Source organism: Dipodomys spectabilis, unplaced genomic scaffold (assembly GCF_019054845.1).
Source record: "Dipodomys spectabilis isolate Male_0828 unplaced genomic scaffold, ASM1905484v1 ptg000076l, whole genome shotgun sequence".
In the NCBI taxonomy this organism is placed as follows: Eukaryota; Metazoa; Chordata; class Mammalia; order Rodentia; family Heteromyidae; genus Dipodomys; species Dipodomys spectabilis.
The window spans coordinates 354,448-498,626 of NW_024870753.1; the positions used below are offsets into that span (position 1 = coordinate 354,448).

Here is a 144,179-nt window from a genome sequence, read left to right on the forward strand (position 1 = left end):
GCACCATTTTTATATTTCTCACACAGGAGAATATTTCGAAAGTAACTGCTGAAGTGCTGAGTCAGAGTTTTGGGGACATGTGGATTGTAGTAGTGTGAGGAACTCCTGTGACTATGTAAATATTTATAAATACAAATAAACTAATGGATATTAAATGAGTTAATGTATAAGGGACTAAAAATACTACTTTCTTCTCTTAACTTTGGTATGATCCTTCCTATCATTGACATTTTGCCTGCTCCTCCTTTTACGGAGCGGTTTGAACTCAGGGGGAAGGGGAGTAGGGGAAAAACCAGAGGCCTGAGGAGAGGGAGAGGTTAGAGGGAGGTTAAGGGGAAAACAGTCTGGAGGGAGGAGGAGCCCGGAGGACACATGGACTCCTGAGGAGAGGGTAGTCCGGAGGAGACCAGGACTCCTGAGGAGTCCTGAGGAGACTCCTGAGGAGAGAGGAGAGTAAGGGAAAGATGGAGAGAGGAGAATAAGGGAAAGTGGGGAGTCCTGAGGAAAACAGGATGGAGTTAGCCCGGGGGGAAGGATGGAGTAGGAATGGAGGGCAGGGCAGAGCAGGCCTGTGGAGAATGGAGAGGCCTGCAGAGAAGGAGGAAGGGAAGAAAGGGAAAACCTTCCCCTTTGGAGCTTTGGAGAGGTGAGGTTTGGAGGTTTGCAGACCGACTAATAAAGGTCAGGGGGTCAGGACTGACTACTGGAGGCTTGGAGGTTTGGTGGATGAGGCTGCTTTTGGTTCTGGGTATCTAGCCCCGGACAAGGTAGTCTCAAGACCCCTTTCTGGTGTAAATAGTGTAAATAAACTTCTTTTGTCTACCTTTCACTGTGTGTGCCTCGATGGATTGTCTTGCTCTCTGTAGGTCATAAGTGAACCATGCCTCAAGCCGACTTTTAAATGCCAGTCGCAGTGCTTAAACTCAGGGCATAGGCACTGTCCCTGAGTGGCTTTAGGTCAAGGCTGGCTCTCTTACCACTTGACCCAGGCCTCCCACTTCCAGCATTTTTGGTGGTTCACTGGAGATAAAAGTCTCAAGACATTTTTGCCCAGGCTGGCTTGGAACGGTGATTCTCAGATCTCAGCCTCCTTGCGTAGCTAGGATTACAGGCTCGGCACCTGGCATTTTCTTCTTCTTTTAAATGATAGCACTTTGAACTATAATTAGATTGTCTCAGTTTCCAAGTTGCTGCAGCTGGAGTCGAGAGGGGCTGAGGGAAGGGAAACATCTGGTGGGACACAAGTCCCAGGATAGGCCCACCCCTACAATCCTGAGATCTGAGGACCGCAGTTCAAAGCCAGCCTCGGGCAGGAAAGCCCGTGAGACAATTATCTCCAATGAACCACGGGAAAACATTAAGTGGCGCTGTGGCTCGAAGCGGTGGGGCGCTCGCCTTGGGCCAACTAGAGCTCGGGACAGCGCTCAGGCTCCGGGTTCAAGCACCGCGTCCGACCCCAGCCCCCCAGCCCCCTAAAACTCAAAAGCGAACAACCTTTGTACACTGCAGTGGATAAGACACGATTTGATTTCGGGCGAGTCTTTCCGTTCCCGGGGGTGAAAAATGCAAATCGAAGATCACAAGTCAACGCACAGGGCTCGAGAGGGTAAACGCCCCGCCATACGGAACTCACGGAGTTCACAGCCGGGAAGCGTACCGCGTGTGACGTCGGCAGAGGACCGGCCAGCAGCGCGCGTGCGCTCTGTTAAAGAGCCGGCAGCATGCTCCGCGGGCCCTTCCTGAACTCTCAGCTCCGCCCAGCAGAAGCCAAATCACCAATCACCATTCGCCTTTTCTTTACGTCATCTCTGCGTGCCCCAGCTTTAAAAGCTCCGAGGGGGCGGGCTCCTAGGCTTGCGCGTGCGCCTCTCGGCGCTTTCCTTTCCACGCCGCTTTGGCTTCCTCGCCTCAGCACCTCAGGGAGGCGTTAGGGTTTCTCGGGCCGCCCTCACGATGGGCAAAACTCCGAAGGACTTGGGCTCGGGAGCCCGACCCGACCCGGTGAGGAGCTTCAATCGCTGGAAGAAAAAACACAGCCATAGGCAGAACCAAAAGAAGCAGTTGAGGAAGCAGCTGAAGAAGCCCGAGTGGCAGGTGGAGCGCGAGGGCATCAGCCGTCTGGTGCAGAGCTACGAGAAGGTGAGGCGGGGTGGCCGGGGGTCCCGGAGGGAGGCCGGGCTGTCACTGGGGCCCACCGCGGGGGGGGGTGCTGGGCTGGGAGATGGGGTGTCCCGGAGTTGTTTGGAGGCCTCACAGGGGGCCTGCATGGTGTCAGACTCACAACCCCAGACTCTTCGGCTCAGCACACTGTTCTGAGGTTTAAAAAAAAAAAAGGAAGAAGAGGAAAGGAAAAAAGAAAAAAGGAGAAAACAAATGCGGTGGTACTTAAGGGTAGGGAGACTAATGCTGTGAGAGACGCCAATAGTAAGGCTCAGTAACGTAAATGACATACCGGCGTGATAGAGGAGTAAGCATCCCAGTGCGGAACTTTAGGGGAAAATAATGGAAATAATATCTATCCTTTAAAGTACTATCCATTTGATTTTACAGGATTGTTTTTCTTCTTTTTCTTTCCCTCCCTCCCTCCCTTCCTTCCTTCCTTTTACCCCAGTCCTGGGGCTTGAACTCAGGGCCTGGGCACTGTCCCTGAGCTTCTTTTTGCTCAAGGCTAACACTGTACCACTTGAGCCATAGTACCACTTCTGGCTTTTTCTGTTTATGTGGTACTGAGGAATCGGATCCGGGGCTTCACGCATGCTAGGCAAGCACTCTGCCACTGAGCCACTTTCCCGGCCTCTTTTTTTTTAACCTTATCTGAGAAGTGGATCCTAATGTCCCCATTTTATAGACGGGAAAATTAAGTTTGGAGAGGACAAGAAACTTATCCCAGGCTCTCATATCTAGTAGGTGGTGTAGGGTCAGAACCTATGCCTGTGTCTTTCTAATGAAAGCTGCTTTTTAATCCATTAAGCCAGACTGCATGCCTTCCTCAGTCATCTGTCTTCTCCTGCGTCCATCTCATTCTTCCTTTGCTTTTGTTCCTATCTAAAAATCAGTGTAGAAAAGCCAGACTGACTGCTGGTCTGTTCCTTTTGGTTGTCATCCTTCCCTATCAGTGCAGCTGCTGTTTCCAGATGAATATCTTTTCTAGTCACCATTTTGACTTGCAGATTTCTTTTCCTACCTGAGCTCCTTAGAAATGTCATTACCTTTTCTTCTTCCCCATAAATCCCATATCCAATGATCTTCTTTTTGTGTATGCTACCTTTCCAGTTTGGAACATACCAGGAATTAAAGTCATTCCTTGTTACCCTTGGTATAGCTTTCTTTTAAATGGCATTGACTCCACAGTAAGGTTAGTTAGAGCTTAGAGTTTAAGGATTTGTTTGTCTTTTGGAACTCTAAAGAGTTCAGATTATGATTTGTTCCTGGCTCTTGTTCTGTTAGTTTTTGCTTCTTTTTTCTTTCTTTCTTTTTTTTGCCAGTCCTGCCACTTCAGGCTTTTTCTGTTTATGTGGTACTGAGGAATTGAACCCAGGGCTTCATGCATGCTAGGCAAGCACTCTACCACTAAGCCACATTCCCAGCCCAGTTTTTGCTTCTTTTTAAAAGGCATAGTACTAGTACTTACCTCATAAGTGTTACAGAGAAGTAGTCAGTGCACACTGCTAGTCATGTGAAAATACTTTGTATATATACTTCACATATTATTATTTCCACTGTTGTATACACAGCACTTGAAACCACCATAAAACAAATTAATTGTGGATTTTGTTTTGGATTGTGACTAGATTTGCTAAGGGAATATAGAGGCAGCCCTTCCTTGCTTTCCTTTGTTGGATCAGTGACTCCTTATCTTTCACTTAGCTTTTCTGAGTTTATGTTTTTATTTCTGAATGTGCTGGATATCTTTACCTAATTGAATCATGAGATATCTTGAGATATAATGGAATCATGAGCTATAGTGTAAGTCATTATCTTTTCCATTGTGCCTTAGAAATTCTTCCTAAATTCATAATTCTCCTCATTCAATTTTTACTGCCGCGGTAACAAATTTCCACAGACTTTGTGACCTGAAACAACAGAAATTTATGCTTCCATAGTTCTAGAGGTTAGAAGTCTGAAATCCATTTCACTGAGTCAAAATCAGGGTGTTAGTAGGTTGATGCACCCTATTGAAAGGCTCTTGGAATGGGATTCTCTGTTCCTTAGCTCCTCTTGGCTTATGGCTACCTTACTCTAATTTCTACTTCCACATTCATGTTGTCTCCATCTGTTTGGTTAAATCTACCTCATTTTGTTTCTTTTGTTTAAGGATACTTACATTGCATTTAAGGCCAACCCAGGTTAATGTTGCTTCTTAGAATCTTTCAAAACATCTGCAAAGTCTTTTTTTTCCCCTTCTTCCATGAAAGATAACATTCACAGGTTCTAGTGGTTAAGACCTGAATTTATTTGCATCCTGGTGCTTCCATCTAAGCAGACTACCAAGCTGGAGACAGGAGTGATCCATAGTACTTTTCTTCTTACCTGCTCTTATATCCTGTTTGTTAACATTTCTGATCTCTTTTGCTGCTAAGTTTCTCACACGTATCTCCACCCTTACTGTAACACAAGAGCTGCCATAGAAATACTTAAAGACATAGATATTGTGCTCTAGTAAAACTTTAATGAGTGAAACAGGTGGCTGATGGGCATTGGCTCTTGTGCCTTATACTCTTGAAAGTATTTTCTAGACCGCTGCTAAAATGTTTCTTTCCAAGAGAAAAATTCCAGTCATTCTGCTCTTAAGTAAAACGCTTCCTTGGCTCACAGTTACTTTGAGGAAAATCGTCAAATATCTTTGTGTCAACATATCTAGTGTAGTGAACGAGTGTGTTATTTATAGTCAGAGCTGAAGTTTTGCTGGGCTTGGATTCATAATGTATTTGAGCCTCAGTTTTTACATTCATGACTGACTTCTTTAATTTTGTGAACACTCCTTTAGATCATGAACCTCTAAAGGTTAGTGACCAGTGATTAGTAAATTTTTTTTTTTTTTTGTCGGTTGTAGGGCTTGAACTCTGGGCTTGGGCACTGTCCCTCAGCTCTTCAGCTCAAGGTGAGCCCTCTACCACTTGAGTGAGCCACAGCTCCACTTCCAGTTTTCGAGTGGTTTTATTGGAGATAGGTGTCCCACGGACTTTCCTGCCTGGGCTGGCTTTGAGCCGCGATTCTCAGATCTCAGCCTCCTGAGTAGCTACGATTACAGGCGTGAGCCACTGGCACCCGGCAACAGTAGTAAATTTAATGTTTTTTTTTTTCTTTTAGCACCCAGTAGAGGAATTCCTTGTCATGTGGTAGTATTGTCACTGTCCTCCCACCCCCTTGCCTTACCTGTAAGGGATACATCGAAACGGGTGTTATATGCGGAATGGAAAGGGGTAGTTTAGTGATAGCCACCTGCCCTCCCTCTGGACCCTCTAGCTTTTCCACCTGTATAGGAGTCTTTAATAAGGTCTGTCTCAAACCTATCTATTGTCTAAAGTCAGGTTTTTTTTTTTGTCAGTCTGGGCCTGGGCGCTGTCCCTGAGCTCTTCAGCTCAAGGCTAGTGCTCTACCACTTGAGGCACAGCACCACTTCCAGTTTTCTAGTGGTTAATTGGAGATAAGAGTCTCATAGACTTTCCTGCCCAGGCTGGCTTTGAATCTCAGTCCTCAGATCTCGGCCTCTTGAGTGGCTAGGATTACAGGTGTGAGCCACTGGCGCCCTGCTTAGAGTCAGGGTTTTACACAGGGTTTATAGACTGTGAGGATAGAAGTAGTGGTAGTGCGAGTGGTTGTTTCTTTGTTCCTATGGAAGGGATAAAGGGAGAGGCAAAGGGTGGTGGTTTAGTAACTTGGTCATCTTCTGCTGTAGCTTTAAATATTCCTTAAAACATAATAGAATTTTCTGGAGTAGGGGTTGGCAGACTTTGTGTGAAGGGCCAGCATATTAAGGCTTTGAGGGCCATTCATGTCTGCATGACTGGCTGAGCTATTGCTTCATTAACATACTATAACACCAGGCAACAAACTGAAATTGGCCATTGTAGACCATTGTTTGCAGATCCCTGTTGTAATGTATCAGTAAAATGAAAACTTCTTTTCTTTCTTTGATGACTTCTATCTAAAATGGCACCTAGCTTGGTGTGGCAGTGGCTGACCGTGGCATGCTGGAACATCTTGGCTTTCCCTGTGGTGGGAAACTTTTTTCTGCCAAGGGATATTATTGGCTATTTATAATGTCATTTGTGAACCAGATTTTCAATACAGGTAGATGGCCACAGGCAGCCAATGAGGATCATATGAGAAAGATACATGTCTGTCCTGCTACGTATTTCCTGGATCTTACATAGCCTGTAGGCCAGATGTTCCCTGTTTGTGAAGGGGATGTGCTGTCCTTTGAGTGACCAGCCCCCTTGGTTCTGTCATGATTGGTTAATTGCAGAGGGGACAGCCAGTCTTCCTCTTGAGGGCAGGGCATCCAGTCCTTGTGAGGAGGACTGAGTAGCCGATGGCACCATAGTAGAAAGAAGGAACATGCATCATTTCAATGTTTTGTTGGGAAGATTTTCTGCTAATTGAGATTCCTTGCTGGGGACAGTAGGTTATCTGGATAAAGGATTCTTTAATGCTGTTGCCTTTCCAGTATTACCTGCAAAAACTTGTAGGGATTAACACACTGTTTTAATATTTGCATATTTCTTAATTTGAGAGCAGAGAGTAATCCTGTCTAGGCAATGTTAAGAATTGTGGGAAAATGATGTGTGGACCGTAAATCCCTTTATTGCTTTGAGTGTCATTTAAATAAATGAACCTTACAAACACAGCTTTACCCTTTTGTGAATCATGAATAATTTGGCCACATATTCCCAGATCTGAGCAGTAATTTCTGCATTCATTATCTGTAATGAAATAATTGTAAATGTCTAAAATGAAATTCAGGAAATTAGTTTTATTCCAGTGAGGAACAGCAGTAATGAACATTAGACTAATACATAGTTAAAGGACAAAATGTTACTTACTGTGGCATGGAAGCCTAACCCAGATATTTTGATTCTATTGAAATAATGTCTCTCATTCACTGTGTTCTCAAATGAATAGTAATTAGATTGGGTTTCATGGGTTACTTTTGTGTGGATAAAGCTTTGAGACATTTTTTTGACATTTTGACATTTGTTCTCAACCTATATTTCTATAGCCACCTCAATCTTTAATGTGTATAAATAGAACTATTCTCATCTTGGTTTATGGTTTGTAGTGATTTTGCCTCTTACTTGTTAAACTGTCCTTAAGGATGACTGAAGTAAATTTTCCTCTTACAGTTGATGTGGTAATAACTTAATGCATTAATATTTTGGAGATGAAAGATATTTAAGGTAGTGTGTCCTGTTTGTCTTGAATTTTTTTTTTTTTTTTTTTTTTTGGGGTCCGGTCGTGGGGCCTGAACTCTCGGCCTGAGTGCTGTCCCTCAGCTCTTCAGCTCAAGGCTAGAGCTCTACCACTTGAGCCACAGCGCCACTTCTGGCTTTTTTCTTTTTTCTTATGTGGTGCTGAGGAATCGAACCCAGGGCCTTGAGCATGCAAGGCAAGCGCTCTGCCACTGAGCCACCTTCCCAGCCCCTGTTTTGAATTTTTTGACCAGTTAGGATAAAATTTGTATAAAATATAAATTGATTCGTGTTAGCTTTCACCAAAATACATTTTATTTCAGAAGGAATGATGGTTTTCATTTACAAGTGATGGTTGAATCCAGTCTTATAGGTACTAAAGTGAACGAGGCAGCACAATGTAGAGAAAAAAGTAGTTTATTATCCAGTAGATTATTTTGTCTTATCTGACATTCCTTTCTTTTAAAAATATTTTTTCCAGATAAATGTGAATGAAATTACAAGATTTTCAGATTTCCCCTTGTCTAAAAAGACATTGAAAGGTAAGTAGATGGTCATCTTAAGATATGTTATTGGATTTATTGAGACTTAGTTTTTTTTTTTTTTTAAAGAAGATGGCTTGGACAAAGGTTAACTTGAAAAATTATGCTTTGATAAATAATTTTAATGTTTTGGAAATCTGTAAAATAGTATTTAAAACTATTACCCTCTTTCTGGATCTGTCAAAGAATAGTTAGAAAGGTACCAGTAACTGGGTGCTGGTGTCTCATAATCCTAACTACTCAGGAAGCTGAGCTCCGAGGATCAAGGTTGGAATTTAAGAATGGAAGCTCAAGTTCAGCCTGGGCAGACAAATAGAAGAGACTCTTATTTCCAAGTAATCAACAAAAAACTGGAAGTTGCCACTTGCTGGTGGTTCACAGCTGTCTTCATAGCTACTGAGGATAGGAAAGCCTGTGAGACTCTTATCTCCAGTTAATCGCAGAAAAAGCTGGAAGTGGTGCTGTTGCTCAAGTGGTAGAGTGCTATCCTTGAGCAAAAGGAACTCAGAGACAGTGGCCAGGCCCAGAGTTCAAGCCTCAGGACTGGTAAAAAAACTCCCCAAGTAAAATCCTGCAAGTGGAGGAGCTTAAGTGGTAGAGTTAGGTCTTCAGTTCACACATACATACCCATGCCAAGAGCCTCTGAAGAATTAAGATGAAGTTAACTGTGCTTGTTAAAATAATCACAAGAACATGCTGGGCACTGGTGGCTTACACCTGTAATCCTTGCTACTCAGGAGGCTGAGATCTCAGGATCTCAGTTTGAGGCCAGCCCTGTCAGGAAAGTCTGTGACACTCTTATCTCCAATTAACCATCAAAAAGTTGGAAGTAGAGGTATGGCTGAAGTGGTAGAGTGCTAGCCTTGAACATAAAAGCTCAGGGACAGTGCCTAAGCCCTATGTTAAAGCCCTAGGACTGGCACCAAAAAAAAAGGAAAGCAAAAATGTGTCACTTTTTGTATTACTTTGCTTGAACTACCAAAAGCAAACACCGGACAGGATGGCTTAACCAGTAGGAATTTTGCTGCAGCGTGGAAGCTAGGTAGTTTTAAGATCAAGGTGCTGGCAAGCTGGTTTGCTCTTAGGAAGTGGGAGATCCCTTCCAAGTCTCTTCCTTCCTTGCAGGTGGCCTCCCTCTTGCTACTGTTTTTCTTTCTTTCTTTTTTTATTTTCTTTTTTGCATTTTTAAGTTGTGGTTAAGTTGTTATACAAAGGGGTTACAATTCCATGAGGCAGTGATCAGTACAATGCTTCTTGTCAGTGTCAACACATCCTTTGCTCTCTCCCCATTTTCACTCTTAATCCCTACCTTCAAGTTACCTTGTTCATTGTTTTACATAATGTACACTGAATATAATGACTGCATTCGCTCACCCTTCCTCCTGCTGTTTTTTTGACAAATAAAAATTGTGCATACTTACTATGTACAACATGTTTTGAAATATGTATGTATTTGGGAATGGCTATCATCAAGCTAATTAATATACATATTGCCTCATAAACTTATTTTTTCTTCATGATAAGGACACTTACAATCTTGGCACTGGTATCTCATGCTCCTCATTTTAGCTACTTATGAGGCCAAGATCAGAGGATTGAGGTTTGAAGCCAGCCCATGAAACTTTCAATTAACCAGCAGAAAATGGGGCTGGAGGTGTGGTTCAAGTGGTAGAGCACTAAGCGTGAGCAGACAATCTAAATGAGGCTCCTAAGTTCAGGCTCTATATCAGTATCAAAAAATTTATCTATTGTCACCAATTTTTCAATCATACAATGTATTGCAGCTAGCTGTAGTCATTGTGGTATATAATAGGTATCTGGAACTTGCTCCATCTGTTTAATTGGAACTTTGTGTCCTTGGAGCACAATCTTGACAAACCTATTCTCTGTGCTTTTGTGATTCCACTTAAAAACAAAGTCGTATTTGCCTTTCTGTGTCTGGCTATTTCACTTAATATAAAATTCCCTCCAGGGGGCTGAGAATGTGGCTTAGTGGTAGAGTGCTTCCCCAGCATGCATGAAGCCCTGGGTTTGATTCCTTAGTATCACATAAACAGAAAAAGCTGGAAGTAGTGCTGTGGCTCAAGTGTAGAGTGCTAGCCTTGAGCAAAAGAAACCCAGGGACAGTGCCCAAGCCCTGAGTTCATGCCCCAGTACTGGCAAAAAAACATAAAAAAAATTCCTCCAGACTCATCCATATTGTCACTAGTCATTCACATTGTCACCAGTGCTGGGTCTTGGCAGTCTAAGCCCTGGGCCAAAGCCTCTGCCTTGAACACTTAGAACAACAAGCTTCCACATTTGAAAACTTGAGAATTATAAGTTTTTAGTTCTCAGGGCTTAGAGCTATAAAATTCTGACTTTAAAAGCTAAGCCTGGGAACCTATGGAAATGAAGGTCATCACTATAATGTAGCCATTCCTTGTTTATCTGTAATTTCTATTCAGATAGAGCAAAAGAATCCTCAGTCAGCCATTAGTGACAGGGGAACGGATATACAGGTCAGCCTGTAGTACCAACATACAGAAATTTTCTGAAGCATCTTTCTTCCCTCCGCATTGCCAGGTTTACAGGAAGCCCAGTACCGCTTGGTAACAGAGATACAGAAGCAGACGATTGGGTTGGCTTTGCAAGGCAAAGATGTGCTTGGAGCTGCCAAAACTGGATCTGGCAAGACTTTGGCTTTCCTTGTTCCAGTAAGTATATAGTTGAATAGAGTCAGGTCTTCTATTGTACAGTTTCATAACACTCTGTGCCTTGCAAGAAACGAATAATTATGTAAACATTTGTTTTAATGTTGGGTTTCCCTGGTTAGAATGTAAGGTTTTGCCAGACAGAAGCTACTTCTGTCTTGTCCCTCTCCTCCTCATTCTCTGGATCCTAGCACAGTGCCTTGCACATGGCAGGCACTCAGCAAGTTCTCGTGAATCAGCCATTGTGCCTTGACTGATTACTACCTTCCTGACAGACGCGGAGTGTGGCTGTTCAGAACTATTCTTTGCAATAGGACTTGGGGGCAAAGTTGTCTACCCCTCAGCCTTGCAAGGCTACCATTGGCATTTTATACTTTTCAGCCATTTTAGATACAGCTGAAATATGTGTACTAAAAGAAAATTTAGGCATTTGTTGAAGATTTTCTGGAACCTTGGTAGCTATGCTTTATATCAGTTGAATAGTAGACCTACTTATATATCTACTTGCATTTCAATCACACAGTTGGGCTTCTGATTTGATTTCTACAAAGTCATCAGCACAATCACAATTTTTGTTTGAAGGACTAAAAACCAATTTTCTCTTAAATGCTAGTTTTGTATTTTTAAGCAGTATCTGCAATTAGAGAATTCAGTCACTATCAATATAGTGGCTATATGGATGATGCTAAACATATTGTAATCTTGTTTCTGTTATGAAAAATAGTTTTATTCTGTGGGTTACACCCATCTTTCTCTGATAGCTGTTCTCCTGGGCAGGGGACTGGCATCAGATGAAATACCCTGGAACTTCTTTTCCCTTCTCCCTGAGTTGGGAATGAATACTGTTGGTAGGTGGAAGAAAAAGTATCTTTCACATTGGGTAGAACTTGAGTTTTATGCCTTCTGCTTGATAGTGTCTTTGATTTGGAGGGGCAAGGTAGAAACTCAGGTCAAAAAGCTGACTTTGCTGAGGAATTGTCTTCATGGTGTTGGTTTTGTCTTTAAGGTGTTGGAAGCCCTATACCGTCTACAGTGGACATCAACAGATGGGCTGGGTGTTCTGATAATATCACCTACCAGAGAGCTGGCCTATCAGACTTTTGAGGTTCTCCGAAAAGTAGGGAAGAATCATGACTTTTCAGCTGCTCTCATCATTGGTGGGAAGGTTTGTCCTTTTGTCCTGTCCGACCTCCTTTCCTCAGCAGTCTATATTGAAGCACTGTGGTAGTTGCCAGGGAGGAGTTGAAGGCTTCATCTGTGTGCACTGGCCTCCTGGACGGGGCCTCTTGGGTTGGTGACACCTTGGTGCAGTGACTGTCATCTAAGTGTGCTTGTCATTTTTAGAAGATTCCAGAAAATCCATTTGAGTCAGGGTATCTTAATTGATGAGGCCATGGGACAGGTCAACCAGAATAAAACCACTTGTTCATAAGCTTTGGGAGAGGTAACATTCCAGTATATGGACCAAGTCTCTTTCAAAGTCTTAGAGACTGACTAATTCAGATTTGCTATGTCAGCAGCAGAAGAAATGAAGGTGAATCATTTTGAGGAAAAACCTGTTGCTCAAATTTTGTTCTCCCTTATAGTAAACCTATAGTGCTTGAATTTTCTAGGATCATCTTTAGACTGTAGGACTACATACCTGAATTCTTGAATATCTATGTAATCATACAAAAAAGGAGAAATTCTTGAATATCTATGCTGTCATACAAAAAAGAAGAAAATACCATCACAAACTATCATGTGCTTTTTTTCTTGTCACCCAAATTTAACATTTAATAACAGTCTGTGTTTCTTCTCTTAAGGAGAGAAACCTTTGATATGTAGTACTTAGTTCCAGTCCACAAAGTGTGAGGACTGGTGTGGGAGAGTCAGTTCAGTGCCCCTGAGTCTTGGCTTCAAGAATGAAAGTAGTTCAGTTTTTAAGACAGTTCTAGCGAACTTAATAGGAAATCAAGCATTGAAAACTTATTTAATAGTTTCTTTTGCCTTGAAGCTTTGGGGTATGATTAAGTCCCTAGAAGATGTTAGGTCTTTGCTGACTTTATTTAGTCCAAAGATATGGGCAAGCTAAAGAAATAGAAGGGAGAATATGTTCATTTCTAAGAGTGTCTAAACAGCTAGGATAACATGGGGTATAGCTTCTTTTGAGACATGTATATGTAATCCAAAGAAACCCTGTTTTCAGGATCTGAAACATGAAGCTGAAAGGATCAACAACATAAATATACTTGTTTGCACACCAGGTCGGCTTCTTCAACACATGGATGAAACAATATGTTTTCATGCTACCAATCTTCAAATGCTAGGTGAGTTTAATGATTTCTTTTTTTTTTTTTTTGCCAGTCATGGGGCCTGAACTCTGGGCCTGGGTGCTATCCCTCAGTTCTTCAGCTCAAGGCTAGCGCTCTACCACTGGAGCCAAGCACCACTTCCAGCTTTTTCTGCTTATGTGGTGCTGAGGAATTGAACCCAGGGCCTCATGCATGCAAGGCAAGCACTCTACCACTGAGCCACCTTCCCAGCCCTAATGATTTCTTTTTCTTAAGAGAGAGCCTTAGTTTTACTTAAGAGAGAGCCTTGGCTGGGCACTAATGGCTCATGCCTGTAATCCTTGCTACTCAGGAAGGTGAGATCGAGGATCAAGGTTTGAAACCACCTTCGGTTTGAAACCACAGCCTCTGAAGAATTAAGATGAAGCTAACTGTGCCTGTAATCCTTGCTCCTCAGGAGGATGAGATCTTAGGATCGTGGTTTGAGGCCAGCCTTGTCAGGAATATCCATGAAACTTTTCTCCAAGTAACCACCAGAAAACTCGAATAGCCTCGAGCACAAAAGCTCAGGGACAGTGCCCAGGCCCTGAGTTCAAGCCCCAGGACTGATGGGGGATGAGGGGGAGGAGGGAGGCAGAGAGAGAGAGAGAAAGAGCGCCTTTATAAGGCTTAATAGTGGAAATGATGTAATGTTGTATTGGTTAAGTACTAAGAAGAAAATGATCTGAGAAATATTTTTTCTGACATTTGGGCTCTAAACCTAGACAATACATGGTAGGCTATTTTAAAAAGAAACTTAAAACAAGTGGAATGAAGAATATATATACTTTTACATGTGAAATTAAGCATTTTGGTATTAGGCATTGACAAGATTTGTTTTTTTTTTCTTTTAAGTAACACCCATTTCTAGTAACTTGAAAGATCAAATTGTCCTTTTTTTTTGTTAAAATAAAACATTATTTTGCATGGTGATAGTATCTACTATGTATTTTAATAAACTATTTTATTTATTTTTTAATGTACTGTTACTGGTTCTTGAACTCAGGGCCTGGGTGCTATCCTTAAGTTTTTGTGCTCAAGGCTAGTACTCTACCACTCAAGCCACAACTTCACTTCTGTTTTTTTTGTCTCCCCCCCCCCCCCCCCCCAGTTTAATTGGAGATAAGAATCTCATAGACTTTCCTGCCTAGGCTGGCTTTGAGCCATGATTCTCAGATCTCTGTCTCCTGAGTAGCTAGGATTATAGGCATGAGCTATCAGTGCCCGGCTAAACTTTTATTTTATTTTATTTTATTTTATTTATTTATTTATTTATTTATTTTTTGGGTCCGGTCGTGGGGCCTGAACTCTGGGCCTGGGCGCTGTCCCTCAGCTCTTCAGCTCAAGGCTAGCACTCTACCACTTGAGCCACAGCGCCACTTCCGGCTTTTTTCTTTTTGCTTATGTGGTGCTGAGGAATTGAACCCAGGGCCTCAGGCATGCAAGGCAAGCGCTCTACCACTGAGCCACCTTCCCAGCCCCTAAACTTTTATTTTTGAATGCTTTGGGACTTTGAGAAAAATTGCAGTGATCACCTGGGTTCTGGTATACCTTTCATTTTCTCTAATCTCTCTCTCTTTTTTTTTTTTTTTTTTTTATCAGTTGTGGGGCTTGAACTCTGGGCCTGGGCGCTGTCCCTCAGCTCTTCAGCTCAAGGGGAGTGCTCTACCACTTGAGCTACAGCGCCACTTCCGGTTTTCTGGTGGTTTATTGGAGATAGGAGTCTCACGGTCTCTCCTGCCCGGGCTGGCTTTGAACCGTGATCCTCAGATCTCAGCCTCCTGAGTAGCTAGGATTACAGGCGTGAGCCACCAGCGCTGGCTTTTCTCTAATCTCTTATGTAACTATTGTACCTTTGTTAAAGATTAGATTAACATTGCTATGTTAAGTAAATTAAGCTCCATACTGTTGTTCAGATTTCATCAGTTTTCTCACTAATGTTCTCTTTTTTTGCAGTTCTGAGGATGGAACTTGCACTGAACTATTATATCCTCAGCCCAGTCAATGCCCCTTTTCTGCTCTACAATCCAATTTTGGGTATTACATTGCATTTAGCTTATTATATATTGAAAATATTATAGTCCATCTTGTATTTTCCTTTTTTAGTTCTTGATGAAGCAGATAGAATCTTGGATATGGGCTTTGCTGATACTATGAATGCTATTATTGAAAATCTTCCTAAGAAACGTCAGACTTTACTTTTCTCAGCCACACAAACCAAATCTGTAAAGGACCTTGCACGCTTGAGTTTGAAAAACCCTGAGTATGTGTGGGTTCATGAAAAAGCAAAATACAGGTATGGACTCTCAACAAAAACAATCAGTGTTCTTTTAGTTTTGCATTTGCTATTCTACATTTATATTTTCTAGGAAATAAAATGCATTGTATTCGATGTGCAAAGTATACTATGTATAGCAATTAAAATAACTCAAATTCTGCATATAGCTTTAAATGTTAGAATACTCTAGTATTTTTTTCATGCCTCCACTTCCATCATTCTCCCTCAGAAAGCTCATTGCTTATTTTTAGTGCTGAATAATATTCCATTGTTACACTAGCAAACTGGCTCAAGAGGTAGAGAGCCTGCTTAGCAAGCATGAGGCTCTGAGTTCAAACCCCTGTACTAACTGCCCGCCCTACCCACCTCCAAAGCTAGCTGAATAATAATCTTTTGTTTGAAATAGCATTTTATCCATTCACTTACTCCAGAATGTCTTTATTGTTTCCAAGTGTGGCAGTTAGAAATAAAGCTGCTATAAACATCCATGTGCAGGTTTTTGGTGTGGATGTGTTTCAGTTTCTTACGGTAAATACCAAGAAGTATAGAGCAAAGGGGATGTGATGTATGTGATGTGATTTCTTTTCCTTTTTGTTTTTTTTTTTTTGGGTCCGGTCGTGGGGCCTAAACTCTGGGCCTGGGCGCTGTCCCTCAGCTCTTCAGCTCAAGGCTAGCGCTCTACCACTTGAGCCACAGCGCCACTTCCGGCTTTTTTCTTTTTGCTTATGTGGTGCTGAGGAATCGGACCCAGGGCCTCATGCATGCAAGGCCAGCGCTCTACCACTGAGCTACCTTCCCAGCCCATTTTTTCCTTTTTTTAATGTGAATTTCAAAGGCAAGAATGTGTCTATTTTGTGTGTGTATGTGTGTGTGTGTGTGTGTGTGTGTGTGTGTGTGTGTGTGTGTGTGTGTGTATGTGTATTTGTTGACATATGTATGTATTTTTTTTTTCCTTTCAAGTACTCCAGCTACTTTGGAGCAGAACTACATAGTTTGTGAGCTACATCAAAAGATAAGTGTGCTCTACTCCTTTTTGAGAAGCCACCTGAAGAAGAAGAGTATTGTCTTTTTCTCCAGTTGCAAAGAGGTATCAAATGTTTATTTTTTTTTCCTTGAACTTACTCATGTTGAATCATCCACTTTGAACTATCAAATTGCAGTTAGACAAGTAATTATATTGTATGGCGTATAGTGCTGGCTAGGTGGTGGATATACAGGCAAAGAGAATCCTGTGTTTTGTTATAAAAGAACCCATTGATGACACTTTAAGCTCTATGAGGACAGAAATGGTATATTTTCTTCAATACTGTGCTAGGTACCAGTGAGTCTGGAATATAGTACTTCCAAGAAATAATAGAAGAAAGAAGAATTTCATGTTTGTGAATTTTATCCATAATCTGACAACTGCTAAATCTCTGTGGCAAGTCCTGGCTTCTGTCATAGTGCCAGACTTGTTTATCCCCTTGACCTATGGATATTTCCACTTGTATCTAGAAGACACCTGTAATTTGAGATGGGAAAAACAATTTAAGAGATGCTATTCCTAGATAGACTTTCCCAACTCATTTAACTGCAACCTTAGTTCCTGGCTGGTTTTACCCCCTATTGATAACTCATTAGTGCTGGCCCTTCTCCTAACCTCACACACTCAAGTGCACTGTGGCCTGTGCCTAACCTTCTGTTAGCTTCCTAACTGGTCTCCTCATCCCTGCACTTTCCTTACTTTAGTGTTCCCGTTGTAGAGCCTGACTGGCCTTTGGAAAGTGGAGATTGGAATACGCCATTGCTATACTTGAAACTGTCCAGTGATTTTTGGTGTGAATCAAATTTAAACTTCATGCTTTTGCCACATGTATCTTCTACCTCAGCTAGTTAAAAAGCAGAAATTCAAGGTCAGTCTTATTTATGTGAGTCAGATCATAGAAAGTTTTCATGAATTCAGTTTATACTTACTAAATATAGAACAAATTTCTCTCTTTTTCTCTTCAAAATTCTTTTAGAAAATAAGTGAGCAGCAATGTTTGAAGAATAATCAACACTGTAGAGTACATTTCTGCTTTGTATTAAAAAACTTGCAACTGGTGACATTTCCATTCTTTAGCATGTTTTCTGTTTATCTTGTAAGCTGCACTGCTGTCATTCAGAGGTTCCAAGCCCAACCTTCTCTCCACTCCCAGGTGCAGTACCTGTACCGAGTGTTCTGCCGGCTCCGTCCCGGAATTTCTATCCTTGCTCTCCACGGCCGACAGCAGCAGATGAGAAGAATGGAAGTCTACAATGAGTTTGTCCGCAAGAGAGCTGCGGTACTCTTTGCTACTGATATTGCAGCCCGAGGGCTGGGTGAGCAGACCTCCTGGGCTGAAATTTCTGTGATCATAGGAAATAAAACTTTCTTAGAGAATTGTTTTTGGGAAAAGAAATAAAGCTGGAGTCATGGATCAGTTGGTAGAGTACCTGCCTAGCAAGCACAGAGACCTGAGTGAAACCTCAGTTCTGTCAAAAAAGAAACAGAAATAGACTCAAGCAATTGGACTTGTAGTCCTTCCTCAGAACAGGAAAACTAAGTACCCCCGATAACAGCTACTACATTAAGGATGTGTCAGGGAAACATTCTGTTGTATTTTTGTATTCTGTGCTCTTACTATTTCATGATAATGACATCATAGCATCCTAAGTAGCTGCAGAATCATGAAGATTAAAGGCTTAAGATATGAAAAATTCTTGTTTCTTTGAAAATTAGAAAGTTGTTGAAATTGTAACACATTTAAAAACTTATCATTTCAGTATTATTGGGGTCTGAACTCAGATCCTTGTACTTCTTCGGCAGGTGTTATACCACTTGAACCATCTCTAGCCTTTTTTGCTTTGAAACCTTTTTTGAATATCCTATCATAGTTATTCACTTAGCTAGTGTGGACTGGCCTGGACTGTGAACCTCCTATTTACACTTGTGTAATGGGGATGACAAGCATGCACACCATATCCAGGGCTTTCATAATATTTAGCCTCATGAACTTTTTTGCCTGGGCTAGCCTTGAACACCACCATTTAAGTAGCGAGTATTAGAGGCTTGAGCGACTGAGCACAATTAATTCTTTTTCTTCTTTTTAGCGTCTCCCCTTTTCTTGGATAGAAATTGATATGAAATCCTCACAGAAAAATCCATAATAACTAGAAGTAGTTCTCTTAAGAAGTTAAGAACAGGATTCACTGGCAGTGAGTGAGCATTATATAGACAGAAATATATAGGGAATAATTATTGCTAGGAAGAGGGAAAAGGACCTAGAAAGACATTAACTAGTTCAGTTGGAGGCAGGACTAACAGAAAAAGTAAATCTCATTTAAATTCAGAAACCAGTTTTACAGTTCACTGGGACCTTGTGAAGAATTTTTTTTAGGTTATTAAACATCTGGGTATTTCATTACTGCTTGGACAAAGCAATCTGTCTCTTCTGTGCCAGATATGAAGAAATCTTCACATTCAAATACTAAGTTCAGTTCACTTTGTCAAAGTACAGAAGTGTTTGTCATATCTTAGTTTATGCAATTATGTTATATTTTTAATAGAGTTCACAGTTGATACTTATCAGTTTGATGTGATGGAAAATCCTGGCAAATCATGGTAACATATAAATAGTACAACAGGGCAGAATTTTGAAACTGATGACATTCATTCCTTCTGTGTAGATTTCCCGGCTGTTAATTGGGTTCTTCAGTTTGATTGTCCAGAGGATGCCAACACATATATTCACAGAGCGGGTAGAACTGCCAGGTAAGTGTGTGGCTCCTACCTCTTTTTGTTTTGGCTGGCATAACTATCTAGTAATAAAACATGTATTCCAAGTGCACATATACAAAGAATGGAGGAATGAGGTAAGTGAGTGTTAGTTTGGCTCTTTTCCTTGTGTTTTTTTTTTTTTTTTTGAGACAGGACCTCTCTAGGTAAGCCCAGGTTGGTCTTGAACTTGCAGTCCTTCTACCTCAGCCTCTCAGACCTTTAAAAATAATACGTTGCATGTGCAGTGAAATTTGAGGTTGTGTTCTAAGGTGTCATTGTACAGTCAGTCTTTAGGATTTTGTTTTCTACTGAGATCTAATTAAAACAGTACAGTGGGAGAATAGCTTGTTCTGCTTCCTGTTTTAAGACAGTACATGGCATTTGAATGGTTTCTGTGAATTACTGTGGTGAATTACTATTCACATGGAGTTTCCTAAGAAGTCATTCATTGGTGGGATAACTATTTTTCCCATGGTTTAATTCCTCCCCAGAAAGCATGTAGTGTGTGTAAATTTGAACATATATCTTGTCCTGTGGATCTTTGGTTAGGTAAGGTTGGAGTGGTATCTCAAGTATATTAGATCAGAGTGTTACTTAAAATCCTATTATATTGTGCTCTTTGGCAGCACATATACTAACATCCTATTATATGTTCCAGTGGTGCGTGGTTGTAGACTGGCCAGAATGGTTCCTTCACAGAATGAATATCTAGAAAGTATGTAGCCATGTTTTCAAATCTCCCTATATGAAGATTAATACACATTATTAATACATTTGGAAAAGGTCTAGTGGAAAATATCTTAGGGCTCTTAGTTCTGGAGAAGTTGCTGGAAATCTAATGTAGCTGAACATGCTATAGTAAGCATTAAATTGAGTCTTGATGGCTGTGGAGATGAAGAAAACTTAGAAACAACAACAATACTGTGTTTGAAGGGTGCATACTAATTTTAAAGATGGTTAGTGTAATTCTAATCTGGCCATTAATTTTTAAAGTTGAAGTATGACTTTTCATAACAAATACATTGTGAATTGACGGTTTTAGGTATGTATAGTTAATGAGCATATAATGCTTATTTTTTCCTCTGGAAGTTTTAAGTTGCCGTTTAGAAGCTTAGAAATAATTAGAAAGTTTTGGGGCCATGCATCTGAATAATTGAGTTGAATAGGGAATAAATTAAAAATTGAAAATAATTAAAACGTTGTATTAAGCTGTGATTAAAACCAGGTTGCCAGATAGTGTTTGCTTTTGGAATTGAACTGTAATATATGAATACAGAAAAATGAGTATTTTTAGCAAGTGGCTAAGATTGAGAGTTATAGGAACCTTTTTTTTCCCCCTTCTGTGTGTTAGCCAAATAAAAATAAAGAATACTTGCCTTCAAGTATTTATTCTTTTCTTTTGACCAAAGGTCTCACTATATGTCCCAAGCTATTTTCAACTTCGTAATTCTCCTGCCTCAGCTTTCTGTATATTTCTATTATGCCTAGCTTTTATTTTATTTTAATTCATTTATCTGTCTAAAATTCTTTGGATCTATGGCAGTTGAGCTCCCTCTATTGTTATCTTAGCCATCCATATTACCTTTAAAGCAAAATAATCTTTTAAGACAAATGAATCAGAGATAGTTTTATAATGTAGAAATATCCTGTGGTACATTCTGCAACTTTATTACAGTTTTTGGTACTAAACAAAATGAAGGTTTTTTAATTGCTTATAAAAATGTGCAGTTGACAATAGAAAAAACTTGGAATGAGAAGTAGATATACCTTTTCTTGGGGGTGGGGAGGGAGATGGTAGAGGGACTATAGGAGTTTATATATGACCTATTACTGTTCTAGAGCCCTGGAAGATCATTTCAGCAATCTTCCCATTCAACCTCATTTGACTTTTGGATCCTGTGGCTGTATTTAGGTAACAGACTGTGCTTCCACTAGGGGGCAGCAAAGGCCAAACTGTTGGATTTCAGCTTGGCATAAAGCTTCACAGCAAATGTGAAGCTGTAGAGGAGTTAAAATTCCTGACTTGCGAAGGGTTCTTGATTTTTAGGAGATAATGGTATTTTAAAGAATCAAGCGTTTAAAGAAGTCTTGGATTGGTGTGCAAATTAAATGATAGTGAAAAGACAGTTCCCATGAGCACTAAGTTTACAGTGAATTTCTTTAAAAAATTTTATTATAAGCCATGGGTGCAGGTGGCTCACGCCTGTAATCATAGCTACTCAGGAGGCTGAGATCTGAGGATTGCAGTTCAAAGCCAGCCTGGGCAGGAAAGTCCATTGATACTCTTTATCTCCAATAAACCACTCAGAAAACTGGAAGTGGTGCTGTGGCTAAAGTGGTAGATCACTAGCTTTGAGCTGAAGAGCTGAGGGACAGTGCCCAGGCCCAGAGTTCAAGCCCCATGACCAACAACATTATTATAAAAATTATTATTATAAAAATTATTATAAAGGTGATGTACAGAGGGGTTATAGTTACATAAGTAAGGTAATGAGTACGTTGCTTTTTGAAAGTGTTACCCCTCCTTCATTTTCTCCCACTTTTCCCCCTTAACTCCCCTTCCCCACAAATTGTAAGAATGATACAAAACACAGATTTTAAAACCATATGAAATTTGATTTACTTATTTTCAATCACTGGTATATTTTATTACAAAACTAATGCATATTCACTATAATGCTAGACAATGACAAAATATCTGAAATCACCTGAAACTCACCACTCTGAAATTTATTTTATGTATACTTGATATGTGTACTTGTACTCACACATGTAGATATACGTACATATATGCTCACGCACACGTATACACATATATGTATATACACATGTATATACCCATATACATACATCACATACACATACTCATATGATACACACATAGTTGATGTATAATATATACATACATATGCACATATGTCTATATCTGTCTATATCTCATCTATCTATCTATCTATCGATCTATCTATCTAACTATCTATCTATATTTATCTGTCCTCACACATCTTTTTAAATTAGTAAAGCAGAATTGCTCTAAATAGATCCTGGGATAACCTGACTTGTAATGGCAAGGCAGATATACACAGATCATATAGTAGGATAGCTGTTGAAGGTTTGAATGGGAAAACTTTATTTAATAGCGAGAGACTCAACTATAATAGCATGTGTTGGGGAATCTGAATTGGAGTAGTTAAGGATTGGCATCTCTTGGCTAAAAGGCTAAGAATAGCAGGGCTGTGTTTCTCCTGTTGTCCTTAGTTTGAAGGTTATTTCAGTAGAGGTGTATGGAAACCAACAGTGTTGATGTCTAATTTTATCCAGAACCAGGAGTGAGCTGTAGGCTGTGGAGATAAGCTTCTTGACCTCTCCCTCTTGAGTATCCTTCTGGCATAATTGAAAAAGCAGCAGATTAGAAGTTTAGTTTTTGACATATACACCAGCTGATTTTTAGGCCAACTTTTTGGTCTCAGGAATTTAACTTATATTTGCTTCCTCTTTTGTTTGTTATTAAAACTGACAGATTAATGTAAAATGAAGTTCTTCAAAAACTTCTTAAAAGTTGTACAAATTCAGCATATTAACACTGATAGTAGAAATAACAATTTTGTTTCAGATGCAGAGCTCTTGATGTGATGCTGGGAATATCTCTTAAATAAACTCTAGATATAAGAAATTTTGAAGTATAGGGCTTTTGAGAAACATTATGTCTTGTGCTTGGGGTATTGCCTTTGAAATCTAAAAGTCACTTCATGCATAAATAGACTTTATTCTTTCAAGTATTAAATAAAGTGAAATGTGATTATATTTTCTTTGTAAAAGTACTTTTATTCTTGAAAGCTTACTGGAAATTTTTGTGTTTGAGCATGTGGTAACTAACTTGTGCTTTACTATATTTTGGGGAAAGGTCTATATATAGATCTTGATAGGTAGATTATGTAGATAGGTAGATGGCTATTGATTTTTAGTATGTTCTTGCCATGTGGTATTTAACTTTGTTTTAGTTTTCCATTTTCTTTGGTAATATTCTCTTAAATGGTATTCTGACAGCCTGTGTTAACCTATGTTAGCATACTGTTATCTATAGATTTAAAGGATTTGGCCATGGCTCTTTTGATCCTGTTCTGTCTGGATGTATGGAATGAGCAGACAAGATATATGAAGGTAATGATCCTCATTCCTGATCATGAGTCAATCAGAAGATCGCAGAACATTTAGTGGATGCCTTTGCTTCTCCTAGAGATTTCTCCAACTCCATGATCATAGTTCTTGCTCAGTGTAGGCCTATGGGTCTATTTATTTAATTCTGCTCTCTGAATTTGGATATAGAAGGTTAAAAGGGTTGATAGTCCCTAGCCCACTCTCTCCTTTTTTCCTAACTATTCCTATCAGAAATAGAAAAGCTTGCTTTGATTTCAGGACTCTGGCTACCCAGAGAGTATTTTGGTAAATGAATTGCTTAATGCTCAGTGTTAACTGTATGCGCTCTTATTTCACGCTTATGGTGTTGCTGGTAAGGTTGTCACTGTATTACTTTCTATACTACAGCTTCTGCCTTCATGGATGACTTAGTTGAATACTGTTAAGGTGGAATGTTTTAAATTCATATTTGTTTGTAGTAAATGAAGTTGAACACCTTTGGCTCATATAATTTGGCATTTATAATGAAGGAGGTATTTGTTAATAGTTTTTCATCTATAAACAATTAGATAAAAGACTAATTATATATTTAATTTTATGCTCTTCCTCTTGTTTACTATAAAAGCAAAAAATCAGGAAGGCAAAAGTATATAGTAGACTCTCAAATGCTGCCTTTTCCCCATAAAAAACTTGATTCTCTACCCATGATCTGTGCCCCTAAAATATTAGAGTGATTGGTAATTCTTTAGGTCTCAGATGTCATTTCCCGAGGGCAATTTGTGACACCTAGACTACTAGGTAGAGCTCTTTCTTATTCTTACTGCTTCCTGAGGGCTTCTGTATTGTTACTGCTATTATTTATTAAAAAAATCTTCTCATTGTTTCATTGCCTGACATACATTGGCTCTTTTATAAAAAAAAATTAATGGATTAACTAGAAGAAAACATTCTGACATGTTTTACTGTTTTTCTGGATCCGTTGCATATATGGTTATTTGTTTTTTCTTTTATACTGGAGTTTTAAAGTTGTAGGTTGAGTTTTAAAGTTACTTTGAAAAGTAAAAATTACCCTTCAATCTTCAAGATAAAATACAGTTTGATCTCTCAGTAAGTTGTACAGGCAGTTTTCCTCTCCATCATCAGTGATAAAATTTTACTTGCAGACTGGTTACTTAACCTTTATAGAGACATCCAACCTTCTCCAAAAAAGGCTCCAATGTACTTTTGAAATAATTTTCCCTGCTGTCCATCTTTGTATTCTGGCTTTGGAACACTTTGCTTTTTCCATCTTCTTTTCACATTATCTTTTAGATATGTACCTGAAATCCATCTTCTTTGTCATACATTGTTTTCTCTGACTATTCCTGAATAGTCTCTTTTTTCGCTGCTGTCTTTTGGCATCAACTTAACATTGTTTATTCTCCTGAAGCTCTTACTTAGGTGTTTGACCTTCCTAGTCAACTTGAGTTATAGATCACTGAAGATGGGAATTTTCATTTTTTGTTTAAGGCTTTAAATTCACTAGGAACTATAATGAATGAAGAAAATTTGGTAGAGTATGGTCACATCTGTAGTTTTCTGTTGCCACAGAAGATTAACAACTGGTGGTATTCCTAACTAGATGAACTAGATTCCATGTTATGTACTCATTATGCTGTTAAAAATGCAAACTGCATATTGCATTGATGTGTTGCTTTTTTGTTAGGTACAAAGAGGGTGGTGAGGCACTTTTAATTCTGCTTCCTTCAGAAGAGCAAGAGATGGTACAGCAGCTTCTCCAGAAGAAAGTACCTGTGAAGGAAATCAAGTAAGAGCTACTGATGTTTATGTTCTTGTTACTCCTAACAATGGAGCATGAAATCATTTTGCTCATTGTTGCCATGGCTGTTTCCTACCTCCCCTATATTACATTTAGCTTTCTGGTTTATGATTTTGAAGGGGAAAAAAGATTTTAGTTTTTCTGTCTTTAGAACATTTAGGTTCATGGCAAAATTGAGAGATAGTGCAGAGAGTTCTTCTATCTTCCCTGCTTCCACATACATAGCCTCCTCCAATATCAATATCCCCCAACAAATTGATGCCTTTGTTATAGTATGTGAATCTCTATGATGTTTCAGTTTCACTCATGTCCATTGTCTACTTAAGGATTTCTCTTGATGTTATATGTTTATAGGTTTGTACAAATATGTAGTGACATGTGACAGGTGTCTCTTGTTATAGTATGATATTGTCAATGCCCTAAAAATTCACATATGTATTCCACATATTCTTCTTTTCTCCACTAGCCCCTAGCAACCACTGATTTTTTACTCTCTGCACAGCGTACCCTTTGTATGTAGATTTCCCAGTTTGGCTTTTTTCACTTTTTTTCCATGTCTTTTCATGTCTTAAATACTTATTTCTTTCAGTGCTGAGTAATATTCTAGATGTAACAGTTTATCCATTTACTTACTATAAGGCAGCTTTTTTTTTTTTCTCCAGTACTGGGGTTTGAACACAAGGTCTTATGCTTGCTTTACAGGCTTTCTACTGCTGAGCCATGCCTTTAGCCCTTTTTTGTACTGGTTATTTTTGAGATATGGTTTCACTCCTACCAGGCCCCATGCTTGGACTGGATTGTGATCCCCTATTTTATACTTTCTATTATATCTGGGATGATATGTCTGGGATGACAGATGCATGCCATTATACCTAGCTTGACTTTTCTGTCCAGGCTGTCCTATAACCATGATCCTCCTAATTTCAGCATCCTCTGTAGATGTGGGTTGAGAAGGGTTCTTGCAAACTTTTTTGCAAGAGAGAAAAAGAAATTAGTAACACCTGCCATTTACAAAAAATGACATTAGATTTCTTTTTTTTCTATTTCATTGTTTAATCTCCTATGGTAAGCTGCATTTAAACTTTATAAGGTTAAGAAGAAATCAATACTGATTGAGGTGTTAATCTGCGTGTCCTTTAGCATGAGGTATTCAGAGAAATTGTCAGAAATAGTCTTTCTTCTTGAATTACTCATAACATGCAGGAGTCAAATGTAAGGTATAGTGTGAGTTGGTTCCTTAAAGAATGTTAGACATTTAAAAATATACTGAAGGAAAGAGGAAAAAGCTATGTTCTATTTATAATTTTTAAGATCAAGACTTCTTAGTTTAACTTTTTGTTGTTGTTAAAAAAGAATCAATCCAGAAAAGCTTATAGACGTCCAGAAAAAATTGGAATCCTTTTTAGCTCAAGATCAAGATTTGAAAGAAAGAGCTCAAAGGGTAAGTTATCTTTAAATTGAATACTTTTCATCTTAGAATGTGATACATAATAAATTATCATTTCCTGCTTCTTTATTATATGCTTCAAATATTTAAGCAGTGTCATTTAAAAAATTATATCTTAGAAGCTTTGAGAATAATACTTACATTACAAAACATACATGAATTTTATGATGTTGTGATATAATTAGTAATTAGAAGGTCATTCCATTATTAGTCACGAAATAAATGCCAGAAATACGTTGTTTCACTGGTTCATACATACAGCAAATGAGGCTTTCAGAGCAAAATAGCACATTGAAATAAATGATGTGATTTATTGTCACACATGGTTTGGCAGAATGGCTGTGTTGCCAGCAGCAACAAGATATCTAGTTTTACAGACATGATTTCCTAGCTTTTGATTATAATCTGGAGAGAACACAATGATAAGCAACTAGAGTGAGTTCTTGTGGATAGATGTAGGGGAAAAAAAATACCTCTGACTTGGTACTATTCATTGTCATGCCTAAGAAGTCAGAGAAAATGGTTTAGAGATTACTCGGTAGAAAGGATTAATGCAATGCTAGAAGAAAAGGCAGAGTTTAAGGAAAAGGAAAGAAGGATTAAATACACTTTACAAAAATATTTTTAAAATGAAAATACTTGGTTAGATATATTTTGTTACCTGTTTATGTTATAAACCAACAAAAGATCAGGAATCTAGTTACAGTTTGCAAAACTGAAATATAATTTTGTTTTGTTTAAGCAAAAATGGGAGAAAAGAATTCCAAGTTGGTGATAAATGATTTGATATTATGATTAAAAATAGAAAAGTTATAGGAACCTTTTTTCTTTTTTCTGGTCACAATTTAGCTTCACCTGATATAGTTTTACTGAAAACACTATCAGAAGTGGTAGTATTCTATATGAGTTTTCTCATTGTCATAGCACTGTAAGTTCCGGGTATGAATACTACCTTTTTGATAGCTAAGGAAATAGCCAGTTAGAGAAATAAGAAACTTGTTCAGCTAATAAGATAACTCAGCATAGATCTTCCATATTTGTCTTCTTCTTTTTTTTTTTTTTGTCGGTGGTGGGGACTGAACTCTGGGCCTGGACGCTGTCCCTCAGCTCTTCAGCTCAAGGCTAGCACTCTACCACTTGAGCTATAGCGCCACTTCTGGCTTTCTTTTGCTTATGTGGTGCTGAGGAATCAAACCCACGGCCTCATCCATGCAAAGCAAGCACTCTACCACTGAGTCACCTTCCCACCACTCTCCATATTATTTTTATGTCCCTATTTTCCTGTTGTACTTTATTGCAATTAAACTTTTAGAGTAGTTTTTGGAGAGATTATGTTCTGTGTTGAGCTGAATTAATGAAGGCAAATGCAAACAAAATCTTTTCAAATATTACAGTTGTAAAAGGTAACTTTTATTTTTGGGTATATGTACAGAACCAGAATATGCTGACCTATGTTATATTTTTTCCCGACTTACTACTGACACTATTCCTTTGGTAAATTTTTTTTTTTATCTGACTCAATTTTCCATCTCTGCTACCATTTATTTTACAGTGTTTTGTCTCCTACATACGTTCAGTATATCTTATGAAGGATAAAAAAGTATTTGATGTAAGCAAGTTACCTATTCCTGAATATGCATTGTAAGTATTCATAATATAGGTATAATAGTAAATCATCCAGGTCAGGGGAATTTGTTTTCAGCCTGTTTCTCTGAGAATTGTTGTTTACACTACTTTACCTTAACGATTTACAGAAAAGAAGGTAAAATCAATTCTGTAGAAAATAACCTGGGCATTAGTTCTTTCCAGGAAAAGGTGCATTATTTGTATGTTCTGTATTTTCTTTATAATTTGATACTTGTTTTTCTTTCTGATTTAGAAAGTTTTATTGAAGTACCAAGTAGATCCAGAATTTTATATAATTTATAAATTTATTCTCAAAAGTTAATTAGTTTTCACAAAGTGAATACATCTGTAAATAGCATGAACATGGAGAAACAGGAAATCAACAGTGTTGTAGCAGCTTCTTCATTTACCTTCCCAGTTATAATACTCTGTCCACTACTCACTTTTAGCAAAGAGCACTCACTCTTCTGCTTTCTAATATCATCGATTACTTTTACTACCACACCTTGGCTCTGGTTTCTTGGTCATTATAGTAGTCTTAGAGTTGTTTTTTTTTTTTTGTTGTTGTTGTTGCAGAGGTCTTTTACCATCTTGGTTAGGTTTATTCCTTGATATTTTATTATTATTTCTTTATTTTGGGGACTTTATGAACAGGATCATTTTCTTGATTTCATTCTCATTGTGTGCATTATTAATATGTAAAAAGGCTACTGAATTTTGTGTGCTGTTTTTATATCCTGATATTTTGCTGAAAGTGTTTATTTATCAGAGGTGGTTTTTTTTTTTGGTAGCGTCTTTGGAGACTTTCAAATTTACTCATATTATGAGTAAATAGGAATAGTTGCCTACTTCCTTTTGTGTTTGTATTCCTTTTTGCTTCTTTTTCTTATATAATTGCTTTGGCTTAGAATTGAAGCATTGTTGGGCTTCAATTACAGGCTCATGCCTGTAATCCTAGCTATTCAGGAGGCTGAGATCTGAGGATAATGGTTCAAAGCTAGCCCTGGCAGGAAAGACTGTGAGACTCTTAACTCCAGTTAACCACCAGAAAACCAGAACTGGGCCTGTGACTCAAAGTGATGGAGCATAGCCTTGAGCAAAAGAGCTTAAGGATAGTGCCCAGACCATGAATTCAGGCCCCATGACTGACCAAAAAAAAAAAAGAAAAAAGAACAAGGAATTGAAGCGCTATATTAAGACTAGAGAAAGGGCACACTCTTTCTTGTTATAGAAAATGTTTTCAGTTTTCCCTATTCAGTATGTTGCCTATAGATTAGTCACATTTAAAAAATATTTCATAAAGTAAAATTGTGTTTTTTATAACAGTGATTGTATCGTATTATGTTTCAGAAGGAAAGGGTAGGGTAGAGATGATATTCTAGTTTACTTTTTGAAGAGAACAGTGTTTTGTCCCTCCAGCTTTTTTTTTTGTGTGTGTAATTTTTAGTAACTTACATTTAACAAAGTAATTTCATGTAGTTAATTGAACCTTCACAGCAACTTGAGATAGTCCTGAAAGATGTTGTTACATGGTATGAAGAAGCTGAGACTGAGTGTTGAATTGAAAATTGGGTGTAGTGTTTGAATAGTGATCATCTTGCTTATGTTTCATTCTTCTTTATTTTTATTTATTTATTTAGTTTTGTTGGTTGTGGGGCTTGAACTCTGGGCTTGGGCTCTTCAGCTCAAGGCGAGTGCTCTACCACTTGAGCTACAGCGCCACTTCTGGTTTTCTAGTGGTTTATTGGAGATAGAAGTCTCACAGTCTTTCCTGCCTGGGCTGGCTTTGAACCGTGATCCTCAGATCTCAGCCTCCTGAGTAGCTAGGATTATAGGCATGAGCCACCGGTGCCCAGCTCTTTTTTTATTTTTATACAATATTCTCTAAAGGAAAATTTTGTTTTGGGCAAGTATTCTATACTTTTTGGCATGCCTTTTGAATCATCTAACCTGTTGGTATTGATGTGTATCTCAGAGGAATATTTTCTTAAAAAAAAGCTTTGGTAATCTCTATTCTTGAGAAATGATTCCATAATGTCATAGGCATAATAACATTACTGCAGTGAGATAATTCTTTTTTTTTCTTTCTATTTTTTTAAGATCTCTTGGTCTTGCTGTGGCACCTCGGGTAAGATTTCTTCAGAAAATGCAGAACAAGCCCACCAAAGAATCTGTAAGGAGCCAAGGCGATGATGTCATTGAGTCCAGAGCTCCTTCCCTCACCAATGATGAAGTGGAAGAATTTAGAGCCTATTTCAGTGAGAAAATGTCCATACTTCAGAAGGGTGGGAAGAGTCTCAGAGGATCAGACTGCAGAGTGGCTAGTGATAGTAGCAATGAAGAAGAGGAAGGGGAGGAGGAGGAGGAAGAGGAAGAGGAAGAAGAAGAGAAGGAGGATGACAAAATGAAAGAGAAATTAGGAAAAGCAAGAGGATCTCAGACTGAATCTGTTCCCAGTACTGACAAGGTAAAGAAGGTCAAGGAAGTTCCTGTGCAGTTCCTTAGCGGTGGAGATGAAGAGGAAGAAGATGGACCTGATGCTGATTTCCTTACAGTGAAGCGGCGTGATGTATTTGGGTTGGATCTTAAAGAGAATAAAGCATTACCGGTAAGGTTATTCTCAGTAGAAGGTCTTTTGTTATGCTTTTTTATTGTAAGCCAATTGTTGATTTTGAGGAACAAAAGAAAGGAAACTATGAGAAATTTAAAAATGACTTTCTTTGCAATAGTTTTCCCCTTTCCCCTTTCTCTATACTTAAATGGCAAGGATTTTTTTCATCTTTTTCAGAACTTCGGGAACTCTAAGGGATTGTCAACTACAATCTTATTTGTTGGTTTTCTGATGTGGGTTTTTTTTTTTTTTTTTTTTGCCAGTTCTGGGGCTTGAACTCTGGGCCTGAGTGTTGTCCCTGAGCTCCTTTTGCTGAAGGCTAGCACTCTACCACTTGAGCCACAGTGCTACTTCAGCCATTTCTGTGATTAATTGGATATAGAATCTAATGGACTTTCCTGCCCTGGCTGATTTTGAACCACAACCCTCAGATCTCAGCCTCCTGAATAGCTAGGATTACAGGCATGAGCTACTGGTGCATGCCTTCCTGATGTGTTTTGAAAGTAATCAGAGACATGACTTTCAGAGTTTAGGAGTCATAATAGTGAGGTTCTTCGTTTAAAGTGTGAGAATCCTTTATTGTGATTCTTAGCATACAACTTTGATTAATTTGTTGTAAAGAGTACTTGTAATTAAAGTCTTTCTAAACATAAAATTTACTTTTTTTTGGCTGGTTTTCTAGTGGTTTTTATTGGAGATAAGAGTCTCATGGACTTTCCTGCCCAGGCTGGCTTTAAACTGTGATCCTCAAAACTCAGCCTCCTGAGTAGCTAGGATTACAGGCGTGAGCAACCAGCGCCCGGCATCTGACTCATTCTTTGTGCAATATTTTGAAAGATCCCAAGACTCTTAAATACTACATTTTGAGCCATGAAACTTAGAAAAGTTAATACTAATAATTTATCAGATAATGATTTCTTACTCAGTCTCTGTGTATATTGCTTAAACATTTAGTCTGTGTATTTATGTATCTATGTATCTATCTATCATCTGTCTATCTGGACTGATCCTGGGCTTAAACTCTAGGCCTTGCTGTTGTCCGTGATCTTATTTGCTCAAGGATAGTGCTCTACCACTTGAGCCACAGCTCCACTTCCAGTTTTTTGAGTAGTTAATTAGAGATAAGAGTCTCTCAGATTTTCCTCCTCAGGCATTTGTTGAAGTGTTTCATCTCTAATCCTGAAATAAACCTAAACAAATTAGCTCTTCTTCCTCAGTGCTATGAGATTTTAGTTTTGTTAACTATTTTTTTTGTTTTGTTTTAAATTAAAGCCCAGAATGTTTTGTCTTGGACAAAGCAAGTTTATCTTGTGTTGAATGGTTAACAAATCACTAGTGTCTCTGGGTGTCTGTCCTCACTCCTAGAAGGCCGCTGCTGTTTTTTTTTTCCTTTCCTTCTTTAAGCTTGCTTGTTGGCTGTTAGACTAGAGGTGACAGTCTTGATATACTGTTGGGCAGAGAATCTGCTGTATTTTGTTTGGCATAACAAATAACTAAAAACAGAATGCTATTTTGTTATAATTCTAATAAGCCAACCAGATGATGATTCTTATTGTGCATGAGTTAAGTTTTAGAAGTAAGTTTATTGGTTAAACTGGGGACTGTAAATGGCCCAGGAATATATGAAGACATTCCTAGAAGTTAGATATGCTTGGATAGAAATAATTTACTGCAACTCTGCTTAAAGCACATGACAAATGAAGCTTATATTTTCAGGGTTGATCAGTCTTGGTACGATTTTCCTTTCTGTTGGCTTATTCGTTCCTCATGGTTCACATTCAGTGAATTGATTTCTCAGTGGCACTCTCTGCAGTACCTTCCTGTAAATAATCACTCTTACCTGTTTATTTCCTAAATTCAAATAGCATATTTCTTCCTATATCTTTGGGGGTGCTGAACAGAGTAGTTCTTTCACCTGCATAGGTTTTTATACCTACTGGGTTTTATCACGGGAAACAGTAGAACAGAGGAATATTTTCTTCCTTGCTGATTTGGAAGGTGCACTTTCAGAATGTTTGTAAGAAGTGGTTGCATACTCCAAAAGCACTTTTTAAGAATTTGCTAAATTATGTTTTCTCTTGTGATTTGGATCAGCTCTATTTTTTTTTTTTGCATCTTTTGATCTGAATTGCCTTCTTACTTGCTGACATTTTGATAAATAGGATTTTGCAAATCAAAGTAAGTAAATGCTCTTAGGTTGTTTAGCTCTACTTCACACCCATATCATCAGAGATATTTTTTCCCCCTTCTACAAAATATTAGAGAATAGGTATTTTATTGCCCAAAAATATGTTATAAGAATTTAGGAACTCACCTATCTATTTTCCAATGGGTTCTATTGGCATTAGCTTAGCTATTAAGATTTACAGGTTTCCCCCATCTGTTTTTCCCCCTGTTCCTCACTAACAGGGACTGTTTTATGGCAGAAATTATAGCTGGATCTGGTTTTATTCCTTTACTGAAGAGAGATTATTTCTAGGTTTTTATGAAGAATCTGAGATTCTCCCCTACTTTCAGGTTGACATGTTACCCTGCCATACTTTTATATTTGTTACTGGGTAACTCTTAGCATGCAGGCAGCATGAACTTCAGGTTTGCGTGGTTTTTCTGCCTCCAGGCTCCACAGGCTCATGCATGTTATGCTAGGGTTGGTTCTGAGATCCCAGGTGTGTGTGTGTGTGTGTGTGTGTGTGTGTGTGTGTGTGTGTGTGTGTGTGTGTGTGTGTGTGTGTGTGTGTGTTCTGAGATCCCAGGTGTGTGTGTGTGTGTGTGTGTGTGTGTGTTCTGAGATCCCAGATCCCAGGTGTGTGTGTGTGTGTGTGTGTGTGTGTGTGTTCTGAGATCCCAGGTGTGTGTGTGTGTGTGTGTGTGTGTGTGTGTGTGTGTTCTGAGATCCCAGGTGTGTGTGTGTGTGTGTGTGTGTGTGTGTGTGTGTGTGTGTGTGTCGGGTAGTGGAGCTTGAACTCTGGACCTGGGCGCTGTCCCTGAGCTCTTCAACTCAAGGCTGTCACTCTACCACTTGAGCAACAGCGCCAGTTGAGAAAATGTAATCTTAGAAAGGTCCCAGGTTTGTGTGTGTGTGTGTCGGGTAGTGGAGCTTGAACTCTGGACCTGGGCGCTGTCCCTGAGCTCTTCAACTCAAGGCTGTCACTCTACCACTTGAGCAACAGCGCCAGTTCTGGTTTTCTGGTAGTTAATTGGAGATAAGAGTCTCATGGAGTTTCCTGGTGCCCCCCCCCCCCCCCCCCAACCATGATCCTCAGATCTCAGCCTACTGAGTAGCTAGGATTACAGGTGTGAATCACCAGCACATGGGTAGAAAAGTCCCAGTTTTATGAGAGGCCTGATAGTAATCTTGCCAATCTTCAACTTTGGGTTCATACCCCTCCCTCCCAGCCACTGTAGGCTCAGATTGAAGAAAATTTGCATAGAGTCATCTGGCATGGTGAGCTACACTCTTAACAGATTGAACCTTCTGCAGGTAAGACAAAATTTTGGAAAAAGTACTTTAGAATGAGCAAAACTTAGCCTTCCCAAGGAAAGACTGGCACAGTGTGGATTTTATATATTAGCAGCTTTGCCTCTAAGGATGTGCTACAGTCATAAGCTGAGGGGACAAACTCCATTAGGAAGTGTGCATTCTTCTTGGTCTGAAGAAATAGGAGGTGGAGGTAGGGTGATAAGTCTACCCAAGGACGAGGGAGACTTCTGGAAGATAGGCAAAGAAAGCTCCATATCAATTCTAGCAACTGATAGAGAAACCAGACTTTAAAAATTAGTAGATATTTAAAAAGCATTAAGAAGCTGGACATCTCTATTAATCTTGACCTAGTTGGAAAATTAGAGCACTATATGCAACATTTGCAGAATGTTCCTTCTTTGGTCACATGGCATCTTCATAGTGCATTCATTGTATACTAGGTTAAAAGTTTCGAAACAGTTGAAAGCATTGAACTCACAAATGATACGTACTCTGCAACTGGATTAAAATAGAAATCAATAGGACATCTAGGAAGACATTACATATTGAGAAATCGAGGGTGTTAAGATCTGAAAATTATGCTCTTCTTAATTACCTATTTTTGACTTCTTAGCGCTTGAGTTGGCAAATGTACTCTTAATAGTGGGGGGTAATACAGAGGATGGGCTGCATGTTGAAATGCATACCTAGAAATTTTGAGGGCTAGAATGGTGCTGAAAATAAAATATATACCCAGTTGGTGAAATATTTTGTTAGAGTATTATTAAAATGATCTCATAGGTATTTAGGTATTGTTGATAGAAGTCTTTTCCTACTGCTGCCAAAGTTAACTTCACTGTACAAGTGGGTTGCTAACCAAGGAGACTGATTTATCAGGTTCAATTTTACAGTCTTCTTGATACTTAAAGGTCACAGACTGATCCTCTTCGTTAATTTGAAAGAGAAACTATGTACGTTTCCCATTGAACACTTCCTTTAATTGCTTGGCTTTCATTCTTCACACTTCTTGGAGGTGTCAGAGCTAACTTTTTTCTGTAAATGTCAGTACATGTAGCATGTGTAAGACAAAGTCTGGAACATATTTAATGTGTAAAATTTTGTTGATGAAATTGAGTTATTTGTCATGGAAGACACCGTATCAAAAGTATTTTGCAGGCTGGGAAGATGGCTCAGTGGTAGAGCGCTTGCCTTGCATGCCTGAGGCCCTGGGTTTGATTCCTCAGCATCACATAAAGCAAAATGAAAAAAGCCGGAAGTGGCTCTGTGGCTCAAGTGGTAGAGTGCTAGCCTTGAGCTGAAGAGCTGAGGGACAGTGCCCAGGCCCAGAGTTCAGGCCCCACGACTGGACCCCCCCCCCCCCCCCAAAAAAAAGTATTTTGCTGGGTGCTGATGACTCATGCCTGTAATCATAGCTACTCAGGAGGCTAAGATCTGAGGATCACAATTTGAAGCCATTCTGGGTTGGAAAGTCCAAGAGACTCTTACCTCTGATAAAGCACAAAAAAACCCACCAAAAAACCAAACCAAAAGGAAAAAAAAAAAGCTTGAAATGGAGATGTGGATCAAGATCAAGAGGTAGAGTGCTACCCTTGAACATAAAAGCCCAGGGACAGTGCCTAGGTCCTGAGTTCAAGGCCCCCCCCCAAAAAAAAGAAAAAAAAAAAAAAAGAAAGAATTGGTTCAACCTTTTTTTTTTTTTTTTTTTTGGGGTCCGGTCGTGGGGCCTGAACTCTGGGCCTGGGCGCTGTCCCTCAGCTCTTCAGCTCAAGGCTAGCGCTCTACCACTTGAGTCACAGTGCCACTTCTGGCTTTTTTCTTTTTGCTTATGTGATGCTGAGGAATCGAACCCAGGGTCTCAGGCATGCAAGGCAAGCGCTCTACCACTGAGCCACCTTCCAGCCCCTCAACTATGTTTTTAATTTCAATGATTTAAGCAGAATTACTCTTAAGTTGCAAGATTTTTTTTATTTTATTATTATATTTTTGGTCGGTTGTGGGGCTTGAACTCTGGGCTTGGGTGCTGTCCTTGTGCTCTTCAGCTCAAGGCGAGCACTCTACCGCTTGAGCCACAGTTCAATTTTCTAGTGGTTTATTGGAGATAAGAGTCTCATGGACTTTCCTGCCTGGGCTGGCTTTGAACTGCAATCCTCAGATCTCAGCCTCCTGAGTAGCTAGGATTACAGGCGTGAGCCACTGACACCTGGCTTTTTATTTTTCATTTTTTTTTTTGCTAGTCCTAGGTCTTGAGCGCTGTCCCTGGGCTCCTTTTGCTCAAATCTAACACTCTATCACTTTGAGCCATAGCATCACTTCTGGCTTTTTCTGTGATTAATGGGAGGTTAAGTGTCTCGGAGACTTTCCTGCCTGGGCTGGCTTGAACTGTGATCCTCAGATCTCAGACTCCTGAGCAGCCAGGTGTATTACAGGTGTGAGCCACTAGCGCCCAGCAAGTTGCAAGATTATTATAGTGACATAATAATGCTTTTGTTTATACTTTTATGGCCAAGTACTTACTTTGTTAGTTGGCAGAAAAATTAGATAGAATAGTGGGGAAGAGGAGATGAGGGAAAGTGATGGAGTAGGTGAGTATGATACAGGTACTTTGAGTATGTGAGAATGAAAGCCTCTATACAACTAATTGATGCTAGCAAAAATGTGGAAAAATATAAAATCTAAATTGGTGAGGAAGAGAAAATTAGGTAAAATAAGTGCTAGGAATTGTATTTTAATTTTATATGCAGTTTATTGGCACTTCATTTAGTATGATGGGCAAGCCTAAAGAATAATGTATGGAACTTGTAATTTTTTTCTTTCTTTTTTTTTTTGCTGGCCTTGGGGCTTGAACTTGGGGCCTGGGTGCTATCCCCGAGCCTTATTTTTCTGAAGGCTAGCATTCTACTACTCGAGCCACAGCACCCTTTCTGTCTTTTTGTGAGTAGTTTATTGGAGATAAATGAGTCTCACAGACTTTCTTGCCTGGGCTGGTTTTGAACTGTGATCCTTAGATCTCAGTCTCCTAAGTAGCTAGAATTATAGGAGTGAGCCACCAGTGCCTGGAAATTTTTTTTATAGACTGGGTCTAGAGTGTAGTTACAAGTGATGCTAAAGTTAAGTTGCAGAATCTGTATGAACTACAGCTGTTGCTTTGAAAGTTGTAGTTAATGGAAATAAGCCATACTGAAATTCTTTTATGAAAAATTCCATCTGAGAAATCAGTTGTTGGAGTGTCATTATTTTCTTCTTTGGGAAACAGTCAGAAAAGCTAATCTGAAAGATCTTTTGTTCAGTATTTTTAGCAGAGAACGATTGTATAGCACTCACTGTCAGCTTGGTTTGTCTTTCCTTTAGTACTGTAAGCAGATGTGGTGCTGACTAAAAGTCATAATTGCCTTAAATTTAAGATTCAGTTTTTAAATATAGTAACCAAAATTCAATGGCAGATGTGAATCTTAAGTTTTCCACTAATTTTCTAAAAGATATTGAACTATTAATACAATTATTCTTTAAATCAATTTTCTATTATTCTTGGGCTTCTAAATTGCTTTCTCTCTGTAACTTCACTCACAATCTTCCTTTGCCAGGGATTCTTTTGGCAGTCTGGGATTGTCTATAGGCCCCTTCTCAGAGAAAGGTTTCAAATTAATAAAATATTATTTGTAACTTTTTTTTTTTTGCCAGTCCTGGGGCTTGAACTCAGGATCTGGGCACTGTCCCTGAGCCTCTTTTGCTCAAGGCTAGCACTCTACCACTTGATCCACAGTGCCACTTCTAGCCTTTTCTATTTATGTGGTACTGAGGAATCGAACCCAGGGCTTTGTGCATGCTAGTCAAGCACTTTACCAGTAGGCCACCTTCCTATCCCTTATTTATAGTAGTAACTTCTTACCCATGGCTTTGTCTTCCAGGCCTTGGTTACATGAAGTCTGCTGTGATCTGAAAATATTAAAAGGAAAATCCCACAGAAACTCATATATTTTGAATTGCATGCCATTCTGATAATATGCTGAACTTGTGTGCCATTTATTATGTCCTACTATGATTCATCCTTTTTTTTGGTGTTACCACATCTCGCTCTATACGCCATCTGCCTATTAGTCACTTAGTAGCTGGCTTGGTTATCACATGGACTGTTGAGGTATCACAGTGCTTGTTTTCTAGTAACCTTTATTTGACTTAAGAGTAGCTTAGCTCCAAAGTGCAAACATTGCTGGTAAAACATTGCTGATAATTGTATTAGTTGTTATTACTATGTTTTATTCTTAGTTAATTTAACTGTGTCTAATTTATGCATTGAATGACTTTAGAATACATATTTTCACACATATGAGACTTGGTAATAACCACAGTTTCAGGCATTCATTGGAGGGCATTGGAACATTTCTCCCCATGGATAAGGGAGGGATCTGATACCACAGGTGGGTCTCCAGCTTTTATTGTGTATTAACTATAGATTAAAAGCTTTAGGTAGAGAACAAATTAAAATAAATAGACTCTTCTACTTCTTTTTTTTGGGGGGGGCCGGTTGTGGGGCCTGAACTCTGGGCCTGGGCGCTGTCCCTCAGCTCTTCAGCTCAAGGCTAGTGCTCTACCACTTGAGCCACAGCGCCACTTCCAACTTTTTTCTTTTTTCTTATGTGGTGCTGGGGAATCGAACTCAGGGCCTCAGGCATGCAAGGCAAGCGCTCTACCATTGAACCACCTTCCCAGCCCTTCTCTTCTGCTTCTTAGTCTTTGATTCTAAACTCATAGGAAGTTTTCAGGCCTGTTTTCCTTGTAAGACATTTCAGCAGTTCTAGTTGTGGTGTTCCTCCTTTAGTTGATGTATCATTTGGCTTCTGCCATGTGGGGAATGAATAAGAACAAACCATCAGATGGAGCAAGTGTCTTATAAAAAGTGAAACTTACTGGTATCATGGAGATACACATATTCTTTTTCTGCCAGTCCTGGGGGTTGAACTCAGGGCCTGGGTTCTGTCCCTGAGCCTCTCTGTGCTCAAGGCTAGAACTCTACCACTTGAGCCACAGCACCTCTTCTGCCTTTTTCTGAGTAGTTTATTGGCGGTAGGGGTCTCATAGACTAGCTTGGAACCATGATCCTCAGATCTCAGCCTCCTAAATAGCTAGGATTACAGCTATGAGCCACTGGTGCCAGGCTTTTAAGTTTCCTGCAGTATATATTAGGTAAAGTGAAGTAAAGATGTGTAGAAGCCATGGGAAATTACCACGAATGAATGGAAAATAAGGAATAATAAATCATTAAGTAAATTTATACACGTTTTCTAACAGTAATATCTGGGAAAAAAAAAAACAAACCTTGAGTTACTCCTTTCATCAGAAGTGAACATGATGGCTGGGAAGGTGGCTCAGTTGTAGAGTGCTTGCCCCTCATGCATGAGGCCCTGGGTTCAATTCCTCAGCACCACATAAGCAGAAAAAGCCAAAGTGGCGCTGTGGCTCAAGTGGTAGAGTGCTCGCCTTGAGCTGAAGAGCTGAGGGACAGTGCCCAGGCCCAGAGTTCAGGCCCCACAACTGACAAAAAAAAAAAAAAAGAAGTGAACATGAAGTTGGGCACAGTTGCTCACACCTATAAATCCTAATATTCTGCAGGAAAAGATTGGCAAGATTGTGGTCTGAGGTCAGCCTGAGCACAAAGTTATTGGCATCGCATTTCAGTTAGTAAAAGCTGAATAAGGTGGTATGTGCCTTTCATCTCAGTGTACTGGAAGCAAAAAACAGGATTATGGTTCAGGTTTACCTGGACAGAAATGTGAGATGCTACTTGAAAAATAGCTAAGCAAAAAGGGCTGGGACATGGGGCTCAACTGGATAAGTGTTGCCTGCTTAGCAAGCTCAAGGCTTGAGTTCATACTTTGCTTCCTGCCAGAATAAATAAGTAAGTGAGCTTTATTGTTTATTGTTCACTGGGACTTCTCAGGCTCAATTTTGGCAATTGGATAATTGGATTAGAATAATAACTTCCCCCCTTTTTTGGATTGAACTTGCTATTCCTGATTTTCTTAAATTACTTAAAAATGAAAATTTTCATTTATTTGAATGAAAATTTATGAGCAAAATCATAGCCAAGCTTTCATGGATAAAGGTTCATTTACTCAATCTGGCTCATTTACTGTTGAGAACATTAATATTAATGTTAGTGTTGAGGGGCTGGGAAGGTGGCTCAGTGGTAGAGTGCTTGCCTTGCATACATGAGGCCCTGGGTTCGATTCCTCAGCACCACATAAGCAAAAAGAAAAAAAGCCAGAAGTGGCACTGTGGCTCAAGTGGTAGAGTGCTAGCTTTGAGCTGAAGAGCTGAGGGACAGTGCCCAGGCTCAGAGTTCAGGCCCCACGACCGGACCCCCCCAAAAATAAATAATAATCTTAGTGTTGAGAACATTAATATTACAGTTTATCAGGTATAAATCAGAGGTAACCTTTCTTTAACTCCTTGTTCCAAATCCCTCATGGTGTGCTATAATTACTTTATAGGGACATGACAGAGCTCCTGCTAGAGAGCAAACAATTTAACCTTACTTTAAGCATTAGGTGTATTCAGCCAAAGTTGCAGAAAGGGACATTTTGTGCACTAAAAACATGTCCCTGTTGGTTTCTATTGTAAGTGCTCTTGTAATAGGAAAAGTTTTTATCTAGTACCTAATAGAAATAAATCTTTTTTGTTTATTCAATTCACGACTTTAACAGTGTGTGGGCATTTAATTCTTCAGTAACTCTTGCAAGAAGTTATTCCAATTAACAGTGAGTCTTTATGAGCCTCCTATTAAAAATGCTCAAATATGTCAGAAAAGCTAATTATTAGATCCTAGTGACTTGTATACTAAACAGTAAGCTGCTAGGCAATTTCAAATGAACTAAACTTTAAGCATTGATTCTAGATATGAGTCAAATATGGATTTCTTTTTTATTTCCTTCATATCATCTATTTAGCTCTTTATCCCTTTACCTAAAATAAGGAAGTGTTATTGTTGGCATCATAGAACTGTTTGCTTGGTTTCTAGACAGAATTGTGGAAATACTCATACTTACTGGGTAATTGGAAATTTCAGAAGAAGTGCTCAAAGTTAGAAAAAAGAAAACAGGGAAACATTAAGTGAGCAGACTTAAGCTGTAGAGGTAGATTCTAGCTGAAAAAACTTGCAGACTAACTCTGACCTTTGGCAAAAATTCTAGAGCTTATAAAATAGATATGAACAGCACAGAGTGAAGAAAAAGAATCAATACCAGGACCCAGTGTGAGTTGTACTCACTTTAAATCCACCTCATTTCATTTTGTGAATAGGGCTGCCAGATTAACAAATTCAGGAGATATTAGCATGTGTCCTGGGTTCTGCTTTTGATAGATGCTTTGAAAGCATTTTTTTTTTTTTTTGTAGCAAGATGAATAAACCAGGAATCCTCTAGTGTCTGTTTTGTTCTGAAACAGAACTTCTCAAAATATAATTTGTTGACAGCTAAGTATCTACGAAATTACTTTATGAAATTTCTGTGTAAGTTTCTAAACTTGCAATTTCTGTTTTTATGTGATATCACAAGAGGTTGGACTAGGTACCTCCCTTGCTCTGTAATAAAGATGACTTGGGATATTCCTATTCCATATAGCTTGTTTGGTTCGCTTGTTTTTGAATGAACTACTCATACATAACTTTTGCAAAACAGAACATGTATTACAGAGATAGAAATTTATTGGCAGTCCCTATTTAGGTAGCACATCTAATGAAAATGGACAGTTATTCCTCCTTATGTTATTTTGTCATTTAGAATGGTTTTCCTGTCAGGTAAAAACTGTAGCTCATTTATGTTTTGCTTGTGAAAATTAGCACACAAAGATAAAAGGTAAATAAATCCTTTCCCATTCCTGGTGGCTGATATAATGCGAATTAGGCATTATCCGTGTATACCAAGAAGCCAGGCTTAAAATATACGGCAGAAAGATTAGTTTGTGAAAACAGGATATGACCTAGTCTGCTAGAGGTTATCTAGCTGTTAGTAAATTGAAGACCCTGTGACAGAAGTTCTCAGACACCTTTACACTGTTCTCACTGAGTGAGTAAGGCAGATTTTGTTGAGCTAAGTAGATTGTTCTAATAAAAGGCAGAGGAAACAAAAATAATATGTAGATCACTGGTCTCAAAATTATTTTTATGTATGTAATGCTGAGTTGTATTTTTCTTTTGTTAGTGTTGCTGTGCTGGTCCAGAGGTTTAAACTCTGGGCCCCATGCTCTTAACTTTTTTGCACACAGGTGGTCTCTACCATATGAGCCATGCTTCTAGTTTGATATTTGGCTGGGTAATTAATGAGAGGTACAGTCTAAGATTTCCTGCCTAAGTTAGCTTTGATGTTCAGTCCTCCAGTCCTCTCAGGAGTTTAAACTCCTGAGTAGCTGATGTATGCCACTGATGTCTGGCTCTGATAGGCATCTTTCTTTATGTTAAACAATAACTATTTTTTTTTTCATATCCTTATGGAAGCACTAGTCTATTTGAGTAACAGTAAATGTTCCTATTCTTTTATTTTAAGGACACTAATAATTGTTTTGATCATTTCTTAAAATGTTGAAAGTCGATTCTGTTGGCTTGCTTTCCTTTATGTAGAATTATCTGATTCCCCTTGGTCAGAAAGACTGTTGAGTCTGTATTATGCCTAGAAGACATACTAGTCACAAAATGGCTGTGGACCGATCTCTTGTTTGTCTTGTTGCTTTGTGCTTTCATTTTTTTCTTAATTAAAATTTTTATTTTTAACTAACATGTCAAGATGGGGCACTCATTGATTGTTGAGCAGACTTCCCATTATACATGACTGCATGCAGAACAGAAGTAGGCTGTCTTTGTCATCTGTCTCTGTGACTTACAGAGGAGGTGATCACTGATCAGTTAATAGAATCAGAGAAGAGTCTGGTGTTTTCCTCCTGTGGTTTTAGCTCCATGACATTTGTGCGCTGCAGTAATGGTATTGAGAAGATGACATTCTTTTAGAGGAAAGTGCTACTAGTGTCTCAATGTCAAAGGCTTCCTGAAGGTCATCCTCACTTTGGGTTTATGTTTACTTAGGCTGTTTTCTGTTGATGTAAGCAGAGTCTGCAGTAACATAAACATTTTAGGAAGTATTAAAAAAATACTCCTAAAACAATCATGTCAAGTAATTGGGTAGTCCATCTGCAGTCATAGAAATGTGTGGAATTCTCCATACCCAAGAATGCTTATGTATGAAGGAAGTTACATGTTTTGGTTTATTTTTTTTAAGCTGAGCCAGAAAGCTTCTCTTTTTGAAGTGTTTTATAGTTTTGCTGTACTACTAACCAAAATTATTTGTTGAAGGAAGATGGAATGTGTTAGTTGAATCAGAGGGATGATTATTTTACTAGTACTACTATTTTGGAGGTACTGGAGTTTGAATTTATGGTCTTACATTTGTCAGGCAGACACTCCTTAAGCCATATACCCAGCCTATGAAGTTAATTTAGGTACAAGTTGGAGAGAACATTGATTCTGTTCAAAGTACATGTTATATGGTGAAAAGTAAAATGCTTCTGCTTTTAGTAAACCTTCTTTCCTAAACAAGATGTGGTGGCTCACATCTGTAATCAAAGCTAGTTGAGAGAGATCTGGAAGATCTGGTTCAAGGCCAGCCTGGGTAGAAGTTAGTGAGACCTTACTTCCAGGTGTGGTGGCACACTTGACATCCAGCTTCATGAGATGTAAGTAGGAGGATCAGGATTTAAGTTGGTCTGGGCAAAAAGTCAGACATCATTCAAAAAAGAATGTGAGCAGATGGGCTGGAGTGTGGTTGAGATGTAGATCACCTGCTTTGTAATTCCATAGCCCTGAGTTCAGAAGCTAGTAGTACAAAAATAAAACAAAAATTTCTGTATCTAGTAATAATACATTAAACAGTTCTAGTTTAAGATTTTATATAAAGATTTGCTGATAGTCAAAGAGAAAATGCTATATCTTGACACGTTTCAAACAATTTTTGGATAATACTGATTGACAACTAATAGAATGTTCATTTTATAGGCTATCTGAAAGAAAATTTGAAATTAAGAAGATTATATTTTTTAACAAGTCTTAGTATTTTGTAGTGTGTTGTATTTTGTAGTGCATTTTGTAGTATTTTGTTGTAGCTATTGTGTTAGATCAGTCTCAAAATGTTTGGCCCAGAATGCATTTCCTATTATTACTTCCCTTGGCTTTGTCTCTAATAATCCATGAGGACTCAAAAACTGAATATAAAAAATAAGGAAGTACCTCAATAAAATGACATTTGGATTGTCATCTGTTTAGTATAAATTATAACATAAAGGTGGCTCAGTGGTAGAGTGCTTGCCTTGCGTGCATGAGGCCCTGGGTTCAATTCCTCAGCACCACATAAGCAAAAAGAAAAAAGCTGGAAGTGGTGCTGTGGCTCAAGTGGTAGAGCACTAGCCTTGAGCTGAAGAGCTGAGGGACAGTGCCCAGGCCCAGAGTTTAGGCCCCATGACCAACCAAAAACAAAAACAAAAATTGTAACTGAGGAATAAAAAAGTATTGGCAAACTTTTTGTCTTTAAAAAATTCTTTGCATATTTATATTTATTTTTATTTTTTTTTGTTGGTTGTGGGGCTTGAACTCTGGGCCTGGGCTTTGTCCCTCAGTTCTTCAGCTCAAGGCTAGCGCTCTACCACTTGAGCTATAGCGCCACTTCCGCTTTTTCTGTTTATGTGGTGCAGAGGAATTGAACCCAGGGCCTCATGCATGTGAGGCAAGCACTCTACCACTGAGCCACCTTCCTAGCCCCTAAAATCTATTTTTTAATATAAAACCTGATTCAAGTCATGCAAATAAAAATTTACTCAGATGACAATTTAAAAGTAATTTCCTTGTTTTTATTAAGATAATTACTTGTATGTGAAATTTTAATGTACCTTCAAACTAAAGTACTGAAGGAGAAAATTTCTTCATAGAACCAAAACAAAGGTAGAGGAATCTGTATAATAACTCTGCTAGTTCCCTAAGGTGAGCTTTCATTCTGACTCTGAGGACAGAAGTACAGCAACTGTTAAGTGCTTAAAATGAATGGAAGTGTGAAACCAGTGGTAGTGGAACTGAGTTTAGAAATGTAGGCTGCTTTGGTTTATTTTTTTTATTTATTTTTTATTTTTCATTTTTGAGTCCGGCCGTGGGGCCTGAACTCAGGGCCTGGGCGTTGTCCCTCAGCTCTTCAGCTCAAGGCTAGTGCTCTACCACTTGAACCACAGTGCCACTTCCGGCTTTTTTCTTTTTGCTTATGTGGTGCTGAGGAATCGAACCCAGGGCCTTATGCATGCAAGGCAAGCACTCTACCACTGAGCCACCTTCCCAGCCCCTGCTTTGGTTTATTTTAAATATCTACCTGCCCCTCACTTGGATTCTTAAACTTATATAATTAATCATAGTATTTGAATAGGGATTACAAAAGTATTAATATTCAAATCATGTTTTATAGTTATGGAAGAGTACTTCCCACTCTTTCAGAAACATTTTAAGATGAGACGACAAGATGCTATTAGTTTTTAAGTAAATTAGGAGCTCAGTAGCTCTGTCTTTACTTTTGGTCCAGAAAAATATTTGTAATCTTAGTTTCACTTCAATTGGTGAATTGAAATAAAATATTTTGACTGCAGTTTGAGAAATTTGACAGCCTCATATTAGATCCAAGAGTTATTTTGTATTTAATATATGTCAGTTTATTTCTTCATTGCAGACAGATTACTACCCTGATATTTGACATTTGTTCATATACTTTTTATCATGTCAATATCATAAAATGATTCTTTATCTGCATCTCAATAATATAATTTTGACTTTTACACTTAAATTTAAGTGTGTGTGTGTGTGTGTGTGTGTTGGTACTGTGGCTTGAACTCAGGGCCTGTGCCCTTGCTTGGCTTTTTCACTCATGACTGATGTTCTACCACTTGAACTGTATTTCCATTTCCAGCATTTTGCTAATTAATTGGAGATAAGATTCTACTAGAAAACATTGTTGTGTGTTTTGTCATCTACAAATATATATTCTCTATAATATTATTTTATTTTACTTTATTTTATTTTTGTTGATTGTGGGGCTTGAACTCTGGGCCTGGGTGCCGTCCCTCAGCTCTTCAGCTCAAGGCTAGTGCTCTACGACTTGAGCCACAGTGCCACTTCTGGTTTTCTGAGTGGTTTATTAGAGATAAGAGTCTCACAGACTTTTCTTGCCTGGTCTGGCTTTGAACCATGATCCTCAGATCCCAGCCTTCTGGGTAGCTAGGAGTATAGGCATTAGCTACCAGCACCCGGCTCCTCTATAATTTTACACTGTCTTATGCTGTGTATTATTTCTCTATGCTAAGAAGATATTTTGTACGTGTGTGCTTTATTTTATGGTTTGTGCTATGGCAAAATATGAAATTGCTAAATATGTTGTTTCATATTGTTTTTTGGTATCATTTGAGACTGGATTTGGATATCCGGTCTCTCTTCTCTCTGGTGAAAATCAAATACTGCTCATTGTGAAGAGACCACTACCTCTTCCAGTAATATCTACCTTGGTAGAGCCAAAAAAAATGTATTATATAATTAGATGGCCAGTACTATATAACTCTTGGTATATAGAACTTGGTAAGAACTCTCCTTACCAGTCTGTACTTTATTAAAGTACCGAATAACTTTAGGAGTGACAAGAGAACATTGTGAAACATTTTCAAAACCTATTCAGGTTTAGACATTGGCTCATTTAAATGGTTAGTATTGCCAAATGCATCCAATTTAGAAAGAAGTCAAATAAATGTGAAAGCTGTCTTTAGCTCATTAGAGGAGTGAAGGAAACATTGTGACTCTGAGGGTTAGTTGTCACAGGAAATTAAATGGAAATGAAAAAGTTAATAATCTTAAATTGGTTTTGCTCTGCATACTGACTTTTGAATGTGACGAACAATGGCAGATGGATCTATGAAGGCTTTGACCTTCACAAGGGAGCACATAGTTCACTTGACAATTGAGTGAAAGTATAAACAAATGAGTGAGGTACAGTGTATTTAATGGAGGAATTGGCCAACAAGTGATTAATCAAAATGATTCTCTTCTATTCTGATTATGTAAAAAAATGTGCTGTTTGTGTGGCTTTCTCCTCTCTTTTTTTCAAAAGGATTCTAACCTGTTCCAAAATATAATTTACAGTCTTTGTCTTGTTTAATGGCATTACTGTTATTCCAAAGGATGCTCTGTTGGCTTACTTAGATGTAGACATCGATGACCAAGACATTTCACTCCTAATCAAAGGCACTGGAAGGTATTTCTTTGATTCACTCCAGCCAAATTCCTACCAGGGACTCTTTTGGTTTTGACTCTGGAAATGTTTCATTAATAGGTACATAAACATCCACATGTTCTTCAATCTCTGTTGTAGTATGTTATCAGGCCTTCTGGAGTTAATCATCCCAAAGCATAGATGAGATCATGTTATTTCCTCACTGCCATGATGGCTCTCACTCTTGGACATGATAAAATCCAATATGGTAGATTGCTTTTCCAATATAGGCAGAAAAGAAGCTTCCATTTTATACATTTTGCTTTATAATGTAATATTAATATTCCTTCCATAAACAGGGGTAGGAAGGGGCTATGTTTCTGTTCTGCATTCTAGGCATGTTTGCCACCAGAGGGAAAGATGCTAATGTGACTTCCTAGTTTATGTCGTAAAAATGATACCACCTCTGCCCATCCTTCTTTGGATGCTGAATGCAGGGACAAAAGCTACTACCATGTTGGCAGAGAAAGCCCACAAATACCTCAGTCTGGGGTCCCTGCTAAGCTCCCAGTTGATAGCCAGCATCGGCTGCCAAATGAGGGATCTTCCGAGGTAAACCTTTAGCCCCCAGTTAAGCTGCTCAGTTGAATGGGGTACCATGGAGCAGGAACGAGCCATTCTTGCCAGATCGAGCCTCAACAGGAAAGTTATGAAAAAAAAAGTCATTTTAATTTTGATTTCAACAAAGTCAACTCTGATCACTAGTTTTAAAAATAGTTGAGTTTTGACAAATATTTATGGCCTTTTCATGCTGTTACATTTAAATTTTGAGCATTTTTATCATTGAAGATTTTTCTAAAAGCTGTCTTGGACTGAAATGAAAGATGCTGGTCACCACCTCCATCCTCTAGCAGCTTTTTTGCTTATTGTTACTATGTTTTTGCTTTTTCCAGACTATACTAGTTCTATACTAGTTCTATACTATTTCTTGTCCAGAACAAGTAAACATGACCTGAACATCTTTTTGTGGAGATAGGTTTTCCTTTCTCTTGAGTAAATGCTGAAGAGTGAAATTACTGGGTTCTTGATAGTATTAATTAAAAATTTTAAGAAACTGTCAACCTGTTTTTCAATGTGATTGTGACTTTTGCTTGGCTGGCAGAGTAGGATAGTTCCAGTTCCCCTGCATTTCTTGCCAGCTCTTGCTATTACCATAAAAAAAAATGAGTCATTATAGTGGGTAGAGAGGTTTATCACATTGCTGTTTTAATTATGTATTCTGGTGTGTAATGGTGATAACAGTCTTCTTGTGCTTATTTGCCATTTGCGTGTTGGCTTGGGTGATGTTGATTGAAATCTGCTGTTTGAAAGAAATTGGGTTGCTTACCTTTTTAATTATGTGATTTTAAGATTACTTAAATATCTGAATAGAATATAAAGTTCCCAAGGTATCAAGCAGTTTGTAAAAAATGTTTTTTTCTCCAATTCTCTGTTTTCTTCTTTTTTTATTTGAAGCACCGAGTTTTAAAATTTGATAGAAGTCTGCCTATCAGTTTTCTGTTTTTTGACTTAGAGCTTTGTTATTCTTCTTTGTCTTCATCCCAAAGATGTTTCTCCTATGTTTTCTTCACAAAGCTTCGTATTTTTCAGCTCTTACATTTAGGCCTAAGTCCAATTTTGAGAAGTCTTTCTCCTAAGCTGCAATAGTGATGAATGGCAAGGAATCCACACTAAGATATAACAAATAAATGATTTCTATGACCAAAAGACCCATTCTAGGAGACAGAACTTTGTCAAGTAAATAGTATATTGCACATGTGACTAGAGTTTCAACAGTTTTATTTATAAAACCTTTCAGAGTTGAATTTAGTATACAATTTGCAAGGAGAAGTGTGCCTTTTTCATAGCCAGTAAAATTCTGGAGAGTGCAAATACTCTTATTGGCCCACGGCAAGTGGTTATTTTGACAATTTGAGAACCTTTTCAAATCAGGAAAGGTATAAATAAATAAATACACTCTTTGATTGCTGATAGGTGACCTTGAGCCTGAAGAGGAACTGAGAGGGCTTCATTTTGCTACTGTTGTACTTTGTCACTTTATCTGCTTGCTTAGCCATTCCTCATCAATGGGCTTAAGGGAACAGAATGTGTGAGCTCGTCTTCCTTGTATTTTCTTTTGGGGGGCGGGGGGGTCCGGTCGTGGGGCCTGAACTCTGGGCCTGGGCGCTGTCCCTCAGCTCTTCAGCTCAAGGCTAGTGCTCTACCACTTGAGCCACAGCGCCACTTCCAGCTTTTTTCTTTTTGCTTATGTGGTGCTGAGGAATTGAACCCAGGGCCTCATGCATGCAAGGCAAGCGCTCTACCACTGAGCCACCTTCCCAGACCTCCTTGTATTTTCTTACGTCTTTAAATTTTTCTAATACTTGTTTACTCCCTACCATTTGCTCTCACTCCCATCTATTTTAATGCATTGATGCATTAAAATTGATGCATTTCCTTTCTTTTTTCTCCCCTCCTGCTGATATCTTCCCAGACAGTCCTTCTTTTATATTAAGGTCCTGTCATCATCATTTTGTGAGAATTTGAAACCTCTTGTACCAGACTTACGTATTAGTTAATGGACAATTACAGGGAAAATTGTGTGAGATGATGCTTATGTGTAATTTTAGTGAGCAAAAAATATATCTGAACCATTTATCTGAATATTGTTATTTTTGTAATATTTGTGGTTATACATTTTTCTCCATTCACTTGATGGTTTTCACTTTACATTATACTCCCCCTTTCAGGGTCTGATCTGTTAATTGGTTTGCATTTATTTTCCCCATTCTTTTTCCTCTGCTGTCTGTCCATCTGTAGAGATGAAAATGTTTTGGTGGTTGTTTGATGCACTGTTTTGTCAGGTGTATGCTGAAATTCATACATGATAACTTCGTAAGTTGGCAGCAGCCCTGACTGTGCTTAGGTGCCAGTTTCCATGTTGTCACACTAAGGAGGATGAGAGTCCGCCTGCACAGAGGAGCCCTGTACAGTAGTTCTCAGATTCTGCACTAGGATGTCAGAACGGCTGTTACGAATGGGATGTCATAGTGTGATTTTTTTTTTTTCAGTTTTGTTAAGAGAATTTTTAGATCAAAGCTTTCTAACAATAATTAAGATAAAACAAAAGAATTTGTCTTCACCTTCACTTACTCGCCTACCCTGTGAAGAGAAATGACATATTTGGTAAAGAATCTGCCATGGAATCAGCAAGTAGGTTTGTGTTGTGTTAGCTTGCTTTTCTCCCTTCCTTAAAGCGTGAGCTAAGTGTATGCTAAGTGTTTTAGAAACATGTTTTCAAAGTGTCTGAACTTGTGAAATTGTTAAACTACTTTAAGATTGGAAGTAGCTTGGTGTTTGTAGAGAAAATTCTGCTAGATTAAATGTCAGGAGACCTGTGAATCTTGAATATACTATGTTGTTTTCTCTTCATGAGCAAGTTTTCTTACCTCTCACAGCTCCAATTTCCTCATAAACCCTCTTGTGAAAATCAGAATATAAAGTATATAAATAGAAGTATACAAAGATGTAGAATAGTAGTTTTTGTGTTTGATACAGTATTATTAAATCAGTTTACATTTTCTTCTCCATAAAAAAATTTAAACCCATAGTGTTCTGAATATTAAGTTTCTAGAATAGACCATATTCTTTTTTTAAAAAATTCTCCTTATATGTATACATCTAGTTTTATTAAGAAAGATAGCAACAAATAAAAAACTGAGGTAGACATCTTGCCTTGTCTGAGGTAGACATCTTGTCTGACAACTTAGCTATACAAATCAGCCCTTAGTCTATTGAGGTTTTCCAAAGGTATTCAAGTAGCTCATAATAGTGACTTATTTTTTTATTCGGTTGTAGTTTTTGGTCTTTATTAGGAAGTTTTGATCCCTGTCATCCTAAATTTAAATTAATGAGGCAAACTCTGAGTTTTGTAATGTCATAACTCCAGCATTAGTGGAATTAGTAGAATTAGCATTAGTAGAATTAATTGCATTTTAATAGAATTCCTATCATTTCACCCTGTTTACTATATTTCATTAAAGCTGTGTCTTCAAAATTAGTTTGAAATAAATAATTTATTTAGAACAATTAAGTTTTTTTAATGTTTTCAGTTTTAATGGAGTCAACCAAATCTTTCAACATACTATATAGTTTAAGTAAAGTATTAAGTAAAGTATTTAAAAAAGAATAATCTAGAATATGTTGTAAATAGTACTGAAAATGGTACATGTGAACTTGGAAGTAGCCATATTAAATGCCAGAGATTTGTTGTATGTTCTGATATACTCTTATTCTTTTCTTTTCTTCCCTTTTTTGAGTTACTGCTTCTAGTTTTGATCCTCAAGCATTATAATAGGGATGTATTTATTAGATGAATAGGTGTTATTTTGCAACCTGCTGATATCTGTTTAAGAAATTCTAGAAACCAACATTGGTTTCATTTATTATCCCGATCTAGAGTTGACAGTCTAGGAGTCTGTTACAAGAGGAAGTATGATTTGATGGGATGATGCAATGTTTTTGTAATGCATCACTACTCATGAGAAGTTGTTTTTACAGCATTTTTCCTCTCTCTTCTTCCCTCCTTCCATGTGACTTTTGCTTTCTATTGTCTCCTTTTATCATTGTAACTGTCTTACTTTTGCACAGCTGTCCTTTTCCTTGTCTTGTTCTATACATGCTGTTGTTTGGCTCACAATCATCCTAAAAGGATGTCACTGAACTCTTATTAACTCTCCCACCCCCAGCTTTTATTTACTTGTATCTGTAATTACAGTTGTCTTTTTCTTATAGTGGCAGAAGAAGAAAATTCAGTCTGTCTTTTGCTTTTTTTGGTACCAGTATAGACCTTCAAAGGTAATACTGAATTTTGGCTAAAACATTTTAGATTGGGATTTTGGGCCAATACCAACAGCCTATTGTGTTGGAGATGACATAAATACTATTATTGTTTATATTCTGTTTGGCAGACTTATGTTTAGAACCTGACTCTGTCTCTTATAGCTGAATAATTAAATAATAGCTGAATAATTAAAAGGTAAATAAGACAGTCTCTAAGGTTCAGGCAAAAGGGTAGCTCAGATGAGTAAATAAAGTGTAAAACATCGAGCCTGATATCTGACACAAGGCACCTCTAATCAGCTACAGTTCCACAGAGTTTGTAACCTCTTCATTTGTCAACTAAGTAGTATCTGGATTGATATTTGTCACCAACACTTAGGACATTCATTACACAGTGTCATAGGGCATAAGCTTTATTGGGAAAAAGAGAGAAACCAGAATTTAGGCATTCTATTGGACGCATAATAGATTTTCATACTAGTTGAGGTGTCCTGTTTTCTTTCTCCCTTTTTATAGAACAAGTAGAAGTGGAATATTGATGTTTTCGCATGTAATTAAGCACACATACTATTTGGGTACTAGACATGGTTGTGGGTTCCTGCAATCATGTGAGAAGTCCACTTAGGCTGAATGTGGGGAATTACATCCTGTAGAAGGCAGTATTTGCCCTGTTGTATTCAGCTGTGTACACTCACTATCCAGGTGACTTAGAGGGTTTCCTAAGGTCACTTTTAGACAGTGGAACTTCTCAAATCACAGTATTGTCCAGAGCCAGTGAATTCCTTTTCTTGACAAATAATTGTCAAATATGAAATACTACATTTATTTCTGTTATTTAAGCAAGTTAACATTAGAATAGATAAAATGGAATGTTTTTCGGAGACTTTAAATATTTTAAGAGAAAATTGATCTTGATTAGCCCAGGGTCAATTCAGCTCAATAACTATTGATTTATGGTGTAGGTACTTGTTGTAGGAATTAAAAGGTAAATAAGACAGTTTTTAACCCTTAAAGAGTTGATGTCTAGATGGATGAAGTAGAAGAACCTCTTTTTTTTTTTTTTTTTTTGGGGTCCGGTCGTGGGGCCTGAACTCAGGGCCTGGGCGCTGTCCCTCAGCTCTTCAGCTCAAGGCTAGTGCTCTACCACTTGAGCCACAGCGCCACTTCCAGCTTTTTTCTTTTTGCTTATGTGGTACTGAAGAATCGAACCCAGGGCCTCATGCATGCAAGGCAAGCACTCTACCACTGAGCTACCTTCCCAGCCCCTAGAAGAATCTCTAAAATGCAAATAGAGTTAAGAAATACCATACTTAAACATAACTGAAGGATAAAAAAATGCTGACTCTTATAAATCTTCTTTTGGGGGAAGAATTTCAAGTTTATTGACAGCTCCTAAATGAGACAGTATGTAGGAATAGCAGAAGGGAGAGTAATTTCTTTTTAAAGCAATTGACTGGCACTATAGAATTTGGGATTTCTTTGAGGATTGTGTTTTTTTTCACTAGATCTTAGTGGCAGTTATATTTCCTGAAAATAATACATTTTATTGTGACTAATTTACTAACAGACTAGCAGGGACTCTTCCAAGGTAGGAGAAAAACTAATTGAGTATGAATCTGTCAACAGCTTCCAACTGTTGTCAAACTTTTAAGAATAATTAAGTGCTATGGGAGACATATGGAAATTGTATTAATTGCTGCAGGCTCAGCATATAATTTATGATGGAAAAACATAGTAAAGCATTGAAGGATATCATCCTTTTCATTTCTTCCTTATAAATGCTTTGCTTTGGAAGACAAAAAAAGAAACAAACCAAAAATCCCGGGTTGAGTCATATCTAAGATTCTATGCAAAAAGAAAGGAATTCAATTAATTCCTTAAAGAATTCTTAGGGCTGGGAAGGTGGCTCAGTGGTAGTTCTTGCCTTGCATGCATGAGGCCCTGGATTCGATTCCTTAGCACCACATTAACAGAAAAAGTCGGTAGAAATCCCAAATTCTGTATTGCCAGTCAGTTGCTGTGGCTCAAGTGGTAGAGCGCTAGCCTTGAGCTGAAGAGCTGAGGGATAGCACCCAGGCCCAGAGTTCAGGCCACATGACCGACAAAAAAAAAAAAAATCTATTGACCAGCTCTTTGCATTTCATTTTTTTGAAGTCTTAGTATTAGACCTTATATAAGAAAAGATTCTCAGGGAAGTCTAATATTGAGATGTTCCCATCTAAAATAATGTGGTGTCAAGGAAAGAGCATAAAGTAGCTTTTTAGAGGTACAGAGTTCTGATCATGACTTAACTTTCCAAGGGGGGTGTGTTTGTGTGTGTGTGTGTGTGTGTGTGTGTGTGTGTGTGTTTGTGTTTGTGTTTCATGAGGGCATGTATCCATATGCTTATTTACATTTGTGTGTGGTAATGTTTCTCAAAGTATCTTCAAGGAGCCTTTTGTCCTTCTGAGTTGTGTAGTTAGTAATATTTTAAATCACCATTGTTTGGTTTGCATACCACCATTTTGTAAGAATAATCAATTTTTAACTATGAGGCAGCATCGTAGTGCACTTTGTTAAAATAGTCAGCCTTTTTTTTTTTTTTTTTCATTTAATGCTTTCTGCTTAGCTAACATTAGTCAACTCTAACTCCAAGGTAGAGCTTGAAACTTTTTTGCACATAGTAGTTGTGACCATGGCTTGGCCGTGTTTCTGTTCAGTTAATTGATCTTGATGCGGTCTATATATGTCTTGTGATGTCAAATGTCAGCCATTATAGACAGATGTCATACATGGGAATCATAGATAAATAGTAGAATTGATTGCCTCACCTCTGGGCACCGACACAATGGCTCCAACACCTCTTAAATGTTTTAAAATATCATGTCAGAAACAGCTGGCTAATCACTTACCAAATCCCATTTTAGTTTTGTTCTTCGTGAAGGCTTTAAAAGTATTGCTGATTTTTTTTTTTGGTAGTTTATGAAATATTTCTAGAAGGATTCCAAAAGTTGTAGGATTCAACAGAATAGCCACTTTGGACAAAAGTTAGAAATGAAATCAACACTGTCATTTTTTTTTTTTGAAACCTTGAAAGAGGCAAAAATGTATCAGGCTCTGTTTTCCTAAATTGCTTCCAGCTGCCTACTTCCTAATACAGAAATATTTATTAAAAGTGTCAGGTTAAAAATTGGATTCCTAAAGCAAAGTATGGCTGGTCCCATAATTGTGTTAAAGAATAGAAGCTATCTGAGATTTTGTCCCTTTAGTAGCTTTATTTTTCGGGGAGGGACATGGTATGTAGCAAATACATACTTACTGCCAGCAGAACAGAACACTACACAGCCTAAGCAACTGTCCCAGGGTGTGAGACCCAGCTACAAGGTGCTGTGAGGTGGAAGAGATCCTGCGTGATGTTTGTTGAGGATGACTTTGGGACAATGGCAGAAGCAAGGCCAGTGAGCCTCTGTGACTTAGGTCATGTGGAGGAACTTAAGTGATGGCTAGGACAAAATGACTTCCTCCAATCTGGATTGTACCTGTTTATATCAAGTTTCAAAGATAGGAGGCAGATTCTTCACATTCTTGGCACTGGTAGGTATAAGTGGGTACATTAAAAAGCACTAAGGTCTCCTCATAAATGTCCTCATACCTCTCTGTTTTTGTCTACTTATAGTATGCTAGGAAATTATTTTGGGACAGACAGGCCAGGGTTATAGGATTATAGAAATTATATTGGAGATATATTTAAAAGTTACTTTTTTTGTGTGTCAGTCATGGAGTTTAAACTCAGGGCCTGGGTGCTGCCTCTGACCTCTGCTGTTCAACACTAGTGCTCTACCACTTTGAGACATAGCTGAACTTCTGGTTTTCTGGTGGTTTATTGGAGATAAGAGTCTCACGGACTTTCCTGCCCTGGCTTGCTTTGAACTGTGATCCTCAGTTTTCAGACTGCTGAGCAGTTGGGATTACAGGTGTGAATCACCAGCACCCAGCTAAAAGTTACTTTTTTTACACATTCATTTGTTAAGACTGCAGGTATGCAGACTTAGGAAGAAAATTTATTAGGTTAAAAAAGAGTTTCTGAGGGGCTGGGAAGGTGGCTCAGTGGTAGAGTGCTTGCCTTGCATGCATGAGGTCCTGGGTTCAATTCCTCAGAACCACCTAAGCAGAAAAAGCCAGAAGTGGTGCTGTTGTTCAAGTGATAGAGTGCTTGCCTTGAGCTGAAGAGCTGAGGGATAGTGCCTAGGCCCAGAGTTCAGGCCCCACGACTGACAAAAAAAAAAAAAGTTTTTGGGCTGAGTGCCAGTGGCTCACACTTGTAATCCAAGGTACTCAGGGGGCTGATATCTGAAAATCATGCTTTGAAAAGCTAACTGTAGCAGGAAGTCTATGAGATTCTTATTTGCAATTAATCACCCAAAAGCCAGAAGTGGAGTTGTGATTCAAGTGGTAGAGCTCTAGTCCTGAACAAAAAAGCTTAGAGACAACATCCAGGCCAGGAGTTCAGGCCCTAGGCCCAACATCAAAAAAAAAAAAGAAGGCAATTTCTATTAGGAAGGCCACGTAGAGCCCATGCCTTATTCTCCTTAATGTGAAGGAAGGAACTTGAGCTCATTGCATGTCTGTGCAATGTTGGGGTTATGGGGGACAGTGGGAGCGGAAAGAAACATTCAAGAGAAAATTACCTGTTTTTCTATGCTTGCTGACCTTTTAAAGATTTTTAAAAAGTGAATCAGAAATGTTTTATAATATTTTCTCATTGTTGCTCAACATAATATTTATTAACCACTTTTATCAAATTATAAATTACATGGCCTCACTAACCATATAGGGATAGAAAAATTAGTATTTACTTGTGCTTTGCTTTGCAGTGTATTCAGGGCTAATCATATTTGAATAAAAGATTAACTGTGAAATGTAGGCACTCATCTATATGATTTTGTATTTGGAATAAATATAATCATGTGTTTTGTAATATAAAAATTAGGAGGATTTCTAGGTGGTCTTCTAGATATACTTATAATCCATGAAGTATCTGTGTAATGTAACAAGTATTTAATACAAACTTCGTAATAGCTGTGATATCATAATGGAAGTAGATTTGGAGTCTTACAGTTTGAAATAACATTTAATATTTAAAAATCATGTTTGGATGTGAAAGCAGGTTTTTATTTTTGAAGTTAAAGTATACATCAAAATAATTGCAATGATGCAACATTTTCTGGTAGGAAAAGCAACGACTCAACACTACCATGAGAGAAAATACCCTTTATTTTCCAGTGATTGCAGACAAACACCTTATGTTCTTTTTTGCCATACATTAATTAATTTTAGACTAAACCCTAGGATTTGGTATTCAGAATTCATTGCCCAGGGTAAAATCTAGAGATTATGTATCAATGTACCAAGGATAATACTGTGATCACACATCCTGTTGTAATTTTATATCCTCCTCTGGATTTGGATTAACCTAATGATCTTGCCATTTGAAATAACTGGGAGTGGAAGAAAGTGCTTGTTGGACAACCTCAGATGAAGAATTCTAGCTCCATTTTATAATGCACTGCATTTGCTGGTGCTATTTTTATACAGTGAAGTAACAGGTTTGCGGCTAAGTGAGAAAATAAATAAAATATTAAACCTCTTCATTAATCATGGTAAAAAAAATATACATCAAAATAAAGTCTAAAAGCAACCTTTTTTTTTTTTTAAAACAATACTGAACTCAGGACCTTGTCCTTGCTAGATAGACACTCTATCCACTTTAGCTATGCCCCCAGACCTCTTGTTTAGTTTTTGAATAGAGTCTCACATTCGTGCTCAGGCCAGCCTTGACTGTGATCCTTCTGTTTATGCTTCCATTTGGCTGAGGTGATGGGCACACCATCACACTGGTTTTTATTGTTGAGACAAGGTCTTGCAGACTTTGCACTCAGACTAGCTTTAAACTGCTTCCCAATCTCTTCTTCTTGAGTAGCTAGGGTTATAGGTATGAGCCACATTGCCTGGCTATGAAAACAATTTAAAAAAGTAATGGCCGGGCGCTGGTGGCTCACGCCTGTAATCCTAGCTACTCAGGAGGCTGAGATCTGAGGATCGCGGTTCAAAGCCAGCCTGGGCAGTTAAGACCGTGAGACTCCTATCTCCAATAAACCACCAGAAAACCGGAAGTGGCGCTGTAGCTCAAATGGTAGAGCGCTCGCCTTGAGCTGAAGAGCTGAGGGACAGCGCCCAGGCCCAGAGTTCAAGCCCCACGACCGACAAAAAAAAAAAAAAAAAAAAAAAAAAAAAAGTAATGGATTGAAAAAGTTGAAACCTACAAAAGTTTCTCAAATAAACAGTCCTCATGGGGCTGGGAAGGTGGCTCAGTGGTAGAGTGCTTGCCTTGCATGCCTGAGGCCCTGGGTTCGATTCCTCAGCACCACATAAGCAAAATGAAAAAAAGCCGGAAGTGGCGCTGTGGCTCAAGTGGTAGAGCGCTAGCCTTGAGCAGAAGAGCTGAGGGACAGTGCCCAGGCCCAGAGTTCAGGCCCCACGACCGGACCCAAAAAAAACCCAAAAAACAGTCCTCATATACATTCCCCCTAAACTGGTAGAACTGTAAAAAAGGAAGTACCAAGTCAAATTAGGACTGTTCAATCTTCTAAGGTAGCTTGAACAGAAATCCTATGAGGATTATAGATTATAAACAACACCAAACACTGGTTAAAATCATGCAACACTGAGCAAATGCTTAATTAATCTGAGCTTCAGGTTTTAATTTAAAAGCAATCAGTAGGGATAAGATTTGACTTTGCTATGAGTGGAAAAAGAAGCTATGCATATTTTACTTATTCTTCTTTCCAGAACTATTTATTGAATGTTTCATAGATGCTGTCCTTTCTGTAATGCACTGGAAATAGAAATACAATGAATTTGTTTTTTTAATCATTCTTGGAGACTGTAGTCTATTCTAGGAGGAACAAAACAAGAAAACAAGGGATTGCGATAGGTTCACCCTGAGTAGAGTCAAGAGTGAGTGCAGAATGTCTAACAGGCAGGAGCAATTGCAGTCCACTCCAGAGATAATATATCTGAGACTTGGAGGCAAATAGTGCCTTCATCTTGAAATATTATATTTACAAATTTACACACAGCCTGGATAGATTACAGTGTACTTTCTATTAAATTCTAAAATGTGACATGCATAAATGTAGGCATTATTACAAAGGAAAGTCCTATGAGATACTGTTTTTAGACTATTATAGGATCTCTTAGGTAGTCTTGTTTCATCTATATTGATACAGATGTATGGGTCTTGAGTTCTTTCTGTGTCTCTGCACTTTGTATGCACCACTTACTCTGTTTTCCATCCTCCCCTTCTAGTGTTCAGTAATTCTGGGACTGTTGCTGTGTAGGAATTCTGAAAACACAATTTTTGTTCTTGTAATAACACTTTAAGCTGATGTTCTACTCTGCATGTGACTTTAGAAAACAGTATTTTAGATTGTGCAGTTAGCTGTTTTTAAATGGGCAATCAAGTAGTAATAAATACATTCAGATTGCTCCTCAACTAAAATCCAGGGTGTTTCTTACATTGCAAAACATAAAGTATCAAACCCATCATTCCTGATTTTATTTATTTTTCCTGATTTTTAAAGCTATAGTTTTCAAAGATTTTACCAACATGCTTTAGCTACTAGATGGTGACAGTGTTAGGTTTCTTAAAAGATTCAGATAGGCTTTAAAAGAAATGATCATGATCAAATGTGTCTATGATTTACACTATAAAATTAGAAAATACTTGTAGTTTGATAGGTTTAGGATTGTTAAGATATGAGGCTTCCGGGCTGGGAAGGTGGCTCAGTGGTAGAGCGCTTGCCTTGCATGCCTGAGGGACTCCCCCCCCCCCCCCCCCCCAAAAAAAAAAAAAAGACGCAGGACTGGCAAAAAAAAAAAAAAAAAAAAAAAAAAGATATGAGGCTTCTATACCAGACATTTTGGCTTTTTTTTTTTTTAAACATGAATAAATTTGAGTAAGGCTTGACTATTTTAGCCAGTAGAAATATAGACTTAGAGAAGCAGTTTTTATTTTATTTTTTTGGTCTGGTCGTGGGACCTGGGCGCTGTCCCTCAGCTCTTCAACTCAAGGCTAGCGCTCTACCACTTGAGCCACAGTGCCACTTCTGGCTTTTTTCTTTTTGCTTATGTGGTGCTGAGGAATCGAACCCAGGGCCTCAGGCATGCAAGGCAAGCGCTCTACCACTGAGCCACCTTCCCAGTCCCAAGAAGCAGTTTTTAGTAAGGAATGTTCTCATCTTTGACATGAGTGTCTGAGACTGTAACAGATCATCTCTAAAGTTGCCTTTATGGTTGAATTCTTCCCCCCCCTCCCCCCCCCCCAACTTTTAGATAGTTTTCATTATAAACTATTAGTCAGTGGCACATATGGGAATCACTTAAAGGAGACATAATCTGATTTCTTTGGACTCTCTAATTCCAACTTTGATCTCTTTGCTTCTCATCTAAAACATTACTGGTTTTCTTTTCCCATTGATTTTAGTTTGAGTCTTCTTATTTTACCCTTGTGATGGGAGTCATGATTGTTTTTGTGACTGATAGTAATGGTGGTAGTTCTTTATCTTCCAAGTTCCTTGAAACAACTTCCTATGGCTATCGTAGAATCTTGAGGACAATTTGATGCTTTGTCAGTTTTGTGTTTTATGTTTTTCTCTTAGTCTTTTAGTGTACATGCATAAGAAATTCAAATTGAAACAAAAATTACATTTTGATATTTTGTGTCTGTCTGCAAATTTTAGCGGCTACAAATTTTATTCTTGTACCAATAATGTAGTTATGTAGTCACATATAACTCCCCCAACAATAGATATACTTTTTACTTTTTATGCCTTACTGAATAGAAATATAAAGTATTAATGAACGCATTCTTTATTTCCAAGAGCTGTTATTAAAACTGCTAAAGAAAATGACTTGTAAGAAGTTAAATTTATTCCTAAGAAATCTTACAGTTGGAAAAGTATTTATAGAGTACAGGACAAACTAAGAAAGCATTTTAAGAAGTTACATTAAAATCTGGCAAAAAACAAAATAGAAGAAGATGGGAAAAAATTACCCAGAGTGGCAAAAGCCTGAACATAACTGATGAATTGCAGAGAAATTTTGAAGCATATTTAATGAATGAAGAGATGACTTAGAAATAGCACCACAGAATATAGATCATACCCAAGAAAATGATGCCTTTGAATAAATGTTCTGTCAGAAAAAAGATACAAGTCAATTTAAAACTTCCTTGGATTTTTTTATTCTACCTGGTGGACTGACAAACTCAAAGCATACTACTTTGCCTGGAATAAGCAATGTGGAGAATCGACTCTTCTTGAATTTTTGTTGGGAATACAAATTTGCATAACCTCTGTGTAGGATTACTTGGAAATATCTTTCAAAAAAAATTTTTTTTGGTGTATGTGTTGGTCCTAGATCTTCAAGTCAGGACCTAGGCACTCTCCCTGAGTTTTTCTGTTCAAGGGTAGTACTCTACCACTTGAGCTACAGCTCCACAGTTATTTGTTTTGGTGGTTAATTGGAGATACGAGTCTCACATACTTGCTTGCCCAGGCTGGTTTCAGCCTCCTGAGTAGCTAGGATTACAGGGATGAGCCACAGGTGCCAAGCTCTTTCAGAATATAAATGACATCTTCTTGGAGTGTTTTGTCTTTTATAAAGTGATGCTACATGTGTATATGAATATACATGAACAAGGCATTGCAAGAGGTAGCTTTTCTAGTAACTTTGTTTTTCGTATATATCTGAAAAATAAATCTCTGAGAGGATAAGACACTTCTTGGGAGGGAAACTGAGTTTGCTAATAAACAGGCCAAGAAATATAATTTTTAAGGTAAATACCCTTTACAGAATACATGTACATGTGTTATCTCCAAAAATCAATAATTAACAACACGGGCCAACAAACATATGAAGAGACGTTCAACATCATTAGCTATCAGGGAAATATAAATCAATGTGACATTCAAATTCCATCTCCTCTCAGCCAGAATTTCTGTAGTCAAGAAAATAAACAACAGGTTTGAGCATAGTAGTCACCATGGTAGTCACCCATTTGGGAGGTGGAGATTGGGAAGATTGCAGCTTGAGGCTAGCCTATGAAAAATTTAACAGGACTTCCTCTTAATAAGTCAGGAGTGATGGTGCATGACTGTAATCTCAGCTACATAGCAGATGTATGTGGGAGGATTGCTTTCCAAGGCTGGCCTGAGCCTTGAGCATCAAGAGTGTCTGTCATCAGTTATTATGTCTTAATAGCTTGATTTTTAGACAGTGTTTTGTTGCCTCTCATTGCCAATGAGAGCAGTAAGTAAGTGCGTTCAATTTTGGGGATACATTACTAGAGTTAAATTAATACAAAGCAACTGTTTCTCAAATCATCTCTTTTTTTGTTTATTCTCAAATAGAAGAAAGAACCTTCTAAAGCCAGTGTCAAGAAAAAATTAACCAAAGTTGCTGAAGCAAAAAAAGTAATGAAGAGAAATTTTAAAGTGAATAAGAAGATAACCTTTACTGATGATGGAGAGGTAAGATTCTGTAAACACTTGTCTAGTGATTCTAGGGTTTGTCTTCTGCTGACTGGCTACTCATTACTGAGAATGTCTATGTTTCTTGAGGGCTTACCCAGACGTTCCTCTCATTATTTCTGTAAGCATTCCATCAGCCCTGTGCTGTGGAGAAGAATTTCTCCTTGACAGTAAACTGAGATACTTACTGGTGATCCTGACATAGGTGGTTATGAACTTTCTAAATTCTGCTGTTTTTTGTTTTTGTGCCAGTACCAGGTCTTGGACTCATGACCTTGTACTCTCTTTTTTGCTCATTGCTGGTGCTCTACCACTTGAGCCATGCCACCAAGTACAATGCTTGCTTTGTAATCTCAAAGTCCATTCATTTGACTGCTATCAATGTTTTCTATTCTATTTTTCTATGAAGGAAGATATTTTGTTCACTTCTATACTCAATATCTAGATTAATGCTTAATGTATGATAAAGCTTCAGAATAATTTGTTGAGAGCTTTTTATACCAACTAGTATCACCATTGTAGATTTCATTACATCATCACTGATTTAAATGCTAATTAAGCGGACAGTATCCAAAGGACTATGCTTCTTCTTTTGCTTTTTTAAAAATTTTGAAGTTAGGAAGATTTGGGTGTTATTTGTGGGGTGTAAAAAAATGAGATGACAGATAACAAAATCTATAGCATGCTTTAAAGTTGCTGGAAGTGGAAAGCACTATTAATGATAAATAATAAATCTTTATGAAAGCACTAAAAGAGAGTTGAGCATGAGAGATGCTGGCTAAACTAAAATGTAGTCATATCGCCTCTGATGTTCCCTGCAAAATAAGATGAGTGCTCTTAGTGTAATGAGGTTTCTTAGTGTGCTGTTAACTGCACAGATTATACCAATTAGCTCCAGGGTGATTGCAAATCTTTAACTATAAAATGTTTCACTTATGCTTATTGCTAATAGGAGCTGTTGATGGTTCTGAGCCACAATTTAACTTAGATTGGAAGCTCAGAAAGAACTTCTGCTCTTTGTTTAGCTTGCAGAGGGTATACCTTTTTACTCTGTGATATTCATTTGGATGAGGAGTCTGAATGAGAGATGGCTTTTCTTTGCTACAACTGATCCCCGACCTGGCTGCTTTGGGCTCAGTGATTGCTGGAATGGCCAGTCATGCAATAATATCTTTTAACGCATTGGTTGCTGGAAGTTGAGAATACAGTAATCCCATCTTGAAGAACAGCTGTGGTGGTTGCAAGCTTGAGAGGAGGCAGGGCCTTGTGAACATCTGGGAGGTTCCCATTAGCTTGCAGATCAATAAACGGGCTTTGAAAACAGTGGCACCTATTTAAATTCTCCTGGCAACTAGTTATTTGATAAAAGAACCATTTTTGTGCGAATTGTGTAAAGCTTTATATAATGGTTTGAGCTACAAATTATGGAGTCGGCTCTTTATTTTTCTGGAGAGGACACAAGTATACAGAGAATAATTTGTTCAGCATTATACAGTAGGCTATTGAAAAAGCCAGGACCTTTAGCCAGAGTCCCTCCCAGTTGCATGCCCTTGTCTGCCTGTCACCTTGTTCCTATCTGTAAATGATGTGCGCAGAGTCATGTGGATTTGAGCAGCCTGAACGAATTTTCACCTTTAGTTTTTCCAATCCCTTTTCCTATAATATTGGCTGCTAGTGCAATCCATTGATCAGTTTCCAGGCCCTGTGTACTATGTCACACACTATTTCGGGCTCTAAGGATAAATAAACAAGACATACAGCAGCCTTCAGAGTTAGTTCCGATAGGAGAAACAGGAAAGTAAAGTCAGCACAGCAGCTTAGTGGGCTCTGTTAGGACACACGCAGATGCCTCAGTAGCCCACAGGAGGCACACACTAGTCCTGCTCTGGCAGTCCTGCTCTGCACAGGTCTTGCTCTGATTTCAATGATGATTTTGAGTTGAGTAATTTGAGTAGATATTAAAAACAAAATTGGGAAGCATTTCTACTCTGCAGCCACTTTCTCCAAATAATTTTGTGAACTTGTGCCTTATTCCCCTTAATTAGGAAGTTTATAAGAAAGTTCATAGAGAATTGTAAGGCAGGAAATGGTTACATACTAATTTATAATGATTACATGGGATTATTTGGTTTCTTGAAAGTTCTTTTTTTCCCACCGCATACTTAACTTTTTCTGTCTGTAGTTGGTTCAGCAGTGGCCACAAGTACAGAAATCTACCACAAAGGATTCAGAGGAGGAAGATGATGCTGGTGGTATCAACTTAGAAAAAGCAAAGGAAAGACTTCAGGAAGAGGACAAGTTTGACAAAGAAGAATACAGGAAGAGGATTAAGGCAAAGCATCGGGTAAGCATTCTATCTTGAATTAATAGCGTGACATCTAGTGTGTCTCTAAATATGCCTAAATAATAATTTGCTATTTGTTCATGATGTTATTACTTTTCTCCATTGTTTTCTCAGGCACCTTTTCTGTGGCTATTTTATCATGTCTATTCTTTTTATACTTCTGTTAAGGTAGTATAAAATACTTGTTTCTGACTCAAGTAGTGTTAGTGAGTTTTTAAATAACAGTCATGTATCACCTAACATTTTGATCAGTGGTAAGACTGAATATAAATGATGGTGGTCCCAAGTGATTATGTTATATAAATGTGTTGTGGCAGCTGTCTTGGTTTGTGTAAGTACAGGCTATTATGTTTGCATAATACTCAGGCCCAGAGTGTTACTGGAATTTTTATGTTGAGGTAGTTCTTATTTCACATGTAATTGTAGGAAGTAAATGTTCTCCATTACTATAATTTTACCATCACCATAATTTTTTTTTTTTTGGGGGGGGGTCCAGTTTTGGGGCCTGAACTCTGGGCCTGGGCGTCTGTCTCTCAGCTCTTCAGCTCAAGGTTAGTGCTCTACCACTTGAGCCACAGTACCACTTCCGGCTTTTTTCTCTTTGCTTATGTGGTGCTGAGGAATTGAATCCAGGGCCTCATTCATGCAAGGCAAGCGCTCTACCACTGAGCCACCTTCCCAGCCCATAATATTTTATATATGAAGCTGAATAATATATAGCCTTTTAGGATTGGCTTTTTCATTTAAAATTATTTTCTAGTGATTCACTCAAGTTGTATCAGCACTACATTGTAATATGTTCAAGTTCTTCCATCTTACAATAGAAGCCTAGGGATGCTTACTAAGTTAATGTGTTACTGTTGACTCTTTAACGATCTGCTACCTGTCTCAAACTATCAAATATTGTCTTATAACAGGAGGCATAAAAAGGTGGAAGGTGATAATAGGAGGAGAGGGTGGCAAATAATGTAAATTATTCATCTTTCCAAGCAGGGTCATTGGTTTAAAAGCATTATGCTTGGTAGTAGTTTAAAACTTGATATTAATTTACTTTTTCCACAGTGTTAATTGTATAAATTTCTGCATATTAGTGCTGGGATCCATTTTTTTTTTTTTTTTAGTAGCTATTGCCATTTAAAGTCTAAGATAGTGGTCATAACTTAAGAGCCAGCTTACATAATTAGAAGAATTTTAGTAAGATCAGAAATATTGGCATTGACCACAAGGAACTAATGTCATCTGGTTTCCAACTTTATAATCTCATTATGAATAATGTTTACATATAGAAGAAGACCTTCTTGTATTAATAATGCTGTGACAAGTCTTTGTGCTGTTAATAGCTTCCATTTTTCTTCTTTGTTTATGGAATTAAAAAGCACATTATGGTGTTTGAGGAGTGGGTTGGTTAGACCGCTGGACAGGCTGGAGATACCTGACAGGATTGAGTCACAGCTTATGTCCATTGTAATGTAGCCAAGGCCCATCATGCGGCTCAGCATGTAGCAGCTCAGTAAATAGTCCAGGGCCTTAACTAACGATGTTTACATGCCAATTTAATTTTTTTCTCCTGTCTTCATATCCTTATTCCAGTTGTTCCAGTTTTATAAATAGACTACTCTTTTTGTAGTTGGTGAAACGAAACTTTGTACAATGGGTAACAGATGAAAGTTTTGGGTATTGTTGGGAGGAATCTGAGTTTACTGAGATTTTGTTCTTAGAGGGCACAGGGGTCTTTAGGGTGTAAAAATTTTATAGCCATTCTTTCATGTATTTTCATTAAGGCAGTTTTCTGCCCTGAGAAAGATGTGCCTGTAATACTGAAGATGTCCCTCTTTCTTGTTTGATAGCTGGAGACTCTGTTCTTTACTAAATTATCAGGAGTTGCCAGAAACCCATTCAGACAGGTTATGTTTCCATCACCTCCTGAAAAAATGACTTATATTTCCAAATCTGCAAATTTCCAGTTATCACTAGAGAATGAAAAAGGCTGAAATAAAATATCCTGACTGCTGCTGAAATCCATATTTCATGGTACTTTCAGTTTTTGGAAAATAAGGACCTATAATATGTGAGAAGCCAATGGAAGTATAACGTTATGGACGGAGTATTTTATACCTTGAAATGTGATTTGCTGTTTTCCACTCCCTTGTGAATTTCATTTTTTGTTATTGAATTTCATGCTCTCCTTATACTTAATCATTTGTAGCATGGTAGAACTAAAGATAAAATTTCACCTTTTTATGTGGCATAAAATAGCTTTAGGTATCAGTGTGCCCTTAAAAATGAAATGAAAAAAACAAAGGATTTAAAACATTTGAACCATGTAAAATTAAGGTGGAGGGGACCTGAGTTACTGAATATAATAAAATACAATTATGTTCTTCCCTCAAGTCATCGTACTCCAACCTTTTATCTTTGTCTCATCACAAACCTTGTTTTAAGATATTTTTCCTATCTCAGCAAAGAGGAAGTTGCTTTCTTCCCTGTGTCTATTTCCCAAATCTTGCATTACTGTTACTTTCTATTCTTTTGCTCTTCAGTTTAAAAGCTTGTTTACTCTTACCTCTTTTCAGAGTACTGAAGCATCCTTTTATACAAAGATAACTTTTCTAATGATTTACTTCAAATTGTTTTCCTCTTGTTTCACCCACTGTTGAAAGATTTTTCTTCTCTTTTCTTTTTTGGTACAAGGACTTAACTTCAGGGCCTCACTCTAACTTGTGTGGTATGTGACTACCAAGTCAAATCCCCAACCCTTTTTTGCTTTACTTATTTTTCAGAGATAATCTTGGTTTACTCAGGTCCACAATCCTTGTACTATACCACCTATGTAGCTGGGATCACAGGCATGAGCCACCCACTAGGTTTATTGTTTGAGATGAGGGAGCATCTCGCTGTCTTTTACCTGGATTGGCCTTGAACTTTGATCCTTGACCTTTGCCTCATAAGACGCTGGATTACAGGCATGAGCCACAATGCCCAGGTCAAGTTTTTGTCTTTTATGTACTCCCCTTTCATGTCTAGTTCCTATTACAAAAAGTCTTTGAATCTCTCTCACCCATTTGAGAGTGGTAGCAAAAATGTCAAAATTATTGCATTTACACGAGCATGTTAATTCTGATTGCTAATGTAGACGAACATTTAATATATCCTTCAGTGGCTATGATGAATTAGCACTGGGCTTCAAGTAGCAATAGAAAATTGACAGTGTATTTTTTCCTTCCGTCATTTAGATGGTGAGATGAAAAGATTGTGTACTTGTGTGGAAAGGTTTTTGTCTGAGTAGACACATCAGGGTCATTCTTTGTGACTTTGAAGTGCCATTTTCAGATAGTCTAATGTGTTGGGAGAAGGCCAGTTATTGAATAATTACAACAAAAAATTGTGTGACTTTTAGATGTGGTCAATTATCTGTTTCTTTTGCATAGGAGATTGGCAAAAGTTAATTAAGTAAAGTCTATAAAATGCTGTCAGGAGAAAGAATGTCATTAGGATGAAAAGACTCATATGGTAACAGACTGTTATTAGTAATAAAAGTAATAGTGCCATTCATAAGATTAAAAGCACTGTGTGTGACTGTATGAAGCTGAATGAACAGTGTAACGAAGGAACATGGAGGGCAGTAATGTGCTGCAGCTGACATCAGCTCTCAGGACCCAAGTTAGTCCTTGGTCTGTCAGCCGCTCTGTATATGACATCAACCAAGTGACTACTCAGTTACTTTCATCATCCAGTTTTTACCTACACAGTGGGAAAAGCAATTTCTTACAAGTTCTGTTCTACAGGTTTAGAACAAGAAAAAAACCAATTGGATAAGAAAAAAGTCTTGAACATTGTTGATGTTTAGTTGGAGAACTATTATTGTTGGAAGAAATTCATAATAATAGTAACGATAATGGACAAATGAATTTTTATGGAAATGTGATTTTATTAATCCAGCAATTTAATGTGTTATGTAGCTATAATTTATTTGTTTTTGTTTTTATTATTTATTTATTTATTTTTGTGGTCGTGGGGCGGGAACTCTGGGCCTGGGCACTATCTCTGAGTTTTTATGCTCGAGGCTAGTGCTCTACTAACTGAGCCACATCTCCACTTATGGCTTTTTTTTTTTTGAGGCTTGTTTTTTTTTGTTGGAGATAAGAGTCTCCTGGACTTCCATGCCTGGGCTGGCTTCGAACCAAGATCCTCTTATCTCAGCCTCTTGAGTAGCTAAGATTGAAAGTGTGAGCCACCTGTGTTCTACTGTAGCTGTAATTTTAAGATTGCTTAAACAGCCAAAATATAAAAGTCAGAACTGGAGGTATGGCTCAAATAGTAGAATACCAGCAAGGAGTGAAAAAGGCAAGTGAAATTTTGGGACCCTATCATACACTTAAAAAGTTAAAAAAATCTGGGCTGGGAAGGTGGCTCAGTGGTAGGGTGCTGGCCTCGCATGCATGAGGCCCTGGATTCGATTCCTCAGCACCACATAAGCAGAAAAAGCTGGAAGTGATGCTGTGGCTCAAGTGGTAGAGCATTCGTCTTGAGCTGAAGAGTTGAAAGACAGTGCCCAGGCCCAGACTTCAAGTCCCAGGACTGGCAAAAAAAAAGTTAAAAAAATCTAGTCATTATTCTGATACTGTTACATTTAATTTTAATGTCTTAAATGGGAGAACTTTTGGGGATCGTTCATAATAGGATTAAAGTGTCCTATATAGAGAAAAACAAGTAAAATTACAAATATATGGATCTATAAACTGGCCCAGCTCTCAAGCTAACCAAACTTAGGATTCATAAATATTCCTTGAATAATTTAATTTTTATCTATCCTGTATTTTATAGCCTGCTAATGGTCAAAGAAAATCAGTAATTGGTGTGCCAAAGATGAAGAATTTGGCCACAAATTATTTAGAAACTGCCATCTATTAACTTATTTTTTCCTACCAATCTAAGAAGCACTCAGATTATTTTAGTGGCAGAACATTCATCATAGTCTCATTGGAGAACCAATTTAGGGATTTCTGTTGTTGTTTGTTGCTTTTTTTGAGGCAGGTTTATATTTTTGAGGTGTGTGTGTATGTGCATATATATTTGTATATATGTGTGCATGTATGCGTGTATGTATGTATGTATATCACAAGCTGGTCTCCAAATTGTGATCCTTCTGCTTCAGCTTCTAAGTGCTGAGATTACAGGCATGAGCCACTATGCCTAGCTCAGGGCAGAGTTTGATAATAGCTATTGCATTGATTAGCTGCCCACTAAAATAATGTACCTGTTATTTTCTTTTGTTATTAAAGCCATATCTGTTGATACTTACCATTTTTATTAGAATATATTGGAAAAGAGAGTAGTCTTGGCACAAAAAGACCCAGCTTTAACATCAGTCTTTTTATAATTACACAAGCTCTTTGACAAGTAAGCAGATCAAAACCTTCTTATATGTTTCTTCATCTTTCTTTTCTTTCCTCTGACCTTGGTTTCTGAAACTTCCAATTAATTTTTTAAAATAAGTTTTTTACTGTGAAAATATTGTACAGAGGGGTTATAGTTACATGAACAAGGTAATGAGTACATTTCTTTTTTTTTTTAAATAAATTTTTTTTATTGTGAAAATACCATACAGAGGGGTTACAAATACATGAGCAAGGTAATGAGTACATTTCTTATCAAGCATTGTTGCCTCCTCCTTTGTTTTTCCTGTTTTTCCCCTACCATCCCGGCCCTCCCATCTTCACAACTACCCCCCCCCCCCCCCCCAAACTTGGAAAGTTCGTTTTTCAACATAGCATCTTGTACATCTCATTGTTGCAATGGGTCCACCTGTATCCCTATTTAAATAATTTGTTTTTTCCTTTCCCTTCCTCAAATTATACCAACATCAAATACAGTGAAAACAGGGGTTATACGGTGGGGGAGGGACATACAAAGCAACAAAAAAAATCACCTTATAAATACATTAGAAACAATAGCAAGCAAGAAAAAAAACACTTGTGTCCTTATCTTGGGGTTCATTTCACCTAACATCATCTTATCTGACCTTTTCTGCTTGTCTCAGACATATACTAGTTATTGCAAATAAGGGAAACCATGGGACCTATGTTGCTTTGGGCCTGGCTTACTTCCCTTAATATAATTTTTTCCAAGTCTTTCCATTTCCTAACAAATGAGGCAATGTCATTCTTTCGGATGGAGGCATAGAATTCCACTGTCTGTCTGTCTGTCTGTCTGTCTGTCTGTCTGTCTGTCTATATCACATTTTCTTGATCTATTCATCTACTGAGGAGCATCTGGGTTGGTTCCATATCTTAGCTATGGTAAATAATGCTGCAATAAACATAGTTGTGCTGGTAGCTTTAGTATGGTCTTGTTTGTGATCATTCAGGTAAATGCCCAAAAGTGGGATTGCTGGGTCATAGGGGAGCTCTATGTGGAGTCTTTTGAGGAACCTCCATACTGCTTTCCAAAGTGGCTGGACAAGTTTACACTCCCACCAACAATGCAGTAGGGTTCCCTTCTGTCCACATCCCCTCCAGCATCTATTGTTCTTAGAGTTCTTGATTATAGCCATTCTAACTGGGGTGAGGTGGTGGTGTTTTGATTTTCATTTCTTTTATGGCTAGAGAGGTTGAGCATTTCTTCATGTGTCTATTGGCTATCCTTCTTTCCTCTTCAGAGAAGTTTTCTCTGTAAGTCTTTAGCCCACTTATTTATTGGGCAGTTGTTTCTTTGAGGATTTGTTGTCGGGGGATTTAACTTTTTGAATTCTAAGTATATTTTAGATATGAGACCCTTGTCCGTTGTATGGCTAGTGAAGATCTTCTCCCAATCCGTGGACTTTCTACTGATCTTGCTAGCTATGTCCTTTGCCATGCAGAAGCTCTGCAGCTTCATGCAATCCCATTTGTCCAACCTTTCTTTAATTTGTTGTGTTTTTGGGTCTCTATTAAGAAAATTTTGGCTGGGAGCCGGTGGCTCATGCCTGTAATCCTAGCTACTCAGGAGGCTGAGATCTGAGGATCGCAGTTCAAAGCCAGCCCGGGCAGGAAAGTCCATGAGATTCTCTCTTATTATTTTTTTTAAGATGTAAAATATTTTATTTGTAAATGAAGATCTTCTAAATCTGTGTCCACAAATTCCAAAACCCATAACACTCTGTATACTTCAAAAAAGTCCATGAGATTCTTATCTCCAATAAGCCACTAGAAAACCAGAAGTGGCGCTGTGGCTCAAGCAGTAGAGTGCTCGCCTTGAGCTGAAGAGGGCCCAAGCCTAGAGTTGAAGTCCCAGGACCGACTAAAAAAAAAAAAAAACATTAAAAAAAAGAAAATTTCAGCCTGTGCCAAGGAGACTTAGGGTTTCTCCTATTCCTTCCTGTAATGTTTTCAGGGTGTCTGCTTTGACTCTGAGGTCTTTGATTCATTTGGAGTTGATTCTGGTGCAGGGTGATATATAAGGATCTAGCTTTAGTTTTCTACAAGTGATTAACCAATTTTGCCAGCACCATTTTCTGAAGAGGCTGTCTTTCTTCCATTCTACTTTTTTTAGTTCACTTATTGAAGATTAGATGGCTATAGGTCTGTGAGTTTATTTCTGGGTTTTCAATTCTATTCCATTGGTCCTGAGGTCTGTTCTTGTGCCAGTTCCAAGCTGTTTTGACTACTATGGCTTTGAGTACATTTCTTATCCAGTGTTGTTGCCTCCTCCTTTGTTTTCCCCCTACCATCCTGTCCCACGTCCTCAACTACACCCCTCACCCCCACATCCTCACCGCCGCCTAAATGGTAAAGTTCATTTTTTTTTTTGACATAGTGCCAATTAATCTTTAGATACTTGTGTAATTTACTAGCAGCCTCTTTACTGTATATTTTCTGTGGAAGTCAGAGTATTACTTCTCCAAAGCTGGAGAAGAAAATAATCACAGAAGGAATACAACATACCTAGTAGCTATTTGAATTTGGAGGTTTGTTTGCTTTGCATAGAATTTATATTTACTACTGTGTAATCTGAAGCACTAAAAACTGAATCTGTAGACTCCGGACTCCTGTATTCTTTGTACTGATTAGTGTTTAACTCCTTTTGAGATTTTTTTTTTTTTTTTTTGGGTCTGGTTGTGGGGCATGAACTCTGGGCCTGGGCGCTGTCCCTCAGCTCTTCAGCTCAAGGCTAGCGCTCTACCACTTGAGCCACAGCGCCACTTCTGGCTTTTTTCTTTTTGCTTATGTGGTGCTGAGGAATCGAACCCAGGGCCTCATGCGTGCAAGGCAAGCGCTCTACCACTGAGCCACCTTCCCAGCCCTCCTTTTGAGATTTTTACCACTCATATTCTTAATTTATCATAAAGGAGTCTGTATGTGTCAACAAGGTGTATATGTGATTCTGTCGTCAGAGTGTGGATTAAGAGTAGTTTTTGAATTTAAAGCCATATATGCATATGAAGCACTGTGAAGATAAATGAGTGCCCCACAGAGCTATTGTTTCCTCATATCAACAATAGATTTAATATAATGATGACTCATCAGTATATCATCTTACAATCCGACAAGAAAACAACTTACTGTCAATTTACTTTTTATATTAACATAATAGTTCATCAAAAGAAACAACATAATATTAACTAGGAATTAGGGATTAAAAACCTTTCGTTGACAGATTATTTTTGAAGATGGTAATAGTTTTCTAAAAAATACTTTAAAACTGCATTCATTTTTAATTTTAGCTAGGTTGTTTCATTTTGAATTTTACTTTTTCTTACTTAAAAAACCTCAGTGTTTCTAGTTTGTGGTGGTTCATACCTGTAACCTACACTTGGGAGACTGAGCATGAGGATTGTGATTTCAAGATGAGCCTGGGCTACAGGCTAGGAAGACCTTTCCTCTGATAAACAAAACAAACAAAATCTTATTTTTGCATTTTAATTTATTTTATGGCCAGTGGAAACTAATAAAGAATTATAAAGCAGCTTAATAAAATAACATGTTTTATAAGAAGGACTTTCAATTGTTTTCTGAGATCGTATTAACAATCTTTTAAAAATCTAGGTTGAGGAGTTCATATTTCTTTTTATAAGTTCTATTTCAAAGGATAAGGAAAATAGTCATGATTGAATTTTCTCCTTTTATTCAAATATAGCTGTAGTTGATTGTGTATCAGTCTTATATATTGTGGAAACCACTTAATTATATAATTTTGTATAATTGTATCAAGTTTTACAACATGTATTTTCCTATTGTTTCCATTTTAGATTGAGTTAGAATAAATACATAAGAAATGCATAGCGAATAAGTGGTATAGTTGGGAGGTGATTCCAGATTGATTGACGTACACTTAGTGATTGTGAATAAATAATAGGTATTTTATGAATAGTTATTGAAAAGTGAATATCAAATCTCATTTGTAAGTTGGCTTTAAAAAGTTATAGTGATTGTGTAGTTAATTTTATATCTAAATAGAATGTCACTAATTTTCTCTTTCTAATTTAAAAAATTTTAAAAAGTTAAACTAGTGATTTTGTAGTTAATTTTATACCTGAATAGAATGTCACTAATTTTCTCTTCGTTTTTTTCTCCTATAGGAGAAAAGACTGAAAGAAAAGGAAGCCAGAAGAGAAGCCAACAAGAAACAAGCAAAGGTAAGTAGTTTTATCTTTATAAATATATATGTACATATTTATCTATTTCTAAGTAGATTTTTTGACAATTCTATTAAAGTGTGAGACAAAAGAGGATTTATATTTTAATAAGGGCAATGTTTGTAATGTTGAAATAGATTTTAAATTCCTATCTTTTCAGTATACTTTTTGTGTATGTATATAGCAGGATATTCCAATTGAATTTAAGCTCTTGTGGCCTCTACATTTTGGTTCACTTATTTTCTTCCATGATGCAGAATGAAGAATACCTAAGATGCTTTGTTGGGCTTTGCCTTACTCCCCTATCACTTTTTCCTATTGTATTTTTGTCCATTAAACACAGAAGATGGGCTAGGCTTGATCAGATTTTTAATTGTTGTTAAAAGGTGAGTTGCAGTCAGATAATGAGTAAATTTCTTTTGGGACAATGTTACTGTTTCCCTTGCTCTCTTAGTTTTTCCCTCCCATCCTCATTGATCAGTTTTTTTAGTCTGTATCACATTTAGATTTGTGGCCTCTTAGGACCCTGTTGCATTAAACCCCTGTTTTAATTGAGTCCACAGAATCTACATGAATTCACTCTGTACCTTCCACCATAATTATACTCTATAAACAATAATGTTCAGCCTATCTATCTTTCCATTTACAATTACAAATGCCATCCATGTGCACCTATGAATTTCGCCTGATGTGTTTGACACTGAAAGTAATTCAGCTTTGTATTCTGTATTCTGTATTTGGCCTTGAACCAAGGCCAAGTAATATATGTCATTTCTCATGCAGAATCTTACTGTGCTATGCCTGACTAGCCATGATTTCTTCTCAGCAGTTAGGAAAGCTTCGACTCCCTTGAGTAAGCCCATAATCTTCTTTTGTCATTTTTTTTCCATACTGGTCAAAGCACTTCCAGAACAGGTCAAAGATGATAACTCATGCTGTAGTTCTGAAGTGGGAAGCAATGAAAAAAACGGCAGGAATTTGTTATTAAGTGTCACTCTGTCTTCAGTGGCACCTGAAAATGAAATCGCCAGCATGTACATCCTACTTCTAAAGCAGGAGGAGATTTCTGTTTATGCTTTGACAATTCAGGGGTTGAAGTCTTGTGGCAGGGAAATTGGGTCTTAGGGGTTGCAGGGGATAAAAATTACTGTGCTAGGTGGGGATGTGAGGTAACTGGGACAGGGCTCTTGGATCATGCACAAGGGCCCTCTCTATCCTTGTCTGGCGAATCTCGACCCCCAGACTTGCCTCGAACCCCCTGCGTGGCCAATGCTATCTTACCAATGTAATCCTGTTAAAAAAAAAAAAAAAAAAGGAGGAAATCTGTGGGGAACACAGGCAACAAAGATGGCGCTGAGAGGGAGTTGAGTGGGCAGAGCCCAATTTACTGTAGAGCACATGGGCAGCAAAGATGGCGCTGAGAGAGAGTAGAGTGGACAGAGCCCAATTAAGGGCATAACGTTCAGGGCGTAACCAGCCCGGGAAAGCTTAGGTGCATGACAGGGTGTGACCTTGACAGTGATTGGTTCCTCTTCCTCCCTATGCCACCAGCCCTTTTTGGCTTTAAAAAGTGCTGCTCTCTGTTAATAAATGAGTTTTCTACCTGCTTGGAAAAAAAAAAAAAAAAACTAAAGAAGAAAATCTTAGCCCTAATGAAAGTGTTTACATAGAAATAAGCCTTTTCTTGGTTGTTGTTTTACTAAGAATCTCACATCTCGATTTAAGAGAGAGGAAAACTATAATCTAGAGATCAGAGAAAGCCCTGTCATTGTATTTCCTTTGTACGTATTTATGCAGTTTGTACTTCTAGTTTACCTTCGTATCTGTGGAGTCTGTGCAAAAGCTCAGCCAAGAACAGTCAAAAGTGTAGTTAGGGCTATGGTGATTACATGAATACTGAATAAGTGCTGGTTTTGGTATAGCAATTATTTATTTACAGTGCACATTGCATTGGTTATGGTAAGTAATGTGAAGATTAAAAGTATAAAAAAGTAATCCGGAGTAAAAGTATATGGTAGAGAGCTGGTAGGAGCACTCTAGCTTGTCTATTATGCAGAATTTGATCTCCAGCACCACCAAAAACAAAAAACAATAAAAAGTATATGACAAAAAAAAAAGACCAAAAGAAAAAGTATATGAGCTGGTGCCGGTGGCTCACGCCTGTAATCCTAGCTACTCAGGAGGCTGAGATCTGAGGATTGGGGTTCAAAGCCAGCTCAGGCAGGAAAATCTGTGAAACTCTTATCTTTTATCACTAGAAAAAAGGAAGTGGTACTGTGGCTCTCAAGAGGTAGAGTGCTTGCCTTGAGCTGAAGAGCTGAGGGATAGTGCCCAAGGCCTGAGTTCAAGCCCCTTAGCGGACCAAAAAAAAAAAAAGGGTATATGAAAGCAGTGCATATCTTCATGGTATTCATTGGGTGTCCTAAAGCCAGTTTCTCTTGAATTTTGAGGGAAGACTGTTCACTATAGTTTGTTTGTTTTCCTTGTTGATACTGTATGCTAGGTCTTTAATAATAGCTTGAGAAGTGAAAAATTACTGTCAGCCTTGAGACTACTTTCTGAATTTCTCTTCTTTGATTCTCCTATAAAACAGTGTGAGCATTTGGTTGTAATATTATGTCATCTGGAGAGATAAACTCAAGAGCATCAGTATTATTTGGTTGTAATATTATGTCATCTGGGGAGATAAACTCAAGAGCATCAGTATTAGGGTTTTGCATTTGTAAAGGCCCTTCCTTCTTCCCTCTTCTACTTCCATGTTTGTCCTGGGGTTGTTTATTTCTGACATGCAAGAAAGGATAACTCATTTCTGAATACTCCACTGAGGATTGTACTGATAACAAGAAGATGAGGCTGTGCAGATGACATGGCTTTGCTGCTCAACCTGAACTTTAAATAGACAAAGTCAATGTTTTGTTATTTTTCTGAATAGTTTAGCTACCTCCATCTCCCAGTGTGCAGAGAAGGGAGTCCTCTAGTCACAGTGATATTACCAGAGGGCTGAGTGACCACTTTAGAGCCAGGATTCAAACATTCCTCAAGATGCTCAGGGCTAGCAGCAGTGACAGGTTTGTGCTTACTGAAAAACCTCAAAAAATTAGCTTAATCCAGCCTTTCATTACCTAACTTCTTTTCAAATGGAAGTAATAGGAGATGAAGGCTCTCATGGCTTTTCAGATGTCCCTTTGAAACAAACCCAGAGTGTACCTTTGAGAGGGTTTGATCTGTGATGGCTAAGAAGAAATACATGACACATATTACCAGGCTTCCCTACAGTGTGCTTTCAAGGGTTGATGTGACTTAATTTCAGAGAAAACTTTATCTTTTCTTTAAGCTCCTTCCTTAAACATAATTGTTCTGTGGCATGAGGATGTTACCCTGTGAGGCACTTTGTTCAGATTCAACCTAGTTTAATTCCCTAAACTGACAAGATAACCAGAAGATATTTGAACGATAAAAAAGTGATGTTTGTAGACTTTGTAAGCCAGCAAGTAGACTTGCTTGTTTAATGCTATTTTAAAGAGTCAGCACAAACTTTCCATCTTGTTTCCTGCATCATGCAGCAGCTATCATGTTATTATGTGAGAGGAAATAATACTTTGTAAAATTTGGGAGAAGCATTTCAATGAAAGTTAGTGAAATTATTTTTGTTTTCCAAAGTGATAATGTGAATTTTTAGTTTCAGAAGTGATGATGAATACTGCTTATCCCTTCCTTGGCATATTTAGAGTGTTTCTAAGAAAAATTGCTTTAGGGTAAAATAGTGGGAATGGATCTCACAGGAACCCAATATAGCATTTTGTTAAAAGGTATATCTGAGATTTGTCTAGAATATATTATGTATACCATCAAAAATGGAAAGGAATCATGAAGCTGAAACTTAAATGAAGGTTTCCTGGGTATCTGATAATTAGTATTTTGGGAGTTCTTAGCAAAGAAGTGTTTGGGAATGATGGAAGTGGTGACTGATCAGGATGCATTGTGCATATAAATGGTTGTGTTAAATTGAAACACCTTTGTACAACTGTGAAGATAACAATACAGTGAATTTTCAAAAAGATAAGTTTGGACTTCACAATAGAACTACTTCTACTTTAGCCAACAGAATGTCATATATTGTTATAACTTAGAGATTTATACTGAGATCTGAAAAACTAGTTTATGGTGGTCAATAGCCCACATTGTCTTTTGGGTTCAGAGAGGTTACATAATCCTGGAAATACAGCTTTGTTTCATTATTTACCTGGATTTCCTGTGGCTTTGATGGTCAGAAGTGCTTGTACTAATCTCTGGTGGATGGAAGGCTTTTGCAGAAATGTAAAGAAAGGAACAACAGTGTTGAAATTTGAGGAAATAGATCCTCAGAATTATCTAAGGGCTGTGCTGCTTTTGAAAAGGAAGTAGGATTTATTAAGCCAAACTGTAATGTTGAAGCTGAATACTGCCTGAATGAGCAGAATGCAGTAGAAAGTTCAGAGCCACTTAAACCTTCAGAAGCTCAAAGTTGCCTTGAATATGTTTTAGGTGATACTTATAGTTTGATTTTTTTAATTGTAGGAAAAAACTAAAAATTTAAAGTGATTCACATGTTGAATTATTTTATACACAATATAGATCTTTTACTTTTAACATCTTTTTAGATTTAATTACTAGGTTATTTTCTTTACCTAACAATAATTGTCTTAGGAAATGATTCTTAGATACCTACAGTAATTTTATTATGAATGGAGAGGTAGTTTTGAAGGTAGTTATCGCAGAATGGGAGGTCTGAAGTAGAAGTTGGGTAATAGAGTTTGGATAGGCTTAAGAAGTGCTTTCAACTGATTTTCTAAGTTATTGATCTTTAATGACCTTTTTTTTGGTAGCAAACCAGTGAGTATGAAACAAAGCTAAATGTGTTCATTTTGATGTTTTGTTTTTCCTATTTTTTGGTGTGTAAGGGTGTCCTTTCAGTTATAAAATAATAACTTTCCAAGTCATTATTACTTGACAATGTGAAAAATCTCACATCCGTCTTTAAAAATACTTTTGAACTTTTTCTGACCTACCCAATTCTAGAATGAGTATGGCATTCACTGACCTATTCCACTGGTTTTAAATATTATATTGTGTGACTTCAGGGTTCCTCAGGGGTGTTTCACTTCTCCTGGGAGAAAGAAAAGAGGGTTATGAGCATAGAGCTCTAGGTTTCCCTTTTGTCTGTAACCAGAGCAGCTTCTTTTCCTCCCCCCCCCCTCCCCCCTACGTACTGAACTTCAAGGGGAGCTTTTCCTTGAAAAAAATTGTACTTAAATATGTGCATTTCTCAACATTTGAATATACTAATTTTCCTTACATTTTACCGGATGCTTATCTGTTGAATGATTATCTTACATTGAAAAACTATAAATTAATAATTTGTGCTATTAATAATTACTTGATATATTAGTATATTACTTGGTATATTAGTACAAGCCTTTATACTTAGTCATTTTTGGTATTAACTTATTGATTTTTTTTCATGTTTTGAGGCAGAAATGGCTCATTCCACTAGTCACTTGCCAAATAGGTTCCTGAATATACTCATTTGGTTTCTAAGTGAATTGGTCAAAATAAATTAATCATTTTTTAATCATCTTTAGTGTTCTGTTGAACTGCAATAAGCACATTCCTGCTGCTGTACAGCTTCTACCACTATCTGTGCTTAGAGTTCTTCTGTCATTCCTAATAGAAACTCTGAACCATTACTAGAGCTCTAGAGCCTTCTAAAGAAAAACTTTTGAAAACTGTTGTATTACAAATCATGATTCAGCAGACAAGGAAATGAAGTCTTAACTAATAAACCATTCTTCAAAAGTCCTACAGTTAAAGAATAGCAAAATTAGGTTAGAACTTGGGTCCCTGTATACTTAGTTTATGCTTAGGTGTATGCTTTTCATCTGACCTTACATCTTCCTACGGTAATGCAGTAAATACCAAGTAGCACTAAATGAGGTTTAGGGTTTTACAAAATGTCTTGGATCTTATATAAAAGTACAATAACTTACCAGTACTACTGTGTTTTAACTCAACATTAAAGCTTGTAATACTGAAGTCAAGTAATACTGAAAATTCCAATAGTATCAATGGTAAATTTACCCAAAGATTTAAGTGTGTAATTCTTTTCTTTCTAGAATAAATCAGAGTTGTAATAGCAATGTTAGTTTGGGGGTATAACTTTGGGGATAAACTTTGACTCTGTTATGTGTGCTTATGGAGTAACAAAACTTTATTGCCTGCTCTACTTAAGCCATAAAAACTTATCTTGGAGGGAACCCGTTAATCTAGTGCTCCAAAGAGTCTAAAAGTTACTACTGGCTGGCCTAGAGAAATTTGTCCTTGGCAGAAATAACACATTCCTCAAATGTGACTGAGAAAAACTTGCTTTTATTCTGACATCTTTTTCTTCCCCTAAGGAACTAAATTTGAAAATGTTTTGTAACTAATAAGCTCCATTTAGATGATATTACTGTTGTTATTATCAGTAACATTAAGTGACATTAAATCTTTGCTGTATTTTCTTGTTCTGAGGAAACATATTGCTAGGTGTCTGTAATGTTTTATACAGAAAGCTTTTCCTGAGAATTACTTGTATATTTTGGGATTCAAAGATTACTTTTTTTGATGAGAACTCTTGAGTTTGTTATTTGTATAATGTGCTGATGTAGAAGTTCTGTAATATCATGTAGTGTTTTGTTCTTTGAGAGCATTTTCACCAAGATCCTTTCTGAGCAGTAAGTTTATGAAACAAGTGTAAGTATTGTTGTTATACACTATTTAAAAAGTTTTGGTATAGGAAAGCTAGAAGGATATATGTGGCTATGTTCCAGATGTTCCACAGTACTGGACTAAGAAACTGCTAATAATCTAGTAAATAGAAATCCCTTGAGAGCAAGAGAAAAAAGAGATATTTGTTGCCTTTATGTATGTGAAGAAACTGAGGTTTAAGGAGTCAGAAATCCTTTGTCTTAAATTTGTAGCCATAGTTAGGAAATAAGCTCTGTTCTTACTGCTAGATCAATGAGTAGGAGAAAAAGCTCAGCTGGCCTTGAAAATCTGAGCAAGAGGTAATGATAGTGGTAGGAATGGAAGGGAAAGGTTGAGTGCAGAATTACAGCTAAACCCAAGTAACTGTGAAGAATTTACTTTTATATTGAAAGCCATGCACGTATACCCTAACCCCTGATTCATTCTTTTTCGAGATTCTTTGTTTGTTTTGGTGATGTTGTAAAATTCCAACCCATTTACCCAGCAAGGCCAAGATATAAAATTACCATTTTGCTGTCAGGATCTGTGATAGTTTTCATCACTCATCTTCTGTTTGGAAGAAACTGAATTGAGAGCAGTTTTTCATTGCTTAATGTTTAACATACTGATATTTAAACTTCAGAAGCATATTGTTTAGAATAAGGCATGTCAGCAGGTCTTTTATCAACTGTGAGTTGGTGAAGATGTGCCTGAGTCTTCCTTTTTGGTATAGCTTATTCTGTGTTTTCACAGCTAAGGTTTCATTAACATCTTTATTTTGAGTGGTTTCTTATTATTCTGAAAGTCATTCCATGTAGTGTTGTCTCAAATATGATATACAGACTATGGATCATCATTGGCCTTCAAGACTGTTGAAATGAGTGGTTAAACTATAAAAATCTCCACTTTGTGCATTTTGATCCCCTGTAACTTTGCCAAAAGTACTTCTTACTCCAACAAAAAAGCGATAAGCAGTTTTAAAATAACACTCTCTGTAAAGTGGATTAGTTTTTCCAAAGATTTTTACTGACACTAGCAGTTGAGATTTTTATCTTCATATTGAAAATTTTGGCAAGATGTGGATATTTATTAGGAGAAAGCTGAACTTAAGAACCACTAGCATTTACATGCTTTTCTTAGCTAGAATCCTGAGAATCATGTTCACTGTCTCAAATACTCAAACATGTTATTTATCAAATTCTTGTGATTCTACATTTAAAACTCTTTCTCAAACTAAATATAGTCCAGATTTCTTTGAAAGCTGATTACCTTTTCTTGTGGGAATTCCAGTATATCCAAATTCAGACTTGAGATTTTAGTCTCCTACATATGCCCTTGCCCATCTCAGAAAGTGATACCTAATCCTTTAAGTTTCTACCTTCATTCTTTGAGTTAGTTTCTTAGGAGAAATCTTAGAGATACTTTTGGCTCTCATTTTCATTTTCTGCTATAGTTATCAGAAATTGCTATTGACTCTACCTTAAAAGTAGATCCAGAAGATTTGGTGCAGTTAAAGATTTGGTGTCCTTTTGTCAATATTGATATGCTAATGTTGGTTTTTCATTTTCAATAAATATATCGCAAACTATTAACAATAAGAAAAACCTATTTGGTTTGAGTACATAGTAATTCTGTAATATCTTGGAAATTTCCTGTACAACTATTTGAATGCAAAACTATTAAAAATAGATTCAGAATTCACTCATTTTATAACTTTGATCCAAGTCACCATTATCTCTAACATGGACTATTAATTCTAGTACATGAATATTCTTTCTTTTATGTTTTCCCCTATTATTCTTACTTCATGTAGTATTTAGAGTGAGCCTTTAAAAGTAAAAGTAAGTAAAATTAAGTCATGTTGTAGCAGTTCTTTGTTCAAGCACAACCAAGGACTTCTCTATTTTAGTCATAATAATCAGATTCTTTGTCTGATTTTATTTACTACTGTTCTGCCAGTTAACTCAGTTCAGGTTCTTTGATTATTCCCCAGATTACCAAGTAAATTCTGGCCTTTGCTATTGATACATCACCAGATAGCTGTGTAATAGGCTTCCTTACTCCCTTTAGATTTCTGCTAAAATGTGATTCTAGTACTGATGCAAAGTATCAATTTTCTCCTACCCACCCTGCATCGTTGCCTTTGTATATTTTTCTTCTCAGTATCTATCCCTCCTAGATAATATGTAAGTGTGTAATGGCTTCTTGTTGCTTGCCTTGTCCCCGCCAAGGTAACGCCATGAAAGGACAGGGATGTTTTGTGCAGTGTTGTATTCCAGTTGCCCAGGCTGATAGCTAGCAGATAGTAATGATTCAGCATAAGAGTGAATAAAGCGTAACTGCTTAGATAACTTTCACTGTGACATTTCTAAAACAGTGAAAGCAGAATTATAATATGTTGTTTATTTGAAGGCCCAATAAAGTTGAGGATATTTCAGGCCTATTTTGGAGGAAGAACAGTCGGATAAGAATGGGAGAGGTAAAAAGCAGTGATGCTGGGCTCAGATAGGAATTACTACCTATGGGCAATTCTCTAACATAATGTTACATACTATAGTTGATCTCCTTTATTATTTAGGGTGACCAAATGTACCATTTATACAGGGCTTTTGGAGATTGAAAGGCTATGCCATAAACAGTCACATCTAATCAACTGGTCCAGGCCAAATCCAGGCCATATGATTAAAGGTAACTCAAGAGAAGTCTGCCTGATGTATCCTGATTTCTGTTGGGGATTTGGAAATCTGGAACACATAAGCTACTGCATTTTTTTTTTTTTTTTTTATTGTGAAGATACTATACAGAGGGTTACAGTTACATGAGTGAGGTAATGAGTACACTTCCTCTTGAACATTGTTACCCCCCTCCATTGTTTTCCCCCTACCATCCCCTCCCTCCCTACCTTCCCCGAGGTTCTTTTTTTTTTTTTTTTTTTTGATTGTGATTAAGTGATTACATAATTTCCAGAATTTCACAGTATTGTGGAATAATGATGCTCATTTAAAGTCACAAGTTCATTCTAACTTTCCTGGAGCAAATTGTCTATCACACTCTGTAACATATAATGGTGTTTACATGTTATACACCATACATGTGATCAGCAGTATGGGGATATTTAGTAGTGGTTCGACTAGATGAGTGGGAGTTCTTTGTTTCTTAAGTCCTGTTAGTTTTGTCGTATCACCTAACATTTTGGATTTAGCATCCACTTATCGGGGAGACCATGTACCATTTGTCTCTTCGTTCTTGGCTTACCTCGCTCAACATGATTCCTTCTAGGTCCATCCATTTCCCTGCAAATGCCATTATTTTGTCATTTCTAATGGCTGCATAATATTCCATTGTGTATAGATACCACAATTTTTGGATCCATTCATCTGTGGTGAGGCATCTAGGTTGTTTCCATATCCTAGCTATTGTGAACAGTGCTGCAATAAACATGGAGGTGCACGTGTCCTGGTGTATTGGTTCCTGTTGTTCAGGGTAGATGCCTAGAAGTGGTATGACTGGGTCGTAAGGGAGGTCAATCTTTAGCTTTCTGAGGACCCTCTAAACTGCTTTCCAAAGTGGTTGTATAAGTGTACATTCCCACCAGCGGTGTGATAGGGTTCCTCTTTCTCCACGTCCCCTCCAGCTTTTGTCGTTGGCTGATTTGTGGATGTGGGACATTCTGACTGGGGTAAGGTGGTATCTCAGGGTTGTCTTTATTTGCATTTCCTTCACCACCAGGGATGATGAACATTTCCTCATGTGTTTCTTTGCCATTTTTATTTCTTCATTTGAGAAGTCCCTCTTTAGTTCCCTTGCCCATTTAGTAATTGGTTTGTTAGGTTTGGGAGGGATTAGTTTCTTGAGTTCCCTGTATATACACGATGTTAACCCCTTGTCTGATATATTGCTGGTAAATATTTTTTCCCAATTAGTTGGTTGTCTTTCTAGCTTGGTTGCGATAGATTTAGCTGTGCAGAAGCTTTTTATTTTAAGGTAGTCCCATTTGTCGAGTCTCTCCAACTTGTTGTGACCCTGGGACTCTGTTCAGGAAGTTCCTTCCTGTGCCTATTAGTTCAAGTGTTTCTCCTACTCTGTCCTGCAGTAGTTTCAGAGATTCAGGCTTAATGTTAAGATCTTTAATCCATTTTGAGTTGATGTTGGTGCATGGTGATAGGCTGGGGTCCACTTTTAGTTTTCTGCATATGGCCGCCCAGTTTTCCCAGCACCAGCGGTTGAAGAGGCTGTGTTTCTTCCATTGTATGTCTTTGGCTCCTTTGTCGAATATCACCTGGCTGTAGGCCTGTGGATTTATTTCTGGATCTTCTATTCTGTTCCATTGGTCTTCGGGTCTGTTTTTGTGCCAGTACCATGCTGTCTTTGTGATTATAGCTCTGTAGTAGAGTTTGAAGTTCGGCATGGATAGCCCTCCCATATTGTCTTTATCCCCTAGAATTGTTTTGGCTATTCTAGGTCTTTTGTTGTTCCATATGAATTTTTGGACTGTTTTCTGTATTTCAGTGATGTACGTCATTGGGATTTTAATAGGAATTGCATTGAATTTGTATATTAGTTTGGAAGTATTACCATCTTTACTATATTAAGTTGGCCTATCCAAGAGCATGGGAGGTCTTTCCATTTCCTAGTGTCTTCTGCAATTTCTTTCTTTAACTTTTTATAGTTCTCATTAAATAGTTCTTTTACATCTTTGGTTAGGTTAATTCCTAAATATTTTATTTTTTGTGAGGTTATTGTGAATGGGGTTGCTCCCTTTATTTCCCTCTCTGCTTGTACATTGTCAGTGTACAGGAAGGCAACTGATTTTTGTGGGTTTATTTTGTATCCTGCTAGTTTGCCGAAGTGATTTATGATTTCTAAGGGTTTGGGGATGGAGTTTTTGGGATCGTGAAGGTATAGTATCATGTCGTCTGCAAAAAGGGATAGTTTAACTTCTTCTTTCCCTATGCGGATCCCTTTAATGTCTTTTTCTTGCCTTATTGCCCTGGCTAAGGGTTCTAGGACTATGTTGAAGAGGAGTGGAGACAGTGGACATCCTTGCCTTGTTCCTGTTTTTAGGAGGATTGGTTGTAGCTTTTCCCCATTAAGTATAATATTGGCTATTGGTCTGTCATAAATGGCTTTTATTGTTTTTAGAAATGTTCCTTCTATTCCTATTTTCTCCAGAGCTTTTAGCATGAATGAATGTTGAATTTTATCAAAGGCCTTTTCTGCATCTGTGGCGATAATCATGTGATTCTTGACCTTGGCTCTGTTGATGTGTTGTATTACATTTATTGACTTACGTATGTTAAACCATCCCTGCGTCTCTGGGATGAAGCCTACGTGGTCATAGTATATAATTTTTTTTATGTGTTTCTGGATTCTGTTAGCTAGAATCTTGTTAAGGATCTTTGCATCTGTGTTCATCAAAGAAATTGGCCTGTAATTCTCCTTTTGCCTGGTTTGGGGATGAGTGTGATATTGGCTTCGTAGAATGAGTTTGGGATAGCTCCCTCCTTCTCTGTTTCTCTGAAGAGCTTGAGGAGTATGGGTATTAGTTCTTCTTTAAAGGTCTTATAGAATTCTGCTGTGAATCCATCTGGTCCTGGGCTTTTTTTTGTTGGAAGACTTTTGATAGCTTCCCGTATCTCGTTATAGGATATTGGCTTATTTAATTGGTTTACTTCTTCTTTGCTCAGTTTGGGCAACTTGTATTTCTCTAAAAATGCATCCATTTCTGCCAGATTTTCTTCCTTTAGAGCGTATAACTTTTGAAAGTAGTCTGTTAGAATTATTTGGATATCTTGGGTATGTGTTGTGATTTTTCCCGTGGCATCCCTAATCCTGTTAATATGGGTTTCCTCTCTTCTTTTTTTAATTAATCTTGCCAACTGGCCATCAATTTTGTTTATTTTTTCAAAGAACCAGCTTTTTGTTTGGTTTATTTTGGTTATAATTTTCTGATTTTCTAATTGGTTAATCTCTGCTCTTAATTTGGTTATCTGGCTTCGTCTAGTAACTTTAGGTTCCATTTTTTCTTGTTTTTCTAGCTCTTTTAATTGTAACATGAGATTATTTACTTGGTCTGCCTCCATTCTCTTGATGTGGGCACTGAGGGCAATAAATTTGCCCCTCAGGACTGCTTTTGCTGTGTCCCACAAGTTTCTTTGTGAGCTGTTTTCATTTTCATTGAGTTGTAGGAAATGCTTTATTTCTTCTCTGATCTCTTCTGTTACCCAGGCATTGCTAAGGAGTGTGCTGTTCAATTTCCATGTATTAGAGAAATTTCTGCGGTATGCTTTGTTATTGAGAGCTAGCTTGATTCCACTGTGGTCAGATAGGATACAGGGGATCCCTTTGTATTTGCTTAAGTTCCTTGCATGAACTATGAAATGGTCTATTTTGGAGAAAGTTCCATGAGCTGCTGAGAAGAATGTGTACTGTGTTGTTTTAGGGTGAAATACTCGGTAGATGTCAGTTAATTCCGCTTGAAGTATGGCCTCACTTAATTTGGTAGCTTCTTTGCCAATCCTCTGGTTGGTAGACCTGTCCTTTGGTGAGAGTGGCGTGTTAAAGTCTCCTAGTATTATGGTATTGGGATCTATTTTATTCTGTAAGTTTGAGAGTGTTTGTTTAACTTATCTGGGTGCACCAATATTTGGGGCATATAAGTTGATGATGGTTATATCCTCCTCTTGGATTGTTCCCTTTATTAATATGTTGTGTCCGTCCTTGTCTTTCTGTACTGATTTTAATGAAAAGTTTATTTTGTCAGATATCAGGATAGCTACACCTGCTTTCTTACTGGGGGCATTTGATTGGTAGATCCTTTTCCACCCCTTCACTCTGAGTTTGTATGTTTGGCTGAGAGGTGGGTCTCCTGAAGGCAACAGATGGATGGGTCTTGTTTTCTGATCCAGTCCTCAGTTCGTTTTCTTTTAATTGGCGAATTCAGCCCATTTATACTAAGAGAAAGTATAGAGAGATGCATTGTTCTCCCTGCCATTCCTTTTTCCTAAGTTTTTCTTCTTTCCTTTCCTCCTTAGACTTTGAGTAATGCCTGTCTGGGGCAGGTCCCAGTTCCTGGTTGCTTTCTTCAGGTTGTGCCCCCCCCTCTTAGAATTCTTTGTAATGCTGGCTTAATGTTTATGTATTCATTTAGTTTTTCTTTGCTATTAAAAGTTTTTTTTTTTTTTTTTTGCTCATTCCCTTTCCAATATTTTCTTTACTGATCATACTAGTGCTGAGAAGATATATTTCCCCCACTGTTTTAGAATTTGTAAGAAATTTTGACTTCTCTTTTTATATGACTACCCATTGTCCCTTATCCCTAATCTGTTTTCCTCCTTACCAGTCCCACAAATTAATAAAAAGCTAAAAATCTGGAGTTTTGATAGGTGGGCTTTTATGTGTGCAAAGGAGTTTTCATGAAGTACTAAGAAAAGCTCACAAATGGTTTTGATGTTAGCAATGACTTATTAAAATAACTAACATCCTTTGTGACATTTTGATTTGCCCTACAAGTTAACTATTTTGCAGTTATTTAGATTCTTTCAAAGAACTCTTTGTTCTTGAAACTTGAATTGTCAAATGTTCCTTGTGGACATCAACACTGATCCACTGTTACATCAACAAGGTAAATCACAGATGAGTAAGATTGATGATTAATTACAATTAAAGTCAACTTAATTTTAGTTGATTTTTCTATTAAGTGGTTATCTTCATTGAATATTCTTTATGATCATTGTGTTCTATTTTAGCGTCTGTAAAACAAGCAGATTGTTTTCAGCTCTTAAGAGAAAAGCAAATTGGCGTAAGCATAAAATACTTAGGAAAACATCCTTCAGTCCCTTAAAATTACCACTTATGTAAATAAGTTAGCGTAGGGGTAAGAGGATGGAGGCATAGCACACAAAAAATATTTTGAGTTGCACAAAACCGGGAACACTTTGGAATAATATTCGCCCCAGGTTTAGACAGCTTTGGTTTGCAAAACAGACTTGTTTTGACAGCAAAAATATGAGTCCATTTTGCTTCAGTGTACCAGCTTCTGAAGTAACTTCTATTATTTCTGGCACCATTACCATTCTTTTTCTCTTAGAACTTCTAAGTCAATTGTGGTACCTAGCATGCAAGTGTGTATATGTTTGAATTTGAGAACTTATTTGTCAATATTTCTCTTCTTTGTGCAAATACAAATAAATTTGTGTGTGTGTGTGTCTGTCTGTCTTGAACTCTGGGCCTGGGCGCTATCCCTCAGCTTTTTAGCTCAAGGTGAGCGCTCTACCACTTGAGCCTTAGCAGCACTTCCAGTTTTCTGAGTGGTTTGTTGGAGGTAAGAGTTTCACAGAGTTTCCTGCCCAGGCTGCCTTTAACCGTGATCCTCAGATCTCAGCCCCCTGAGTAGCTAGGATTACAAGCATGAGCCACGGATGCCCGGCACAGATAGGTTTTTTAAAGATGCTAATTCATTGATGCCCTTCCCATTTCTCTTTGTTTTGTGATCATTTCCTTTTCTCTTCATGCTTACTTCCCTTCCCTTCCCAGTCCTCTCTGTTCTCATACTAGAATTAGTGGTTTGGTTTGAGAACAGGAACCACAGCTCAGAAGGAAGGCTGAAATGAGATCTAGGAGTAAATATAAAATAAATATCTTAGGTATAATTCATAGTTTAGTCATTGTAAATACATAGTTCTTCGTAACTTTTTGTTTTTTTTATTTTTTGTTGGTGATGGGGCTTGAACTCTGGGCCTAGGCGCTGTCCCTCAGCTCAAGGATAGTGCTCTACCACTTGAGCCACAGTGCCACTTTCAGTTTTCTGGTGGTTAATTGGAGATAGGAGTCTCATGGGGGGGCTGGGAAGGTGGCTCAGTGGTAGAGCGCTTCCCTTGCATGCCAGAGGCCCTGGGTTTGATTCCTCAGCACCACATAAGAAAAAAGCCGGAAGTGGCGCTGTGGCTCAAGTGGTAGAGCGCTAGCCTTGAGCTGAAGAGCTGAGGGACAGCGTCCAGGCCCAGAGTTCAGGCCCCACGACCGGACCAAAAAAAAACAGAAAAAAAAGAGTCTCATGGGTTTTACTGCCAGGCTAACTTTGACCTGTGATCCTCAGAGCTCAGCCTCCTGAATAGCTAGGATTATAGATGTGAGCCACTAGTACCCAGCTCTTTGTAACTTTTATGGACTCTTAATTGGAAAGTTATCATTGCCATTTTTTGTTAGTATAATCCTTGTAGTATTTAAGTTTGGAAAAATTTAATTTTTTTTTAGAATGGAAAGTTGACCTATTGAATACTTTTTTTTTTTTTCCCCTCTCTCTCTCTGGGGCTTGAACTCAGGGTCTGGGCACTGTCCCTGAGCTTTTTTGCTCAAGACTAATGCTCTGCCACTTTGAGCCACAGCATCACTTCTTAATTAGAGATAGGAGTTTCATGGGCTTTTCTGCCCAGGCTGGCTTCAAATTGTGATCCTTAGATCTCAGCCTCCTCTGTAGCTTGGATTATAGGCATGAGCCACCAGTGCCCAGCGTTTTGTGTATTCTCTTAAAAAGGTAAACACAAATGTCCTAACTGCCTAAATATCAAACCTGAGGAAAAATTGACACCTTGTTTCTGATACTGAACACTTGATACTGAACACTCTTTTCTTGATCCCTGTGGGAAGAAAAGATGCAGTTTCAAACCTTTGTTCTTTTTTTTTTTTTTTTTTTTGCTGTCAGCTTTAGATCTCTGGACTTTCTATACCAGATAGGTCAGAGAATCTGTCTTCCTGTCTGTCTGCCTATCTGAACATCCCCTTTATGAAGAAGTATACCATTATGGGACTGCTTTCGTACTCAGTCTATGATTGCCTTTGTCTTATGACATTGTGTTGGCTATTTCAACAAGGAAGCCTTTTGTTATCCTAAGAACAATCCATTTTTGACGCATTCTTTTGTGCTTTTGTCTTTTTCATGAATTCTTTTCATGAAACTTCTTCCAGAGAAGTTGAATGATTGGTCACCTAAATAGAACTTATACTTTAAGGCCCTCATAATTTTATTTGTCCTAGAATATCCTTTAAATGTTTTGATTATGATACAAAGCTGTCTAATAAGAAAGTGTTTTTGTATCCTTTTATTTTTAACAGACACAGAGTATAGGGCATCAGTTCCAAGTAAATATCATTATTAGTCTTTCGTACATCTAGGTATTAGACTAAATTCGATCAAGCAGTGTCTTATCAATCTGTTTTATTCACATAACCCAAAAGATTTGTTTCTGTTAGGTCTTTTGCCTAGCCCCAGGTGGTGTGCTTATTTGACCCGAAGAAGGACGCTCTGTATTCTAATGTGCCAGATAGCTGAGGGTCAGAGGGACGTTGCTTTTCATGATAGTGTCTTCATAAAAGTAGGAACAGAATTTGCAGAGCCACAGGATGCACGGTGGTATCAGTGGTTTACCCAAACAGTAGGAAAGTACTATATGTGATGAGGATGAAAAGTTGGCTAGTGGAAAGCTTCATGACAGTCATAACCACTGAGCAGTGAGATGAGCTTTCTCTTGTGGGAGCTGTGCTGGGCACCTCCACTTTTCTATGCCATTCAATTTTCACTAGCAGGGATTTTTGTACCCACTGGGTCTTTGGACGAGACAGATTCTCAGGACTTTCAAGATGCTCAAAAGCTCATAAGTCTGTTGATACTTACTTTGAGAGTAATCAAACAAAGCAAAAAAACATGTTACCTAGCAGAAAGCTATCTTTTGTAATGACAGCTGCTTTGAAAACAGGTATTCTGAAATGTTGGGAAGTTCATGAAGATAGTTTTATCTCTTTTGTAACCAAAACCTTCCTAACATCCTGACAAATTGAGCCTTATTTGATATTTTGGAAGTTAATTTCTGCAGACCCCACCTCCCAGTCCTGAAGCTTGAACTCAGGGCCTGGGCTGTCTTTGAGCTTCTTTTGCTCTACCACTTGAGTCACAGTGCCACTTCTGGCTTTTTCTAGTAGTTTATTGTCGATTTAGTGTCTAATGGACTTTCCTGCCTTGGCTGGCTTTTAACTGTGGTCCTCAGATCTCAGCCTCCTGAGTAGCTAGGATTACAGGCATGAGCAACTGACAGTCAGATTTTTTTTAACTGTCAGTGTCAGAGTGCTAGGGCCTGAATTAATGAAGGACTTCAGCTGAGTTCTTTGTTGGTTAGCCCAGAGCACAGTGGTAAACAGTGCTGCCTCTAAGTTAGGTTGTCTGGCTTTGCATAAGTTATTGAAGCCCTGTTACCTTTCATTATAAAATAAAGATAATAATAGTGCATATTTTATAACATTGTTTGAGGGATTAAATGAGATGACTTAGAGTTGATATTTTGTGTTAACATATTATTGTGCTATTTAAGGTACCCTACCTGAAGTTAAATGATAAACAATCCATAAAATGTGATTATTTAGGAAGAATCTTTAAGATAGTTTTGTGTTATTTTGAGAAATATTGTTAAACTAAGAAAAGATATATAGTTTCTATGACTTCATTTCTACAAAGGAAAAGACTGGCAGACCTGTCAATCTAGGCTGCCTGCCAATTGACTTAATTATTTTATTTTTACTTCTCAGTTTTTGTGCCAGCCCTGGGCCTGAACGCAGGGCCTAGACGTTGCCCCTGAGTTTTTGTGCTCAAGGCTAGCACCTTACCACAGCACCACTATTGGTTTTCTGGTAGTTAATTGGAAATAAGAGTTTCATGGACTTTCCTGCCTGGTCTAGCTTTGAACTGTGACCCTCAGATCTTAGCCTCCTGAGTAGCTAGGATTACAGGTGTAAGCAATGGCACCTGTCTGACATAGTTATTTTTTAGTTCTAGTGCATGTATTTTTAAGATTGGACTTCATGTATTTTAGTCTTTAGTCTTTACTGTGAATGTAATGAGTCATGGTTTGAAAGTGCAGATCTAGGTAGAGGGGCCAGTGGGTCACAAGCTTTTGAAAGATTGAAGGTACTTCTAATCCCATTTTCAGAACTCCCTGTAGCCCGTTTCTTGTCATCATGGAAGAACAGTTTTAGGGGCTGTAAATCAGAAGGCTCTCTCAGCAAGAGATTTGTTGTTCTAGTGTTAAAGCTGTTATCCAAATGCCTCTCACAGCTGCTGCTGTGCTCAGTGCACAGATGCACAGTAGTGCCTATGACATTGTAGTGGTCATGCAGAATAAATAACAGGTAGTCTCTAAGGGAACAGTTTGAAAAGGGGGAAGGGCTCTATTTAAATAGTGGGAATGTACAGCTAAAACCCTGCCAGATGTTGCTGTTAACTACAGTAGCAACAGTATCAGAAGTATGTTGGTTAGTGTCTTACTACTGTTCTTTGCAGTAAGGTGGCTGAGTATTAGTGTTGTATTTGTAGGAATGGGAAGTAGACAGTGAGTGTGGCGAGGCTAAGTGGTTAATTCCTAGTAGATATTTATTTTCTTATTTTCCTATAGTCGATCTACAGCTTATTAGCCTTAGGGAAGGTGATTTAGCACAGCTAAAGCTGATAGGTGCTCTAGATTGTGTAATGTTATCAATAAACCTGTGATGTCCTATTCTACAGGTTTTGCAGAGGAGGGAAAGAGAGCCTCTGAATAGTTCAACATTAGATTGAGTCATAAAAAGTTACTAATACCTAACAAGTTCTTACTGAGGTAAACAGTTAAAGCATATGATAGTTTTATTTTTTCCTTCAGTGCTGGTGGCCCTGTGCAGGCTGGGTATATAGTCTCCCATTTGAGCCCAACTGCTCCACTGGGTACATGGTAGAATCAATTTAGTGTTTCTGTCACTGTTGGCAGGTATCTGAGAAGATCTGTGAAGAGAGGAAAGAGGTATTTTGTAGATTTTAAAGATTTCAGTCCATGGTTGCTTGACTCTTGCTTTGGGTTTGTGGTGGCACAAATACATTATGGCAATGGGGTGACAGGAAAGGCTATTTATCTGATAGTGGCTGGGATGTAGGCAAAAAGGAAGGTCATATTACCCCAAAGACCTAAATTACTTCTTCTAGGCTCTACCTCCTAAAGTTTCTGCCATCTTCTAATAGTGCCACTGCCAAGCCTTTGACACATGAACTTGGGAGAACACTCAAGACCCAAGATGCATCAGCATCAAAAAAGTATCATTATTGATTTTGATCCATTTTGTGCTGTTTTTGGTGATTTGACTATTTGAGAATAGTCTTTATACTCCTTTTTCTTGTCACTGTGTTACAACTGACAGTTGTTATTTTCCCTCACCAAATAAGGAAATTAAAGTTATACAGATTATGTACCCAGGTATATGCACAGATCCAAACCCTTTTTGTCCTATATACCACATCAGTAGAACCAATGGTTAGAGGACTGTAACTGGAATAGTTACAGAGAAATGGATATTTTATTTGGCTCAGAAACTGCTTAGGAATAGAAAACATCATTGACTTTAAAGTCATTCTCTCCTGGATTAAAATCCATTCATTTACTAACATATGATTAAGAAGCCTTTTCTTAAATTATCTGAGCCTGTTTTTTTTTTTTTTTTCATTGTTAATATGGGTTAAGTAATACTTAAGCCTTAGAATTATTAAGAAAAATAGCTTTTTTGGATCACGTTAACCCTTGACATTGAAGAGCTTCTCCACAAATTTGTTTCCTCTCATATCATACTTCTTCAAAAAAAAAGGAATTACACTCTTGTCTTGATTTTTATTATAGAAATTACACTAATGACCAGAGTGCAAATGTTAAAACATAGCACACCTCATTGTAGTTTTTTTGGAGAGATTTCCATTTGTGTTTGCATCACTGCTTGTTGTGTCCAAATAAAAATCTGAAGTGCTCTTTATGAAGGAGACTCTTGGTTCAATAATGGTTAGTCTAGTCAGCTCCCAACACTTCATTATTTTCTTAGGTTCTTAGAAGAGGTCATTTGTCTTCCTAAATTTATAAAAATAGGTTAAAAAACTTTAAATTCGGTACTTCTGTAAGTTTGCTTTTCCCCAAAACTGAAATATTAAAAAAAGAAAACTAAAATGTTTTGGTGTCCTTTTGTGGAAAGTTGCTGTTTATAACTATTGCTTGGTGGCTTTTTTTATATACTGTAGTTTTCAAAAGGCTATTTTCAGATTAAAGCATGGTGCAAATTTGAATATAAATTATTTATGTGGTAGCTTTATTTATATTTTGATTCTTTGAAAGTAATCAGCACCAATTTTTTTTTTTTGTGACCAAACTCTAGACATTGTTCTGGATCAATAAAGTATAGTAAATTATATATATATATATATATATATATATAATATATATAAATTATATATATATATTTATAGTTTCAAAACTCAAGCTGGGCACTGGGGCTCATGTCTGTTATCCTAGCTATTCAGGAGCCTGAGATCTAATGATTGCTGTTATTCAAAGCCAACCTGGGCCTAAAAGTCCCCATGAGACTCTTTTTTTCCAATTAATCACTCAAAAACCAGAGGTGGCACTGTGGCTCAAAGTAGTAGAGTGCTAGTCTTGAACAAGAGCTCAGGGACAGCATCCAGGCCCTGAGTTCAAGCCCCATAACTGACCAAACAACAATAACAAAACACTCCCAAAACCCCTGTGTCATACTTTTAGTGACAGTATAGAAAATACAGACCCGATGAGATTTCAGAAGTCTTCTTTTACATTTATTTTTTAACCACAATTTATAGCATATTGTTATAAGATAGTTACTGTAAAGAGTTTTTACTTTCTAAAATGTTTGTATAGAACATTCTGTTAGAAAAAAAAAAAGAACATTCTGTTAGGTATTTATTGTGTCACTAATAACATGATTAACTTGGAGAATGGGGGAGGTGTCCTCGGAAGGCAAATTTACATTGTCTACATTGATATGTAAGAGCTCTGGGTTTCATAAGTTTGTGAACCTTGATTAACATGGCTATTTACTGTGAAGATGCTGTGGAAGATGCTGTACCTCCTTGACTTAGAGAAAATTTTTGTCTTCGTATCTGAGAAAAAGAAAAGCATAAATCCCATTTTTTTTTTTTTTTTTTTTTGGCCATTTATTGCAGTTTTCCAGAATTGGAAAAGGTCGGATTGTTTGAAATGAAACAGCTCAAAGATAATAAATTTACATCAAGAAAGTTTATTAACGCACAGCTGGATGAGGCTAGTTTCTTCTTATTTCTGTTTGTGCCTTTATGAGTTTGTGCCCTTTTCTCTTTTTCTACCTCACATGTTTACAGAAGAAGGAAGATACTTAAAAGTTTTTGTTTTTGCTCTCTACTTACCTGAAAATAATTTCTAAGATAAAATACTAGTATATAAAATAACCAAAATGCCCAAATACCAATACCTTTGAACCACCATATTATTATTAAAAACTAACCATATCAGATTTATATGCAGGACAAGACTTTAAAAAAACTAAATATAGGGGCTGAGAAGGTGGCTCAGTGGTAGAGCGTCTGCCTTGCATGCATGAGGCCCTGGGTTCGATTCCTCAGCACTACATAAGCAGGGAAAAAAAAGCCGGAAGTGGTGGTATGGCTCAAGTGGTAGAGCGCTAGCCTTGAGCTGAAGAGCTGAGGGACAGCGCCCAGGCCCAGAGTACAGACCCCACGACTGGACCCAAAACAAACAAACAAACAAAAAAAACAACTAAATACAAGCTGGGTTCTGGTGGCTCACGATGTAATCTTAGCTACTCAGGGGCTGAGATCTGAGGATTTTGGTTCAAAACCAACCCACACAGGAAAGTCTGTGAGACTCTTATCTCCAATAAACTACTAGAAAACTGAAAGTGGCACTGTGTCTCAAGTGATGAGTTCTAGCCTTGAGCTGAAGAGCCCAGAGTTCAAGCCCCCTGACCACTACCACCACCAACAAAAAAACCAACACAAAAAACCCTAAATGCAGTATATCAACGTTTCCATCCCAGATATGGAGAATATTGTTTTAAAAGGTCATTAAATGAAATGGGTTCATATTTTTTGCTTCTTTTCCCTTGGAAGAAAAATTAAGCTGAGATGTACTGAGACATCCTCTTATTAAAAGGACATTGGTTAGTTTTAGGTTACATTTAAAACTGTATAATGAATTAATCGTATGAAGCAAAGCTTTTGTGTCTTCCGCCATTTTCTTTTGGCTAGCTGTTTTTTTTTCAAGTAGTCTTTATACTAGCTTTCTCTTTTCTCACTTTCTTCCCCTAATGAAATGAAAATATGATTATTGGAAAATCATTTTCTCCTTTTCCCATGATAGCCCAGTAAGTCCTGTGACAAAACTTTTCGTAGTGTTTCACTTTGATTCCTGCAGATGAAAGGATTTAACAGGATTTTTATCATATGATTTTTCTGTTTTGAAGACTTTATTATTTTCATTCTGGCATGAACTGTTGTGGTAAATTTATTGTCTTTCTTTGTCATTTGGTGTCAAAAAACGTGTTTTATTTGTGCAAGAAATTTGGACATTTAAGAGAAACACTTGATTTTTTTCATATTTTGAAACTTTACTAAACCTTAACTTACTGATATGCAAATCAAGAATAGTTACTACAATAAAATACTTCTACCTTTGCTATAGTTTCCTTGAAGTTCTACATTTGGTATTAGGTAAAATTAGGAATTGAATAATTACACACACACACACACACACACACACACACACAACCTTTGCTATAGTTTCCTTGAAGTTCTACATTTGGCATTAGGTAAAATTAGGAATTGAATAATTACACACACACACACACACACACACACACACACACTACCTTTGCTATAGTTTCCTTGAAGTTCTACATTTGGCATTAGGTAAAATTAGGAAGTGAATAATTACACACACACACACACACACACACACACACACACACACACACACACACACACACTTCCTAAGTCTTACTTAACATTGAGATTGATCCAAAGATAGCTTCCTATGCATATAATCTTTTTTTCAGATGTCTGAAGTGGAACTACATTCATAAATAGTAATATAGCTTTTCTGAAATTAAACTTTTGAATTGGTCTTAGTGATCAAAAAAAATCACAGTGACATATAGCTACGAATCATTTAGCTTGGCTATTATGATACAGGTGCAATGCTGAAGTATGGAAAAGATCTAAGTATTTTTTTCAGTTATTCTTATTACCTAATTATGATGATCTGATAAGTAGTTTTGGCCCAAATCTAGCCATTTTCACAAGCTATGGATAGGTGACAGGAATAGAATAAGTATTGCCTTTGCATATAATTCTTGGTAATGAAAAAATGATTTTGCATTTTAATAGGGTCATTCTGACATGGTTACTTCTAATTAGCCTTTTCAAAATATCCTTCACTTCAAAGTACCTATGCCAAATGTTCTGCAGTTGCGTATACATACCAAGACCAGATTTATAGGTGAGATTGTGTTTTCAACCCACAAACAAAATGCTTTAAAAAAAAAAAGCATGGTAGCAATTGAAGGCAATTTCTTAACTAGTGGAATTTTTGAGATTATCTCTCATTAACATTCCACCTACAAAGTACTCTGCATTTTCATTAGTTCACTTAAGCTGCCATAACTAAATACTACATACTCTTTTTGCTCCATGTTATTTTGGCTATCAGGAAGAGTCTTTTATTCATAATACTAATTTTGGGATTATTTTTCTGCTTCTATGAAGAATGACATTGGGGTTTGATGGGATTTCATTTAATCTGTAGGTTACTTTCAGTATTCTAACCATTTTCAGTGTTCAATTCTTTAATTCACTGGTTAATTACAATATTAATTCTCTGGATCCATGACTATAAGAGGTTGTTCTATCTTCTAGTGTCTCTTTCAGTTTTCTTCTTCACTACTTTATAGTTTTTATTGTAGAGGTCTTTCTTGTTGTCAGTTGGATTTATTAAATTTTGAAAAAAGGCTATTTTAAATGGGATTATTTCCCCCCCTCCATTTAATTCATTTTGGGTATATAGGAAAACTAATGGTTTTGTGTCTTGCTATTTTGTCCAAAGTGTTTATCAGATTTAAGAGTATTCTGATGGAGTCTTTAGGGTCTTTTAGATGCAGGATCATATTAGCTACAAATAGGGATAATTTCTACTTGTATCCTTTTTTTTTTGTCGGTCATGGGGTTTGAACTCTGGGCTTGGCCGCTGTCCCTGTGCTCTTCAGTTCAAGGCGAGCGCTCTACTGCTTGAGCCACAGTGCCACTTCTGGTTTTCTAGTAGTTTATTGGAGATAAAAGTCTCATAGGGGCTGGGAAGGTGGCTCAGTGGTAGAGTGCTTGCCTTGCATGCTTGAGGCCCTGGGTTCAATTCCTCAGCACCACATAAGCAAAAAGAAAAAAGCCGGAAGTGGCGCTGTGGCTCAAGTGGTAGAGCGCTAGCCTTGAGCTGAAGAGCTGAGGGACAGCGCCCAGGCCCAGAGTTCAGGGCCCACGACCGGACCCCAAAAACAAAAACAAGAGTCTCATAGATTTTCCTGCCCTGGCTGGCTTTGAACTGCGATCCTCAGATCTCAGCTTCCTGAGTAGCTAGGATTACAGGCGTGAGCCACCGACGCCAAGCCTACTTGTATCCCTTTTAATTCTTTCTCTTGTTTTATTACTCTGGCTAGGCATTCAAACAGTATATTGAAGAGTAGTTGAGACAGTAGCTTCCTTTGTCACTTTCCTGACTTACAGAGGATATGTTTTTAGTTTTCCTCCATTTCATATAATGTTGGTTCTATAAGTCTGAAGAGTTAACCAGCAAAGTACTGTAAGTTAGGATCATCTGGCCTAGACACTTGACTGATATAGAACCAATTTTTAAAGCACTTCAGGCTGTTTCCAATTTAGTATTTCTAGGAGGAGGTTTTTTTTTTTCTGTGCTAATTTGAAGTCTTTCTAATATTGATTTAGAACTTTTTTTTACTCTATTTTTTACATTATTTTCTACATTGACCTGGAACAAAACCTTACTCTGTTGCTACACTGTATTTATAAATACGCTTTTATGTATCTTTTTGTTTTCTTTAAACCATATATATGCCTAATAACTGATTTAAATTTTCCTTAAGACTTTTGAAGTGCTCTTTACACTTGGGTTGTACCACATGTATGTGAGCACAGAATTTTATGACACCGAAGATAGGTTTAGTACTGTGATGCTCTAGAAAGAGAACTTTGTGAATAGTTGTGAGCTAGTAGTTTAAGGTTATTTTCTTCCTTCTCTCAAGATAAGGAGAGCATTAAACTTTGTTATCATAAGTTGGTCAGTTTTATACAAATTTTTCTCATAGACTAGTTCAGTGATTAGGAACCTCTAGATGAAAATTAAAGATGAGTAATCATTGTGTAATTATTTTGACAAGCCTGATATCTGAGATAAAGCAATCTGGGAAAATCTTACAAAATTAGTACACATCCCCGCCGCTCCTCTGCCTTTGCAGGGTCAGTTTAGTAATATGTAGTAATCTTTTTGTGGTAATAAAGGACTTGACCTTTTTTTTTTTTTTTTTTAAATTTGCCAGTTGTGGAGCTTGAATTCAGGACCTGGGTATTGTCCCTGAGCTTTCTTGTTCAAGGATAGTGCTCTTCCACTTGAGACACAGCTCCACTTCCACCATTTTTTTTTAGTGCTTAATTGGAGATGAATCTCACCAACTTTCCTACCTGGGTTGGCTTTGAACTGTAGTCCTCAGATCTTGCCCTCCTGAGGAGCAAGGCATGCAGGCGTGAGCCACTGGTACCTCTAGGAATTATCTTTAATTAACTCTTTAGACACACACATTGATTTATCTTACGGTAAAATATCCTTCAAGATCAAACTATTAGATTTTCTAACGAGTGGTTGAATTATCAGTGGCTGTTATACATTAACCTTGTATTAACTATCCAATTCCAAAAGGTTTTTGTTATTGTTGTTGTCGTTGTTTGTCACATTATATCTTCAGGAGAAAGCCAGGGTTCACTAACTTTTCTTAATTCCAATGACATATTCTTTTTGGCAGTCACTATTCTGCCTTCTGTCTCTATGATCTGCCTACGATGGAAATTTTTTGTAGGTGGGTTTTTCTAATAGGAGGGTCTTTATTTAGTTTTTTACTTAATGTATGACGATCAAGGTTCATCCATGCTGTCACATTTGTCGTTACTTCATTTTTTATTTTTGAATTTTTCATTACTTCATTTCTTGATTTAACAAATAATACTCCAATGTATGGATATCCCATATTTTATTTGTGTGCTTATTGGTAGGGCATTTGAGTTTTTTTCCTCTTAACTTTTGGCTAATATAAAGTCTGCTTTTTATAGGCATACTTTTCTGTGGGTATGTTTTCACTTCTCTTGGACATATAATTTGTATTGTCATCTCTGGGTTGTATGATGACTATGATGAACTTTGTGAAGAACTGATTCTTGCTTTCTGCAGGTAAAGTCTTACTTTGGAAGTACTTTGTCCTCTCCCAATTTTCTTCAGCCATTGTTGAGCAAAAGGATGGTCAGGAATAAGAAGAAAATTATTAGTTAAAAAAATGAAAGGATAATTTATTTAAAACTAGCCAGCTAGAAGTAATCCTGCTCAGGAGCTCGCTGTAAGATCAGGGTGTTCCCTGGAGAAATAAGGTCTGTCTAAAACGTTTTTTTTTTTTTTTTGGTTTGAAATGTTCAGTCAGTGATATTTGAAATTCAGTGATACTGATATGGCATATTTCTTTGGAAGATAAATTTAACATGTAGGAATATTTTTCCTTTATTTGATGTTTCTGTCTTTTTGTATCCACATAGTTAATGGCTTTTCACATTTTACTAGATTAATTTGTATGCATTTGTCAAAGCCTGAGTTCATTTCTGATTTTAAATTGCTATTTGTTTATTTTACCAAACAAGAGCCAGTTTCAGTAGCTGAGAGAGATTGGTCTTGGGCTCCTACCTGGAGAAATAATGAATTGGTAGAACAAACCATAAAAAAAGTTGTAAAACCAAACATGGAGGTGACTAACAATCCATCTTGTCAGTGTTTTATTACCACTCCAAAGCTAGATCTCAACTAACTCCATAATGGTTTTTCTTCTCCCCCTAAGATATAACAGTTGTGACCAGGATAGAAAATATAACCACGTATCAGAGATACATAATTTTACTCATTCCATGACTACTTTATGAATTATTGAAATGCTAGGAATTCTTACCCTTCGAAATACTACTTTCAGGATTTTATTCCTATGTTTGTGCATCTCAGCATCCTGAAACAATTGAGAGAAATGGCATGTGTCACTAGGCAGGTACAACCTAAGTCCTGTGTGAGGCTTTCAGAGATGATCTCCTCAAACCTCAGAACTGTGAATTAGAAACATGTGCTCTTAATACTAGTTTAGCTCTAAGAAATCCAGTTGTACAATCAGTAGTCCTTGACTGGGTAGTGGGAGACTGCAGGTAACCTATTGAAAGTCATGGCGGTCCTCTTCCCTCATGTAGGTGTGGGTGAATGCCACCTGTCTTTTGTGTTGTTTCACGGGTTGAAGAACATAGTCTATACATTTTATAGTTTGTTGTTTATAATTACTAATTAATTGTGGATACTTTAAAATGACATTAAGATATTCTTTTCAGATCTTTTACTTTTAAACTTACATATTGTATACTTGGCTTTTTTGTGGTTTTGACACATACATAGAGTCATGTATCTACTGCAGCCAAAAATACAGAATAACTCCATTCTCTCGAATATTACTGTCTTGCTGCCTAGCACTACTGGTCTGTTTCCTGTCCTTAAAACTTTCCCTTTTCCAGAATTTCATGTAAAGTGACATACAATATGTAGCCTTTTGGGTCTGGCTTCTCTCATTTAGCAAGGTGAATGGATGTAGATCCATCCATATTCTTACATAGATCAGTCCTTTTCATTGTTGAGTAATATTCCAGTTATGAAACTAAATATTTAGGATCTGGTTTAAAAGTATTTTTTATCTATCTTTCTCAAGTACTTTGGTATATTCTTTTAACCTTTAAACCTTTGTGAAATTACTTCTATATTTTAATCATATTCTTTTTGTGTATAATATTTTGTATTTTTCTAATACACATATGCTGCTTTCTGAGAAGATTTACATTTGTTTCATGTTCAAGCTTACATTACAGTTAGATTTAGAAAGGCAGAAGGATCCTTGAGAACTACAAGGTTACCAAACTGAAAATTTTCAACAACCTTGAACAGTAGAAATCAGTGTTCATATTATAGAGATGAAGCCGAAGCTGTCCCTGAGCCTTTTCCTGCTTAAGGCTAGTGCTCTGCCACTTGAGCTACACCTCTATTTCCAGCCTTTTGGTGGTTAATTGGAGATAAGTCTCGCAGACTTTTCTGCCTGGGCTGTCTTCGAACCACTGTCCTCAGATTTTTTCACTAGGATTACAGACCTTTCTGGAGCCCAACTTGGACCTGTATTTTTATAATTCTTTTAGTTTCTAAGTTCATGTACCTGAGAAGACGATGCAAACCAATGATGACTAGTAAAGGGATGTACCATTACTTAATAGCTTGCTAGAAAATTCTAGTATTATCAATATCCTGTAGAGCTCAGTTAGATATTTCTATTTTTAAATAAGGAAGTAAATGAACAATTTAGGAAGGACAATGAATTTTATGCAAGGTGGTCTTAGGAGAAATTTCATTTGGCTCAAAATCTTAAGATTAAAATGCTGAATCAGACAGAGTCCTTCACTGGCATGTTGTGTTTCAGATTCCATTCTTTAGGCCAAAGTCAGAGTGCATTAAACAGTTGTCAGATTAATATTCTAAATGGTTAAGATCCTTCCAAATGTGGAATTTGTTCTTTGATGCTTTGAATATTCATGTGCTAGCCCTTTGCCTATTGCTCTTAACTACATTCACAGCATGTATTATTTATATAGCTTTTCTTGTTCTTTCAATCAAATGCTTTCATTGTTTTAGAATGTTCAGAGAAGAATTTGGGTAAGCACTACTAGCTTTGAAGGACTAATTCTGTAAGTAGGGGGCCTTAGTATGGATTTTCCTGCTTCCTCCCCTTGGGTATGGATTTCATCATTCTGCATTTCCTCTTACTTTCTTGGATTCCAGCCAAAACTGCAATATGTTGCCTATCTGAAATATATTTGTATATCAGAAACACAGATGTATATGTACACATACATTATATATATGTATATATGCATATATAAGTATGTGCATGTATATACACACGCAAATAGTGTTGAGTATTAGGAAGAACAGATTTTGTTTTTTTGAGCTGCTTCTCCATAATTGTAGTCTAGAATCCTCGATAAGATATAGAGCAATCAAATGCAATTCAGCTGAATATATCTTAGAGGTGTGCTAAATTCAGTCTAACCAGATGTTGAAGAATGAAAGTATATAAATTAGTACTATGCAGTTTATATTCTATTTATATTTTATATTTATATTCTTTTATATTTATTTATATATTTTTCTATTTTTTATATTCTACTTACAGTTACCAAAAGCTTAGTTAAAAGTCTTTTTGGTGCCTTTATGCAGTATTAACCATTAAGATTTTCAAAAAGATGTGTTAATATGATGAAGATCATAGAAGGAGAATCTGCCTTATTCCACCCAGAGTTTCCCAAGTGACTGTATGTAGCCTTATGTTTCAGAATCATTCACTGATTAAAGACTTGCACAACTAACAAATTTTAATGTAACAAAAGTATTAAAAATCCATCCATGTGCTATTAGATTGTATGTTGCAGTAACTTTAAGAACTTACTATTACTCAGGGTTTGTTGGGATATCAAAAAAGAATAACTACAGTTACCTGAAAAGGCTGTATAGTAATTTTGCCCTTTCTCAACTACTTACTGTGAGGGGCTAGATTTTCTTTTTTTCAAGCAGAACAATCAATTGCAGCAGATGGCATGCAGAAGCAGATTTGAGAGTTTAGCTATCTGTCTTTTAAGATAGACATTTAACACTTGGAATAATATACAATATCTTTCTGTAGTTTTAGCATGGATAGCTATTTTTTTCAACAAAATGTTTTATATGTTAACATATAGTGAGGTTATTGTTAAATAAATTTACAAGTTCTATTTTAAAAAATTCTTTGTTTTAATATGATTTGTTTTACTATTTCCTGTCAGTAGACTCTCTTTACATTAACAAATGTTGTTTGGACTTTTCCATCCAAGACAGAAATGTGAGAATCACTTCACCCCGGCTTTGTGTTGCTGCTGATGGCAGTTTTTCATCCTTCCTCTTCTGTGTTTCTAGACAATGTGTAGTTACCTAGAAGCTTTCTCAGGAAGGCAGTGGAGATTTTTTTTCTGGTGGTGACTAATGCTTCTTTACTTCCTCCTTCTTTTATTATGCTTAGAGTTTAACTGTAGAGAGCTGTTCAAAAACTGTTTTAGTAGTGACCTGTGTAGTTGATGGCTGTGCTAGTTTTCTGAGTTGTGAATCAGTTTCTAGGAAGAGCATTCATCATCTGAAATCAAAGAATCATTGAAGTACTTTGCACTTGGTTGGGAGAAGAATCATAAAAATGGTACCAGAAAAACCCAGATTTTTATATTTCTTACTTAGATTTGTTAAATGTGTGTAGCATTACTTGAGTTCATCTACTAGGCAGCAAAACTAATCTTCCAGTAAGTGATTTATAACATGATGTGTAGTATTTGCTGTTTTATTACTTTATTCTTTGTCAAAAGTAAACTACTAAAGAACAGAAACATAAAGTAGCCCATCTACTTAACTTACATGAAACTAGATAGATCCTGCCTTTATGCACCTCTCTTCCATGCATTATTACTTCTATTTCCTTTGTTTTCTATTTGTTTTTATTTGTTGTCTATTTTCTTTGTTTTTCCTTTTTCCCAGGGTTCTTCTTGACTTTGTATTTGCATTTGATTTCAGAAGATTGCTCATAGTGGATAAGCTTGTTGCAGATCTCTCTCTCTCTTCCTCTCCCTCTTTTTTTTTTTTTAAAGATTTAGACTACTGTGATCATAAAACCAGAGATTTCTTTTCTGAATCTTACCTTATTTTACTTTTTGAAATGATACATATTTCTTTCCTTTTGCAAATGCTTGTAATTCTAAAAGTCACAGAGGTCTTCACCAAAATATAAGTATTCTAATTGAGAATATCAGACTTTTATGTCTCTAATAAAACAACTATTCAAACTCACAAATTTCTTTGTATTTTCTAAGGCTAAAGATGAAGAAGAAGAAGCCTTTCTGGATTGGAGTGATGATGATGATGTTGGATTTGATCCAAGCACCCTTCCAGATCCAGATAAGTACAGAAGTTCTGCAGAATCAGATAGTGAATACATGGAAAACAATATAAGGTATGTTGTTAACGATGGTATTGTTAAGTCCATACTTAATTTTCATCTAAGTTACCTTTTAGTGAATCCAAATAACAATATTAAAAAATTACTGCAAGAGATATTTGCTTTTAGTATCTTAGAAAATCATGTTACTAATATTGCTTCTGATCATTTTACAGATTGAAAAATTTTTCTTTTGTAGTTCATATTAACAAGTTATGACTGAGAGACTTGCACTTTATTTTTCTTTATTCATTTTACTTTTCATCTCTGTTGTTCTAAGTCCTTTTTGCTTAAGTATTTGATGAATTAGGGGTGCATATAAAGCTGGGCCCTACTGTCTCACACCTGTAATCCTAGCTATTCAGGAGCTGAGATCTGATAACTGTGGTTCCAAGTCAGCCTGGTAAGAAAGTTCTTGAGACTTATATCCAATTAACCACCAAAAAGCTAAAAAGTAGAACTGTGGCTTAAGTGGTAGACTGCCCAGACTCTTGTGTTTAAGAGCCAACACACACACACACACACACACACACACACACACGTATAAAAAGAGACAGGATTAGTTTTGCATCACTGTCACTGGACTCAGCTGAGAATGTTGTTAAAAAAATCATCTTATGTATTTCAGAAGGGAGAAGTTATGCTTTTACATTTTTTTAAAAAACAGGAAACTTTTATATAAATAACCTTTAACAGATTCTTTCAATTTAAAGCCTGTTCCTTTTCTATCTATTACCTATTTGCCAGTATGCCAAAAATAAGTGAAATGTGATGAATTTGAATAATGGTATGACTTTCTGAGCATTTTCCCCCATATTACTCTGTGTTAGATTACATTAACATTATCTTCATTTAAAAGATGCAGTTGTTAAGTTCCATGGAGCTTCTAAACAATTAAAGAAATTAAATACTAATGATAGGTAAAGTAAGTGTACCTGAAGGGAAGATCAAATCTGAAACCCCTCAGATGTGACCCCAGGAAGCTTGGTATTGCAAAAATAACCCATAAAGAGCCAATTTGTTTTAAAATACAACAGCATTGTGTGTGCATGTGTGTATGTGTGTGTGTGTGCGTGTGTGTGTCAGAAAGGTTATTCTCTTGGAAAAAATGTTATAGAGAGATATTGATTTATTCATTTAAGTCACTTACATGATTTAAATAATTTATTCTTCATTTAAGCATAAAATTGTTTAGTAATAGAGAAACTCACTTGTTAAAAATGTAGTCTTAGTAGGTAATGTTTGGTACTTGTACTGGTACTAGACAACTATGCACTGGCTTTACTATTGCCAAAGAACCATGAGTAAAAATAAATTTATTAGGATTTAGAAAAATATGTAGGTTGTACCATTTGAGCTAAAAGATTTAGGTTCAGGTCATATTCCTAATATTTAGAAACTGATTTCTAAGAGTAAATACATACATGCTGTTTTAGAAAGCTCCTGGGTATATATGCTTGAGACTTATATGAACTATCAGGATGATCTAGTTTGCTGCCCTTAATTTCTCAGGATGATCTAGTTTTCTGCCCTTAATTCCTGTATCAACATACTTCTTTCAGAGTGGTCCATAGGATCTTTATTTTGATAGATGTGATCTAACTTAATGTATGACTTTAAGTCACTTTTTTCTGTGTACTCTGGCTGTTTTATGTATCTGTCTAATATACCTTTAAAGGTAAACAAACCTTTGACGTCATTGGCATGACCTCAACAATCCTGCATCTGATGTACATGATGTTTTTTCCTAACATTTAAAAAAAATGAGTTTCTGAGTCATCTTTCATCTGTGGATGGTAGACATTCTTACTCTCATGATGACAATTTTATACTATACCTAGTTAGTGTAACATGTTCTAACCGTTTCATGTACTTCATTCTCTTAAAAACTGCAAGTATTTTGTAGCTTTAAATTATTTTACTTTTTTTTTGGTACCATCACTTCTTAGCTTCAGCCTCTAATTCCTACTTTTAGTCTTTGTCATGGACACACAGAAAACCTGAAATATTTGAGTGTATTAACTGCTTGATGATACAGATTTACAAGGCCAGAAAGTAATTATATGTAATGAGTCCTAGTAGTTTGAATAATTCAAGAGATGACAGAGGGAAGGGGTAGGTTGGGGAAGGATGGGTGAGATGTTGAAAGGGGTGACACTGATCAAGATATATTGTATTCATAACTGCTTTGCTAAATGGCAACTTCTTTGTACAACTACTTAAAGATTAAAACACACACACACACACACACACACACACACACACGCACGCACGCACGCACGCACGCACGCACGCACGCGCTTACTGTAGATGGTTGGAAGAAGCCAAGAGCAGACTGTGTAATGGAGATGATCTAGGAGTTAAAGATACTGTGAGAGATTCCAAAGCAACTTAACCTAAAGACAAGGGCACCGATGGAAAACAATTAAGTATTATACAATTTTAATTTCAGGCACAACTAGAAGCTCTAAGCTGGCAGATTAACATTTGTCAAACTAAAGAAATACTTTGTTGAGTGGGATATCCATATCTCATTGATACCTTATTCAATATTTCCTACAACTGGTATTGCTTTTATTATGAACGTGAGATTTCATCCTTTTAGTCTATTTACAGATTTCCTGGAAGTTTTGTTCTTTGTCTGGTATTCCCTCTTATAGATGAAGAAACCAAAACTTTAAGGAATGAAATGTATGTTCAAGATCACAGACTGAGTTAGGGAGAGACATGTGATCTGTGTAAATGAGTTAGGTGTACCACATTGATCATGTGACCTAGAACTGCTGTGGCACTAGGAGAGGTATGTTAGGAAAACTGCCTGAAGAAAAACACATGGTTTGACTAAAAACCTGGATCCATGTACTAACTATAGGGTAGATAAGGCTAGACTATGATTCATGTTTTTAGGATTATTGATATTCTGGCCCAGATGTTTGGGGCAAGGAAAGGCTATAGACTGTTTGACATCATCCCTGGCCACCAACAGTAGTAGTGCCCTCAATTTGGGTTGAGACATTTAGAAATGTCTATAGACATTGCCAGGTTCTCCTTCGAGGAGCTAAGCTGACCACAGTTGAGAACCATTCTAGCTGCAGATGCATCTTTCTGGAGCTTCACGCCCCTTGTCCTTCATACAGGGTGGGATTTGCCTTTACTCCTTTCTATATAACCTCAATAGTCCTTCCTAACACAGCCTCTATTGCTGAAGTGAAATTTGCACATAAAACAAAACCTATTTGTTATTCCTCATCTAGATTTAGGGTAAGCTACAAGTAGTGGTATACATGTTGTGAATAAAGAATTCAAAAGGGCTCACATACTAGTAATTGTAACAGTAGTTCTTGCTCCAAGATACTATTTACAGAAAACCACTCCACCAATTTTTCCTGTTCAGTTGTAATTTGGTTACATCATGTCTTTGCTGCTTAAAAATATGACAGTATATTTAAGTTCTGTGACACCAGCTTGAGAGTGTCCTTGTAGCATGTTTATAGATTTATCTGCTATGTTCTTGGTAGCCTTCACTCAGCATTTGTAGCCACAGCTCCCACTCCAGCTTTGGTCAACATCACTCTCCCAGAATGTCATCTCTAGGCAGATATAAACTTAGTGTTTTTTTAAAGACGAATTCATTCTTAAGGGACTAGTAGCTGTTAGTGCTGAACTTTCATGAGCTGGTTTTATTTTAAAGTTTCCTCTGAGTATTTCATTTTTCTTAACTTTGTTGGCACTCATAAATATTCAGCATGAATAACACTTTTGTCTCTACATGGAAAGACATTTTGTCAATAGGAAATAGGCAGCAGAAAAACAGATTTAGTTAGTGGTGAATGACCGAATCTGGGGTCAGTAGTTCCAGGGTTTGACTTTGCCCTCCTTCTCAACTGCCTACAAGTTGAAGGAGAATTTAAACCACTTTCATTCCTCTGTGGAATTATCAGAGTCACTGTCAAGTGCTGAGGATCCAAAGGGACTCTCTTGTGCAAGATTCAACTCCTTAAGTTAGCATGTGGTTGCAGTAACAATGAAAATATGAGTTCCTTTTAAGGAACTTAAAAAAATACTACATGCATAGCTCATTTTATCTGCAAAACAATCTGTGCAAAGGGGGTGCAGGAGTAAGTAATATACCCATAATATACAAGTGGTTGGAGCTAGATATACAGACACTATCTGAGGCTCTAGGATTTGATGTATTGTTTTTCATAGAATGTACAGAAGGAGAGCTTGCTTTCTTCTCTACTTATTCTTCATCTTTATCTAAAATATTGGAGCAAGCTAAGTTTTACTTTGTGGCTTTTGCCTTTTTCCTCTTTTGGACTGTGGAATCAATATATAGGTAGAATTTTATATACAGTGTCAGGATTTGCTTTTGTAATTATTGTTATTAAAGTAGCAATGAAACAATTTGACAAGATCCTTAGCTCTTTTTGATAGCAATATAATTTGTCTGCTGAAAACTACACAGAATCCTGTGTCCCTGTTTCCATTGCATTTCAAGACTCATTTACTTTTTGGAGGGAAAGACTGCTAAAAATTGCAAATTTGGGTTCATAAACGATTTTTATTCAGAGTCAAATAGTTATATTGCTTGAATGATTAAAAAATAATTTTAAAGATGTTCTATATATGGTGCTGAGAACCTGAAATGAGAACTAGCTTCATTATTTAACCCAAATTCTACTTATTAAGAATTAAAAATACTCACCTGGGAGGCAGGAATAGAGGCACATGCCTATAATCCCAGAACTGTAGGCTGAAGTGGGAGGATTGAAAATTTGAGGCCAGTCTGGACTACGTAATGAAACCTTGTTCTTGTTGTTTGTTTTATTTTGCTTTCTCATTATAAGTAATTCTTTAATGAGCAACTTTGTTGAAGACTGGGTTTTCTCTCATCAGAAGTCATTTGAAGGCCTAATGAAGAGTAATACTAAACTGGAAAACTTAATTTCAGAGTGTTGCAACACTGGGGACATGCTTGGGTAGGTGATGATCTTGAATATTGAAAACTAATCAGTGAAAGTAGTTGAGAGGGAAGCTGATGTGTTTCTGGGGAGCATAAAATGTTTTCCATGTAGATTAGTAGTGAGAAAAAAGTGTAGTCTTAATTCGACTTAGGCATTTAATTTTTTTTTTTTTTTTAATCTGCATGAAGGAGAAATAGTCATGTCCTTTAAATTGCTGCAGACCAGGGGTTTCTAACCCGGACTCTGTGAATGAATTGTATCTGTGTCTGTGTCTGTGTCTGTCTAGAGGTGAGGAGTCCTGACTCTCATCAAATTTTCAAGAGGCTTATGACCAGAATTGGGAAGAGTTGTGTTCTAATCCTAAATGACGTGTCCACATTTTATAGAAAAACATATGTACAAACAGTTGGGAGATACGCAGTTTTGTGCCTTCCCTTTCCTTCTCACCGTCCTCGCCCTTTTCTGATAGAATTCTGATCTAAGAGAATTTTTTCCCCTATCTCTAGTAGTTATGTTTCTAATGAACTCTGAGCCAATCATTCTTTTCTAGGGCTAAATTGTTTTTACGAATCTGTTTTTAGTTCTAAGCAGGTAGGAAAGAAAGTTAAGAGTGTGGTCTTTCTCATTATGGCTTCTATATGTGGTCATCTTCACCACAAGAAAGAAACAGCAGATTTTATGGAATGTACTGCAGCAGTTAATCTTTATTAGGATGGTTGTCATGGTCTCTAAGTTAAAATTTTGAAGGGAAAAAGCCTGGCAAAATGTATTTGAATGCCTACCTGCCAGTGCTTAATGATAGGTAAGAAGATTCCTGAGCATTTTAAAAATTATCACAAGCTCATTTGTTACTAGCTTTAAACCAAATGGAAAATGTCCAAACTGCATCTGTTGATACAGATACAAGGAAGGTTTTATACAAATTGAACCCCAAACTGGGCACTCAGATGTTGAACTTGCTCTCATGAATGGCTTCCCACAGTCAGTTTCAAAGTGTGTGGTAGGAAGACAACCTAGAGTTTCTGGGTAAGGGGATATTCGCTGTTTCCCGCCTCTAGGCACCACCCCCAGCTTCCTTAGGCTAAAATCACTTACGGTTTCACCTGACTTGTTTTTTTTTGTCAAAAGATAGAGGGATTAAAAAATAGCAACTAGGAGGTGAAAAATCTGCACAGGCTCTATACTAAAGAGTTGTGCTTTCATCCATCAGCCCCTTGATGGGAGTTTTGTTAGATTTCTCAATAGATGGTACAGTGACATTGATTTTTTTCCCCCTAGCCTAACACATACAAACTCACACAGCCCTACTCAGGAGATCTAATATGAAGCACCATGAAACTGGCTATGCAGTCTCATTTCCCAAATTAAGCTTAGAGAATCCTCCATTATTTTACTTGCTGTTTTATTACTTCATTATGAAAGTACTTGCCCCAGTGTCTTTGGAAGTTTATTGTTCAGCACATTGTATTTCTGTAGAGCACTGTATGCAGCAGAAGTTGACAGGTTTTCCCAGCAGCTTTTTAACTTCTGTGATGCCTTGACCAGCTGGCTTAGCACATAGCACGTGAAACATTCATCAGGCTCGAAGTAGGGGTTCTGGCTGCAACACCCTTACAGCCTAGGGAGTTTGGTTTTTAGGTTGCAGACTACACTGTTGTCTGCTTTTCCTGGATTTAACCCAAGCATCATTTACTTAAAATAAGCTGTTTTATCAGGACACAGTTTCCTCCTCAGGGCAGGCTTCAATAGTATCTTGTCACATGTCATTTGTCCCACCCCCTTCCAAACCTGGAAGTCTAATAGCTAAAACGTTCTCAGAATCAGAGAGGGAATAAAAACACCACGTAGAATAAGACCTAAGAATTTCCTTGATTGTCTCCTCCAAATTTTTCCACAATTCGTAGAAACTTAGATGAAGTCAGATTCTGCAAGATGGTCTTAGAAGCAATCTGAATTATAAACAGTTGCTCTAGCAGATGTAAAATATGAATTGCATGAGGTAGGTTCTGTGAATCAAGAAACTACTGAATGCCTTGTTCACATGCATCACTGTATGTAGTTTTGGAATATTTATCAATATTAGAAACGTTGCAACGTGAGAGAACTAGGAGTTTTGTGAAATTAAGTTAGGCTACATGGCATTGTGGGGGAAATTCTAGGATTCAACCTGAAGTTGAATTCATTGCTTCTACAAGTTGTATACCTTGAACAAGTACTTAATCTCTCTCTCACTTTTCTAATTCAGTCAAATGAAGATATTTCTCACAAAATTATTGTCAAGATATAATGAGAATAAAGGCCACTGGTATGACCATAATAGGGTCATTACTGTATGGTTGTCACTGCTTGATAAAAGTGTAACTGATAGAAGATTTTACATGTGTAAAAACTTTAAGGTTATTTGTGGTAACTATGTAGTATCTCATTTTTAATTTTACAACTTAATCCTTAATAGTTGAACTTTGGGAGTTTCCAGGTCTTTAATTAAAAAATATTTCCTTCTTACTAAATCTTACAACATTTCCCTAATTATTATTTCTTTGGGGAAAATTATCAGATAAGAAATTGCTGACCATGCTTCCTTTGAAATTTTGAAATGTGCTGTCAAATTCCATGTAGGAAATAAAGCTCACAGTAGTGTCGGTAGTAGCAATGTTGTAGGCTAAATGAGTAATAAACAATTTTAAGATACATGAATTCAGAGGCAAAAGGTCCCTTCTAATGAAAGGCAGGTTAGGTGTCTTTACTGGAAGATGAGGGATTGGAGATGAGTTTTGAAGCACTGAAACAGACTCAGATGGAAAAACGTTCTTACTTGTAGCAGGTTCTTACTTTTAGCTAAGAATGCTCACCTGCCTTTGTTGCTCATAGATTCAACATAGATAACATTGAAACTACAAATATCTAAAAAATTGAAATGCTGAAACCAGGAAGAAAAAACATTGTTGAAAACGTAACTTTTGGAATTTTGGGCTTAGTGTTTAGAGAACTTAGAAAATAAGAAAATATACACTATTTAAAAATCAGTTAATTTTTTTGATTTTTTAAAAAGATTTCTTTAGTTGTACAAAAGAGTTGCCATACAGCAAAGCAGTTCAGGAATACAACATATCTTTAAAATTCAGTTCTTAAAAAATCAATTCTTTTGGGTCTAAGAAGTAGACCTAAAAGGTCTACATATTCAGGGATATATGTACAGGTATATGTATACCTGCATATGTAATTATACGTATGAATAAACATAGAACATGAATCGTAAAGAGGCTACTTATGAGCAGAAGGGGAATGGGCAAAATAACAAGGTAAGTAATTTTGGAATAGATTTGAGCTATACATGAAAACAGCATAAAGTGTCTCAAGGAAAGCTGTTGATCAATAGGACCCGGGGGCAGAAAGAGAAACAGACTTTCGGAAGTTGTGCAATAGTGGGATGGGGCTTGACTAACAAGGATGAAAGAAAGTGCATGTAGCTGAAGAAATAGAGAGTAATGAAAACAGCTGAGGTTGTTTGCACCAATGAAAGTAGAACAGTGAAATCTGTTGCAATTGTTCTAGAAAGGGAGTTTTTTTTTGGGGGGGGGGTGAAATTGATTGGCATACAATTGCAAATGTGTATGGAAATGGCCACAGTGAAATCCCTCCCATAATACATGCTGATTTAAAAAATGAAGAAAATAAAAAATAATTTTCGATACATGAAGACTTTAAAATTTAATTCACATCTACATGATGATGTTTTTCCTTGTACTTCATTCTGTGATCACTTTTTAAATAAATTATATCTGACATTGCTAATGAGGTCTTTGTCATTTTGATGATTAAAAGATGAGTAGTTCTCTTTGGTTTTGTTTGTTTTCACAACAGTAGGATGGCTTTCAGGACTCTGAGCTGAGCCTGCTTTTGCCTTTTAAGATGTGCTTTATCAACTGATAATGCTGAGCTCTCTACCTTGAGCAGGAATTTTGCCCTTCTGGATACTTGGCCTCACACATTTGAAGAATGTGGAAAAAGCTTGGCATTTTACATTCCACAGAAGTCCTGATAAGAAGATAAAATGTGGAGCTCAGGCTCTGAGGCTACCTCATCTTTAAGGCCACTACCTAGTTGTCCAACTGAGGTCACCTTGCCCCCTTCACTTCAGTGGGGATGCTTGGTCATGAAGGGGGCTTGCAGTTGTTACGTCAGTATCAGAACAGAGTTGCATTTTCATTCTTTCATTGTACCATTATCTTCCGACTTTTCCTTTATTGGTAAACAGCCTCAGTGTTGTGCTGCTGTGAGGCACCTAATAAGAGTCTTGCTTACAAGTTGCAAGATTCCCTTCTAGAACATGCAGAAAAGAATTTAAGACCAAGAGACCATGTGAGTGCCTACATTCATCTGTTAATTGATGGTGAAATCCCAGTCTTCAGTTGGATCCAATGAGCTGCCAGAGATGACTAACTATGTGGGGGTCAGAACCTCTGCCTAACTCAGCTATGTATGAATACAGCAGAGGCTTTCCAGCACCACACATTGGGAAGAAACCTTTTCAGAAAAGAACAGATGAAGGCTTTTCTGAAGCTTACTGTTTTCTAGGTTCATTGCATCATCCTCTTCATGGTGAACTATATAGAATACATATCCTGTTGTTTGATAATTGGTTAAATAGACTACCGATTATTTGCTATAAAAGCAGTATAAAATGTTCTATAATTTAACTCATACATATTCTAAAAATGTTTGGGCTATATGAATTTCTCGGCTTTTAAAAAATCAGATTACCCACTTCCTGCTGAGAATATAATTTTTATGAGCACATTAACAAAGGATGCATTAGTATAGCCCACTAATTGGGCTCTTTCTGATGAGCCTCTCTGAGATTCACTTGATGTACAAGCAAACCAAAAATCAGTGATACCTTGTACCAAACAAATGATAACAGCGCTGTGGCCCAGTGGAATTGGCACAGAATTGGCCATACTCATAAGCAGATTAGGACTCCATAATTTTTTTTTAGGACTTAGATTTTCTTTATTGGAATTTTTTATTATTGTGAAAATACCATACAGAGGTGTTACAATTACATGGGCACGATAGTGAGTACATTTCTTATCAAACATTGTAGCCTCCTCCTTTGTTTCCCCTTACCATCCCTTCCCCTCTCCCCTACACTCCCCTACCACCATCCCCCCCCACTCCCCCATCCCCCCACCCCGCCAAAGTGTAAAGTTCATTTTTTGACATAACGTCTTGTACATCTCATTGTTGTAATGAGGTTTTTTTCTAAAAGCTCTTTTTTTAAAAAACTAAGAATTACTTCTTTTCTGACTAGATTCTCATCATAGGGAACTTTTTCATATTCATCTTTCCAGGTGCACTTTCAAAATGTAGTAATTTGTGGTTTTAAATAAGCTCACAGTGTCATCTAGTTTGTCTTCTAGTTGTGAAAGAGAATGGCTGAGTCAGAGCATGGCAGCACTTCTGATAGGTAAAGAAAGGAATTATCTACAGTTTTGCTTCCAGCTGGTCATAAATGGATATGCCGATCAGGCAATTTACTATGATATCCAGGCTATCTTCTAAACAGTAAAGGAGTCCATAGGAACTCGAAAATTTTGCTTGGAATGTAGAGTAATATTTGTGACTTTTTTGCTGATTAGTCTATACAGCCAGTGTGAGAATTTGCTTGAGAGGGACTAGGCAGGAAGTAAACTAATAAGCAGTACTATGCACTCTCATATGCTTTTATTCAACTCTCACAGCTCTAAATTACTTATCTCCAGTTCAGTGAGGATGCTTGCTCATGAAGGATTCAGAAACGTTAGTTGATTGGCTGAGTTCTGACTACACTGGTGTTGAGCCAGTGGTCTCTCTGCAGCAACTTCTTTCAGTGATTATCTAACTGTTGACTGAGGCGAGTCAATGCTAATTATTTTCAATAGTCTGTGCTGTTGAGGTTAGATTCAGAATCATTCATAGCTTGGCTTGAATCCCACGTATGGTCATTAACCTATCTGGCTGTCTGTATCTATCTGAATTATCTCTTGTCTCTCTAGCCTCTTGCTGAATCTGCTCTTTATGATTATCTTTATGATAATTACCTCCTGGTCTCCTTTTACTACTATTTGACTTGAACTTTATTTTTTCAATATTAGCATGGCTACTCCTGCTTTCTTTCTATTTCCTTTTGGTTAGAATATCTTATATTACTCATTCACTTTTAGTCTACGTGTGTTTCCTTAGAGATGAAGTGATTATCTTATAAACAACATATAGTTGATTTAAAAAAAAACAAACCTTAAATGCATTCATTCTGTCTCTTAATTGGGTCTACTCTATTCCTTGCTTATTTATTTTGGGTTGTCCAGTTATAATTTTTTTGCTCTGTAGTTATTACCAGGCTTACCAAAAAAAACCCCTCTGTTTACTATAATGAGTTATTTTGAAATGATAACTGATTTCCTTAGCACCTGTGCTTATACTTTGGAACATTTGTGAGGAGAGATTGCTGGAGAATCCCAGTCAGCTACCATTGTGCTTCATCCCCACTAGTTGCATCATTTTGAACATAGTATCTCAGACTACTGAGAGTATGTTGATTTTCTTTTTCTTTTTTCTTTTTGTCTTTTGTTGATTGTGAGGCTTGAACTCTGGGCCTGGGCACTGTTCCTCAGCTCGTCAGCTCAAGGCTAGCGCTCTATCACTTGAGCCACAGCACCACTTCTGACTTTTTCTGTTTATGTGGTGCTAAAGAATTGAACCCAGGGCCTCATACATGCAAAGCAAGCTCTCTACCACTGAGCCACCTTCCCAGCCTGTTTTTTTTTTTTTTTAATTTCTCAGCTGCTTTCTTCACCTTTCAAAAAATAGCTTTGTTCTTATGGTCTGTATACTGGCTATGTTCTGAATCTACAATAATATTGGCTTTCTTAAGGATGGATATATATTTTGAGGGTTTGGGAGTGGCTCAAGTGGTAGAATACCTGCCTAGCAAGCACAAAACCCCGAACAGAAAGCACTCCTCCCTAAGAAAAAAAGATTAAGTGCATTTTAGCCTGAGGAATTTTACTTGGTGTTTTAAATCATTTGTAATTTAACATTTCAGGCTCTGCTTTACTCTTTATTATAAGCCAATACAGTGGACATTAGAATTAGTAGCTAAAGGCTAGTAGGACAAGCAAACTAAAGCCAAATACAGCTAAAAGGCATCTCACTGTGTTCAAATTGTGGATAGCATATCCATAGCTTCCTAAAATCCTTGTGGGGATTGGATGGGACAGAGTTGAAAGATATTTAAGAATGATACAGGTATCCTGTTTCTTCTCAGGTAATATCACTTTAAAAGGTATTCTTGATTATTTGGTCCATTAAAATGTTTGATTTCGTACTAATGAGTTTATTTGTGAATTACATCATTGGATTTGTTCCCACCAGTGATACCAAGAAACAGCAAGGAATGAGGAAAAGGAACAACAATGAAGCAGAAGACATGGGACCAACAAGTCATCATAGAAAGAAGGCCAAGTGGGAAGCCTCAGAGCCTTTGGATACAGGCCTTTCCTTAGCAGAAGATGAAGAACTGGTGTTGCATCTGCTTAAAAATCAAAGTTAAATATTTCCTGTGCTGTGTGCACCTCAATACCTCTGGACATCACTGTGTGGACATGGAGTTGAAAACAGCTTTGGGACACATTCCCAAAGGGCACATTTTCCACCCAGAAGGATTCCACAGAAGGAAACCTCTGAGACCCTTTCATAGGTTCTGTTTTGCACCATCAAGGAACATACGCAGAATAAGGGTGGGTTATAAAACTTCCTAAGCCCAGTTTCAGCATGTGCTCTGTTAGGATTTATCTATGGGTTCCTACCCCATGTCATTGGAGCCACTTCATTTCTTTGGTTTTGTTTGTGGAGTAGTAGGGACTCTACCCAAGACTTTGCGCATGTTGGGCAAGTGTTCTACTGAGCTACATCCTCAGCCTGTTTCCTTTGTTTTAGTGGCAAGTGCTAGAGCCCTTGTTTCATTGTTGGAAATTCTTGTTTTGCTTATAGTACTAAGTTTTGATGTTACTGTCAAATGGCTAATTTTGATGTTTATTTTATACTCTAAAGAGACTTAGTATGATGTACCAGCCCCCAAAAAGAATGAGTATTTTTAATATAAATATTAAATAATAAATGTACATCCTATAAGCCAAAGTAGTACTATTTTCTTCTCTCTAGTGGTATGAAAGTACCTTCAAGAGCATCCTGAAATTAGAATGCACGTCCAGTTCCTGCCTGTTCAAAAACAGTATCCTTGCTGCCAATCCTAGGAAATCTATAGAAGACCTGATTCTCAAGATCGTTGAATAGACATGATCTCTTAATTAAGTGCATAGGGGCCTGTGGGTGCTATGCATGCTCCATCAGCAGCTGCCATAGCTACCTCCCCAGACCCCAGATGTTTAATGAGGAACAAAGCAAAGCAAGTTGAAGCCTTCTTTGTGTGACAAATAACCATCAGATCCTTCAGATGGAAAGAATACGCTGAAGAAATTTAGACCTTGACAACAAATAGCTCATTTTAGCACAGATTTGTGATGCTCTTTTACCATTCATCCTTTTCCTACTTCCCTACCCTACGCACAAGCAAAAATAGTTTTCAGCAGTAGGTGCAGTTTCATCTGTGACTCCAAGGAAGAGTGCTATAGTATTATAGTCAGATATTTTCTGAGTTAGTCTGTATTTACCTCTGAAAAATGTTTTCTATTTAGTGTTATGAGTGATATTAACATCCTACAAAGATCAAAAGGAGAAACTTGATAAGTTCTTCCTCTTCATACTCTGCCAGATTGGTTCTATTTGTTCTTCCTCTTTACTACGGACTCTCTTACCTATTATTTTTGTTCTCATAACTTCCGCCTTCAGTCAGAGTTTAAATTCTAATCAGGACTTACCTAGACCACTGAAGATCTCCTAACTGGTATGCCTCTCCTACTACATTCCCTAACTAGTCTTCACAGGGAATTTCTTCAGTCATCTTGTTATTCCCAGAGCCAGATGTAACAACTCCCCTATAATTGGCTTAGTGAATTAATAAACAGCAATAAATCAAGAGACTTTTTTAAAGGTGCATTGTAGCACATTTTTTTTGTCACTTTTGTAAATGAGTAATGGGATGAAAGCAAGATGAAATTTTATAGAAATTTGGGGTTTAAGTTAGAAGTGTAAAATTTTCTCATTAGGCTCTTGACTACTTTTACAGATCATAAAGCTGTAAGAATATGAAGATTTACCATTGAATTTACTCTGAGTAGTTGTTTTTGACACTAATACCAAGCTCCCTATATACAAATACTGAAAAATATATTTTAAGGCTTTTGGTTCATAAGCTAATTTGAATTGTATTTTATTCCAGAAATTGAATGTATTCTAACTGCTTACATGTTGTAAGGGATTTTGATTTGCTGACTTTAAAATCCCACCTAAAAACATTTATAATAATAATGTATAGTAGATTGTACTTTGTTCAACATATATTCATTACAACTCATTCTTTTCCTTAAAAATTATAGTCTCAGCACCCCACTGATGTTGTGATGGTAATGAAAACAGTAATACTGTGTTTTATGGGAAATACGTTTATTATTTATCATTTCAATTCAAAAATACTCCTTCGTTCTCAGGGCTGGCCCATTGTACTCTGTCTCTTTGGAGACAGGAGCTGTGTTTACATGGAATCTGGTGCTGGTAAAACCAGAGGTTGTCTATCAGCTCTCCTTCATCCGTTTTAGGCTGGTGTGGACCAGAGAGAACTCCTTCAGTCTGGGCCCAAGATGAGAAGACAGAAAGGTAGTTTAGGCTCCACAGTCGCCTCTAAAGCTTGTAAGACAAGAAACCCACTGAGACTTTTTCACAGTAACAGCATACAAGGTGAGAGAAGTGTAGAACCAATGAGAAAACTGTCCTTTGCTAAATAAGTTATTAAATACCAGGCCCCATATTTGCTCCCATTTACAGGGAGGGAAGTGGAAGAAAAGCAGATTGATAATTCAAGTGTAGCCCAGAAGGAGGAAGGCGGCTGTTTGAGGGATTTGTTGCTGATAATACAGGAGAAAGTGAAGACATAGGTTGTCTCTAGGACCCAGAGACTAATTTTTGCTGCTTCACTGAGGCTGGGAGGCCATTCATCAGTTTTGCTGGTGTAAAAATCCCTGAAATTACATAATTCTCTGATAGATAGACCCAGCAGTAGAAGCCTTTGGAGAACTGCCATCTCATAAGCTTCACATGGCATTTAGATTTGTTTGGGGGCTATAAAAAATGGATAAGTTTAATTAAATGTAATTAATTTTGTTATACAACATTTGAAATACCCTGAACATGAAAACTCATCTCTGAGACTATCAGTGGCTACAGATGTTCCTGGGAGCTGATGGTGGAGAGGAGAGAGGAGAGAGCCTGAAACCAGGATGTGAAATCTTTTAAAACCATTTTAACTAGACATATAATCACAGTATGATTTTCTTCCACAGTCCCTGCTGATCAGACAGCTCAGGGCAGATATGTTTTAGACCATATTACCTAGTTCTTGCTGAATCAGGAATTGCCAGCTAGCCCTTTATTTAGCCTCTCTCTATAGGATACTAGTGCAAAAAGCTCTATAGCAAATAGCATTCTTATTCTCAGAACCCAAAATACAGGTAGTGAGCAAAACAGATTGTGAGACAGACCATGGGGCATAATGATGGGTAAAATCTCAGCAGATAGAAATCAGGCAGAGCTATAAGGAATAGGATGCAGGTAGAAAGACAGTAAGTGGTTAGGGACCCAGCAGTTCAGGGGACTTGTAGCAATGTGTGGAATAATGACTTGTGTGGTTAGGGATGACTATAAACACATCTCTATAATCTGGAGTTCTAAAGTCCAGGAGGCATAAGAAAAAATTCTAGGTTGTCCTAAGTTTGATAACAAGGGGCTAAGGAAGGTGATAGGGAGAGAGGCTGGAAAGAAGGAAAGGTCATTTTACATTCTTGAAGAGATGTTAAAAACTGTAACCCAAATCCCATTACTAGCTTTGTTTATATCCCCAAACCATCCAGAAGCAAAGATTACTTCTCCATAGGACTGTCATGTCCTAAAGCTTTCTTTTCTCATAATCCTTCTCTTATCTACAGCCAGTGTAGTTTCAGTGCATTCAACTCATACTTGCCTTCTCCAAATTTTTGAGTAAAAAAATCCTCTTAGCTCTGGTCCAGTGAACATTTTTTCAATCTGCTACCTAGTCTTGCTGTTGAGAATCGCTGAAACTTGTCTCAAGACCAGTCTGTATTTGGCTGGCATCTGAAATGGTCCAATGATCCCTTTTATATTAGGGATCCCTTGTTTTTGAAAGTTTAACAGGCTTAACCTTTTATTCTTAGATTTCTGGGTGAGATTGTATCTTTTAATACCTAAGCTGTAAAATCCCATCATTTGAGCTGGTCTTTGGTTTTTATTGTACCCTTCTGTAAAACTCAGAATATTGTAACTTGCATAGGAGTTTAACTTGCACAGGAATCACCAGAAGACCTTAAAAAAATGACAACCTAGCTACTCAGGAGGCTGAGATCTGAGGATCATGGTTCAAAGCCAGCCTAGGCAGGAACAGCTGTGAGACTTACTTCCAATTAACCACCAGGAAACCAGAAGTAGTGCTGTGGCTTGAAGTGGTAAAGTGCTAGCCTTGAGCAAAAGAGCTCAGGGGACAGCGCCCAGAGCCCCTAGTTGAAGCCCCACAACTGACCAAAAACAAAAACAAAAGCCAGATTTCCATCCAGGGGATTTGGAGTGGGATCTGAATTGTGTGTTTCTACTAAGCTCTAGAGATGGTGATACTATTGGCCCATGGCCATATTTGAGTGTTGAGATTTAATGGAATTCAGAGAGTTATTAAAATCATTATTCATAGATAGGGATTTACTTCACAGGAAACAGATGGTACACACAAATTAGGATAATTCTAAGGGGAGGGGGTTAATAAGAACATTATTTACATACAGGAAGGTAAGATTAATAGAATCATAAAGGATTGTCTTAACTTGAGTCTAGGAATGAAAGAATGATCACCCTCACCCTGAGAGGATAAGAGAGGTTAATCTTGGTGACCAAAACCCAGGAGAGATGAGTACACAGAGCTGCTTTGTGACCTTCATTTGGAGTATACCGCTAGCTTACAGTGACACAAGGAAGAGCCAAGAGAATGAATGTCCACATCTTGCTCGGTCACTAGACTGCATGTGGCCCTCTGTTGACCCTATTCCAACCAAAAGCAGAAAGCAAATTGCCTGGACACAAGCCAACAAACAAACACTGTCAGGTGGGGATAAGTGCCTATGATGGATCCTGTGTTAGGAGCATTCTAGTGCAGTATGTGTTTTCTTAATTCCATCAGGTGTCCCCAGTGTAGTAGCTTGAGGGCTGCTACCATAGAGGAGGGTATGGGGAAAGACATGATAGAAAGTAGTTCTTTTGAATAAGCAAAGGTCACCATTTAGGTGATAAGTCAGAAAAGGATGAACTTAGGCAGTGGGATCTGATAGTGTGTGGCGCATAGGCAAATGGCAGCTGTTACTTTAGAGAAGTGGGGCAAGGCTGGACTGAGATGTTGAAGGGAAGGAACCTGGGTTGTAGTGGAAGTGCTATTGTAATATTGTATGTAATGTAAACCAGTGTCCTCACTGATCTAGCAGCCAAGGTCATTGTGTTCTCAAGTCACCTGGGCTGTTCAGAGGAATTGCCTCACTCATCCCACACATTTTGATAGTTCTTAAAACCTTCCAAAGCCCTTACTGTACTCTCTGTGTACATTCTGTACGCTCTGTTCACTAGTAACGTTAGTAAGAGCTTGAGGTTCAGGCATGTTCCTTCTTTTCAACTCAGGTTGAAATTTACTTGCTGTTGTGGGACCTTGTGGAGCCTTTAAGAGGTGGTTAGGTTATGCTTTGTCTTCATGAATGGACTAATCCACTTGTGGATTCACAGACTGATGGATAAATGAATTACCTCAAAGGTGCATGTGTCAGGATAGTGCTGTCTTGTGTATTCCTCGCACCATGTGATGTCCTCCACTGCCTCTGGGCTCTTCAGTCCTCACCCAGAAAGAAGGCCCTCACTGGATATTGGTCTCCAAAGCTGTGCACCAAGTAAGCCTTTGTTGTTTATACATTGCCCAATCTGTAGTATTCAGTTTTAGCAACAGCAAATGGGCTAAAAAGAGGGGAGCATTAAGTGCCCTGCCTGAAGTCAGGGGAAACTGGGATGAATCATTTCACCTCTAATCTCACTACAGCAGTGCCTCTGATTCCTGCCCGCACATTAAAATCACCAGAGAGGCCTTTCAAAAAGTGCCTTAAAATTATCTATACTTGGAGGTATGAATTAATCAGTCTGAGGTAGGACCCACACATTGGTATTTTTTATAAAGCTTCTGAGTGAGTTTTTCCTCCCAGTTACTTTCTCTTTTGTATCTTTTAAAACTTTTCATTTTGAAATATTTTCAGACTTCAAAAAAGACTCAGAATTGTACAAATCAGCCCTGTAAGTCCCACTGCCAGCTTTCCCAACTGGAAACATCTTTCATAACCATAGTGCAGTTATCAAAGCCAAGAGATTTAACAGAGGTACAATCCTACTCACTGACTTGCAGATCTCACTGAACCTGTATCTCCTGGAATTACTGATGCTTGGTCATTCTGAATAATGTTGGAAATGTATTGCTTTTAGTTATTCCTTAGTCTATTTTGGTCATTCCCAGGTGACTGTATTGTACACACAGGATTGAGAACTGCTGGACTGCTGGACATTGAAAGTCTGGAGTTGCTATTCTAAATGGAGACCTAATTGGCTATGTGCTTACATTTTTTTCTCTCCCATTCTCTGAAAATCTGTTGTATTGCTATGCTATTGTTATGCTGCAGATAGGATAATTCATTTGAAGATTTCTGACTATTTTTATGAAGTGTCATTCTGTCTGCTAGGCAGAGAGATGAGACTTATACTGATGATCATCATAACAAGGTTACTCACTTTCACCCAGGTGAAAATGGGAAATGAGGCATAGGAGAGGGAAGAGTAAAAGAGCTTTTAAAAGAGCTTTTAAATATCACCTCACAATTCAGTAGACTATGTCTTTGCCAGGCAGAATGGCATTCTTTGAATGGGAAAGTCTTGAATGCAATTTAGATTTTAATTAGAGATGTGCTATACCTTATTGCAGAAACACTTATTCAGGGAGGCCAGATACCAACCTGAAAAACGTGTATCTGCTACAGATGGTTTATTAAATTAAAACATGTCTCTTAACCTCTAGTCTTGACTCTGCCTTACGAAGAAAGATGAGTCACTAAATATCAGCCTGCCAGTTATCTTGCCTGGTAGGCTGAGTATTTTGGCTGGATGCACCCTTCAGAAATACGTGAAGTTGTGTCATTTGGAGTGTTTTTATTTTCTCTTGTAATCGAAGTAACTTTATCCAATTAGAATTTCTATCCTCATCTATTTATTATCATCTGCTCTGGGTAAAAAAACAAAAGCAGTATCTCCGCTGTGTGCAAATTAGCATGGTTTTGAGGACCTCGGGGCAGAACAGAAGCTCTACTCCAGTGAGTAAAATTGTTATTAAATTGGAAACTGCCTTCCATCACCAGTCCTCGATTCCTCTAGGCTACAGATGTTCACCGTCAGCAAGTGCTTCCTCCACAAACAGCAGCTCAGCAGCCTTGGAACTTAATGGTATCACCTGTGTGTTTGCATCAGATGTTATATGCACAGACAGACACACCAATGATCTTCACAACTTCATGGAGGGAACAGTTGGCTCCCATGGGATTAGGCAGCCTAGGGTGTCTCGCCAGAGTTGGGGATGTGCAATTCCTCTGCCCAGTGAACTCTATTCTCCCACCTGTCCTCTTTTTTCTGGCCCATGCGTGCCACCTCTTCTAAGAGGCTTTCCTGGATTTCTTCTTCAGAGGTCTCTTATTTATTTGGACAGCACTGAGTGCCTATATGTTGTTTTCTTGTCCGATTTCTCCATATTCTAGCCCCTGGCCCAGTGCCTACTATAGAGAAAGTACTCGAGATGGTTCTGTTTGAACGGATGGATGACAAGGGAGAGCTACTTATTCAGCCTCACTACTGCGTCTATTATCTCCTTTCATTCAGGCAATGATTCTGAAAGGAGGCTATTATTTTTCCTGGTTCTACAGATAAGAGAACAGGTTTAGAGGTTCAATGACTTCTACGTCACCTTGAGCCATGATTTAAACCTGGCCTAGCCAAGTCTGAAGCTGAGCCTCTGCCCTGGCTCCATCCCTGCTCAGCTAACGGTCAGCTGCATTTGGCTGGATGACTGATGGTGGCCCTCACTGGGACAGAAAGTCTCTGCACAGGTCGCTGCACTATGGGACCCTGAGGGCTATGCTTGAGCTTTGGCTCACTCTGGAAGGCTTTAATGACACAGAGGTGGCATCCTTAGCCCTGGGAAGAAGTCCTCCCTTGATGAGGCCATGGGCCAGTTCCAGTTGTACAGTTTGGTGGAAGGTGACCTGGAGATGTTCATAAGGACAGGACAGCCACCCACCTGACCCTGTGCCTCGGATCTCAGAACTGTGTGCAGCCTGGCTTTCTGGTATGCTGAGATATCCAAAGGACAGTTCAGTTACCCAGGAAGGGCTTTGAGCTTCAATTCTTGCCTGGCTCCTTACTCTTTAATGGCCACCTCATCCTCTCCAGCTCAGCCTGGCCATCTGGAGGAAGGGGAAACCCGCTGCTCTTGCATAGAAGATGCCAGGGCATGGGAAAAAGATGTAGACCAGTGTGTTCAGATTGCCTCTCCAACAGCAAGCACTTCTGTGGACCTGAAGCCCTGCCAGCCCTGAGGTCTGCTGCCTGCACAGGAAAACCTGGCCCACAGGCTTGTCAGGTGAGTCATGTTCAGATCCACCCTCCTCCCAGGCACACCTCCAGATGTTCTAGAAGACAGCGCAAGGGACAGGGGAGTAGACAGACTCTTTGTGTCTGCAGGTTCCCTGTGGGAGCCTGCCCCTGCTGCCTGGCTTTGCAGATGAACGCGATTCAGTGTGGAAATAGTCCAGACACTTGAACATTTCAAAAACTCAGCGTCAGAACTTACCACTGGGGAAGGTCCTTATTGCCTTCCAACCCATCTCTAGCTCTTCTTGCTTGCTCCTGGTCCACTTGACAAATAGAAGTTGTGCTAGGTGCACGCAGTTTGAGTGTGGATTATTTGAGTTATTCACCTTTCCTTTGTTCTCCTTATTAGCCTATAAAGCCATCTTTCTGTAGCACTGAGGCTACTCTGAAGTCGGCCAGGAGCGGCTTTCCCGCTGCAGACTCTGCAGTGAGTGCTGCGCTCTCTGATGTCCCCATAGACACATGAAGCAGAGAGGGGTTGGGTGTCTTTGACCCAGAAACAGGGACCGGAAGCCGGGGTGGGTATGCCCATAACACATGGTCAACTCCTTGTGGCCTTTCCTCTCCCCACCTCCCTAGTAACAGCCATGCTGAGGATGGCTTCTGGGAAGCTAAGGAGCTTGGAGGGAATATTAGGACTCTGTAGTTTCATCATGAAAAGGAACTGGGAGAAGGGGGAGGAGAAAAGGCCACATTCAAAACTGTGATTCCTGGGCTTCAGAATGACTGCATTTGGGCAGTTCAAAGTACAAATGCAAACCCAGAAACATCGTCAGTAATGTGCCATAACTCCTCAGTAATGAGGAGTGCCAGTAGCATTATGGGGCATTGGATGGAGTTGTTTTGATTCAACTTTGTGACTGGGTGAGCAACCTCAGGGAAAAATAAGGCAAAGCAACAGAGGAGCCTCCTGTGTGTGTTTGGACAGATACAATTGATTCAGTGCTTCACAGGGGGCAAAGGCCTGGGTAGCCGTGTGCTTAAGCCTGGGAGAAGTTTCCACTCTGCCATTAAATCGCTGCAGCCATGTGAGCAGAATCCCCCGGGGAGCTTGTATTTTGGTTTGGTTTTCTCTGTATTGGAGAGGGTTATTGAGTTCTCAGAAAATGGAAATTAGCCTAGTTCAGAGAGTCCCTGGAATCTATGTTGTTTTTTTTTAAACATAGAAATTATGGGTTTTTCCTGCTTCATACATCTTTCCTTCCTATCAGCAATGGCAGCTGCAGGAATAGAATCACTGCCAGGACACCTGGGAGAAGAGAGGGAGGCTCAGCAGCCGTCTGTAGTGGCCTGATGCCTCCGAGTGTGGAGTGTGCCCCAGGGTTTGTGGTTTGTGGAGTTGTGTTTTATTTCTGGCGGGTATTATTGCCTAGTAATAATTAGGTAATAATTTCAAACACTACATTATAGTGTAGCCATAAGTTGAAAACCAACATGTTTTATATTATCCTATCGTATCTTGAGAATTGGTTGAGTTGGTGGTTTATATCAAAAGCCGTGAATGATGTGTTGCCTTTTCTCAGTAATTTTCTGATATATTCAGTAATTTATGCCAAGGAAATAATAGAAAGCGTGGAAGGATCTTCATTTCAGCTTTGTTTATGACAATACAGTGTTTCCAACAGTAGAACAGTGGATGAATCCATTATGGCAGATTCGATAGACTACTGAGCACCCATTAAAAATTCTATTGTAAAACATACACACAGAGATAATTTGATAGATAGATAGACAGACAGATAGAGATATGTAAGTGTAAAATCTTTTGAGTGTGTGGTGCTAGTGATCAGCCCCAGGGCTTCACTCATACGAGACGTGCCCTCTACTACTGAGCTATATCCTCAGCTCCTGTCGACTTTTTGAGTATGAAGAACCTATGTTTCCCAGGTCTGGGCCTTTGTCTGTTATTCTCTGTATCTTGAGCTTCTTGATGAATGCTCCTCATGTTTCAAGATCTTTTGAGTGAAATTCAGTTCCTCAGAGGAACTGTCTTGACCTCCAAAACCAGTTCACACCATACTGAATATTTCTATACCTTTTATGTGCCCATAGCACACACGAAGTGTGTTATGATTAGGCAATATCATCTTGAGAGGGTCCAATTCTGGCTACCTGGGTTAATAGAATATTAAAGTATTCAGATTCTTTGGGCATGGTATGATTGTTTGAGAGGAAAAGTTTTAGAACCAGAGGAGAGTTCTTTGGGGGGAAGGTCTACCAGCCCAAGGAGGGAGGGTTCCCACAGTGAACATTAAAGATGTGCATAGCATTCTCTGGCCTCGAGGGGGACCCCATTTTGGATACTGAAGAAGCAAACGTACATAGGAAGGGACAGAAAATGAATGTGTCTGACCTTGTCTTCTGAGCACCCTGATCTCTGGGATATATTTATGTGCAGATGTAATTTCCTATTTATAAATTTGCCCACAGAGGTTGTGGATCGGTGACTGGATTGAAGGACAATGACAAGCCAGCCTGTGAAGGTGAGAATAGAAGGCAGAGAATGGAACAAACAGGTCTGTTATTCAGTCCCCTTTTCTTCTTCTGCAGTAGTTAGGTTGTGAACTCAGGGTCTCACATTTGCTAGGGAGACGCTCCACCACTTCAGCCATGCAATACCCTCCCTCAGCTCTTTTGTGCTTCTGTTATTGTTTTTGCCTGGGCTCACCTCAGAAGGTGATCTTCCTCACCAGTGCACTCCCTTAGCTGGGATAACAGGTGTGTAGAACCAGACCATCTTCAGCTTGACAGAAAGTAGAACTGATGCATCGAAATCATTATTTTCTTCTTTGTGGTGAAGATACCCCAGTTTTGCTCACAAATATACTAACTTGAATTGTACCTCCAAGTTGATGCCCTTTCTGATCCTGAATGTGACCTTATTTGGAAATAGGGGCTTTGCAGATGTAATTAGTTCAGATGAGGTCATCTTAGATCAGGGAAGAACGTAAATCCAAAGACAGGTTTCCTGTTTGGAAGAGAAACAGAGGTATAGAGAAAACTCAGGCACTTGGGGAAGATGGTCATGAAGGTGGAATTAGAGATTGGAGTGATACATCTATAAGCCAGGAAAGCCATAGAATTCGGGCAGCCACCAAAAGCCACGAAGAGGCAAGAAGGACTCTCACAGAGTCCACAGAGAGAGAGAGAGAGAGAGAGAGAGAGAGAGCGCAACTTGAATGGCTTTCTGTCCTCCAGAATGGTGAGAGAATCCACTTCTACTATTTTCAGCCATCCAGTCTGTTGAAACTAACCTATCAGGGAAGCCGCTGAAACAGAACCCACTTGCCTGAAGAGGTATATATAGTCTGCAGTCAGGTTTTGAGGTTAACCAGGTTAAGATGGCGTGATTGAAGGCATGTAATCTGTTTTTCAAGTCTCCTTGCCATCACTTACTCTCTTGGATGAGTGCAAGCAAGTAACTCAATTGTGTGTCTCTGATTTCTTACCTGCAATATGTGACTAATAGCAGTCCCACCTCAGGGTTGTTTGAAAGAGTGAGTTGATAATGCTTGAATATTTAAAGCAGCCGTTACTATTACCGTTTTTTTGCTGCCGATGACATCATCATCACTTGGGCTGGGATGAGAAACAAGATGCCCTAGACCATCAGAATAAACTCCTGCCCTACCCAGACACGGCCCCTGCCTTGGTGTGTCACATACCCAGTTTTCCATACCTAGGCTGCCAAGCTTGTGGCCTTGGTGATGAGGACTACAGGGGCTGTTCACACAGATTGGGAATGATTCCACGTGCGTGTGTTTATCATGGGTTCAGGTCTGCATGTGCCAGTGCAGGGCTCCACTCTGCAGAGCCATCTGTGATTCAGATGCCTCTGTGTTCCCAGGTCTGTGCACCAGGCCTGCTGCAAGGTTGTTTGCTTGAGGAAAGGTGGTACAGGTTTGCCAAGCAATGCAGAGGCCACAGCTGTTAGATCCCAGGAACCACACCTCCAGATCCCACAAGGCCCATTTCAAATACAAGGGTCTGGGAAGAACTCCAACAGCATTATTTGGAATCTCTTTCCCAGTCCCTGCCTGTCCCACAGGCCTCAGCATAGCAACTGCTGAGCACACCAAACCTGAGTTTCATGCAGGCAGTGGAAACATTTAGAAGGAATTGGAAGTGTGCTCTGGGGTTCTTAGCCCTTGCTCTTGTTGTTTAGGACTCTTGCCTTGCTCTAAATCCAGGCTCCCTTTCACTGGGGGCAGTCATTCCTTATATGCACCAGGGTTCTGACTTTCTCAAAGGACTGAACCAAGCAGGGGTCCAGAGGACACCTGAGAGCTCTTAGTGAACTGTGTGGATGTGAGGCCAAGTTAAACTCGATATATTTCCCCCCACCATGAAATGGGATTCCCCATGATGGCAGATTTAGATGGCTACAAGTCAAAATCCTTTGACTTTCCTTCCATTACAAGTCAGATCTATGGCTTCTCCTCCTGAATCACTTGGAATCTCTGATTGCTCAGACCAATAGACTTTGGACAGATGTAATATTGTGACCAGAGGTACTACTTCATTCCTTTTTATTGCCAAGGAAGATTCAATTGTGCAGAATTTTGTGTATTTGCTCATCAGTTGATGGAAGTCTGGCTTGTTTCTGCTCTTTGGTTATTAAGAGCAATGCTGCTATCAACATTAATCTGTAACTATTGGTGTGGATGTGTTTTCATTTCTCTGTAGGTACAGATAGAATTGCTGGATCGTATGGTAACTGTGTTTAATGTCGTGGCTCAGGAATTTGTTGGTTTAAAAACAAATGAGAAACTGCTCTGCATGTCAGTGTGAGTATCTGAGCATGTATCGTTGAGACAGGAACCACTTTTGGATACTGGGTTCAAAATAATTTCCTGCCAATCAATTCCTGTGACTTGGAAATTTTGTCTTGTCTAAAATGTGCCTCTAAAACTGGGTGCCAGTGGCTCATCTCTGTATTCCTAGCTTCTCAGGAGGCTGAGATCTGAAGATCATGGTTCAAAGCCAGCCTGAGCAGAAAAAGTCTGTGAAATTCTTATTTCTTATTAAGCACTAAAAAACTGTAAGTGTAGCTGTGGCTCAAGTGGTAAAGCATCTTAAGCAAAAAAGCTCAGGGACAGTGTCCAGGCCCTTAGTTCAAGTCCCAGGACTGGCACACACAAAAAAGTTGCCTCTGTGGAGTGTTGGTCATTGAACAGCTCTTCAGTCAGTCACAAGACCAGCAAAAAATCAACAAAAGTGCTCTGTAAAAATCAATTGGTTGAGTGACATTTGCCATTAAGAGAACTGTAAATGTTATCATTGTCACTTGTGAGATATTTGTCTTTTAGACCTGTAAACTTTATAGTTAGCATATGACACAAACGTGCAAACATTTGTGCTCTTCAGAATGCAGTGTGCAACAGGTACCAACTCATACCTAGTCTGCTAGTATTACTTTCTGTCAGTGCTGAGTGCTTGGACTAGGAGTTCTGGGAGAGAATGGGAGAGAGTAGGAAGGTGAGGTTTAAACTTAGCAGGACAAGACTAAGCCATTGCCAAGTACTGACTGAACTTTCTAGACCTACTCCTCCATAACCATGCTTTTAGGACCTCTTAACAGGGCCTCCCTTTTAGTTAGCCACCTCATTTAGAACTACCTCTTTGGCTTGAATTTGCCCAACTCAGAACCCGTACCTTCTTTATGAAGTCTCTTCCTTACTCTGGCTGGAGCTCCAAGACAAGTCTATGCTGTTTCTTTTGTTGTTGTTGTTTTTACTATTGTGCACAGTCAGCCCTGCTTGCACCTGACTTCCTGTAGCTTGTAAGATGCCAACAATAGGCACACATCAGGATGGCTTCGTGTGCTTCCCCACTGGGAAAACTGGCCCATTGCACAAGAGTCATCCCTGTGCAGGCCTTGGAAAGGTGGGCATGCACATCTGTTTTCACGAACAGCCTTTCCACGTGTGCAAGGAGCCTGCTGACTTCAGTGGAGTCAGCTGCCGAATCCAGAGTAGCTGTCTCCTGGCTTAAGAAATGTTAGCTCCTGGTTCATGATGTCTCATAATACTTCCCAGTATTTTCCTCCCGAACCAACGATTTCCCTAGGACAGAGTCAGAACCATAAGATTTCTTTTTTTTCTTTTTGAAGGGAGAGCCAGGACTTGACTTCACCTGTTTGTTTACCTTTAAATGAATGTCCTCTTGGAAGGACTCCAGTGCATGGTTATTTCTGCCTTTTATTCTCATAAGGCCTCTGCTGCTCACATTTCTGTTCCTTTCCCTCTCTGCCTGATGCCTCTCAGAGGCTCCCGTCATCCAGCTACCTATCTGGCTCAGGAGAAAGCTTGCTCCAGGGTCTAGACTGGGAGATGCTAGGAGAACAGAGTATTGGCTGGGGGAGAGGGAAGGGGGGAAGAAAGCCAATGAAAACTCACTTTGCCTCAGTTCCAGTGCCTGAGACCACTGCACTTCTGGAAGCACAGAGGCTGTATATCTTGTGCCTGCTACCCAGGACTAGGATTGCTTTTTCTTCCTCCTCCACCTCCTCCTCTTCTTCTTTCTTCTTTCTTTCTTCTTCTTTTTTTGCTGGTCCTAGAACTTGAACTCAGGGCCTAGACACTGTCCCTGGGCCTCTTTGGGCTAGTACTCTACCACTTGAGCCACGGCACCACTTCTAGGATTGCTTTCTATCACCGACCCCTGACCCTGCACACCCTAAGTATCTGTGAGTGCTGAAATGTCAAAGGTGCAGAGGAAAATATCTTCCTGTGTCAGTTTTGAGAGCAACTATCCTGTTATTAATTGTGAACAGAGTTTTGCAGACCCAATAGGGCTCACCACATGATTAGTGCCATGGACAATAAATCAGCAGAATTTTATAAACAACTCAGTTAGATGCTCCTGTCATATTCATAGATATTTATTATGTACTTGATGAGCTTGGAGAATTCTTCCTTGGATATTGTGTTAACACCTTAATTTGTATATTCCATAATTCATTGTAAGTCACAGGATTGTTCATAGGGGTAATGACATTTATTTTCATAGGCAAGAAGTTCAGAAGTTGTGGTAGTATTTCTCAAAAGTGATTAAAAATAAGACAGACATGACATCAATTGGAAAAATACCTCTGCCCTTTAGATCTGTGTAAGTTTTTATAAGTTTCCCTCCCTGAACATTCCATGAGTTAAATGTAGCATGTCTAGCTTATGATGCTTTTGGAAAGTGCCAGAACCTTTAAGAGGTGGGACCTAGTAAAAGACAGTTATGTCCTGGTGGGGAGGTGCTTTTGCAGGGGAAATTGAGACATTTCACTTGTACTTCCTGACCACCATGAGATGAGCAGATTCTTCCACCATGACCTCACACTATAGTGTGATTGTCCAAGCAACCAAGGACAGAGATCTACAACCATGAGCCCAAATAATAGTTTACCCTCATTAAGTTGGTCATCACCAGTATTTTATCACACTGATGGAAAGCTAACTAACACAGGATCCAAATGAGACAGTTCCTGTGGCATTCCTGTGTGGTTCACAAGGAAATGAGCTTCACAGGCAAATGTGGAAAGGCCCCGAACCCTGGATACCTATTAGCCTAACTGTGACTGGTTTATTGTGAGCTACACTGAGTTAGACGCTGATCCACTTTTTTGTGTATTGGGGCCTGCACAATATTGCCAGCTGCCACATCACCACCTTCTCTGTCTAGTTTGCTTTCTTGGTGTCACTGGGGAGATTTGGAGCTTTCTAGGATGCTAGAAACTGGGGCAGCCCCACTTTGCCCTGGAGGCTTATTTCTAAACAGTTCTGACAGCATTCACCATGCTCCAGAGGTGAAACACAAGGCTGGCATACCTTCCTTATACCCCACCTCTCTGTGTGACACTGTTAAAACCTTCCCCAAATATTTGTAGGCACACACAAATCCTGAACAAATAATTGCCCACCACGTTAAAGTGTTTGTAGCGTTTAGTATTCTGTGTTGCTGGCATCTCTCTCACACTATGATTTTTAGATGCAAACAGGAGCAGGCTTGTTTGGGAGGGTACGTGTAGCAGAAATGCAGAGCCTGTGTGTGTGTGTGTGTGTGTGTGTGTGTGTGTGTGTGTGTGTGTGTGTGTGTGTGTGTGTGTGCAGGACTTTAAGGCCATTCCAGCCATTTCCCCTCAATCCCCCACCTAGCACCTGATGTCATTATTCCATGCTAAAAATAGAAGTGTCATCACAGCCCTTCTGCAGGTAGGAAGCGATGTGCAGGGAGATTGTCTTTGTTTTTTTTTTTTTTTTTTCAAGTCCTTGGGTGCAGATGAAAAAATGCCCTTTCACTATCATGTATGTTCAAGGTGGCTGGGGAGGTAAGAGAGTCCTGGGCTGCTTAGGCTCATGGTTAGAGGCCAGGCCAGTTCAGTAGGCATTGCTCACCTCTCTGTCTACTCCCACTTGCTCTCAGACTGCAGCATTAAAACCAGCGATCTGTAAATGTTTAAAAAATTATCTCAGGAAATTGCTAAACTTATGCCACCAACCTCTCCTAACCTAGTTGGGATGATATTTGAAGAATGGGAGGGAGAACTAGAGAATATTAAATATAAATACTAAGTATGGACTCAGTTCTTATGTCATGTAAAGCAAGGGACCACTGGAATCATCAGATAATGAGGATTTTCAGTGACATCAAGGCGCTTACAGTGTGGGTCAGGAGTCAAGGTCCACATAGATTATAGTAGCTGGGCACTGGTGGCTCACGCCTCTAATCCTAGCTACTCAGGAGGCTGAGATCTGAGGATTGAGGTTCAAAGCCAGCCCGGGCAGGAAAGTCTGTGAGACTTTTATCTCCAATAAACCACTAGAAAACTGGAAGTGGCACTGTGGCTCAAGTGGTAGAGCTCTTACCTTGAGCTGAAGAGCTCAGGGACAGCACCCAAGCCCAGAGTTCAAGCCCCATGAGCAACCAAAAAACCCAAAAGATTATAGTAATACAATTGTTTTTCATAGCAAATGCTTTAAAACATGTATAGAATTTTCTCTTATTTTTCTAGAAGACTTCTCTTAGGAAAGAAGCCACAGAATTTATTATGCAAATGTACCTGGCAAACCCCATAACCTCTGTCCTGGATATCGGGGTGGACAGGGATGAATTAGGGGAGAAGTAAAGTACAGGAGATCAAGGTAGGTGGGAATGCCTTAGGGAAGAGGAAGTGGGGTGCAGGGATGGGATTTTCCATCAAGGAAAAAAGGGGGTAGATAAAAAGCAACTGTACCTCCGGCTATACAGATGTCTCCCAACTTATAATGGTTTGATTTACAACTTTTTAATTTTAGATGAGGTGAAATTGGTATGCTTTCAGTAGGAACAGTACTTTGAGTTTAACATTTTACATCTTTAAGGCTAGATGTAGTTTCATGTTTGAGAACCTAACTACTTGGGATGTAGAGATTGGGAGAAGCATACTTCCGTCCCAGCCCTGGGCAGAAAGTTACCAAGATTCATGTTAACAAATAAGCCATGCATGGTGGTGATGTTTTGTAATCCCAACTATATAAGTGAAGTAAGTAGGAGGAGTGTTGTCTGATACTGGCCCTAGACAAAAAGATGAGATCTATTTTGGACAACAACAAAGTCAAATAAGATTTGTGTTGATTTCTGAAATGGTAGAATGATGGTTTGAGGCTCTAAGTTCAAACCCCAGTACTGTCCTCACAAAAAAAATTTTAAAGTATTTTACCTGAGTATAATAATAGGCAGGAGGTTCTCTGTCTGTCTGTCTCTCTGTCTGTCTGTCTGTCTGTCTGTCTGTCTGTCTGTCTGTCTGTCTGTCACTGTCTCATCAAGAGGAAAAGAGCAGATTTTAAACAGTGTACTCTGCACTTTGTCAGTGTGCTGTGTCGCTAAATTGGGATGGTCTGTAGATCGAGCAAGTCAAGTATACTTTTGATTTATGCAGTTTTCAGCTTATGATGAGTTTCTCGGGGCTGAGCCCCATCATAAGACAAGCATGTGGTGAAGAAAGCCTGCACTGGAAAGACGTGAAGCAGAGTGTGCACCGTCAAGAGTTCCTGGGGACATTTTGTGCCCACACATTGTTGTTTGTCTTGACTATGCCACCATAGCCTGGGTTCCAACTCTGTGTCAAAAAGGATGTGTCTGCTAGTGCCAGACCCTTCGTACCCTGGTTATCTCTGAGTAAGCTAAGCTGCCCTATGTAAGCCACAATCCCCGCAGCAAGTAGACAGACACTTGTTTTGAACGTCTCTTTCAAGTGACTGTTAGGGTCTCAGTGCAGAATCTTTTCTTTGAGGATCTCAGGGACTAAAAGTCACTAAGAAAACTGAAGCAAGGTGCAACCAGTACAAATATGAGTTATGAGATGGGAAATAGAGGTATCATATCACTTGGGCCTTTCTCAGTTGCTGTATGTGAGTTTATGAGGCTTGCTATAGAAAGTACTGTACATAAAGAGCTCAAACAACAGACATTCATTGTTGCACAGTCCTGGGAGTCCAGCATCAAGGGCTTGGTTGGGCTCTTAACTCCTGGGCACTGTCAAGAAGAATCTGTCTCATTCTTCTTGTCTAGCTTCTGGGGTTTTGCTGGCACAACCTTTTGGAGTGCCACAGTATATGAATCATCTTTCTGATCTCTGTTTCCATTTTCCTATGTCAACATTTTCATGGGCATGTCTTCTTTCAATTCATCCCCCCCCTTTTTTTTTTTTTTAATAAGGATACCAGTCACATTGCTAGGGCCCACTCTAATAACCTCATTTTAACTGGGTCATTCTTAAAGATTCTATTTCCAAATAGGGTCACAGTCATAGGACCTGGAGGTTGACTGTCTTTTTCAGGAACACAGTTTACCTCATTAGCCAACTGTATGGATGTCCCTCAGCATTGTCTGCCTCAGGGATCTGACCTCCATTGTTGGCACCCATGGGGCATCAGTTCCATTGCTCTTCCAGAATGAGTTGGTGTGAGAGGGTCCTGCTAAATGGAAAGTGAAGAGACGTTTGGAATGACTATTAGGAAAACCTATGGAATGCTTCTAGAGTAGAAGTTGACACAGAGGCCAATATTGGCTCTGATACTTCTATCATGATAAGATGTCCGTTTGCCTTGTCTACTGGACTGGGAGCTCCAATAGAGCCAGTTCATGCTTGATGCTAGATCTTTTCACTGTTGTGTCCCTGCTACCTAGCAGAATGCCCCAGTGCATTAGAGGAATTTGACGCATATTGAAAGAATAAAGGACTGTGCATCCAGTCTCTATCATGAGTTGGTGGTGGGGTACTTGATGTGGCCATGAGAGGCCCCTGAAAGGACCTGGAAAATAAGATTCTCCTCTGGATTCCTCTTCCACAATAGCCTTCCTTCTTCTTTGTACCCCCACTGCCTCCTTCTCACTTCTGAGAAGGAGGTTTTCTCTTCTTCCTCCTCCTTCTCCACCTCTACTTCCTCCTCCTCCTCCTCCTCTTCCTCCTCCTCCTCTTCTTCCTCCTCCTTTTTTCTTTTGAGAAAAAAATCTGATATAGCCTAATTGTTTCTTCAATGAAGTCACTTTAAAACACATACCTGAGGTATTTTCATAATCAAGTCTCTTTGGGAATGATCTGGAATGGAGTCTCAGTAGAATGGGTAGTCCTGTAACAAGGTTATTGCTCATTGCCATTATCATTGTCATCTTTATTTCAACATGGCTTACAGAGGGAGAAGACAGACCATCTGTAAAATGCTCATTTAAAAGTAATTTCTAAGCATCTGTCTGCACTGATCGCTGCATTAGGCACTAAGTGGCTGGGGCATGTCCAATTGAGATCCTAACAAGGTCATTTGAAAGCACTTGACCACTTCCTTCGCACAGGGTAGACGGGGCACTGTGACCTGACTGTAGGAGTCATTAATTAAGAAAACAACCAGAAATGAAAGCTCTTTGGTTCTGACCTCAAAGCACTTGTCATTTCAAAATGTATTCCCTACCATCCCCTCTTATTTTCCACACTTACCCTCCACCCTCCCATGCCCTACTGCCATCAGACTGGCATTGGATTCAGACCATGTTTTTCAACTCATAAAATATTGGCAATCCTAATACGGGTCATCCAGTTCTTTTGAATCAATATTTTTAGTTTCTAATAAACAGAGCTAGTTATTGACAAAGGTATTGGCTAGAATTTATCAAGTGTTTCCTATGTTAAGCACTTCTAAATACGTCTAATTCTCAGAGCAACCTTATAGAATGAGTATTATTATCATTTGCAATAGAGAATCAGAGGTTCAGAGAGATTAGTTTGTCTGTTACGATATGGCATTGTTGGGGTTCAAACCCATGTCTGCTGTGATCCCAATCATCCCTGTTGTATTACCTTACTTTATTCTGGTGATATGAATTTCAGGACCCTTTGGCCAAACACCTTGACCCTGGAACTGCTGGTGCTTCCTTTGTATGATTTGTCTAACAAAAGGCTCAAGTCCCTCTTGAATGCTCTGTGTGGATCTCTCTGTGGGCTTCAAATCATGTCCCGAGACTTTGTATCTGCTGATCTCATTTGTACTTTGTCCAGAATAGCATCTCTGACTTCTATGCCCTTCTTTGATAGGGCCCTGGTCCCACGCACGCAGAACCCTGTGGGGCCAGGGCACTGGAACTGAAGGATGGGAAATGACAGGCTCTTTGGGCCAGAGGTGTCAAGTAGACAGACAGTAAGAAAGATGGTTAGATGCTGAAACTGACAGGATCCATTTATCACTCTGTGTGTGAGGCAGGTAGGGTTAAAGGAGAGTCAAAGGTGTTGGCAGGTCTGTCCTTGAGTTGTTCCGAGGACAATCTATCAGAGAGGATCTGATTTACGAGCAAAGGAAGCTTGCATTCCCATACAATCCCCATGCTCCACACCATTTCTGACAATGTTACACAACTTCATGTAGGTTTTTCTGGGGCCACATTTTCAGGAAACAGTTTGAAGTGACCCTCAGGACACTGTACTGAATTTTAGTCAACTGTAACATGAACACTAAAGGATGGTCCAGTTCGTTTTCACATCACACATTGCTCACTTACAGCAATGTGTTAGCTGGCCACTGTGGGTGTTTTTCTACTGTGAATAGCGTTCTTTTACATGGTTATATTTATTACATTTAGCCACCCATCTAAGGTGTTTCCTCAAGTAGTTTTCAAAGGGAACTTAGACAATTTGAAGTGAAATTTAGGTGTTTTTTATGCAATGGGCAGATTTTTCTGTAGCTCCAATTGTCTAAGCCAGTGGTTCCTGCACAGAACAGCTGGTTGTGATCCCCTGGAATGCTTTTAATAGATAGAGATTCCTACTATGACCTCCTCCTCCAAGAGGTTCTAGTTCAATACCTTTGAGGCATCTGCATTTTAAGTTCATCAGAAAATTCTGATGAGTAGCCAGGTCTGAGAATCACCCAGCTGAGTCACAGTCTCCACAGATTTATAATCCCAGGTTTGGTTACATCAGCATTCTATTTCCTTTGAAGAAAATGTGAGTGATTTAGGACAGAAGCAAATGGAGTTTTACTAGCAAAAGCTAATATTAAATTCATGAGTACTGGCCATTGCCAGACACTGGGATGGGTACTTGTTAAAAGAATTATCTTACTGTAATCCTCAGTGATGAGTTATGAGCATCCTCATGTTCTAAAGCCAAGGAAACAGAAGCTAAAAGAGGTCAAAGGAATTCTTTAAGTAGCTAGTACAAGTGGAGGAATATGGCTTGAACCCAGGCTAAGTATCACTGACTCTGGAAGGAAGTGGTCTTGGAACTCTATCCTAGACTGCCAGTTTATGAGATTAGTAACGAGTCCAGTTACTTTTTGCCTTTTTCAGATAAGATTCACTCCTCTGTTATTAGCGGGAGGGCACTCAGTCAAGGCTAGCATGTTCTTACCATTGCTGACTGTATGGTTAAGAACACCCCCAAAAGAATGGGAGAGCAGATCCTTGTTAGGAAAAATGAACAAATAGGCAAATTCTTCGATTTCTTAGGTGAGCCCATTAAGATCTTTTATGATTATCTGTTTTGTAAAGAGTCAGGATTGATTTAAGTTTATTACTTATGAATGTAGTCATACCTTTTATTGCACAGTTAATGTGTTTGGTTAACTACACCCCTAAGATGCTCCCGCTTCTGTTTGTGCTGACATAAATCAGTGAGAGACTGTTAATAGTAGCACTGGCTTATTCACTCGGATGCCTCTTGTTGCTAATAGGGACTGTAAAAATAGATGGAGGTGTGAAGAAATGTTTTCTGGAACGTGCCAAGCTTGAAAGGAACGAGGCCTGGGCCTAGAAAGCAAGGCCCTTTTGAAAGGCCTTTGGGCTGAGGATGGTGACAACTCCTTCAAGTGGCTTTTGCGTGGCTCTTCATGACATTTTCTTTAGCTTGATGAGAACTCTGTGAAGCAGTCCTTTTGGTCTGTCCACTGTTCAGGTATGCAAACCTGGAGAGAATCCTAGTCTGGATCTTCCTCTCCCCATTACAGCTCATGACCTAGACGGGGCCCATTTCTACTTGTTCTTTGCAGCTACAGATACAATCCCAAAGACCTTTCAAGTGTGTGATTATTTCATGTGCTTGATTTTAATTGAGCTAGGCTGAGACTCAGGAACAGCTTTAGTCTGCACAAACATACTTCAGTCATCAGAAAAAGGTAACCTAGAAGCTGAACTGGCCATTGGGCACTTCAGAGGAGAATTCAACACAAATTTCCAGCCTTTTCAAGAGCTCAGCTTTATTACTGCATGACATGAGCCAGTGATACTTTCCTCATTTCCTAACTTGTATTCATGTAAGGATTATTGCTGTGTAATATTTAGTTTAGTTTTTTATTTATTATTAAATGAAAATCAAGTAGGACCAGGAAGGAAATGTCTCTTCTTCTGATCTCCCTTCATGGCCCCGTTTTCTTTATTTAATGGACACAGTGGCAAACACAAAAATTGACCCACATACGGAGGCCTCATTAGACCAGCGCAGGCCTTACAAAAATGCAGAGAAATATCATTGAAAGTGTTTCTTAAATTGGCCTGTTCTTTTATCCCCAGCAGGCCCATGTAGCAGGTATCCCTGTGCTTTTCTTGCTAGAACTAAACTGTGGGGATGAAACATTCAAAATAGTTTTTTTTTTTAGGTTTTATTAACTGGTAAGTTAGTTTTGTCATATCCCAATTCCGATTTGTTTCTGTTTCTGATAGCAGTTGGAACTGACGAGTGCTGGGGTCCCATGAGGCTGTAGGTCAATGCAGGGAGAGCATGGAGGACTAGATGCAGAGTTGGGAAGAGTGTGAGGATCAACCTCTGTGGGAAGATGATACTAGCCTGTGGACACTTCCTGTTCTCCAGGTAGCAAAGAGTTAGTGGGTGGACCAAGGGCCTCTTGCTTTGGATGCTAATGGTAGGGGAGTGGCATCACTTTCTTCCTGAGGCCTCCACAGGATCCCACACCTTCCTGCTCTGTGCTGCCAGCCCTTTGGAGGAAGAGATCCCTCTCATGTATTATCAACTAGCCTAGACTCCCCTGAGCCAGAAGAAGAGATGAAACATACAGCCAGAGACACAAAGATAAGTCAGACCCAAGAGAACATGATCTAGCAAAATGGAGCAGCTGGAAGCACAGGGTAAAAAGTAATAAGAAATCTAAAGAAATTTAAGTGCCTGGCAAAAAAGACTTCCTAAAGGAATTTTGTAGCTGTGACTGAAAGAGTTAGCAGTCACGACTGAGATTCATTTTGGTGACTTGGAAGATCAAGGACAGAAAAATTACAAGGAAACCAAGATAGTTAGCTATAGATGGATAGATGATAGGAAATTTACAAGTAATAGAGTTTACAGAGGATGGGAAGAAACAACTGAAGAAGATCAATAATTAATAATAAAGAAGAAAGTTTCCTAGAAAGAATTTATTCTTTGTGTATCATGTTCCAGATAAGGTTGAAAAAGAAAAGAGAGACGTTTGACATAATCTGGTTAAAAAAAAATTTTTTTGAACTTTTAAGAATAAAGAGGGAAGTGGTACTGTGGCTCAAATGATAGAGTTCCAGCCTTGAGCTGAAGAGCTCAGGGACAGCGCCCAGGCCCAGAGTTCAAGACCCACGACCGAAAATAAAATTAAGAAAAAAGAGAACATTTGTAAACTTTTAGATAGGAAGAATAAATTACTTCCAAGGACTCAGAGGAAGATTGGCATCAGACTTCTCATCTGGAAGCTAGAAGATATTAGAGCAAAATCTACAGGAAATATAAGAATGCTCTACCCATTTAAGAGAATTAACTGTCAGGACAAACACAAAATGTGGTTTGAAAAGGAATCAAAGCAAACAACAAATCAACTAGAAGAAGAAGAAAATGAGGAGAAACATTATTGGGTAAAGAACCTTGTTCTCTATAGATCTGAAACACTAGGCAATAGACAAGTGATAGAGTAGCTGCCTAGCAAGTATGAGCTCCTAA

At 38.3% G+C, this 144,179-nt stretch overlaps 1 protein-coding gene across 1 annotated transcript; it reads left to right on the plus strand.

Moving 5' to 3' along the window:
* Window positions 1-1,894: 1,894 nt before the first annotated feature.
* Ddx10 (DEAD-box helicase 10) lies at window positions 1,895-119,986 on the plus strand. The gene is made up of 18 exons (XM_042682879.1): window positions 1,895-2,139; window positions 7,894-7,954; window positions 10,520-10,650; window positions 11,654-11,812; window positions 12,836-12,956; window positions 15,066-15,255; window positions 16,198-16,324; window positions 17,415-17,577; window positions 18,925-19,009; window positions 24,858-24,959; window positions 26,325-26,412; window positions 27,971-28,059; window positions 30,145-30,652; window positions 62,737-62,856; window positions 65,039-65,200; window positions 74,757-74,813; window positions 106,720-106,859; window positions 119,228-119,986. The coding sequence occupies exons 1-18, from the start codon at window positions 1,954-1,956 to the stop codon at window positions 119,403-119,405; spliced, it is 2,667 nt and encodes an 888-aa protein (XP_042538813.1). The 5' UTR covers window positions 1,895-1,953; the 3' UTR covers window positions 119,406-119,986.
* The last annotated feature ends 24,193 nt before the right edge of the window (window positions 119,987-144,179 follow it).

Coding starts and splice junctions, on each gene's coding strand:
- Ddx10 (XM_042682879.1), top strand. CDS start 1,954: ATGGGCAAAACTCCGAAGGACTTGGGCTCGGGAGCCCGACCCGACCCG. Junction 10,651..11,653: donor CTTTGGCTTTCCTTGTTCCA/GTAAGTATATAG, acceptor TTTGTCTTTAAG/GTGTTGGAAGCCCTATACCG. Junction 19,010..24,857: donor AGAGCGGGTAGAACTGCCAG/GTAAGTGTGTGG, acceptor CTTTTTTGTTAG/GTACAAAGAGGGTGGTGAGG.